A 138,528-nucleotide genomic window follows, 5' to 3' on the forward strand; every position below is an offset into this window, starting at 1 on the left:
TTGTAACATCGTAATGTCAGTCGGGTTAGGGGTCGTTGGCCGAAACAACTGAAAATGCTCTCGGGCAACGTTATATACAGTGCATTTGTTTGTACTGACAACCAATGCGTCGAAAAATTGCTACTTGGGCTGTTTATTTGTTTTTTTAATAGCTGGTTTCCATTCCATTGTTTTATCAGTAGATTTGAGATTTGATTTTTTGTATCAACTTTGGTAGACAGGGTTGCCAGGTCAGTTTTTACTCTTTCAGTAGTTTTGTTTTCACAAAATCAGTAGATTCTTTTTAGGCCATGTAAATACAGTAATACAGTGATATGCACATCCGTCCTAAATGTCCCAAGAGGAATTCCACAAAATTGGAAACCTAATTATTCCAAACCACCAACTGGTAATTACCATTTTTTAGCTAAAATCTACTAAATCAAAAACTAAAATATACTTAAGGATTTTTGGGATATATTTGGGATTTTTTATAATAAAAACAACAGCTAACTTAAGTCGATAGGCGCAAAATGCCGCCTGTTAAAATGTTCAATGTATTTTAAATGTTTTCATTTTTTGCGAATCCTTAGAAAACTAATAAGTATTTTTGAAAAATTTAAACGCACACAGAAAGATTACGTTATTACCGAGGACCGAAAGTCCCTGAAAACTTATATAATGTTTATTTTAATAAGTTACAGGGGTGAAAAGAAGAAAAAATTTAGTGTGACTTTTAATTCCAAATATCTCGTTCAAAAGAAACGTTTTGGTTTTTCTAAATAATGCAGTCTTTCATTCTGCGTTTAAATTTTTCAAAAATGCTGAGCATAGTTTCCTCATGGTTCGAAAAAAATGGATCAAATTCTGTTGAAATATACCAAAAATCTACTAAAAAATATTGCCTACTAGAATTTTTTACAAAATATCAAAAATCTACCAAAAAAGTAGAAATCTACTAAATGTGGCAACGCTGTTAATGAGAATGATACACTTTTGACACTGGTCACATGACCTCTGTTACCCAATAAGAGGGTGCGTTCTAAAATGGTTTTGATAGTCGGCGCGGCCGGGTTTAGTTGGCGATTGGACTTCTAAGTTGTCTTATCCGTCTAAGGTTGGTAATAAGGTATTTTTTTAGTAATATTGGTAATATTGTTTAATGCGTCATTTTGGTTTTACTTGAGATTTTTGGGATGTAAAGAAAATGAAAACACAGAATATAAAAAATGCAGGCATTTTCTGATACCTTTAAAAACACCATCAATACATTAAATTTATACAGAACATCTTTAACATAAATTTTGACTTTTATATTAAAATTTGATTTTTTAAATTTACATATTTTTTGTCAAAAATGTCATAAAAAAGGAGCGGTTGTGTTTTTTAAAGGTAAAATATCCATATTTGACGGTAATCTGAGATGCGTTTATAAATTTCACATCAGGTAATAAGTCCTTTATGTATTTATATAAATTTAAATACCCAATACGATGTCAAAACAGTTTACTTTTTGGTTTTCGCAATCACCATACATGTGTTAAAAATATAGGTAAAAAAACATAACTAGTCTGACTCCTTGAGCAACCATTGCACGCGCAGGTGCTTTTTATAGTCGCTTCAGTTGTCTTATGCAATGCTTACAAAACGATGTTGCTTAACAGGAGGTTGCCTAGGCAACGTCAAGACAACTCAAAAATCGTCCACCAAATCAGTGCAGAATAGGGTCGTCTTCTAGGCAATAACAACGTTGCCACGCGGTAGACAACGTTGTCGCGTCGACAAATTGCTACTTGGGTGTATGCCCAAAAACTCCTAATCTAGTACCATGAAACTGGTACTACTGACATGCTACTACAGCTACACTGACATGCCACAAGAAAGCAGTTAAATAGAAGAGATGGGTGAATAGAAATTAAAATAGCTAGCCCAAATCCGACGCCCTGATAGGGTAGAAAGAGGGGGAGAAAGAAAGAAGTATATTATTTCTAAATTTTATTTTCTTAACAAAAAATAATACATATTACATAAATATCATCTAATGGCCAGAAGGAACATAGGCGTACTTCCAAACATCCACGAAGCAAACAGATGCGTGGAACCGATAAAACATCATTAATGGTAAACACATGTGACCCAAGATCGTCCACAATTCCTTTCCATAGAAATCGTATCTGTTGTCTTGAAGACCATGTGCCTTAACTTCAAATGTTTGTAATATCCACAATGATATATTGGCGAGAATCAGAAAAGATACTAGCTCTCTTCCAGGTTTGGTTTTTCGTAATTCTTTTGTGTTACTCGAACGTCGTACGCCGTCCTGCAGAAATGCTGTCTGTACTAATACTTGTAAAATCTAAAAATATCAATAAAAAGCATTCATTAGTGTAGTTTTAATTTCAGTCCTAGATATTTTTTAAATCTCTAACGCAGAAATTAATATAATATATCGCACCTTCGCTCAAATAGTGTCACAACTCAAAAAATTTTAAAAACGGTTTTACTGCACCAACTGTTTAATAAAACTACAAAATCTTATCTCAAAAAATGTTACGTTTATAGTTCAAGTATTTTTCATTAGATGACAATAAAGTCATTATATGATTAACCAAAATCAATGGTGCACTGGGCATAAACAGTGTCACGTATCGACTTCTGCAAGGCATTTGTTTATCTAAGATGTGTATAAAGCTTCGTTTGTCGAGTTAAGACAGTATAATTTTATGTGATTACTTTATTCAAAACAATCTGCGTATGTGCTAAAAAAAGCGACACATTTATCACTTACTAATCCTACTTTTTGCAGTATTTTTGTGTTTAATGTTGTTACTTGTATTTAAAGTAACTAACATCATTAAAAACTATAAGTCTGTTATCCAGATAATAATATAGTCTGGGCTGATTATCGGAGAATAGGCCATTTTTGGGAAAAGTTATTTACCAGCAATTTTATTGCTGGAATCGAAGCTTATGATTATATATATATTAATAATATAGGTATGCAAAGTCCGCAGATTGTGTGCTACTTTTTTGGATATATTTTAATTAAAGATTATAAATATATTTTTTTTTGTAATTTACACCCGCGAAAGTAGACTAATACAGTACTGTAGCTAAAATTTTCACTTAAAGCGACGAGCGCCGTGCGACGTACACTTTTAATAAATAAAATTATAGTTTTATGTATGTTGCGTGTCAGTCGCTTCGAGTGAACATAATTTTAGCTCCGGCTCTGTATCAAGCCTACTTTCGCGCTAAAAATTACAAAAAAAAAGTATTTTTAATGTTTGATTAAAATATAACCATTGAACTAATATTTGATATTCTTTGTGAGTAATTAGATTGTACCACAGACTCACTTTTAAGCTTTGAATCAATTAAAACAAATTATAAACAACGGAGAAATCGTATATTTACTTTGCTGTTTCATAACTTTTTTGCAAATGGTTGGAAAAAATTTTTAAAGCATTCATTTTAAAGACCTTTGAAATACGCATTTTAAGTATTTTTTAAAGTTAGAATATAATAAACAATTTCTGAGAAATGTTAATTTGTTTATAACTATTTTTTTAAACATTTAAAGATTATGCAAAATAATGAAAAATTTATATTTTGTCGACAAAATATTAAATAGGCATCACATCTTTATAACCTTTCTAAGTTTGATTAATGTTTCATGATTATTTTGGTTGTTATTGCGACTGTAAATTGTTAATTAAAAATTGAATTGTTGCTAAAATATTTGTTTAATTTTCACCGGATTCTGCAGTTATAATCCATACCAAGAAAGCTTTTATTTCACCAAGTTATTTAATTATTGATAAATAATTACTTACCCAAAAAATTTATTTGAAAATTCGAGATTTTGTTGGGAAAACCTACATTTTTTGAGGAAATTTTTTGTCGGAGCAAATCGGAAAAAACATGCCTCTATGTAGAATTAAATTGGAGTGAATTTTTATTTGAGTATTTTTGGTGTAAAGTTAAAATCTTCGGAGTTATAGACCAATAATTGAAAAAAAAAACACGATTTGGGGGCGCCATTTTGTTAATAAAAAAAGTACCACACTATCTGCGGACTTTGCATACCTATATTATTAATATATAGGATCATAATATTCGATTCCAGCAATAAAATTGCTGGTAAATAACCTTTCTTTGTACTTTACTAATTAGACCAGCGTATTATATCAATGTATCATGATTATTTTGGTTATTATTGTCATCGTAAATTGTTAATTAACAATTGAATTGTTCCTAAAATATTTGTTTAATTTTCACCGGCTTTTGGAATTAGAATATATACCAAGAAAGCTTTGATGTGACTAAGTTATTTAATTGTTGCTTAATAATTACATACCTAAAACTTAAATTAGAGTTTTTGTTGGGAAAACCCGCATTTTCCGAGGAAAATTTTCGTCGGAGCAAATCGGGAAAAACGCATGTCTATGCAGATTTTAATTACGGTGAATTTTTATTTGGGTGTTTTTGTTGTAAAGTTAAAATCTTCGGAGTTATAGAACAATAATTGAAAAAAATACGATTTGTCGGCGCCATTTTGTTTATAAAAAAAGTAGCACACTATCTGCGGACTTTGCATACCTATATTATTAATACATAGGATCTTATAATTCGATTCCCGCAATAAAATTGCTGGTAAATAACTTTTCCATTAATTTTGCTAATTAGCCCAGAGTAATAATGATATTATATTCCGTACTGCAAGAGCTACTTTTGATAAATAATACATATTTCGTAAATTTTTCGCTATTTTATCTGTATAGTGTCACAACTCAAAATTTTTTTAAGTAAATATTTTTAGCAGAATTAATACACTATTTTGTAGAGCTTCAAAAACCTTTGTAACTGACCAAATAAATTATTATACTGATTTTAACAGTTTTTGAATTAAACCCGAAAAAGTTCTAGCATAAATTTTAAACGTGGCTTTCTCGATACTTTGGTTTTTTGACTTATGACACTGTTTGAGCGGAGGTGCGATATGTTTTTTAAATTAAGAAAATGCGATATATCGTTCATCTAGTCCTAGTGCGGGCTAGTATAATTGTGCAGAAATATCTGAAAACTAAGGTCATCGGTAACTAACCAATGAGAGGGGAGTTCAGTTGTTGAAGGCGTTGGTGCAAAGAGTAAACATCCATTTAACTTGCATTGTGAAATAAGTGTTTTGCGAGATTGACCGACATTATAAGTGCCGGGAAAGACACCTCTGTTGTTGATGTATATTTTATGCTGGTTCACCCTGACACTTAGTGGTCTTGCTATTTCTCCCACGTAGAAATAGTTGCATTCGTTGACTCCAAGACTGCTTAAAAGCTGCCGAATTACCAAAAGAATGGAAATTATCTATCATGTCAACCATCCACAAAAAGGGCAGCAAGGGCACATTTATCACATTTATCAGTGTGAAAATTACAGAGGAATTCTTGTAAACAGCACAGTAAGTAAGAGGTATGGGAAGCTTATTAAGAACAAAATAGAAAATGACTATAGAGATTACGAAGCTGAAGAGCAAGCTGACTTTAGAGCTAGGTGGTCCGCAGTAGACCGACCACCTGTACTCTATTTACTACATATTACTTAAGTTATTGAGAAAGAACAGCCGTCAATAAAGAAGTTCACCTGATGTACGTAGACTAACAAAAAGCATATGACAGTGTTAAGCTGAGCAAACTAGGGTCAAACCTACAGCAAATGAACATTAAACATGGTCTTATCAAAGCAGTCCAAAGTCTGTATAATGGAACGACTGCAAAAATTAAAACTAGATCAAGGATGTCTAAGGGATTTAAGGTCACGAAAGGATTGAAGCAAGGTTGCTGTATTTCGCCTACCCTTTTCAAAATTTTTCTGAAACGAGCACTCAAGCTGTGGAAAAGCAAATGTAATGGCATGGGAATCGCTCTCAACGACGAGAGACACTATACAGAAACACTATGTACTTTATATTTCGCTGATCACCAAATTCTGATTGCTCAGGCTCATGACGACTTCTGGGTCTCTGTGGGTATATCCATGATGAATGGAATTCTGTGGGACCAAACAATATCTAAATCAAACAAACAGCTCATATAAAATATCATATATAAAAATGTAATCACATGGCAGTGAAGTTTGGCCACTGAAACAAAGAACAGAGAAAATGTTACTAGTAAAATAAATGGACTTCTGAAGAAGAGCAGCAGGCAAATCAAGAAGAGATCGCATACCAAATGAGAGATTACGGGAAATGATGGAAGTCACTTATATGTACAATAATTGATGACATAAAAACAAAACAACTCATATGGTAACGCCATGTACAGAGAATGCTAGATGACACCATAAGGGAGAAGGAAAGGAGGAAGGCCGAGAAGAAGCTGGAGGAAGGAAAATGAAAAAGGACTAGAGGAAAGAAAAATTCCTCCAGGTCTATGGTTAAACAGAAAAGAGTGGCGGTTAGGAGTCAGCAGGCGTAGGAAAATGCTGTAAACCAATAGTAGTAGTAGCAGTAGTAGTAGTAGTAGAAATAGTTGCGTTCACAGGATGTTTTACAGATGCAGTTTTAGATCTTTCTTATATGTTATTGGGTTTGGTTTTCGACACGGTATATCACAGAGTGTTGGGTCAAAAGCTTTCTAAACAGGTTTTTTCTTTCTGTGGTGCATTTTCGTTAGAGAAAGTGCTTTGTGGTTAATCATTTAGGGATTTGATAATTCCTTTTTTGATATTTACGTTCTGGATGGAGTGGTTTATTTAAATATATGTTGGTCTGGGTTGGTATTCTGTTGAGTTTGGTTGCATATCATGTGACTTCTTTTGTACAAATAAACTAAACAAAAAACAGCTTACCTCTAATATTATGGAAACGGTACTCATTGCATTTTTGTTGATAATTGCAGGTATTATACTAAAGACGCCATTGAGGAAGAATGCAGGAATACAGACAAATAATAAAACAATGTCTAGTACATTGTGACTCGCTGTATTAAAATCCAATTTTGTGATCTGTCTGTAAGCAAAAATGCATGCCAAAAACATTACGCTTAAGATAGCAATTGATGTCACTAGGTTAATTGTCAATCCAATAACAGCATCCCTAGAATAAATAAATGTTTGAATTAAACAAGGAATGAAAAAAATATATTGCACAGGGTGTTTCATTGGGAAACGGAAATACTTTAATGGTGAATAGAGGTAACTGGGGCGGTTCCAGATAAATATACTACATTTATTGCCCCACAGGTTCCTTAACTGGATTATTATATAGGGTGTTTAATTGATTTTGACCATTTCTTATTGGATCCATAACTTTTGAACCACCTTGTACATTTTTTTATATTTTGTACACATGTCTCATTTAGACTACTAATCACAAGAAAAATTTAGGCCCCGATTAACAAAAAATATAAATTTATTTTTATCTTGAAAGATCACAAAAAGAATTTTGAGATTAAAAAACAAGTATTAAGTATTATAATAAATAAATTAAATAAAAAATATGTATAAAAAAATAAATTATTAAAGTTCGTCAATAAAAATTCATTTCAAAAATCATCAATACTTAGGTATTTACTATACAGTTTGTTTCATTAATAATTGTCCATATAGTAACTGGAGAAACCTTAGCACAAAATACGAATATTTAACCTAAAACATCTAAATGTGGTTCCTTACTGAGTTACAGGGTGTTTTATCTAAAAATTTTAAAGCTATTTTTGCTCAGCATTTTAAAACTGTTTGACGTATCCTTTTCATACTTGACAGAAAGTGCGACTACTATACACCCTACTAAATTATTATAAACAAATGTTTCTAGCTGCTACCAGAGGCGTACGACAGGGGATAGTGAATGGTTGACCCTTCTCAAATTCTACGCCACTGGAGGAATTACTATTTTAGTGCCATTTTTAGATTCTCCAACACTTTCTACGTAAATAATATACTCTTCATTGATAACGATAAAGTTATTAGTTTTCGAGATATTTGAAGTTAAATATGAAACGGCACAGTTATTTTGATTAATTTATGAATATGATTCATATCGCACACCTAGTTCAATTGTTATTCCTGTCGCCAGGGGGGGTACAACGGCCTCGTTAATTCAGATGGACTTACTCAAGTTTTTTTTATGTATTTTGACCCGTAGAACACGAATTTTTTGGGTAACAGTTGATCCGGATGTCGATAAGATTGTTATAGACCAAGAACTTGAGGAATCAAATAACAGCGATTTTTGGCAAAACAAAACAATATTTTGTATTTTGTGGGCCATTTTAAGTAAAAAATATTTCTACAAGTTTTTTCGTAGGATGCACAGTTTTCGAGATAAACGCGGTTGAACTTTAAAAAAATCGAAAAATTGCAATTTTTGAACCCGAATAACTTTTGATTAAAAAATAAAATAGCAAGTCTGCTTACCGCATTTGAAAGTTTAAGTCAAATTATATCGGTTTTGATTATTTGCATTGGTAAAAATTTATTTTTTTATTGTTTAACAAAGCTATAAACACGTAGGGTTTCCCGTGCTTTTACATGCGTTTTAACGCATGTAACGTAGAAATAGTCTTGCTTGCACTAGTACCTATTCTACCTACTCGTTCGATTTTAAATGAGAAATCATAGAAACATCACTCACGCACTAGTTGTTTGTAGCTTTGTTTAACAATAACACAATAAATTTTTAGCAATGCAAATAATCAAAACCGACATAATTTGACTTGAACTTTCAAAGGCGCTAAGCAGAATTGCTATTTTATTTTTTAATTAAAAGTTATTCGGGTTTAAAAATTGCAGTTTTTCGATTTTTTGAAAGTTCAACCGCGTTTATCTCGAAAACTGTGCATCCTACTAAAAAACTTGTAGAAATATTTTTTGCTTAAAATGACCCAAAAAATACAAAATATTGTTTTGTTTTGCCAAAAATCGCTGTTATTTGATTCCTCAAGTTCTTGGTCTATAACAATCTTATCGACATCCGGATCAACTGTTACCCAAAAAATTCGTGTTCTACGGGTCAAAATACATAAAAAAAACTTGGGTAAGTCCGTCTGAATTAACGAGGCCGTTGTACCCCCCCTGGCGACAGGACTATGTGCCACAACTGCAAAAAATTCGAATTTTGGGTTAAGGCTGTAAAATATTGCCTATATAATGGCCCATCTAATGCAATACAGCCTGAACTAAAATATTGTTTTGGATAAGTATAAAGTAAGTTACTTCGGTATTTCACTGTAGGGTTTTTGGAGGTTTTGAAAATGCAATACGGCCATAACTGGGAGATGTGGCGATAATATACACTGCCACAATACAACCGATGTAATTCAATACGTTCAATACGGCCACAACTGCAAAAATCAAGAGAGATGTGGCGATAATATACACTGCCACAATACAACAATACACTGATGATGATTTTTTATAAAAATCGAAAACGTTTTGTTGTGATGTAGCCCTTTAAAGGGATTTTAATAAAAATTTGATACCTTTTACAAAGGATTTTTTTAATTTTGTGATTGATGGTATACAGCCAACTTCAAGAAAACTTTTTCTTTTCCTTGTGGATAGACAAGGTGTCCCAAAAGTAGCGGAACGGTAGAATATTTCGCAAACTGAACATCGGATCGAAAAACTGAAAAACACGTTTTCAATCATTTTTAAAAATCTATCCAATGACATCAAATACGATCCCACACACCACCTCTTGGAGGTGGGGTGGGGGGCAACTTTAAAATCTTAAATGGAAAGCTCCAGTTTTTATTGCAGATTTGGATTTCTTATGTAAAAGTGAGTAACTTTTATTCGAGACATTTTGTCGAATTATGGATAGATGGCGCTATATTCAGAAAAAACCATTTATCGTGACACCATAGGTAAATTATAGAAATGGTCTAACATCTCGGAAAATACACTTCCAAGTAAAAAGCCAAAAAATACGTATTTAATATTTTTCAAAATCCTATCGAATACCATAGACCAGGGCGCATCAGTAAAAATATTAGTACATTTGGACGTTGAGAGGTGACTCAAATTTTTTTGCAGAAATTGCTTGAAAATAACTTAAATAATAATATTTGAGTTATCCTCCCTCTCAAAAAGGTCCGGAACATTGTTTAAATAATCAAAATGTCAAAAAATGAAGGAAAATTTCAATTTTTTTCTTGGTTTTTTGATTATAACTTTAAAAGTATTCATTTCCGAGAAAACTTGTACTGACGTTAAAGTTGCGTAATTAAATTTCCAACAATATAGAATTGGTTAAAAATTTAAAAAATAGTCACCCTTGTTGCAAAATAGCAATTATTGCGAAAAAACCATACAAAAACAAGTATTTGCATTTTACATTTTTCAACCATTTATACTACATTTAGGACCTTCATATTTCATTCACAGAAACTTTATGATACAGTAAAACAATACTGTAAATTTAATTAAGATTGGTTAAATAGATTTTGCAAAATAAATTTTGCAGTCCAGCTTTCGCAAAAAAAATTCATATTTTCAAAATGTTACAGGACTGAAAATTAAGCAGTTAGCAAGTTGAATTTTTTTTGGTTGTAGAAGTGTACTGTACCTTTCATTTGCAATTTTCAAAACTAAAATCGATTAACTACCACGGCGCCAGGATTTTTTTTAAATAAACTTTAATTATTGGTGCTACGCGCAGGACAGCGGATAGTTTGCTCTGATTGGGCATTCCAATGACCTTTGATAATGATTGATACATTTTAATTTTTATTATATTTCGATGTAAATAAATAAATTTGTTTATTGCAAAATAAAAACACATACTCTATCCTTTGAAATAACACTTTTTTTAGCAAAAACTTTCTTTGTTGATATATTTTAACTTAGAGAATAAAAGTTTATTATTTTTAAACATATGCAATTGTTTAAACAATATTTCACAAGCAATAATAAAATTAGTTTGATTTTTGTGGAATTAAAATATTAAAATACAACAAAATATACAGTAAGAAAATAATATATTAAATAAAGATGGAAGAAATTTTGGTGGAAATCAACTTGTGTGAATTCTACACCGCTGTCCTGCGCGTAGCAGCAAAAATTAATGTTTATTTAAAAAATTTCCTGACGCCGTGGTAATTAATTGATGTTAATTTTGAAAATTGCAAAGGAAAGGTACAGTACGGTTCTATAATTAAAAAAAAATTCAACTTGCTATCTGCTTTATTTTCAGTCCTGCAACATTTTTAAAAAATGATTTTTTTTTGCGATAGCTGGATTGCAAAATTTATTTTGCAAAATCTATTAAACCGATCCTAATGAAATTTACAGTGCTGTTTTATTATATCATAAAGTTTTTCTGGGTAAAATATGAAGGTCCTAAGTGTCGCATAAATGGTTGAAAAACGTAAAATGCGAATACTTGTTTTTGTATGTTTTTTTTTGCAATTATTGCTATTATGCAACAAGGGCGACTATTTTTTAAATTTTTAACCAATTCTATATCGTAGGAAATTTAATTACGCAACTTTTATGTCAGTACAACTTTTCTCAGAAATGAACAGTTTTAAAGTTATAATCAAAAAACCAATAAAAAAATAGAATTTTTCCTTTCATATTTTGGCATTTTGATTATTTAAACAATGTTCCGGACCATTTTGAGTGGGAGGATAACTTAAATATTATTATTTGAGCTATTTTCAAGCAATTTCTGCAAAAAAATTTGAGTCACCTCTCAACGTCCATCTCAAAACAGATCCGCCCTGGACTACCACTAAACATGATCCTCCACAAAACTCCCTAGAGGTGGGGTGGGGGATAACTTTAAAATCTTAAATAGCAACCTCACTTTTTATTGCAGATTTTAGTTCGTCATGAAAAATTAAGCAACATTTATTCGAAACATTTTTTAGAATTGTTCATAGATGGCGCTATATTTGGAAAAAGACAATTTAGTAGCGCCATCTATCAACTATTCCAAAAAATGTTTCGAATAAATGTTGCTTAGTTTTTCATGTCGAATTCAAATCTGCAATAAAACATGGATGTTGCTATTTAAGATGGAGTCGTGAGGTGGAAGGTCATGTTTGGCATTATTCGATAGGTTTTTGAAAAATATTAAATACATTGTTGTAGAATTCTTTTTTTTTGTAAAGAAATTCAGAAAAAATTAAATTTATATCAACGACCATAAAATGATAGTTTTTCATCACCCTGTATTTTCATCACCAAAATTGTTTAGAATTTAATTTTGCTATTAAGCAAGTGTTTCGGGGAAAAATGAAACGACTAATAAGTGATTCGACGAAATGCATGGGACATGAACAAACATTTCGGTGATTAGAAAGTGGACATCGTTGACGAAAACAAAGACGGCTTTAAGATCCTTTCCGGGAAGGTTTTTAATGTGGTGTAAAATTGTATGAGGTTTTAGATATTAAAGTAGAAAGTAGGAAATAACTAATTATGATATCTCTTGAAAAATGACAAATTGGAAAAGTTCTGTGGAAAAATATTTGTTTCAGAAGAAATGGGTGTGAATGGTTTTGAGAGAGGCGTGTTTTTGATAGAGTGGGAAAGATGAGGTAGAAGGGAGAAGAAATTAGGAGTCAGAATTTGGCGAGAGACGAGAGGTCACTGTGTAATTAACATCGGTGGAAGGCAGTCCAGTTTTTTGTTTTATAAGTTTAGTAATCAGTGTAGAGTGTGTGTAATCGGCCTTTGCGAGCAGAATCAAGTGAAAACCAAATTGTCGACCGGTTGAAGAGTCACTTTTCCTGGTCCGAGGGAGCTTCTTTTGTTTTGTCTAGAACGAGTAGCTGATTAATATCTTTTTGCATAAGATATCGAACAAGGAAAACTGAGTAACAGAATTCGAGCAAATCCTGTATGATTTTTGGAAGCAGTCGTGACGAGAGGGACTTTTTCGCAACATCCAGAGAGTACGTGTTTGGGAGAATCAAGGACGGCGCAATCCAGAGAACGAGGAAGTGAAGAAACAAAAAGGTCAGTCAAATTATTTGTCGGAATGGAGAAAATTTGTTTATATCAAACCCATATTTGTTTATTTGTTTATTGAACTTTTTTTTACGCAGTCACTCATTTAAAATTTAAGAAATCAAGTCAAAAGGAGAAAAGTAAATTTTATTAAATTTAGTATGAGTAAATAGTAAATTAATTAAATAATTTTTTTGTCAAAACAAGGAGATATCAGAGTTATAGTTTAATTGATTAAGTAAGAGATTGTTGCAACAAAGTTTAAATTTAATATTTTTTGAATCACATGTACACGGCTTATTTGATAAAAACAATAGATTACATTTATATGATATTGAGTGTTTTCAATTTCCCTGTTTCCACCTTGGAAGAAGTAAGCAATCAGAAATATTAGAAGCCACAGATCACAGGTATTGTATCCAGTACAAAATTAGCCCTGAGAATAAAATTGATTGGAAAATTTAATTTGAATTTAGTTTTTGTTTTACATAGGCAGTAAATAAAATAATTGAATAATTAATTAAAGTAAGAATTTGCTAGTCAATCTAATTAAATAGATATAATAGAGCATAACAATATATTTTTTGATTTTTCATTTGGAAGTGTATTTCTCGAGATATTAGACCGTTTCTATAATTTACCTATGGTATCACGAAAAATTGTTTTTTCCGATTACAGCGCCATATATCCGTATTTCGAAATAATGTCTCAAATAAAAGTTGCTTACTTTTACATAAGGAATCCAAATCTGAAATAAAAACTTGGGGTTTCCATTTAAGATTTCAAAGTTACCCCCACCCCACCTCTAGGAAATGGAGTGGGAGATCGTATTTAATGCCATTGGATAGATTTTTAAAAATTATTGAAAACGTATTTTACAGTTTTTCAATCCGATGTTTAGTTCGCGAAATATTCGACCGTTCCGCTACTTTTGGGACACTCTATATAATAAAATTAGTTACATGTCATTGTCCCACACATAATAGGTAACTATGTTATATAAATATTCATTCAAAATATTATGTACTTACTTATCTTCGTCGTAGACAGCGATAAAAAACAATATACTACTGACAACTGTCAATACCAAAACGACAAACCCACCAAAGAGACCCTTGTTACTGGAATGACAATCGGCATGTATGACTACATTTCCTTCCTTATCAGGCAACGGCAATTCTGAAAGGATGCTGCATGGCAATGTCGACAAGTCTTCATTCTCGGCGTCCTCACACTGCTCTATGTTCTGCCAAATCACGAATAATACGCCAACTGAAAATTTCCAAGAACATTTGGATTTAAAGCTTTTATGTAATGAATATTACAAAAATAATTATGGATTGTACATATACTAGAGTGATGAGCCCCCTGACATAATGCGTTGTGAAATAAAAACAGATAGAAATAGTGGAGGTGGGAAATTATCGGTATTAACCTATAAAACATGACTACTTACAATAGTTTCCTACCTTTAGACGAAAGCTTTGTTTCTTCTTCTTCTTCAGTTTATTGGCCTCCAACGAAAGCTTTGTTTCGACTGACACAAATAGACGTCAAAATATGAGAAGGTAGTATAGTGCAGGAAACAAAGGTTGAACCTTGCAAAATGAACACAAGTCCGGTTTTATTTTTTTTTTCTGGTATATTAAGGGGTGCTTATTATAAGACTAACTTTTTCTGAAAAAATTTCGCCACGGAGCCCCCCCCCCTTTCACCCCTTTAAAGGGGGTAATTTGTGGTTTTTGCGGAACGTAGCCCTTCCTGTACCTTTTACAAAAAATTTCTTTTATAGAAATATGAAGAGGACTATATTGTCTACGATTTATTTCCCGACAGCATCTGTCTATCATCCACCGTTTAGCGGGGGTGACGCCCCAAATTTGAGAAGTTTTTAAAAGAAATATATTTTTCCCTAACTGTAATGGAAATTAAAAATAAATCCTGCGGCAATTATTTAAAAATAATTGATTGATTTTTTGGTATAGGTTTCATTTAAGGGTAATTGCCATTTTTTTAATTACAGGGTGATACATTTTAAAAAAAAACCCCTTTTTATACCATCTGAACCGTTTATGCTAGAGTAAAAAGACTTTCAGCGATACCCATGTACTGATACAACTTACAAATTTGTATAATGCACCCCCACTTTTTCCCCGGAACCACCCCAAAAAAAAAAGAAGAATTAATAAATAAACTGATTTTCTTGGAATCCTTCACACACAATGCCCGTTATTAATATGCTTCATATATTATTTTGTGCACGTTATTATTACCCATGCATGGACATCAAAAGCGATTTCCTAGTGCAACCCCTGTAGCCAAAAATAATAAATAAAATGCGGGGTTGAATTTTTTTTTGTTTTTTGCTTTTTGATCCATATGGGCATATGCTTCATCAATAGTGCTTTTTTAAAATAAATATGGTTATTGCAACATCCCTGCGGAAACCACCCCTATCCTTGAAAATATACTGCAGAAACTACCCCTATCCCTTGGCGAGCATGTTTTTACGATTTTCTCATTACCTATGCATTCTTTTTAAACAAGACTTATACAAGGTTAAAGAACACTATTTACTCTAAAAATTAGGTCCCATTCATTTTTTTCGTATAAGCAACCGTTACGGCACAGTGGCGTCGTAAACCTCATATATGCTTTGACGGGCTACAGTTTTTGTTTTTTTTTTCGTCATCTGTTCGTTTTATTGATAAAGTACTTATGTAAAATAAAACAACACAATGTAACCTACAAATTATGACTTATTCACATTTTACAATCTTTGCGCCCCAAAGCCACAGTGGTGGCCCAAAATCAATGTTTGCATACTTTCGCCACCTACACGCATTTTATTGCATTAATGCTACCTTAATAGCACAATATTTACCCCTAGGTGGTCGCTAAGCAGTGGCGGATCCAGGGAGGTGTGATGGGGTGATCACCTCCCCCCCCTCTCAAACCAAGTGATATTATATTCAAAGATTATAACAATATTCTTTTATTTTTATAGAAATTTAGCCAATTGGCACCCCCCTCTTAACGATGCCGGATCCTCCACTGTCGGTAAAGCACAAAAAGTACGCCATTCTTATAAAAATGATAATATAATATAAGTATTTCTATAAAAATAACTGAATATTTTTATAATCTTTGAATATAATATCACTTTTTTTGAGAGGGGGTGGAAGTGATCACCCCCATCACCCCTCCCTGGATCCGCCACTGCCTAGCGACCACTTGAGGGTAAATATTGTGCTATTAAGGTAGCATTAATGCAATAAAATGCGTGTAGGTGGCAAAAATATGCAAAAATTGATTTTGGGTCGCCACTGTGGCTTTAGGGCGCAAAGATTGTAAAATGTGCATAGGTCATAATTTGTAGGTTACACTGTGTTGTTTTATTTTACATAAGTACTTTATCAATAAAACGAACAGATGACGAAAAAAAAAAACAAAAACTGGAGCCCGCCAAAGCATATATGAGGTGCCACTGTACCGTAACGGTTCCTTATACAAAAAAAAATGAACAGGACCTAATTTTTAGAGTAAATAGTGGTCTTTAACCTTGTATAAGTTTTGTTTAAAAAGAATGTATAGGTAATAAGAAAATCGTAAAAACATGCTCGCCTAGGGATAGGGGTAGTTTCTGCAGTACATTTTCAAGGATAGGAATGGTTTCCGCATGGATGTTGCAATAACCATATATATTTTTGAAATGCACTATTGATGAAGCATATGCCCATATGGATCAAAAAGCAAAAAACAAAAAAAAATTTCAAACCCCATTTTATTTATTTTTTTTTTGCTACAGGTGTTGCACTAGGAAATCGCTTGTGATGTCCACACATGGGTAATAATAACGTGCACAAAATGATATATGAAGCATATTAATAAAGGGCATTGTGTGTGAAGGATTCCAAGAAAATCACTTTATTTATTAATTCTTCTTTTTTTTTGGTGGTTCCGGGGAAAAAATGGGGGTGGATTATACAAATTTGTAAATAGCACCAGTACCATGGGTAATCGCTGAAAGTCTTTTTACTCTAGCATAAACGGTTCAGATGGTATAGAAAGGGTTTTTTTTTAAATGTAACACCCTGTAATTAAAAAAGGGGCAATTACCCTTAAGTGAAACCTATACCAAAAAATCAATCAATTATTTTTGAATAATTGCCGCAGGATTTCTTCTTAATTTCCATTACAGTTAGGGAAAAATATATTTCTTTAAAAACATCTTTTTTAAAAACTTCTCAACTTTGGGGCGTCACCCCCGCTAAACGGTGGATGATAGATAGATAGATGCTGTCGGGAAATAAATCGTAGACAATATAGTCCTCTTCATATTTCTATAAAAGAAATTTTTTGTAAAAGGTACAGGAAGGGCTACGTTCCGCAAAAACCACAAATTACCCCCTAAAGGGGTGACAGGGGGGGGGGTTCCGGGGCGAAATTTTTTCAGAAAAAGTTAGTCCTATAATAAGCACCTCGATATACCAGAAAAAAAATAAAACCGGACTTGTGTCCATTTTGCAAGGTTCAACCTTTGTTTCCTACACTAGTAGCTGAATATTTTTTTCCCGAGGGAATCGGAAAACTGTGTCTCTTTAATTTGTAAATTAACTTTAAATAAAAATATTTTAACAATTAAAGTAAAAGTATTAACTCATTAATCATAATCTTTGTTTTTTATTTATTTTATGGATAGCATTGCTTCCAAACTCACTCATTCTATTCGTTCTAACAGCTCTGCCAAAATTAGTTAAATTAAAAACAATGTTCATGTCACATTAACGTCATATGTATGACTAAAATAAACTAATTCTTAGCTAACGTCTAAAGGTGGGAAACTATCGTAAGTGGTATTGTTTCATAGGTTAATACCGATAATTTCCCACCCCTACTATTTTCATCTATTTTATTTCACAACGCCTTATGTTGTCCATGTTTTGTGTTATTTTCCGGTTATTAGCGCGCTCATCGCTATATTATTTTACTGCTTGGAGCAAATTACTTAACGTATTTTTTAAAAGAAAATCTTTTTTTTTGTTTTACATAATATGGTATAGAATACTTACCAACTAGAATACTGAATTCTACGCTGAATGGATATAAGTATGGAGAAATATTTTTGTATATTACCGCCATAAAGGAATCGTTGTCCACGCATATTTTGGTAAAGCGTCTAAGCGAGAAGTCCGGAGATTGTCTTAAGAGTTCTAGACCTAAAAATTAAAATATGTTAAAAAAATTAATGGGTTGCATGTGTGAGTCCATACTATTGTAGTAAAGAAAAGAGAGACGTTCTCACAAACAATTTATTTTACAACTGACGACCGGTTCTGTCTAAAATATTCACAGCATCTTCAGGTCACGGTAAAAGTAAAATTAAATGCTACAAATAACAAAAAACCAGAGTTAGTTAAGTGGTCTGGTTGAAATCAAAAGGGTAATGATCAAGCCAATATTAAAGTATATAATATATTTATGCATACACATAAATACTAACATGTACGTAAATATGGTTTACAACCCTCACACTAACATACATGCACGTATTCAAATGTAGTTACTTTCCGGTATAAGGGAAGAATATAGTAGTATTCAATATCATACTTTTTCTCTATATTATGCTAAAGGGAGAGACGGTAGAGGGACAGATTTGAATGTAATGCATTAACAAAACCAAAATAATTGGCAGGATCTTGAGGGGATTAGTAAGGAAACACGACATTAAACCGTGAAACCAAAAAAATTGTTAGTTATATATAAGGTGATGTTATTTTTATATTTTTAATTAATAGTGTATATTTTAATTTAGTTGGGATTATTAATTAATGCAATATTATTTTCATTACAAAAACTACTTTTTGAATACAATTATTTCTCATTCTAACAGACCTAATTTTATAATCATGACCTATACAAAATAATAACAACTGTTGAATTTTTTTGAACATTTTTAATTAGGAGTTTAAAATACGACTATTTTGTTGCTCTGTTAAATCACAATCACAGATAAAAAATACGATCGGTTACATGATTGCAAATACTTCTAGCCCACCTCTAGGTCAGAATCAGGTATTAGGACCGGTTCCTATAATTTAAGGGTCCGCATCGCGATCGCGCCAAGGAATAGAACCGAACCGACGTGACTACATGCAGAAGGCGATTGCAGAATTTGCAGATCCTTCTAGTTTTTTGTGCATAGACGGTACGAATAGATTATTTTATTTTTATAAGTTTATGGATACGTACCTATTTAAAACATATTTTTTCACCTAAAATATTGTCTGAAGCTATTTCTTTGTGGCGTTTATGTAATTTATTATTATTCTAAATACGAAATAAGCCACAATTTAAATTAAAAAATTATTTTATTAACTTTTATTTCGAACGTCGTTGTCAAAATAAAAAATATTAATAAATTCAACAAAAATGTTGTTGCTTAGTAAAAAAAAATCGTCTAATAATTGCCGATATAAGCGAGTTAGAATAAAATTATATTATTAGAAGAAATTTTTTTACTAAGCAACAACATTTTTGTTTAATTTATTAATACTGTGTATTTTGACAACGACGTCCGAAGTGGAGGTCGAAACGTTAACAAAATCATTTTTTAAGTTAAATTGTGGCTTATCTCCCATTTAGAATAATAAATTACACAAATGCCACAAAAAAATAGCTTTAGAACAATATACATAATACTATGTATAATGCCAATCATCATTATCCATAAATAGATACACATGAAATATTTAGCACTATAAATATTAAAATAAATATTTTAGGTTAAATTATATGTTTTAAATACATATCCAAAAACTTATAAAAACAATAACCCATTCGTACCGCGTATCTGCAATCGCCTTGTCTGTGCATGTAGGTAGTGGGTTCGGTTCGGTTCTATTCCTTGGCGCGGTGCGGACCCTTAAGTCGGATTATCTACTTTCGGCTCATTCGGCTGGGCTCGCTATTTTAGTAAACTCCTAAAATAGAGATAGAAGTAGGAGGTTCTAGTTCAAAGATATTTTCTACATGCCAATGTTAATGTTGCTATGATTTCTGGTTTTAATGTCTGGAACTTTTATATTGGTCCACTATCTCAAATGCAGTTCAAACACTGTGTCTTAAAAAGCTATGTTCCATACTTCTTTAATTTATACTGTATGTATGCATAAATGTATATACTTTAATATTGGCTTGATCATTACCCTTTTGATTTCAACCAGACCACTTAACTAACTCTGGTTTTTGGTTATTTGTAGCATTTAATTTTACTTTTACCGTGACCTGAAGATGCTGTGAATATTGTAGACAGCGAAACCGGTCGTCAGTTGTAAAATAAATTGTTTGTGAGAACGTCTCTCTTTTCTTTACTAAAATAAAATATGTTAATTTATGCAAGCAGGTATTTGAAGTTTTGGTAAACCAAAATTCTTATCGAAAAATATTAAACGCGTCCTCATAATATAAGACGTAGCCACAGAGATCCTCCACATCCCCTACCCTGTTCAAAATATTCCTGGAAAAAAACTTACAACCGTGAAAAAGAAAATGCTAAGGAATGGGTAATAAACGTCAGAAATCTGCAGAATTTTGACTAGCAAAATAAAAGAAAACTGGAGAGAACAATAATTGAGTGAAGGAATATTGCGAAAACTGAGGAAATACTTTGTACCTATATAATATAAAAATTTATGAAAATATAAAATGTTTTACCATTTAGGGCGAACGATGATAATGGTAGTGCAAAAGGTTCAGATAATTTTGAAGTCGTTTCTTCGCTATCCATTTCTTCCGTGACTGCAGTTATTTTTTTACTGGCAATGGCCTCTAGTGTTTCCCTCATTATTGTCCAAATCCAAAAACAAATACTGGATGACAGTAAGTGCATCATACCAAACCTTGCTAATACCGTGTATTTGTTTATAACGATCTAAAATCATGTATATGTGAATAGAAATAATAAAGCGTAGACAAAAAATATGTAAATATATTTCCCATTGAAAATAGTTGATTAAAAAATATTTAAAAGACTAAGTTTTCAATCTAATGGCATATAAAACAACATAATGTTACTCTACATCCCATCAGACTGAAAACAATGGGAACCTTCTCTGGTTACACCTCCGAGGCCTCTATAATTTGCAAGCCATAACGGATGCTGAGACTAAGAAAGATGAGGGAATTTTACAATTTATAATTCATCACGTCCCATCTGCTCAGCGCGGTAAAGTGCATAAGTTTGATTTACATGTTTACTCTGATTAGAGTACGAAGGGAAACATTCACGTTGGAATTTTACCGCGCTGAGCAGATGGGACGTGAATTATAAATTGTAAAATTCCTTTATCTTCCTTAGTCTCAGCATCCGTTATGGCTTGCAAATTGTAGAAGCCTCGGAGGTGTAACCAGAGAAGGTTCCCATTATTTTCATTCTGGTGGGATGTAGAGTAGCCTTATGCTGTTTTATATGCCATTAGATTGAAAACTTAGTCTTTTGCTAGCAGTTGCCGCTAGGGCATCTATGCCATTTCGTTCGTTGCAATCCGTGACTGCACGCCGGGGTTTGTTTTGGTTGGATCAGAGAGAGCAGCAAATGTGCCTCCTGCTGAGAGACTAATAAGTTTCGAAACAGGTAGAGGTGCTTGCTGCACTCTCTGAGTGGACTAGAATATGATGCGGCTGTATTTTCGTTTTGCAACGAAATTGAAAATGGTTATTCATTTTTGATTTTTAAAAAATATGTGTTTACAAATATATAGTATGCGACAAAATAAACAGTACTGAAATGAATATTGAAATGTTTATGATTATTTCCATATCTAGTATACATGAGATAGTCTGGCAAACATTATTCACGACGACGCGCGTTCCCGATAAAAGAGATGTTAAAGATGCCCTCTGGTCAGTGGCGGACTTTCTTGAGGTAGGGCAAGGTCCAAAATTAAAGAATAAAAAGTGTTTAAACATAAAAATATATTAGCTGACATTAAACCGAAACTACAGAAAGACAAATTCAACCGAATATACACGCTAGTTAGGAAAATTAAGGAAACTTAATGCCTATAAATTATTATTTATGTCTTTAAGTAATCTGAGTTTATCTTCTTATGTCTTTTGGTTGTTTCCCCTAAGGCAAATTCCCCCTTCTCTCCAAGGCAAATTTCTAACCGGCAATACCTCTGACACGAATATTTTTAATTCTAGTCCTTAATTCCGAAATTGCAGACGGTGGATCTGTGTGACTCCTTAAGCATTCCCCATATGTACGCATTTGGTGGCATTAGTTCTGGTGACAGGCAACTCCCAAAAAAATCTCGCAGAATTCGAAAAGACTCCCTGACAGTGTGACAGGTTGTCCCGTCCTGCTGAAACCATTGTTGATTTTAAGCTTGGTCCGTTTTCGTGACTTTTTCCGTATGACCGAAAATAGGACACCACATAAATTTTTTTTTCTGCAAATCCACCAGGCATACCTATTTCAGTACTGTTTATTTTGCCGCATACCGGAAAAATAATAAAGTTTGCTCTGCGTTAGGTTACTAAATAAAAATTAATTACAAAATTTACTTACGTTCGAGTACTTAAAAATAAAAAATAGTACAAAAAAAGAGTAAATTGGGTAAAGTAGATCTAGCAGAAGTGTGGGAATTGATCCGCATTCATAAAACATTGCGCTGTCTTCTGTTATAAATACTAGTTGATATCCAACCAGAATTCCAGCGTGAATAAGATGTCCGAAGCAAAAGGCTAAAAGCAAACAATATCTTTAACTCTATCAACAAAAAACGACAAATATGTATAACTAGAATATATTTTTCACGATCTTTAGGTGGTTTCTACCTTACTTAAAACATAATTTTAAATTTTAAATTGAAACAAAGATTTCTACGCGCTACACGCCTGTATCGTCACATACGTTGTACATACAGCGGTAGACTTCTCCAAAGAATTATTCGCAATTTTTGAGTTCATGTTCTCAGCGAGATAGAAACCATTTATCATTTTCAAAATATTCTTGCTTCAAATTTAAAGGATTAACTTTTATAAAGCTTTTTTTAGACCTACAATTCATTTAGTAGATAATTTTTTAGAAAAAAAATCCCAGAAATCACTAATTAAATCATTTTTGGAAAAAATACCAAGATTTAAAAAGTATTTGTTCCGATGAGATACTCCCAAAAAATGTATTCGAAGTGACTCGAGAAATCTTTTTAGAAGGCATTAATTTGTTAATTTGTTAAATGTAGGTCATGAAGGCATATTGACCATCATTGTCTTGTTCACAGTCGCACGAAGTAGTTCAGTGCTAGTTTTCCCAAACCATTGGAGTAGGTTTTTAAGCCAAGAAGTTGTACGGGGCGGCAGCAGACTTACTCTCAACTTAATCTTTACTTCCAAAATGACAGAATAATGAAATGTTTTAAATAAAAAAATGTTTAATTCTTACCTGCTGCACCAATTTTCAAATAAAAATTCGTACTATGCCTATCCTTTTTAAAACAATAGCTATGTTGGACGGATTTTCCACCTTTTAGTAGTTCTGGTAAATTTATCTCAAACTCAAATTCTCCATCTTCAGTTTGTGTGGCTTTTAAATTCTCGCCACACAAATTTTTTTCCACCGCGTTTTCGTATTTTTTCTTTTTACTTGAGAAAATCGAAATATCGATTATTAAAAACGAGATATAAAGAAATGATACTATTACCAGATATACACTAAAAATCTGAAACATAGTTAATATTTTGTCAGTAAATAAAATAAATTTTTGTAGAACAAGAAAGAAACGCCATTTCAGACATTCGCGTTAGTTAAAAAAATATATATTTTAATTTTTTATGACCTAGTCAAATGATTTTCTATGTATTCAAATAAAGTATGTCGGTATACTTTGTTAGTTCTAATTCTATTATATAACTGCCATTTTAAAAACGAATTACACAGAAGCCAGTAGAATTTTAGCGACTAACTCTACGGACAACCATAGACCTTCTCGACTGAACATTTGTATGCTCGATCAGGGGCGTACCAAGAGATTGGTGTAACATTGCTCCCTCCTTAAGAAATGGTTCTTTCTTGAACCTTGTCGACACTGAAACTTGATGGAGGTATCGCGAATTAGACTCACTTTTACTACTTACAGCTGTATAAAAGTAGCAAGGGACGGTGATGCGAATTGCCATAGACTCGTACCTGTTTGACTTCGATGTAGAAGCAAATAAAGTAAAGTGGATATCCAAAGGATAAAACCTGGCATTAAGAACTGTAAATAGTTGCTATTTACAGTTCGTAATGTGAGGTTCCATACTCTTAACCTTTAACTACACGCGCTGGCGTATTTTGTACGCCAGATATAAGAATTCTACTGCAAATATATTTAAAAATTTAATTTTTGACCTTGTTTATTTCTCTAACCTATCACTGGAATGTGCTTTACAATTTGGTATTAGTTTCGTTATAATCGGCTTTCTGGGAAGATCTTAATTTACAGTTTATTATTTGTTATTTCCGGTGGTGGACAATGTACGTCACGATTATATTAATATAAGTAGTAATATAAGTACATATTTCAATTGTTTTTTAGTCATTATGGCACAAAATATATTTTTCTTTATAAACAATTCTTTTTCTCCTGTAAAAAATCACATTAAAAAAAAATTTTTTTTAGTAATTTTATTTATCATGGAATCCAGTTATTCCATGATTCCAGTTATAAATCCCAATTGGCTGAGAAGGCAACTGAGAAGGAACTTAAAGTATTCACTGATGCCGATTAAGGTTTACAACAAACAACTAAGTGTATTTTTTCAACAAAAAATAAACAAATCCGCTGTTTTTAAGTGTATTTTCTTGTGGCGTATAAAGTACGCCACGCGTATAGTTATGTTATAACTTGATGCGCGGGTAGTTAAAGGTTAACCAGCAACCTACGTGTTGTAAGGATTCATTTGTTTCCTGATGTAATATTTAGGATTATTTTAAACATCACATTTAATGTAATATAAACAGGTAAATTTTATAAAACTGTACAAAGTTTAAAGGTTTTTCACTATCTTTTGGTGGGTCCAACATGTAAAAACCAGTTAGCAGCACCGATGACGAACTTTTTTGTTCGAAAACGTTCTGTAATGTGGCTCTTCTAGGAAATTTTTTAAATTAAATATTTACCAATAAAAATGTATAAACATTCTCAATTTCTTTGCAACACGAAAATCCAGCAGCTGCATAATACTATGGTCAAATCTGAGAGTGCAGGAAGAGTCTATACCGGTTTCGGGGGTTGTTTCCCCCTCATCAGTAGTCCCATATCCTCCTCTCTAAGATTCTTCCACTTACCACACATTAGGCCTTTCTGAATTGCAAAAAAAGAAATGTCACAGATGAACTAGGGCCATCTACCGAAAAACAAAGTAAGTTATTAATCGAAGTAGCCCAGAAAATGACAGTAAATATCGTCTCCATACCACCAGATTGACAACAGGTGGAATACTTTCTTTGGTTACACCTCCTGAGATTTTCAAAATTTATAATTCATACAGGATGCCGAGGAAATTAAGATGAGAGAATTTTTAATAATTCATAACTCATCTGCTCGGCGTGGTAAAAGCTCCAACAAGAAAGATTCCTTAATAGTCAAACAAAAGAGTAAATGAATTAAAGATGTATAAACATTCTAAATAAAATTATAAATAAAATAATGGTTTGACTACAAAATACTAACAATCAATTTTAAGAAAACTGTTTATCTACCAATATTTAACTCTAACTTGACCACTGATCTTTTCAAACCCCTTCAAATATCACATAATAAACAAAATTTTTATATTAAACCCGTAACAAATGTTAAATATCTAGGAGTTTTTATAGATACACATCTAAAATGGGACTTTCACATTAAATATATCATTAAAAAGCTACAGTTTATCCTGTATAAGTTTAAACATCTTAAAAAACACATACCTAATATATACCTTCGCACACTATATTACGGACTAGTAGAAAGTCATCTCCGTTATGGTATACTGGCTTGAGGAAGCGCCCTAAAAACACACATTCTCCCACTGGAAATCATACAAAGAAGATTTCTGAAAATTATTATGTCTAAACCATACACCTACTCTACAGATAGATTATATAAGGATAGTAATATATTTGACTTGAAACAGTTATACTTTCTTTATGTGTCTTTAAAATATCACACCATGAAAACAGACAACAATTTACCATCACATGAGCATAATACAAGAGGCAAACACCTTTATATGATTCCGAAAATGACAAAGTCCTTCTGTCAAAAAAGTTTTCTATTTCTAGCCCCAAAAATATATAATCATATCCCCAGTGATATCAAAAATACTACGAATGTTCTTCTATTTAAAAAGAAATTAAAATCATTTCTGATGGAACAAACAAGGAATTTTTGTGACATCATTATAGTAGCTTAAATTTACATATATTAAAAAACAAAAAATAACTGAAACTCTAGAATCACTACCAATTTTTATACCTATATTTCAAATTTTATATTGTTTTAAACTGATTTATTTTGCTTATTATTTTTATCATATTTTATAAAACATGCGTATATACACCATTCTTCAAAAATATTACTAACTAATTGAGCCATACATAATTGTTTAAAAAAAATTAATTATTCGTGCTTTATTGTTAAACTAAGTATTTATTTTATTGTTTTCATTATATTATTTTTTCGACGTATCATATTTACTAAAACATAACTGTGTATTTACAATTAAAAAAAAAACGTACCTATCTATTTATTGTATTATAATATATTGTATTATGTTACTATTTATGTTATTTATGTTATTTACGTTAATATGTTATTATTTAGTATTTTATATCCTATTTACCGAAACAGGTGTATCCACACCTCTCGGAGACCTTCGGGTTTATTTATTCACTTTAGCTGTAAATATCTAAAAATATTGTACCTATTATTGTTGAATAAATTATTATTATTATTATTCTCAATTTCTTTGCAACACGAAAATGCAGCAGCTGCATAATAATATGGTCAAATCTGAGAGTGCAGGAAGAGTCTATACCGGTTTCGGGGATTGTTTCCTCCTCATCAGTAGTCCCATATCCTCTTCTCTCAGATTCTTCCACGCACCACACTTTAGGCCTTTCCGAATTGCAAAGAGAGAAATGTCACGGATGAACTAGGGCAATCTACCGAAAAACAAAGTAAGTTATCAATCGAAGTAGCACAGAAAACGACAATAAATATCGTTTCCATACCACTAGATTGACAACAGGTGGAATACTTTCTTTGGTTACACCTCCTGAGATTTTCAAAATTTATAAATCATGCAGGATGCCGAGGAAAATCAAATAAATTTTGAAAATATCAGGAGATGTAACCAAAGAAAGTATTCCACCTGTTGTCAATCTAGTGGTATGGGAACGATATTTATTGTCGTTTTCTGTGCTACTTCGATTGATAACTTAATTTGTTTTTGGGTAGATGGTGGGCAAATACTTCTAAGCGCGGGCCAAAATGAAATTTTCAAAATGTCTCCCGGGCCGGACCCTACATATACCATACCCAGTATGTTCGCTGCGCACACGCTAATGTTTTTGGTGGAGGTTTTTCTCTGCCCAAGAAATTTTCTTGACAAAAGTACTGTAAATATCATTTTAAAGGATTTGGACAAAGACATTTGACTGTTAATAATAGATAATACTAATAATAAATTGCCACAGTTGGGTGTGAATGTACATGCGAACAATTTGTTCCCAGCAAACATTACGAAATTTTGAATATGGTCTATTAAATTAAGCCATAACAAGGATCCGGATAAAAAATTAAATTCAGAAATTCAAGAGCAGCCTTCATGAAGATAAGGAAATTTCTGAGTAACCAAAGATTCTATCTGCAAATCTGATATCGAATGGTAAACCGTTATGTGAAGTTAACCATCGTCGACGAAATTCAAAGGAGCCAACTGATCTGGTATGGTCGTGTAGAAAGAATGGACGACGACAGGCTGCCAAAACATTTTAAAATTGACGCCAAGGGAAAGACGAGAGCAGAGCCGAAACAATCCTAGCTCTGTGGCATTCAGAAGGTACTCAAAAATAAACCTTCACCCTGGCGAACGCAACGACGGACGGACGAAGCTGGAAACTGGGAACCGGAAGGCGGAGAACCCTATAAAAAACCGGGATAATAATAAAAATGGTATGTCCACTCTATTCTCGTTTATTGGAATGTTAATGCTGACTTAATAAGAAAGCTAGAAGCTTTTGAGATGTGAGAAGCTTGGACCGGGTTAAACACAGATGCTTTTAAGAAAAGCAGAAGAGATTCATTTCATTGAATACTACGAACACCAATACTGTTGATTTTGAACTGAACGCTTTTTAAATGCATTCTTTTTTTTTCGAATCATGAGAAAACTAATAAATTGTTTGGAAAAATTTAATCGCCGAATGAAAGATTACATTATTACCGAGGGCCGAAAATCCCTTAGAATAAACAAATAGTTTCTTTTGAATGAGATATTTGAAATTAAAAAACACATTAAATTTTCTCTTTTTTTTTCACCCCTGTGACTTATTAAAAGAAACATAGAAGTTTTCAGGGACTTTCGGCCCTCGGCAATAATGTAATATTTCATTCAGCGTTTAAAATTTTCAAAAATACTTATTAGTTTTTAAATTACATTTAAAAAGCCTTACGCCTAGGCTCGTAAAAAAATTGCTTGCGGGATTTCTCAACGGGCCGGATAAAGTAAGCAAAAGGGCCGGATTCGGCCCGCGGGCCGGCTTTTGCCCACCCCTGCCCTAGTTCATCCGTGACATTTCTTTCTTTGCAATTCGGAAAGGCCTAAAGTGTGGTACATGGAAGAATCTGAGAGACGAGGATATGGGACTACTGATGAGGGGGAAACAATCCCCCGAAACCGGTATAGACTCTTCCTGCACTCTCAGATTTGACCATAGTATTATGCAGCTGCTGCATTTTCGTGTTGCAAAGAAATTGAGAATGTTTATACATTTTTAATTCAATTACTCTTTTGTTTGAGTATTAAGGAATCTTTCTTGTTGGAGCTTTTACCACACTGAGCAGATGAGTTGTGAATTATTTAAAATTCTCTCATCTTAATTTCCTCGGCAACCTGTATGATTTATAAATTTTGAAAATCTCAGGAGGTGTAACCAAAGAAAGTATTCCACCTGTTGTCAATCTGGTGGTATGGAGACGATATTTACTGTCATTTTCTGGGCTACTTCGATTAATAACTTATTTTGTTTTTCGGTAGATGGCCCTAGTTCATCTGTGACATTTCTTTTTTTGCAATTCAGAAAGGCCTAAAGTGTGGTAAGTGGAAGAATCTTAGAGAGGAGGATATGGGACCTTTTGTCAATCTGGTGGTATGGGAACGATATTTATTGTTGTTTTCTGTGCTACTTCGATTGATAACTTAGTTTGTTTTTAAATATTTACCTTTTATAAGGATTTTATAAGTATCTAGTATTTATGAAAAAACAAAACTCACCTCTGCTGTTGGATTGGAGGGATCTAAAGTATCTGTTACATAAAGTGCAAGGCCAACTGTTACATTAAACAAGGCATAAAATATACTGAAGGTGGTAACTAATATTCCCCTACAAAAATTAAAAATATTTTAGAATTATATATGTTTCAATACTAAAATTATTTATATTTAAGATTTATTCTCTCTAAATATTATAAACGCCATTTTACAAATTATAAATGTAAACAAAAATTCATTAGAGGATTAAGGTAGAATATACTAGGCTGCTTAATAAGTTTTGCGGTTCGATAAAAAAACACAATTTTATGTTTTGAAATACACTTTATTATTCAGTATAGTTTCCCTAATAATCAACACACTTGTCCCAACGAGATTCCAATTTATAAAAATCTCTTAAGTGAGAATCTGGAAGTGCTGCAAAATACGTTTTCGCCGCTATTATGACCTCACCATTTTTGATGAAAAATAATTTCCTCGCATAATTTTTTTTAGATATTGAAACAAATGAAAGTCATTAGGGGCTAAATGTGATGCATATGGTAGATGCTCCAAAAATTCAAATAAATCTTGGCACACTTTCATATATGAAGAGTGTGTCAACACAACAAAATAAAATTAGGCTAGTAGCAAGGCCCTCCTTTGTCGAACCGAAAAACAGCCTTAATACGTCTTCTTCTCAGAATTTTTTAGGCCCGTATGTTTTCCTTTATGACAAATGATAGATTCCTCCATTTTTCAACTGGAACCAGGTGTTGCAGTTTTCTTTATATTATCGTTATTTTTGCATCTTTTGCTTTTATTGCATTCCGTTACACCTCATATTTAGTAACACTCTCAACTTATTATATTCTTAGGCCCGTATTTTAAATTTTAGAGTAATATACAACATAGTCATTTATTTCCGGGTTAAAATAAAAATAATTATTAGCAACTGAAAGCAAATTATGACCTATCATCCTTGAACCTTCGACGGGTATATTCGTTGAAAATGAAATCTACGGAAAATATTTTATATATGCAATCAAATATTTTTTATTGTACATATTATATTCGAAATTAATTTAAAGCAAAATTTATAGTTTGTTTAAATTTTATAATTATTGCAATCACCGTTACTGTTTCTATTGTATACTAAATATTACTATGGAGCCTATTAATCTATGAAAAAATTACTCAAGTTGCCTGTTAGTTCTTGTAAAGCATAATAGTATAATCCTCCATGTATCTCCACCCAAATAACTGTTTATATACGTGGTGTTTTGGAATTGTTGTTTCTGGATTGTCGATAAAAATATTTATGCTTATATAATTTGCGTATATTTAATTATTATATTTTTTTTGCTGGCCAAAGTGTCTTCAGCATCTGTGTATGAATCCACATTTCCAATGCTTTAATTATATTCATGGTCGATATTCTTAATATTACTACAGACCAAACATAGCACTTAACCATTATTGAAGTTATACTTCTTTACCGGCGATATGAGGGTGAATTTTTATATGTTAAAACCTATGATCCCGGCGCATGCGCATTATAACTTTGTTCTGATTGGATGTTCAAATGACATGTCAAAAATTATTCAATATGGCAGCTGTGGTACAGCTGTAGTTTGATTACTTATAGTTGTTGCGTTTTAAAATTTGCGTGAAAAGAAACAACAAACAAAAGTTAGTTAATAGTTATACTGCCTTTTTAAATAGTTTTCATATACCTATATTTTTGGACTTTTGGACTATTTTGGACAAGAAAAACTCATTCTAATTTGGTAAGTAGTTTTTATTATAATCATATTGTAATTATACATTGGGATTAGGTTGAAATACAGAAGAGCGTCGATTATCCGAACTAATTGGGGGACATAGGTGTTCGGAAAACCGATTTGTTCGGATAATCGAACATACATACATATACATATTTATTTATATCTTGATAATGACAACTAGCAACTAAACAAAAAAGTGCAGTCTTTGCAACAACATAATTATTTGTGGATACAATAATGAAGAAAATTGAAAATATTTTAAGCGTAAATTACTAACGCTTGCTCGGTATTCGAGTGCGGGACGCGGGAGTCGATAGTTCGAATAAGCGGTCGTTCGGTTGATCGACGTTCGGATAATCGACGCTCTACTGTACATTTATTTTCTCAAGAATGGGGATTTTAGAGAGAAATCCCAAATTAGGTCCGATTTTTATTTTTAAATTATGATTTTTTGGCGTAGATTTATTTATCTAGTAGGTATGTAATGCTTTGATTTACATACTTAATTTGATTACCAACAAAAGTTCTACCAAGCTTTATCTAATATATTGTTTTCTTACTGTTTTGTTATATTTTATTATTTTCTTCCACAAAATTTAAACTACATAATTTTTTAATTATATTCAAAACAGCTGTTAAACGGTAAAACGTTCAGTTATAGTATTTTTACTACAAAAACGTTATTACGTAGGTCAAAATTTTTGACGTAAGAGAACTGTCAAAACATTAGAATGTGACTTTTCATTATTGCTATGTTTATTATAAACACGGCAATAATGAAAAGTCACATTCTAATGTTTTGACAGTTCTCTTACGTCAAAAATTTTGACCTACGTAATAACGTTTTTGTAGTAAAAATACTATACCCTATTTTTCCACATGAAAAATGATGTGGAATTGGACGAGTAAGTCTAGGTTTCGATTACGAATCAAAGCGCCCCGAAAGTCACGGGTTCGATTCCCGATGCAAGTTTTTATTTTTTAATTTTTTTATGCATTTTATGATTGTAAGTATATTTGTTATATATTTTTTTTTCAGAAAATGCGTATTTAAAATTTTTGCCAACAATTATTATCGTTCAGAAATCATTTTTTCTCTGTGGCATTTTTCAATGTGTTTGTGTGTGTTTTATTCTTTTATTTTTTTAAATTTTTGGTATTGCCTTAAAAATCACATAATATGTAGTAGAAGTATAACTTCTTACGTGCGTACAAAGTACACACACATTCATTTTTTTGTCCTAGTACTAAACTGAGGTGATAACTGCAAAGAAATGACTTGATTTTCATAAGAGTATTTGTAGTCAATATTATTTTGCGTTTTATTTCTTAATCTGGATCTAGTTGATATGTTATGACAGCCAAATATGCCAATCTATGTACTTTTTCAACTTGGACTCCATTTAATTAAAGCTCTGCATTTGGATGTACGTTAAGACTAAAGACTAATCATTTGTTTTTATTCGACTTTATTTTAATACTCATTTCCTCTCCTACTTAGTGAATGCGATCAAACTGAATTTGAAGACCTTTAATATTTTCTAAGAGAATTAATGTATCGTCCGTGTATCTAATTCCTTTAAAGTAGTTACTCGTTGATTTTTATTCCATACAATATCGAACAATTTGGGGACAAAATGCAACCTTGTCTGACTCCTCGTTTTATGGAGATTTCGTCGGTGTAGTTATCTCCAATTTTAACGATAGCAGTTTGATTCCACAATTTTTTGATGACACAAATATCTTTTTCCACCTACCTCTACCGAAAGTATACTTTTCCGGACCTGATTGTAGGGAGCAAAGTTGTACTTTTCCTCCCTAGGGAGGAAAATATTTTTCCTCCCTAGGGAGGAAAAGTAAAAGTGACGTCATTCATGAAATATAACTTATTGACGCCCTGTACAATATCTATTTTCTATTACGTAAGTATCTATACATTTAACGTTTATTTATAAAACAGAATTATTTTGCAGAATGGTAAAAAACAGTAAATTGTTATTTTGATTTAACAATGTTTACATTAATAATTTGACTTATATTTGACAGTTGACAGTTATATTGTACCTACTTGCTAGTTTTAGTTCTAATAAATTTTGTTGGTTAGTTACATAAATAAATTAAGTAAAAATAAAAAAATGACTTGTTATTTGAGGAAGGTGGAAAAACCATATGTATAACATGGGAGTAAAGTGCCTTTTCCTCCCTTGAATGATTACTGCCCTCCGCTACGCGTCGGGCAGTAAACTTCATTCTCGGGAGGAAAAGTAGCACTTTCCTCCCTTGTTATACAAATAGCTATATCATAATATATTGCTAAATTTTTAAGACTTAGCATTAATTTTACATGCCGTTTTACACTTCTTTAATGTGACTAACTTTTCCCTTTGTGAAAATTAATCTATTGAAAGTAGGTAAGAGTCGGTTTTACACTATTTAACTGTCTTAATCTAAATTCGTCTCAGAGTATTGACGTTCAAAATTGTATTTAGCGAGATAGCTAAATGCCCGTTATTTAAATTTGTAAGCAGTGGCTGGAAAATTTGTATCTGAAAACGTAACAAATTCCGACAATTATTATGAATCTCCGGCATTATAATTTGACAGCAACAATATGCAATTGCGAATTCTATTTTAATGCCATTTCCTGAATGAACAGTAATTACGGTAATCCATAGTCATCATTTCGCTGCGCACATTTACCCTCTCTATCCTAATGCTTCTTTTGTATTCCGATGCAATATCACCATGTACGTTTAATTTAGAAATTTATCTCTTTACACTCTGCTAGTAATTTAAGTGGTAATATTTTAAACACAGGTTGATATAGTTTTATTTATGTTTGTTATATGAATATTAACACACTAAATGCGATAAGGTTATTGGTTGCTGACAATTGGGATTTAGAAAAGGCCTGGATACGAGGGAAGCACTAGTTGCAACCCAGGTACTAGCCCAGAAATGCTACAATCAAAGGAAAGATGTAATGATGTGCTTCATAGATTATGAAAAGGCGTTCGATAGTATACAACAGCATAAACTCGTACATATTATATCAAAAAACATTCGTTGCACAGAAGCTCTTTATTGAAATCAAACAGCTGCCATCAAGAAGGATAACGAAATAACGCAAGCTTAAAAATTCTCACAGGTGTAAGACAGGAATGCATTCACTTTCCACCTCTGTTCAATTTATATTCAGAAAGTATCTTTTAGGAAGCTCTTGAGGAATGCGAAAGCAGCTTCAAGCTAAATGGTAGCTGGATCAATAAGATACGATATGAGGATGGCTCGGTCATAAAATTGGAGAACATAGCAAGAACATGGGACCTAGCATCAACGTAAAAAAGACGAAGTTTCTTATAATCAACTGTCAATTATGTCAACATCAAAATGAAAGACTAGCATATCACAATCAAGATGTAAAGCCGTAAGAAAATTCAGTACCTGGGAACCTGGCTATCTGAAGACTGGATGTCGGATTAGAAAGGGCCAGAAGCGCATCCATAAAATTCAGAAACCTCTTTACGAGCTCTGACTTTGACCTGAACCTAAGACTGAGATGCACGAAATGCTACATATGGTCGGTGCTCATATATAGCGTGGAGGGATCGACTTTAAAAATAAACACAATGTTTGTTTGAGATGTGGATTTATCGACGAATCCTTAAAGTTCCCTGTACCGCAAGAATAATAAATGAAGAAATCCTGAGAAAAATTGGTACATAACGACAACTATATGCACAATTAAACAGAAAAACGGCATAGCTGGGGCACGTAATTAGAAACGAAAAATACCAATTGATGCAAACCGTAAATGAAGGAAAGATCGAAGAAACAAGAGGAGTGAGCAGGAAGAAAATGGCATGGCTCCGTAATGTCAAACAATGGACAGGGCTAAGAAACATAGGAGACCTAATGCACACTGCAAGGGATGGAGAAAAATGGTCAAACGTAATCGCGAACATCTATTAGTGGATTGCGTAAGAAGAAGGAGAATATGAATATTATTGAAATAATGCCATTAACTTAAATACAAAGTTCTAAGTAAATTAATATTAATTTCTTTACTCTTCTTTCATATAAGTACCATCTCCGAGACGAAGATTGGCAATCATCATGACTATTGTGACCATCGAGGCAGCTACTCTGAACAGTGACATAAGCTACAACTAAACCGTTCTCTCAGGTTCTTCAACCATTCCTACGCTTTCCCTACCCTCTAATTTTCCATGAATTTTCTATGAGTTTTAAGATGTTGAATCTTTCGTCTACCATCACATATCCGATATATTGCAATTTCCTTAGATAGACACTGCGTTCGACATCCAATAGAGACCGTATCAATTTTGGGCGTTTATTGGTGACCACTGCCTGTGCTGCCGTGTACAGCAGTTTGATGCTACGTTCGGAGTACGATAACAGACTGCAACTACATATTATTTATTTTATAAGACTGTGGTCTCTAATAAATGCTCTAGGTTGCGTACAGAGTCACGCTGTAAGTCGCGTATGTATGCTTAATACAATAAAATAGTTGCAGTCTGTTATCGTATTCCGAACGTAGCATCAAACTGCTGTACACGGCTTCACAGGCGGTGGTCAGCAATAAACGCCGTACGCTGCCTACACTGTCAGACATTAAGTTGCGTATGTATGCTTTAATAAAGCACGTTATAAATATGTAAAAATAAAGCGCTGTTACACCGTGATTAGGCGTCAACGCCCTTCCGGTAGGGATCTATGGAGGAGTATCATCAAGCCGCAAGCTCTTATCCCTTGGCGTACCGCTCCTTCATAGGCCGATCAGATACTTTGCTTATTCGATAATCGGTCTCTATTTGTTGTCTAGCGCAGTGTCTATCTGCTATGAGCGACTTCAAATTTTGGAAGCAACGTACGGCTGGTGCAGGTTTTAACCTAGCCAAATGAGTAAAACAAGTAGTAAAAAAGAACAACACGAGTTGCTTAGGGGACATCGATAAACTACTTAGTTGAGAAGAGGGAGGTAGGGGGTATGAGTGCACATTCGACGTCGTTTATATATTGGTATATTTAAATTTGTCGCTATTGCCTCTATAAATATAATTTTTCACTAGCTTTTACCAGCATTAAAGTATCAGATATTAATATAAAAACGTATAGTTTTTAAAATGAAATTGAAAATAAAACAAAACGTTTACGAATAAATACACCTTTGTTAAAACTAAAAAGAATTCTCTAAGCCCGACCGCACATCAAAGAAACATGAAACGTAAATTACGTTTCATGGAAATAAACCACTGCTAAACAAATATATATCCGACCATTTATGAGAGTCTCCGAAAATAAAAATGTGGCATGAGCATGAATCACACTCGTTTCATTAGTAGGCGGACTTTGAGATTTTTTTAGCAGTGTTTTCTTTTCATGAAACATGTTTTTCGTTTCATGTTTCATGTTTTTCGTTTCATGTTTCTTTGGTGTGCGGCTTGGCTTATAGCTACTTTTATCGCATACATTTCGTTTTTGTTAGTCACAGCCTTAAAACAATATTAGGTAGCACTTTTGTACAGGACAATAAACAGTTCTTAGGGTTTAAACAAGCGCTTCTATAATATACAGAACAACGTGTATATAAATATACAGAACAACGTCTGGAAGCAAACAATATTAAATTGTTAGTTCAGTTATGTGCTGCATACTGTGTGTGAAAAAATAGTTCTGAAAGAATGAATGGAAATAAAATATTGTGTTCTATGTATTTAGTTAGTAAATCATATTTATACTTAGACAAGATTTATAGGCAAAATCTTGGTCCAATGCTATTTAAATGCATTAATTTTTTTCGAATACTCAGAAAACTAATAAAATTTTTTGAAAAATTTAAACGCGGATTGAGAGATTACATTATTACCGAGGGCCAAAAGTTTCTTAAAACATCTATAATGTTTATTTTAATAAGTATATGTATTACACCATTCTTAGGCGTCAACGCCCTTCGGTAGGGATCTATGGGGGAGTATCACCGAGCCGCAAGCCCTTATCCCTTGCCGTACTGCTCCCTCATAGGTCGATCAGATGCCCGCATATTCCAGTCTAAGCGCCAGATTCATATTTCTGGCACGTTAGCCTTTTTGTTTTTTCGATGACCTGGGCTGGGCTTGAACCCACATACCTCAAGGCGAAGTGAAGTTTGGGTCAGCCGCTAGTCGCATTGAGCTATCCGATCGACTATTTTTTTTTTTAGTATTTTAAGTTACAGGGATAAAAAAGATAATATTTAGTTTGATTTTTAAGTTCAAAAATTTCATTCAAAAGAAACCTTTTGTTTATTCTAAGGGACTTTCAGCCCTCGGTAATAATGTAATCTTTCATTCTGCGTTTATATTTTTCAAATATATTTATTAGTTTTCTCAGGATTCGAAAAAATATTGCATTTAAATAGCATTGGACCAAGATTTTGCGCCTACCCCCTTAAGTGTTCTTGTTATGATACATTCGCAAATAAAGTTTCACGGTTGATTAAAAAAATCAGAAATAACATTGAATTTTTTTAAATCACTGAAAGGGGGGTCGTGAACTGCAATGACGACGTCGACATGGGGGGGGGGATTCGTCTGTAAATGACGAATTACGACGGAGGGGGAAGGGAAGGGTATTAAAAAGTCCAAATTTTTTACGACGTAGTTTATGGATGCCCCCTTATCAACAAGTTGAAATATCGCGCCTGACTGATAACGAAAACGATCGGAATGATGTTGCCGGCGATCGACAAAAGCCGTTTAGGCTGTAGCCAACCTACGGCATTTATTGGTGACCACAGCTGCCTCTTTACGAGATCTACGGTGTTTATTGAAAATTATGGCCTACGTTTTGTATTGACGTGAAGTTGCCGGTGACTGACAAAGGCTATAATGCAACGTCTGGATTGATGCTGTACATAGCCTACGGCATTTATTGAAAACCACAGCCTAACGATAATTTAATTAAAGTCTAAAATCGTGAATCAAAAAATCAATGAACAAAATAAAACAACAATTAAAAAAATAGATGGGCCTTATTTGAATCAACTGATTGGCCTTTTTTGAAATCACAAACAACACTGATTTTGAATGTACCTATATTTTAAAAGTATTATTATTTAATAAACTTTACCATAGTAAAATAAAAGAGCATAAACCTTTTATTTGTTTTTCCTTAGTGTGAGTAATTAGGTAAAATATTTAATAATCATTGAAAAAAAGTAGGATGAGCCTTATTTGGGTCACGTACCTTACAATATTATTAAGTATAAATATAAAAACTTACGAAAATGTCCTTTTCTTTTCCTCATGTGGAGTGGGATTGTCCGGTATAAATGCAGAGGGTGTTCGAGGTGTAAGAGGAGACCCTGCTAGATCAGACGCAGAGTATCCGCGGTTTATATAAGCTCCATTAGTGTCCGGATTTACAACATTTAATCTTGGAGGTTTAAGCCTCTCCTTGAAGTGGCCATTCCCTAAACATGTAGGTAAATTAGAGCTCTGTATATAGTGTTAACGCAACGGCAGTGTGCTGTCCCTTTGGGGGAGTGTATTAATTAGGACAGTATCAAGGATTTTATCATGATGTAATTCAATAATGAACCCTTTTGGTAAATAATAAACGTTCACAAAATAGTTTTCCCCATGCACTTTAGTGATTATAATAAATAAATATTTTAAATCAAACAAGTAAATATGTTAATTTAGGAGTAAAATTTTATTTTTATTTAATTTCTGGTGGCTTTTCAACAGTGTCGTCGACATATTCCGTTATAATTGTTTTTAGTTGTCTCCAATCCTCCTCTGCAGTATCTTCCTCTTTCTTTCAGTTTTATTTGGAGAGAATTTTGATATTCTTTTTTATTTGTTGAGTTTTGGAATCCTTTTACATTCAGTAAAGTTTCAGAATATTCCATGTTTAATTCGACTATCTGTCTCTTTTATCATTGTCGCGATTTTCTGTTGCAATTTTGACACCAGAAAATAGAAATTTGAGTCAGATTTAATGCTTATTGGAATAGCCTTCGTGCCAAGCAAAAGTATTCATATAACCGGGATATTCGAATAAGCGATTATTAGTGGCTAGTAAAATCGTTTCGGGACCTCAAATTTATATTCCTTAAACCGGGATATTCCTATAACCGGCATTCTAATAAGTGGGTTCCACTGTATAAAAATGTACCTGACATTAGTGATGTAGGTATGTTGCCCATCTTTTTGAGATAAGCGTGTGGTCAGTTTGTAGTATAAGTGCTAGTGAACCCTCCGACTAACGGTCGTCCTGTAAGGCTAGAAATTTTTCTAGTGATAATTCATACCACACTAAGGCTAAAAACCATGACCTGGCAGGCCTCAGCGGTGCACGTGTATCTACCGGGTGAATCGAAAAGTGCAAATTTAGGGGGTAAAATAAACTATCTCCTGTAAGGTTTAAATTTAAGTATGTGTTTGAGTAAGTCATTTAGAAGAAATGTGTACAATGACAGGCGATTCTGAAGAGCATAAGACCTTGCCAGGCGAGGGGAAAGATTAGGGGTTTTTCCTAAAATGATTCTTCTTGCATCGAACATATTTTTTTTTAGGTTTCTTGAATCATTCCAAACAAAACAGGTCTTTGGTGATTTTTCTCTTAAGTTAATAGTTTTTGTTATATAAACGATTGAAAATTTTGGAAATTACGAAATCGGCCATTTTTAACCCTAAATCGGACATTTATCTAAAAATTTCAATGTTGCCAAGGTACGTAGATATTCTTTAAACATTGATTGATGAAATCCCGAAAAGTTTTTTGCAATACAATGTCGAAAACCCCTTTGTTTTTTTAATTGCTAATCAAGCGGGCGCGACACTGTAGTATAAGTGAGGACGTTTGAGTTTGCATAAATTCATTATCTCGAGAATGGGCAAATTTCAAGAGAAATCCTCAGACAGGTCGGTTTTTATTTTTGAATTAGGACTTTTTGGCATATATATATATAATAATAGTGACGTCATCCATCTGGGCGTGATGACGTAATTGATGATTTTTTTAAATAAGAGTAGGGCTTGTGTGGTAGCTCATTTGAAAGTTTATTTAATTCTCTATTCAGTAATATAAACATTAACATAATTATTTATACAGGGTGTACAAAAAAAATATTTCTTCTATTTTTCAAATTTAATCAAAGTAAATTTAATAAAAAATTTTTTTTTTTCCACCCTGTATAAATAATTATTTTAATATTTATATTATTCAATAGAGAATTAAATAACCTTTCAAATGAGCTATCACACAACTCCTACTCTCATTTAAAAAAATCATCCATTACGTCATCACGCTCAGATGGATGACGTCACTAATATTATATATATGCCAAAAAGTCCTAATTTAAAAATACAAATCGACCTGTCAGGATTTCTCTTGAAATTTGCCCATTCTCGAGATAATGAATTTATGCCAACTCAAACGTCCTCACTTATACTACAGTGTCGCGCCCGCTTGATTAGCAATTAAAAAACAAAGGGGTTTCCGATATCATATTGCAAAAAACTCTTTGGGATTTCATCAATAAATGTTTAAAGAATATCTACCTACCTTGGTAACTTTGAAATTTTTAGATAAATATCCGATTTAAGGTTAAAAATGGCCGATTTCGCAATTTTCAAATTTTTCAATCGCTTATATAACAAAGACTATTAACTTAAGAGAAAAATCACTAAAGACCTTTTTTGTTTGGAATGATTCAAAAAACCTTAAAAAAATTTGTTCGATGCAAAAAGAAAAATTTTAGGAAAAACCCCTAATATTTCCCTTCGCCTGGCAAGGTCTTATGCTCTTCAGAATCGCCTGTAATGGTACACATTTCTTCTAAATGACTTACTCAAACACATACTTAAATTTAAACCTTACAGGAGAAAGTTTATTTTACCCCCTAAATTTGCACTTTTCGATTCACCTGGTAGATACACGTGCACCGCTGAGGCCTACCAGGTCATGGTTTTTAGCCTTGGTGTGCTATGAGTTATCACTAGAAAAATTTCTAGCCTTACAGGACGACCGTTAGTCGGAGGGTTCACTAGCTCTTAGACTATTGATTGGCTTCGTTAGATCTTAGTGTTTTCTACGTTCCTTTATGTATATCTTTTCTCTGGAAGTTAATACTAATAACTACATAATTATTTACTTCTGCAAATTGTGCAACCTTAAGTATATTTTGACTGGTTTCAGTATGCAAACTATAGTTCCCAGATATTTTTATGAAAGTTTCTTCTTTTCTTAGCTTAGCAATAAAATCGCCAATGTTATAACAGCATGGTGTCTTTGGATTTTTTCAACATCAAAAGTATTAAACTGAAATATCTTTTTTTTTCATCCAATTTTCATATAATCTTACGCCTTCCCGTTCGTAGTTTCCATTCTCATCCTATCATTCCAAATTATTGTCTGAAGAGTCCTCTCCAACATTACTCTTTCAAAGAATCCTAACCACGTCTGTTTTTGATCTTCCTCTTTTTCTTATTTTACTTTACGTACTTTGTCATACATTTTTTGGACGTGGTAACAACAAATAAATTGTCTATTCCTGTTCCGTTCCCAACGCACAGGTATTGTGTTATTGATCGATTGATGTATATATCACTTTCTTCGTGTTCTATCTTTGAGCCCTAAATTCTACGTCATCTTTTTCCTGGGCTATAACCATTTGATTATCAACGAAATGAAGGGTATACAAAGTTCTGAGTGATGTGGCTATCCGTGACGAATGTTGGCGATCATCATGGAAATTTTTATCTGATCGCTGCACAAATCAAACACAACGCTGCACATATCAAAACGCTGCACATATGTTTTGTTGAACCAGGTTTTGAGGTTCTTTAACCAGTTTGTTCTTCTTCGTTTACCTCGCTTTTAAAATGTTTTTTATTACAGAATTGCTTGTAGGAGAACATATCTGGATTCATTTCTCATAGCATGTCCGAAGTATTGTAACTTTCCAGATTTGATGGGAGTTAGTATCTCTCTATTCTTCCTTACTCTTCTGAGAACCTCTTCATTTGTTATCTGATCGAATTTTAAGTATTTTAACGCCGATTCCAGATTAGTTATAGTAAAAGCAACAGCAACAAAGCAGTAATAAGTCTAATTTCTCACATATTAAACTTACCCAACATCTGCTCTATCGAACATGCTGAATAGTATTGATTATTGTGGAAACTTGGAATAGGACTGGCACTTCTACTATTTCCAGGAACTACCAATTTCAGAACCATTTTATCCGATTTCTGTAAAATAAGAAGATTGATATTTAATGTGGATATTTACGAAAGTAGATACTGAGAAGTCATGATCAATATACATAGAATCAATTTTATTGTTACATAATATTTACTATTGGTCGAAAAAAGAAAATAACATGCGTAGTATGCTGACAGAATTCTCAACAACAGTATAAATACAAGTTATCTGATGAAGCCACCATCTACACAGCCAAAATGTTAGCATTGTATTTACATTTGCTATTTTTCGAGTTTTGATAAGGAACATTAAGAACACTGTAATATTTATAGACATTCAAAGTACTTCTTCTTCTTTAAGTGTCGTCTTCCAATCGGAGGATGAATATCATTATTACCATCTTTACTCTATCTAACGCTGCTCTGAAGAGTTCGAAGAGTTCGAAGGAGTTATGAAGAAAGAGAGTGTCCTGGTTGGAGAATTTAAGGGATTGATTTAAATGCAGTTCAACATTTAAATCAATCCCTTAAATTCTCCAACCAGGACACTCTCTTTCTTCATAACTCCTTCCTCCTCTTATCTTTCCCTATATTATCAGTCTTAGCAGTCCATATTGCTTTCTCCTCATTACATGTCCCAGATATTGTAACTTTCTTAGTTTTTATTGTGTTTGTTATTTCGGATTGTCTGAAATTCAGGTTCCTAGGTATTTATATTTATCAACCTTTTCTATCGGTACATTTCCCAAATGTATGCTTGTTTGTACGTTTGTTTCCTTAGTTATTATCATGTATTTTGTTTGTTATATTCATTTTTAGTCCATATTCTTCACATACTAGACGAGGCAATGAAGCATTAAACCTAGGATTTTTCTGCAGTAAGAATCGTGTGAATCGTCATGCAACTTTTTGCATTAAATTCGAGAGAGTGTGAGGCAATTTTGTGAACTAAATTGATCTCATGCAAAAATTTTTGTGCATGAGAAAATGCATCTAAAGTGCATCTCGAAGAGATGGAAAATAAAAAATTTAGACTCAGGAAATATTGACGAAAATGAGTTCAATTTTTATGTTTGGTGGTTTTGGAGGTCTTCTTGCAGTACCGTCTCCTATCGGAGGTTGGCTGCCATCACAGCAATCTTAACTTTGTCGGCTGCAGCTCTGAACGACTGTATTGAACTGCACCCATACCACTCCCTTAAATTTCGCAACCAGGAAATCCTCCTACGTCCCATATTCCTCTTTCCCGAGATTTTTCCTTGGATTATCAGTCTTAACAGAGAGTAATTTTCTCCTCTCATTATGTGGCCTAGATACTCCAGTTTTTTCGCTTGTATGGTTTTTATGACTTCGCATTCCTTCCCCATCTTCAGCAAAACATCTTGATTTGTTACTCTTCTTGTCCATGGTATTTTCCACATTCTCCTGTAACACCACATCTCGAATGCCTCAATGTTTTTGATGTTTTTTTTTTCAGTGTCCAAGCTTCCATGCTGTACAGCAGAACGGAGAAAACATAGCATCTTAACATTCTCGTTCGTAAGTTTATATTTATGTCCCGGCTGCATAGGAACTTTTTCATTTTGACAAACGATTGTCTCGCTATCTCAAATCGCCTCTTCATTTCTCTGGTCTGGTCATTAGTATCAGTGAAGCAAACCCCTAAATATTTGTAGGACGTAACTCTTTTAACTGGCTGATTATTTATGGTTAAATTCACATTGGTGTATAGCTTCTTTGTTACAATCATGAATTTAGTCTTTTTGATGTTCAGTTTTAGACCATATTTATTGGTCTGACTGTTTATGTTTTCCATCAAATACTGTAAATTTGCTAGTTTATCTGTTACTATTAGCGTGTCATCAGCGTATCGTATATTGTTAATTAACTCTCCGTTAATGTTCATACCAATGTTTTGCTCTAGGAGCGCTTCCTGATATATTGTTTCGCTATATATATTGAATAGTAGTGGAGAAAGCACACAACCCTGACGCACATCTCGACGAATCTCAATTTCTTCGGTTAACTCATTATCAACCTTGATTTTTGCTGTTTGTCCCCAGTACAACCTGGATATGATGTTAATGTCGTGACTGTCGATGTTTTTGCTTCTTAGGATTTCATACAGCTTTTGGTGTCTGACTTTATCGAAGGCCTTCTCAAAATCTATGAAACCTACGTTGGAGGTTACTGAACACAAATTTCATGCGATGGTCTCCGAGGTACCTGGTGCCCAGGGTGGAACTCGTCTCGTGGGACGATCGAATAATTCGCGAAATGAAGATTAGATCGAAAAATTGATAAATACGGGTTCAATATTTTTAAAAAATCTACCGAATGACATTAAACACGACCCCATTCCAGCCCCTGGAGGTGGGGTGGGGGTAACTTAAAAATCTTTAAGAGAAACCCCATTTGTTATTGCAGATTTGGACTGACCACGTAAAAGTAAGCAACTTTTATTCGAGACATTTTTTCGAATTGTGGATTGATGTCGGTATAATCAGAGAAAATAATTTTTTCGTGATACCTTAAGTTAATTGAATCGTTTATTTCAGAAAGGGGTCAAGTCACAAAAACCTGCTTTTGAGAAAAACAAAAAAAACGTGTTTACATTCAAAAAATTGTATTTATATAAAATAAAAATTCTCAATAATAACCTGTAGTGTTTTTCAAAAAGTATTGTATTTTTCAAAAATTTATCTTGTTAATTTGTTTAAGAAAAAAATAAATAATTTTTTGAACTTGGCCCCTTTCTGAAATAAAGTTGGTGGTTACACAATTTTTAAGCAAGGAGTCATGCGTTGTTTGGCCCCTTTCTGCACTAAACGCTAATTTCTCTGCGCTGCCAAGGCAATACTATGGCAGCAATTGATTCCATTCTGCAATAAAAGCTGTATTTACGTTTAAATTAAAAAATTCCACCAAAAATTCATTTTGTCAAAATTAGTCACCTTCAGAGGGTGGAGTGGGTGGTTCGTCTTTAGTGTCATTCGATAGACTTTTGAAAAATATTAAACGAGTATTTTTCAGTTCTTCGATCTAATCTTCATTTCGCCAATTATTCAATCGTCCCACGAATTATTCGATCGTCCCAGGCGACGAGTTCCACCCTGGGCACCAGGTACCTCGGAGACCATCGCATGAAATTTGATTTCAGTGACCTCCAAAACCACCAAACATAAAAATTGAACTCATTTCCGTCAATATTTCCTGAGTTCTAAATTGTTCATTTTCCATCTCTTCGAGATGCACTTTGAAAATGCATTTTCTCAGGCACAAAATTTTTTTGCCGGAGATCAATTTAGTTCACAAAATTGCCTGACACTCTCTCGAATCGAATGCAAAAAATTGCATGACGATTCATCTTACTGTACAAAATTCCTAGGTTTTGGGCTTTTTAGTGCTTCGTGACTTCGTCTATACAGTCAAAGAGTAGTGCAGTATAAAGATAAAACTATCAAATAAATCCAAGTAGTTAACTCCTCTTGAAATACAGATTTTAAGATAATATTAAGATGTTTCAAAACTTGAAGGAGAAGTTGTTATGGCTTGGATCAAAGGGCATTCTGGGATAAAGAATATTTAATATCAAATGGCGAAAAAAGCAATATCAAGCGGAAAAAAAACAAACAAAAATATTCTACCTCTATCAGATATAAATGTATGTATGTAAGAAACATTGCCTCAGATTAAACTAGCGAGCATACTATAGGGAATCCGAAAGGGAGTCATTTTCATTGGAAACGCAAACTTTGATGGTTTTATTCAGAGTGCAACAGAATTTTTAAAAACACTATGGGGTCAAACAGAATGGGGTCAAACCACACTCTACACCTTCATTTAACCGCAAAATGAATCTTTTAGACTCTCCTAACTGAACCTGTGGAGATATAACACGTATCCTATTAGAATATTAAAAACAACAAAAAAAAATATTGAAGTTTGTTTCAGTATATATATTGTTTATATATTGTTTTAAAAAACCATACAGAAGTAAAAACTTCCTTTGTATAATGGCATAAAAAAGTTTTATTAAAAAACATTAAAAGTCCTCCAAAAGGATTTGCAAAACGTTTTCAATCTGGATCAGATCATCCTCAGTGCCTAGAACGAAGTATTTCCACGTTAGAATGAATGCAAAAGGTTAAAATTGTGACTAGGTTAAAGAAAAATGTGGCAATACTTACGTTCTGCTTAGTACAAGAAACTAGCAACTTTTTGAAAAAGGTTACATCGAGAATTATGGTTTACATAATAATTATATGGTATTTATAGCGACTCCAAGTCGATGTTACAAGATGAAATGTGTTAGGAGTGCTCAAAGGGCAAGATGGTTCCCCGCTCGATAAGAACTTGTGGTTCTTGCCAATTCAATGGACACAGACCAACAAAAGTGAAGGAGATGACAATCCAATTATCAGACCGAAGTGACATGACAAGACAGGTAGTCAGTTTTTGGTTATGAATTTCAAATTATTAGTGTTGTTTAAAATTTGGATTATATATTAATAACTGTATAAAAGCGAAATTTAAATTATAATAAATTAGATTTTTTTGTAAAAGTCTAAAAGGCAACTCTCTACTCTCTGTTACAGAAAGAACTGTTGTTGGTATTAGGTTGATAAAATACTAGTCGTAGTAGAGTCAATGACGTCATTGGTGATAAATTTTGAGAAAGAAGACGAAAATTTGATTTAGTTTGAAAGAAAAGAGAAGAAAAATTAGTTCTATGTGCACAACTTATGTAGGTACCAAGATAAGGTGTATACGCTGTGAGCTCGTACGTAGAGGGGATATTTACAAATTCGCGAGCGCCAGTAGTGGCAAGTCTGTAAACGTTTACCGGAACTTTGACATAAATATCAAAGTGATTAATTTAAAATTAAAATTAAAAACATTAATTATAAAAAATATTAGTTGGTCAAAGCTGTGGTATATATTTTTACCTTAAATATACTTACGTTTTAAATGCTAAATTTAAGTTTTTTAATGTTCCGTAATATGTAATTATAAATTAATCTGCGCCATCTACACGATAATTGTGAAATTATCCGAAGTAAGAAATTCATATTTTATCAATAAAACGTCAAAATGATTAGCAAAATCTTAAAAAAATCGATTACAATTTAATTACATTTTTGCGTTGTAAATATTAAGCGATAACAATTAAATAATAAATTTAAAAATTACCAGTGAAAGTTGAATTAGTAATCCGCCAGGAGCGACACCAGCGAAGTTTAGAGCGTATATTAATATTGTAAAATAACAAGAGTAATGTTGGTTGCCTATTATTGTGGTTGTAATGGTTATTGGCAAATTGAAAATATTTTAATTTAATTGGTTGTCTGAATTAGTGAACTAAAAACTAGAAAAGGTAATGGAGTAAACAGACTGATGTGAAAGTAATGTATATTACTGTAAAGCTTTCCATATAGGAGAGAAGATTGTTTAGCAAAATCAAGTTGAGAACGAGTGATGGTGGTTGCCTGATATGATAGGTTAAAATTATAATTTTAATTAAAATTACTGAAAAATATTAGTTATTTAATGATAATGAAATAAAAGATGTTTTCAGAAAATTTAAAATTATGATTTAAAAGAATCCAGTCAAATAGGGAATAACCTGAATGATAATATTAGAAATTTAAATGAAGTATGTGTCAAACAATTGATATTTTGGAACTGAATAGATGAAGTTAATGAGTTATAACATAAGAGGCAACCATAGGAATTAGGTAGGGTGCGAGTGTACATTGGAATGATATTTAAATAATACAGGTTGAAAGTTGGGGTTATTGTTAATATGAGGCAAAGGTTTTGATGGACTAATTCATTGAATGGGTTAACTGAAAATTTGAAATTTTATAGTTGGTAATGGAATAAACAGGTTGATATATTGTTGAGAGAAAATTAGTGAATAGTGTTGAAAAATAGAAGAAGAGCAACCAGATCAAGAAATGCATGGAGACCCGAAAAAATCGGAGACACGAGGTATAGCAATGTAACTATTTGGGTTGGGAAAATGTATGAGAGAGGATTGGAAATGAAAGAAGGTAAACTTTGTTGTGGATGGTAATCTAACTTTGATTTAAGGAAAATGTGTGAAGGAAGATTGGAAAAGAAAGGAGGTAAGCTATGATAAGGGTGGATAGATAAAAAAGGGGGGAAGAGAGAGAGAAAAGAATCCAAGGGCATATTTGAATGTGTTAATGGGTGATTAGTAAGGAAGTAATAAATGTTAAATGTAAGCGGGGTGAATGGAAAGAGGAAAACAAAGTAAAGAAAAGGATTGAAAGAAAAAGAAAAGAATGGAGGATTAGTTCAAAATATTGTTAAGGGAATAATTGTCGGTGGATAGGAGTAAAAGGTCGATTTAAAGTAGTCTGGCGGTTAACGCAATTGGGGCTAGTCCTCATGTCTCTAGAGATTTCCAGGTCTTCGTACAAATCCAACCGTAAAGAGTTCCTATCCTGAATATTGTGAATTAATTTGACACCATCAGGGATGTTAAGGTGGTGTTTGTTAACTTTAAGGTGGTGGGAGAAAGCTGATGTATTATATCTTTTTGAATGTTCGGCAGATCTGGTTGAAAGTGATCTATAAGTCCTACCTATATAGGAAGCATCACAATCAGAATAATACCATTATACAAAGGAAGTTTTTACTTCTGTATGGTTTTTTAACTATGGTACACAGCCAGCTACGGGGATTTTGTTTTACAAATGTTTTGGGACAATGTCTACACTGATTTTATTTTATATTGCTTTAACTTTTTTAGGGTAGATTAATTTTGCTGCTCTCAGTTCTTATACGCTTACAAATGAGCAAAGTAATATTTCAAATACTTTATTTCTTTGATACTGGCTCAAATACCAGAGTTGCAGATGAACACACCGAATATGTAAAACTCATGCGTGAAGTGAAGAAGGGCTATATTTTGTCTCCTCTAATCTTCAATCACTACTCTGAAAGAATATTCATCGAAGCTTTGCTCCAAACTGGAAAAGGTATCCTACTAAACGAGCACTGCCTAAACAATATCACGTATGCAGATGACACAGACGATATCGATCTAATAGGTAACACACGATTAAGGATGAAGGAGACATTCGGGAGGTTCGAGAAGGAAGCAAAGAAGATCGGGCTCCAAATCAACGAAAACAAGACAAAATATATGTATATGAGCCGCAATAACCAAAGCAAAGACAGAATTGGTCAGAACATCACCATCGACGACTTTAACTTTGAGCGCGTTAGAGAATTCAAGTATCTTGGAACAACAATAACTGAAGACAATAACGGATCACAAGAAATAAACAACAGGATACGAGCCGGCAACAGATGTCTTTTTGCCCTCCAAAACCTTATAAAATCAAAACAATTAACAAGACGTACAAAGATACAAGTCTATAAAACAATCATACGAACCGTTGTGATGTATGGAAGCGAAACGTGGACGATAACAAAGGAAAACGAAGAGAGACTACTTGTTTGGGAAAGAAGAATCCTAAGGAAGATCTTTGGTCCTGTGCTGGATGAAGCATCAGGACAATATAGGATAAGACCTAACAAAGATCTCGAAGAACTTCACCCAGACGCCATCATAAAACAAATAAAGTCCAGAAGACTCCAATGGGCGGGACACCTTAGAAGACATTCTGACCAAAGAACAGTAAGACTAGTGTGGGAGGAAATCCCAACTGGAAGGAGACCACGCGGACGCCCTCGACTCCGGTGGCGAGATAATACCGGGTGTCCACTTATATTTTCCCCCATTTTAAATGCCTATAACTTCTAAACGGCTCAAGATAAAAATATGCGGTTTTCACTGAAATGTTTTATTTTAGTAAAAGTTTTGTCTGAATGGATTGAATTTTTTATATCGCTTTCAAATACGAAATAAAATATGGCGGATTTTTGAAAAAACGTTATTGACTTTTTTTAATGGAACACCCAGTATGTTCTTTTGTAAATTGAAATAAAGGCCATTCACCTATCTAGCGATATAAAGTTTTTTAAAATCGGTTGTCAAATCACTGAGTAATTAATTTTTAAAATTAGAGGTGCAACGTGGATATCACATACCTAAATAACATAACTAACCAAGTTACGTGATTTCCACATTGCATCTATCATTTTAAAAATTAATTGCTGTCATTTGACAACCGATTTTAAAAATTTTTATATCACTGGATAGATAAATAACCGTTTTTTTAGTGTTTGGGTAAGTGATCATTTTTTATATCGCTTTTAAATAAAAAATGGCCGATTTTTGAAAAAAAAACGTTGTTACCTTTTTTTTATAAGACACCCCGTATATTTTTTGAAGTTATACTTCTTTACGCGCGATATGAGGGTGAATTTTTATATGTTAAAACCTACGATCCGGGCGCATGCGCATTATAACTTTGTTCTGATTGGATGTTCAAATGACATGTCAAAAATTATCCAATATGGCAGCTGTAGCGCAGCTGTGGTTTGGACGGTTGACGGTTTGGTTATGTATGGTTGTTGCGTTTTAAAATTTGTGGGAAGAGAAACAACAAACGAAGGTTAGTTAATAGTTATACTGCCTTTTTAAATAGTTTTCATATTATAATTTTGAAGTTATACTTCAAAATGTTTTAATTTATGTAGATATGTATCAGTTCAGAAAAGGTGTGGAAAGAATATATTAGTGTTTTTAAATATATTTTTCTACAAACATGTTAAAAATGCAATTTTTAGGACTCCATAGGAGCGTTAAAAATGCTAATTTAAGGCACTAGTGCTTTAAAAATTTTAAGGCACTGCAGTTAAAAGTGAATTGTCAAATTGTGAAACGTCAAAATATTTATATTTCATTTATTAACATTAATATTAATAATACAACTTGCGCAATTTGAAAAAGGTGGTTTAAAAGGTTTTTTATTATAATTTTGTGTCTTTGGATTTGTCTTCTTTGGGCGTAAAATAATAAAACATCTATTTTTATATTTCACTTGTCACTGTGATGTATAATTATGTATATCTGAAAGGTAACTAGCATGCGGCTTGATGGCCTTGTTGGTAGAGCATTGGACCAGAGATAAAAAAATCGCGAGATTGCGGGTTCAAATCCCGGACGATTCATACTTTTTCCTTTTTTTTTTAATATTTGGCATTGTTTAGTTTTGGTTCATTTTTGGTAATTATTGTTAATTTTTTGTATTGTAACTGTTAAGTAGGTATATTTATTTCGTTGAAATTATATTATATTAGAAGTATAACTACTTACGTGCGTACAAAGTACACACACATTCTTTTTTGTATCTTGAAGGAACGGTCATTTACCTATCCAGCGATATAAAAATTTTTAAAATCGGTTGCCAAATGACTGAGCAATTAATTTTTAAAATGAGAGATGCAATGTGGAAATCACATAACAATATCATTTTGCTCAGTTATGTTATTTATGTATGTGTTATCCACGTTGCACCCCTCATTTTAAAAATAAATTACTCAGTGATTTGACAACCGATTTTGAAAAACTTTATATCGCTGGATAGGTGAATGATGTTTCTTTCAATATACAAAAAAATATACTGGGTGTTACATTAAACAAAAGTCAACAACGTTTTTTTCAAAAATCCGCCATTTTTTTTTCGTATTTGAAAGCGATATAAAAAATTCAATCCATTCAGACAAAACTTTTACTAAAATAAAACATTTCGATGAAAACCGCATATTTCTATCTTGAGGCGTTTAGAAGTTATAGGCAGTTAAAATGGGGGAAAATATAAGTGGACACCCGGTATAGCAGGAGACCTAAGCGCGATGGGCGTGGAGAATTGTATGGAGGTTGCTCAAGACAGAAAACAGTGGAGGCATGTTGTCGAGTCGGGTAAAACCCGCGAAAGGTTGTAACGCCACGGAGAGTAAGTAAGATGTCACCGTAGTATTTGTGGACAATCAAGAAGTCTTACAAGTTTTTATGAACATAATCACGTATAACAATCAACAATATGGACTAACTATAAACGTAAAGAAGACAAAGCTTATGATAATTAGTAATAAAAAGATAACCAAAATAACCAAGAAGGTTAACCAAAACCCTTTAAAAAGAGTGAGGTACTACATCTACCTCGGCACCATAATAATTGAAGAATGGGTCAACAACCAAGAGATAAGAGCGCACATCGGAAGAACTAGATCCACCATCAACTATATGGGGGTCTTGTTCAAGAGCCACTACCTCTTTCTCTCATAAAAGTAAGAATGTTGAGATGTTACGTCTTCTCTGTCCTTTTTTATGGTGTTGAATCGTAGACCTTGAACAAAGATGTGGCTATATAGTCCGTCCGCTATAACCTTTTCCGTGCGGTACGATCCATTTTCAATCAAATTAAGTCAAAACGGAAAGTGAAACGTACGCCGATGTGTGTAGTATATGGTATACAGTATACAAAATGTATATACACATCGACGCTCGTTTCAATTTTATATTTTGACTTAATTTGATTGAAAATGAATCGTATTGCATGGGAAAAGTTATAGCGGACGGACTATATTAGAGAATATTTAAAATTCTGTAAACTTATCGGATCACAATTGAGGAGGTCCTCAAACGAATGAGGATGAACCGAGAGGTGCTGGCCACCCTCAAATCTCGAAAGTTACAATAATTCTGACACATTATGTGAAATGATTCCAGATATAGGTAAACTCCTACAAGCCATTTTGCAAGGAAAGATATTTGGAAAGCAAGGTCCAGTAAGAAGAAGAACATTCTGGTTAAAGAACCTCAGAACCTGATCCAACACAACACCTGTGCAGCATTTTCGCGCAGGTAAGATAAAGATTGCCATGATGATCGCCAACATTCGTCACGTATAGTCACATCAAGAAGAAGAATACTGGTTGATAGGTTATATTATGATATTTTTTTTTAATCACAAACATACCGAGAATCGTTACGTTACTTAGTTACTGAAGAAACAACTACTAAAAGTACATCACTTAGATTAAATAATATACTAACTAAAATTAAACCAAAAACATCAGTAAAGTCCGATTTAATAGTTATTTATGATATAAGTGTTAAAAGTACACGTTTAAGGCACGCATGTGAAAGGAACTCGCTGTCGCTCATTCTGCAATTCACATGAGTGCCTCAAAAATGTACTTTTTAACACGCATATCATACAATATTTTTTCTACAAACGTAATTAGAGGACAATATCTACAAAAACTTTTACTTGAACTTGACTGACATTCCATTTTTATATTTTTTTGACATTACATTAAAATTGCCTATACGGTCAATATGAACTGCAGTGCCTTAAAAATATTTTTTCTACGAGCGTGGAAAAATGTCTACTTTCGCGCACGCATTTTAGTTTAGAAAGTTTTACTTTTCCGCACGTGTTACTTTTCCGCACGCGTTTTACTTTTCCGCACGCGTTTAACTTTTCCGCACGCGTGTTAATTTAGATATGTTAATATGGTCTTGAAGTAATTATAATACATGCAATAAACTAATATTTAGATATTATTTACTAATTTATTTCAAATATATCTTATTGTGTTCATGTTAAAGTCAAATCAGTAGACAATAAAAGTGGTATTGAATCGTCGTCATGATAACCAATTATGCTGAAAATTTGCTCGTAGAAAAAATATTGTTCCTAACGCTTGCGGAAAGTCTCTTTTCCGCACTCGACTGCTTGCCAAACTCCCACTTCGCGTCGTTCGGCAAACTGCAGTCGCGTGCGGAAAAGTATGACTTTCTGCACTTGTTAGGAAAATAGCTATTAAAGCACTAGTGCCTTAAAGTAGCATTTTTACCGCTCGTATGGAGTGCTAAAAATTGCATTTTTAACACGGTTGTAGAAAAAAATATTTACCTTCCAAAAATTTTTAACTAGTAACTAACAAATTAAAAGTCTTAAAAATTGCATTGTTGTATTTAAATAAGACATACCTACATTATAATATATGACAATCATGTTGAAAATACAAGTCATGCCGTGAGAAACTTTTTTCACCAATAGCAATAGATCAATGAAAACATTTTTTGGTTATAAATAAACGTAAAAAAAACCAAAAAGTACATTAATTACTGGAATTGACTTACTAGTACCACAAATAAACGATATAAACACCACAACAAACAAAAGTAATATTGAGATTTGAAATAGTTTTGTGGACAACGATTTTCCATCCTAATACAAATATTAAGAAAAAATTGATTGGAATTTCAACAGTTTTTACCGCATAGTAGAAACCAAAACAGTTACGGTACGTTACTACCGGTCACCGGTGCGGTCGGGTCGTTTGACAAAATATAATGATTGTCTTGCTAAATATCTCTCATAAATGTTCTAATTTGTTTCTGAAATTTGTTCTAGTTTTGTTTAATTACAATCTTGTTTATATATGACAAATATTTTTTTTTCGACCGCTTTTGTAGGGGGCCCGCGGATTCTTACATTTTAGTATACTAAATCCACAAGGAAATTGAATTCATGGAGCTGGCTGTAGGTTAGGGTGGATCGATTATCGCAAAATTTTAAAAAAATTGACACATCGATTTGGAATACCCACCAAAAGTTACCTTTAGTAACGGCAATAAAAAAGTGTTATTACAACTTTTTGATAAAATGACATCTTCTGCCCTCTACAGGCCTTTGAAAATCGAAAAAAAATGGAGTAATAATTACAAAATAAAAAAAATTGACAAATTGATTTGGAATACCCACCAAAATTTACCTTTAGTAACAACAATAAGAAAGTTTTATTACGACTTTTGGTTAAAATTACATCTTCTGTCATCTACAGGCTTTTGAAAAACGAAAAAAAAAATTGGCTTTATTAACAGAATCCCGGTTCTGGCGGTCCTGGTTTGTTAAGTCTAGTCCAATCTTAGGGGTGCGGGGGTGCTGCGCCTTTGGACTTTCAGTAATGTTTATTAGTCCTACACTTTCAATGTTCACAAAATTATTTTAAACTTCTTTCCTGGGCCAAAGTTATTGACCACTATGGCCTATCGGACAGATCTGCAGCAGCTGTGGCAATAGCAGCGCTACAAGACCTCGGAATTGTTACCAACGCTAACACGAAAAATATGATAGACAGAAACAAACTGAGAAGAGCAAGAGACCAATCAAGAAAAGGTTTTATGCAAAACTTCCTCGAAACTTTGAGGACCATATATTTTGACAGAAGGAAAGTTAAAACCTTTGTTACCGAAAATATTGAAGGCAAGCACCACAGAAGAACCACAATCGAAGAGCATGTTTCATTAGTTCAAGAGCCAGGCTCCATATTTTTAGTCCTTTTCTGAATCGACTCTAAGCATTTGTCGAAGTATTGTGAACTTTTTAGAGAGTTGTAGGTATAATGTAGAAAAACTAGTGGTAGTAGGATGTGACGGAACTGTGGTAAATACGGGAAGAAAAAATGGTGTAATTTCTCAAGTAGAGTTAAAGTTAGGCCACCCTTCACAAAGATTTGACTGACAGCTTCAATCTAATGAATTGTCTTTAAGGCATCTTTTCCAAAAGCTTGACGGTCAAACTCAAGGTCCAAGAGCTTTTTCAGGAACTATAGGAAATAAAATAGTGCCGATTTAATTGAATTAAGTGCCGATCAGAAATATTTGTTTCAAATTTGTGTCGCAATTTCTACAGGTGAATTTTCTGTTGATTTATTAAACCGAAGCTCTGGAAAGTTAAGTCATTATCGATGGCTCACGTTGGCAAATCGCATTCTACGCCTTTATGTTAGTACTGAAAATCCAACATCAGGATTAAAGGAACTGGCCAAATTTATTGTCACGGTTTATGCTCCTTTATGGTTTCAGATCAAATGCAATTCATCATGTGTGAATAGTGTGAATCGTGCAAAGCATGTTTAACAAACAATAAAGAGTAGTCGATACCTAGAGAAAAATTTGAAAAATGTTATAGACCCTGAAATTCAAAGAAATGCATATTTTGTACATCCGGAAAAACTTCTGCTATGTATGCTGCATGACACTCGCCAGCATATAAGAGAGCTTGCACTTCGTCGCATTCTTAATGCAAAAACTAAGGCCAATAATGATTCATCTAACATCCGACCTTTTATTATTCCACAAATTAATTTTGACGCAGATGACTATGTTGATCTTATTGATTGGCAAAACAATAAAATAACTTGTCCTCCATTGCCTCTAGGTTTGAAAGTAGAGGATCTCCTGAGAAATGTGAAATCTTATTTCCGGATCTCCTGAGAAAATCATTGATATCGCTGCATTTCCCTGTCACACCCAATCTGTAGAGAGAATCGTGATTCTCGTAACTGAAGCATGTTCATCGGTTATTAGGTCACAAAAAATAGAGTTTTATCAAGCCAAAAATTGATTCGCGCAAAGATGTGCCAAAATTTGAGTACAAAAAAGACTCCAAATAATAAATATTCAAAATTAAGGGGGAGGGTAGGGAGTGTGTGGAAGAATAAATATGACACATTTCAAAAATAATTCAGTTGGATATCATTTTTATAATAATAATACATATGTACTTATTACTTAACTTTTCAATTAGAATCATGAGTTCGCATTTTTTATTTTTTTTTTATTTTTTCAACCCCCGGTAGAGGGCAGAAGATTAAATTTTTTTGAAAAATCGCAAATAAAGATTAGGTTTGTAACACTAATTTGCAACTTTTGCGCACTATTCCAAAACAGTTTTCGAAACTTTGATTTTTCGATCCATCCTAATGTAGGTATACCATGAATCACAAAAAATGTAAAATTTGTTTGTAAAAAGTATCTTTAAAATATCCCTTATAACGGCTACATCAAGACAACAACAGTTTTCGGAATAAGAATTCCATCATCAAGTTTTAAATTCGAAAGAGCATGCCTGAGCCACCAAAATAATAGGGTGAATACCCTTTGAAGTAGTTAATGTCTACAAAGATTATACAAAGTGTTGTTTTAAGGTTAGAATGTTTTAAAATTTCCTAGATTTGACTTCAGGCAATATACAGGGTGTAACGAAAATACAGGTCATAAATTTAACCACATATTCTGGGACCAAAAATAGTTTGATTGAACCTAACTTACCTTAGTACAAATGTGCATATAAAAAAAGTTACATCCCTTTGAAGTTACAAAATGAAAATCGATTTTTTTCAATATATCGAAAACTATTAAAGTTTTTTTATTGAAAATCGACATATAACATTCTTATGACAGTAGCATCTTAAGAAAAAATTATAGGGAAATTTGGACACCCTAAAAAAATTTTATGGGGGTTTAGTTCCTTTAAACCCCCCAAACTTTTGTGTACGTTCCAATTAAATTATTATTGTAGTACCATTACTTAAACACAATATTTCTAAAACTTTTTTTGGTCTTAGTACTTTTTCGAAAAGTCAGTTTTTATCGAGATATTTTGAATATTTGTCAAATCCACCACATATTTGTATATGGTTAAAAGTACGATTATGGAGACTTGGTAATAATATGAAAATTTATGTATGATTTACATTTTTAGGTATATTTTGAACCGTATTAAAAAAGAAGCCATATCTCGATAAAAGGTGCCTTCTCGAAAAAATACAAAGAGGCAAAAAAGTTTTAAAAACATTTTGTTTAACTAATGGTATCGCAGTAATAGTTTAATTGGAGCGTAAACAAACATTTGGGGGGTTTAAAGAACAAAACCCCCATAAAATTTTTATGTAAACATATTAAAAGAGAAGCTGCAACTCGATAAAAACTGCCTTATCGAAAAAATACTAAGAGCCAAAAAAGTTTTAAAAATATTTAATTTAACTAATGGTATTACAATAATAATTTAATTGTAACGTAAAGAAAAGTTTGGGGGGGTTTAAGGGAACAAAACCCCCATAAAATTTTTATGGGGAGCACAAATTACACTATAATTTTTCTTTAAGATGCTCCTGTCATAAGAATGCCACATATCCATTTTCGATAAAAAATCTCTAATAGTTTTTGATATATTCGAAAAAATCGATTTTTATTTTGTAACTTCAAAGGGCTATAACTTTTTTTCTGTGCATATTTGTACTAAGGTAAGTTAGGTTCATTCGAACTATTTTTGGTCCCAGAATATGTGATTTAATTTATGACCTGTATTTTTGTTACACCCTGTAAAATTCTGCCCCACTTTTTTCCCACAATAATTGAAACCCACATGGGGCACAATTATATGTTGCCTGAAATTAAATCTAAGAAAATTGAAAACACTCTAATTTTAAAACAACACTATGTACAATCTTTGTAAACATTAACTCCTTTAAAGGGTATCCACCCTATTATTTTGGTGGCTCAGGAAAACTATTTCGAATTTAAAACCTGATGATGGAATTCTTATTCCGAAAACCTTTGTTGTCTTGATGTAGCCTTTTTGGGGATATTTTTAAATAGACCTTTTACAAACAAATTTTGTATTCTTTAAATTATACTATTGTAACTTAAAAGAGTAGCTTACAACTATCTTTTAGTCCTCTAGGTGCCCCTGAGTCTGAAAGATTCCCCTCGAAATGGTTAAAAATAGCCCTTTTTACTGATTTTACTTTTACTGAGTTTTATTAGAACCGATTTTATCGCACAAGGTGTCATTTTTCTTGTTAGAATGTCAACTTTTTGTTGAAATAATTTGCAAAATCTTAAAATATGTATTTTATGGGTTAAGAAGAACGAAAAGAAACAAAATTTTATTATTTTCAATGAATCGTCAAAATTTAACTAAACGAGTATTTGCAAATTAAAATCCTTCTCATGAATCTACCTCAAAATCAGGTCACAAATGACAAAAAGTTTGATTTTTGAAAAATTAGGTATTTTTAAGCAGCTGTATCTTGCTGTTAATGCTCGTTTTAAAGGTATTTCAAAACCCTTTAATTTACCGCTTTCTGCTACTTTTTCCTCGTTTAGATAAATTTTAACCATTAGTTGAAAATTATTTATGAACATTTTGTAAATCTTCTTTTCGTTCTTCTTAAATATAATACAACGTTTTTTACGGTTTTGTAAATTATTTCATTAAAAAGTTGACATTATTATAAGAAATATAAGACTTCGTGGGATCAAATCCGTCCACTGGGCTCAGAGATACAGCTCACCAAATATAGCGTAAAAAGGTTTTCTCCCTTTCGAGTGGATTTCAAGCCCAAGGTCACCTAGAGAGCTAAAAAATTTCTATAGGCTACTTCTTACTATTATTCCAGAAAGCCACTGCGCATTCGCTAAGAAAAATATTCTGATTCGGTTTTCTTGTACAATCTTACTCAAAAAGGACACCTTTTAACAAATTTGCATGTTGCTAGGTCCAAAAATGGGTCAAAAATTATTTAAACGTTTATTTTTGTTATTTTTCCTAAAATTGTTTTTTTTTACATCGAATAAAGTTTTTTAGGTTTTTTGGATCATTCCAAATAGAAAAGGTCTGTAGTGACATTTCTCCAAAGTTGATAGTTTTGACATATAAGCGATTAAAAATTGCGAAATCGGCCATTTGTAACCCTCATAAACTATGTGAAAAACTGAAAATTTCAATGTTACCAAGGTGGGTTGATATTATATAAAGCGGGTGCGACACTATTTTCAACCGTTGCAGTTGCATGTATATGTAATATGCGTAAATATGCTGAAAAATATTCTGATTCAATTTTTTTTCACCATCTTGCTTGAAAAGGTTCCCTATTAACAAATTGGCATGTTTCCAGCGTCAAAAATGGGTCAAAAATTTTTTTAAACAATTTTTTTAAACTTCAAATATTTTCCGATTACATCTACATTCAACGGTTGAAAATATTGTAGCGCCCACTGGATTAGCAATTAAAAAACAGGGATTTTCGATATGGTATTGCAAAAAGCTCTTCGGGATTTCTTCAACTGATGTTCATATAATATCTGCGTACCTTGGTAGCATTGAAATTTTTGGTGTTTCACTTAGTTTTTAAAAGTTAAAAATGGCCGATTTCGCAATTTTTAAATTTTTAATCGCTTATAAGTCCAAAAATTATCAACTTTAGAGAAAAGTCACGAAAGAACTTTTCTGTTTGGAATGATCCAAAAAACCTAAAAAAACTTTGTTCGGTGCAAAAAAAAATAATTTTAGAAAAAAAACAAAAAAAAACATTTAAACAATTTTGATTCACTTTTGGACCTGGCAACATGCAAATTTGTTAAAAAGGGTCCTTTTTGAGTAAGATTGTACAAAAAATCCGAATCAGAATATTGTAATATACTAAAATTTGATATTGGTAGAAAAGTAAAAATATTGCTCAATTATAAATAATATAATTATATAAAATATGTAATTATGAAACATTTCACTTAAAATGGGGAAATCATGTTTCAAAGCCGATATTTCCGGAATTAATAGAATTACACATACACAAACCTCGGTATTTTTTTATCGTTTCCAAATATATATTAAACAAAAAATATTGCTTTCACAATCTCCAATAAAATTGTAAAATTTTGCAAGTTCTAGATGTACGCTTTATTATATTTAACGCCGTATGACCTAGTTCCTTTTGAGAATTATTTTTTTGCAGTTGTGTTTTTTACTATATTTTTTTTATATGAGTCCAATAAAATTCAATTACTACACTGACCTACTATTTTTATAATATTTAGACAATGATCTAGTTCAACAGGTTGCACGAAAACGGATTATGGCGTAGACCATATAATTTTGAACCATAGTGAATCTTGTACTAATAGTGGAGTCACTGAAGGTGGATATGAGCTATTACCTCCGATTTCGTTGAACCCCCATCGATTTGCATGAAAATTGGTGAGTGGTTAGAGGATATCTCAAGGAACAAAGGTGACATGGTGCCAACTTGCGCTTTTTCCCTGGGGGTTGATACCACCCCTTCTCGGGAGTGAAAATTATTTTATTAAAATAATCCCATAACAAAAAATGTTACTGTTTTTTTTAATAACTCCGTTCGCGTTCACGATATCAGGTTCATCTAAAAACTATTTGAAAGTTAATTTCAAGTGATATTGAAGCGCGTTGGAGCTAATATTTTAAATCTCTTACTTTTTTAAAAATAAAAGGTTAAATAACCCCGGTTGCATGGTTCTCACAGCAAAATTTAAGATTTAAACGTTTCTATCTCGGTTATTTTTTATCCTATAGAAATAGTAAAACAGGTAAAATATTTGACACAGAAAAAACTAAAATTGGGTTATATATAATTTTTTACGTTTATTGAGTATTTTTGGAGTTATTGTCAAAAGAATATTAGAATTACAATAATTTTAAAAATTATGACTTTTTTAAATTATATTTTTTTTCAAAAATATGCATTCTGAACCGGTCAAAATTATCGGAAACATTACTCATGCTAATATAAAAAAGTTTTTGTAAGGACTACTATAAATTTTAATTTTTGTGGAAATGGTAGTCCTGTCGCCAGGGGGGGTACAACGGCCTCGTTAATTCAGATGGACTTACCCAAGTTTTTTTTATGTATTTTGACCCGTAGAACCCGAATTTTTTGGGTAACAGTTGATCCGGATGTCGATAAGATTGTTATAGACCAAGAACTTGAGGAATCAAATAACAGCGATTTTTGGCAAAACAAAACAATATTTTGTATTTTTTGGGTCATTTTAAGCAAAAAATATTTCTACAAGTTTTTTAGTAGGATGCACAGTTTTCGAGATAAACGCGGTTGAACTTTCAAAAAATCGAAAAACTGCAATTTTTAAACCCGAATAACTTTTGATTAAAAAATAAAATAGCAATTCTGTTTAGCGCCTTTGAAAGTTCAAGTCAAATTATGTCGGTTTTGATTATTTGCATTGCTAAAAATTTATTGTGTTATTGTTAAACAAAGCTACAAACAACTAGTGCGTGAGTGATGTTTCTATGATTTCTCATTTAAAATCGAACGAGTAGGTAGAATAGGTACTAGTGCAATCAAGACTATTTCTACGTTACATGCGTTAAAACGCATGTAAAAGCACGGGAAACCCTACGTGTTTATAGCTTTGTTAAACAATAAAAAAATAAATTTTTACCAACGCAAATAATCAAAACCGATATAATTTGACTTAAACTTTCAAATGCGGTAAGCAGACTTGCTATTTTATTTTTTAATCAAAAGTTATTCGGGTTCAAAAATTGCAATTTTTCGATTTTTTTAAAGTTCAACCGCGTTTATCTCGAAAACTGTGCATCCTACGAAAAAACTTGTAGAAATATTTTTTACTTAAAATGGCCCAAAAAATACAAAATATTGTTTTGTTTTGCCAAAAATCGCTGTTATTTGATTCCTCAAGTTCTTGGTCTATAACAATCTTATCGACATCCGGATCAACTGTTACCCAAAAAATTCGTGTTCTACGGGTCAAAATACATAAAAAAAACTTGAGTAAGTCCATCTGAATTAACGAGGCCGTTGTACCCCCCCTGGCGACAGGACTATGGCGTATGTTTTATTTTTCACTTTTTCCTAAAAAATTCGAAACTGTTCTTTTATTTTCATTATAACTTGCTTAATTTTGACGCTATGACCTTGTTCTGAAGCTCATTTGATAGGTATTCCGAAGTACTTTGGCAAATGTTTAGCAGGAATATTTTATAGATGCATCGTTTTCCCGTTATTTAAGCTTGAATACTTAGATTTGAGTACTCGTCGAAAAAAATACACATTCAATTGCCAATAACTCACTTTGAACTAACATTAGTTTAGTTCTTTATGTAAGGAGTGTATTCAATGTATTATTATCTTTTTTGCTTTTAGCTTTTGCTATATAGCTTATAGTTTTTGATTTATACGTGAAAACCCGATTTAAAACATTCATTTTTTTACGAAAAAATAAAATTTTTGCTCTTTAGTACCTCAAAAAGTGTTGATTTATTTTAATAAATTTATATAACAAATTTTGCTTATAATTTGTCCCTCTATCGACTTATGGTATTATTTTTAATAAAATAATTTTCACCCCGAGAGGGGGTGGCATCCATCCCCAGGGTAAAAGCGCAAGTTGGCATCATACCTTTGTTCCTTGAGATATTCTCTAATTACTCACCAATTTTCATGACAATTGATGGAGGTTCAACGAAATCGGAGGTGAAAACCTTCAGTGACTGCACTATAATAAGTCCATCAAAATATACATGCTGCGGTAGCTAGGTCACTTAGAAATAATGAACGAGATGGAGCCGTCGAAAAACATTTATAACTAAAGACAGGATGGAGTGAAGAGAAGTGGCAGGCTGAGAGCACGATTTAAGGACCAGGTGGAAGACGACTTATGAGTATTAAGAGTACGAAATTGGAAGACCAAGGCCAAGGATAGGACGGAATGGAAGCTGATTTCAGAACAGGCCCATACTCACCAGGGGTTGTAGAAGCAATGATTATGATGCTACTATAATAGGTCAGCTACAGTTAGACAATAATTAAAGGCATTCGTAGAATTTACATGAATACATCACAACACTTTATATGGCATTCATAGATTTTTGCATCTTGTGATACATGTCATACAGCATAGAGTGTTTATGAAGCCAGCTTTCAAAATCAGAAAAAAAAGAATAAAGACAAATATATGGTTATTTTATACCTTCAACAAGAAAAGCATAACTCCGGATTTATGTTAGGACGGGGCGTGTACGACACGATCTGTGGAACAATAGACAGAGCACGTCCCCGTTGTCGCCAGGTTCCGTTGTACTATAAACCAATGTCTTTCACATCACACGATTTTTCAACGTGCGTCGCAAGACAGCCATATCGTCCACGACCCGTCCTAAGATAAATCAGCTAAACGCTAGACATAATTCACAGTTTTAAATTAGAAATCAACCTCGATGGATGTAATTAGCAATTGCTCCTAAAAAACTGTTGTTTTACAAGTAAATATCAACAATTAATTATTAAAGTTATATCAAATAAGCTGAATTAGTACAAGGAATTTGAAGATCATCTTTCTTTTTTGGAAAAACAATTTGTTTGTCTATAAATTGCAATAATTGCAATGCAAAGTTTGTACCTTTAGTTTTTCTTTTTTAAACAAAAACTTGAAGCAATTAGGACAAATTGATAGTGATAGATAAGTAATTACCATATACCAGTGAAGTGACTTACTATCTTTATTAAAGGGTTTATTTTTGACATTTTGTTGAATATTCAAATATGAGCAAATGCTTGTTATGCAAGAAAGATGCTGCAGAGGATAAGACTTCTTTCAAGTGTGATGGATGTAAGAGGGCTATACATATTAATTGTGCCAGTATAACAGCTACAGAAGTAAGATGTCTTCAATTGGCAGCAGATACTAGGAAATTAAAATATTTCTGTGAGGATTGTGAGCAAGGTTTACTGTTAGTACCAATTTTGAAGTCTATGGTTGAAGATCTAAAGATTGAGGTAGAGAAACTTAAGTGTGCCAATGAAAAATCCTTACACGAAAAGGATAATCAGATTTGTGATCTAAGGAAGACTATTGATGCACTGAAATGCAACTCCAATGCGCCAGGTTTGCCATTTGAGGAAATGTTCATAGAAATAAATGATAGAATTGTAAAATCTAACAATATTATGTTATTCAATGTTCCCGAATTGAATTCTGAGAATATTGAAGATAGGATAAAACAAGACAAAGCCAAAGTCGAGGAAATTATGAAACAAATGGGAAAAGATGAAGCGTTGGAGGATTTAGTGAAGGTTGTTCGAGTAGGAAAGAACACGGGTGGTAAGTCTCGTCCACTTAGAGCTATTTTTTCCAATAATGGTGTTGTTAAGGACATTTTAAGGAGTAAGAAAAGACTACAGAACTCAACAATCAAAATAAAGAGTGATCAAACAAATATGCAAAGGGATATGTTCAGTAAAGCTTGGAAAGAATTAAAAGACAGACAAAATAAAGGCGAAAAAGACATTGCCATAAAATACAGAAATGGTGTACCAAAAATTGAATCATTCAAGAAAGAAGGAAAAAACTAATCTCATCCCCATTACAAGTTTATTGTCAGAACGTCGGAGGACTTCGTACAAAAATTCAAGATCTGATTAGTTCTATTTTATGTTCTGATTATGACATTTTTATATTTGTTGAAAGTTGGTTACACGAGGATATTTTAGATAGTGAAATTAAAATACCTTCATATAGAACTTTTAGATGTGATCGTGATAATAGTTATAAGTCAAGAGGAGGAGGTATTTTGATTGTTGTTAAAGACTACATTAAGGTAACTGTGCTGAAACCCTTGTACAAATCTATTGAACAACTTTTTCTTTTATGCTCATTTGGTAAAGAAAATTTTATAATTGGAGGGGTATATATTCCACCAAAATGTGTAGAACAAATATATGAACAACACTGTTTATCAGTCGAAGATATATCCCAAAGGTATAATCATCATAAGACATATATATTCGGAGACTTCAACCTTCCGGAAGCTTCATGGGATAACAATGAATCAGGTGTCTTGGTGAATTGTCCTCAAGGTTCACATGCATTGTACTTAGCTGAGTTTTATGGGTACTTGAATTTTTTCCAGATGATTAATATTCCAAATGAAAGAAATGTGTTTTTAGACTTAATATTTACAAATGTTTGTGATTTACAAGTAGCAAAAGCCTCAGATCCGATTTTTAAAAATAGTTATCATCACATAAGTTACACTTACAATATTAGTTTGTGTGAATATCGAGGTAAGTCATTAGAATATATTGAATTTTATCATGATTTTGTAAATGCAGACTATGAAGGTCTCAATAACTATCTTTCAATGATACCTTGGGAAGACCATTTGAATTTGTCAAATGTTGATGATGCTTTAACAGAATTTTACAACATACTTAATATGTCACTATCATTGTTTGTACCGGTGAAAAGATTTAAAACTTCTAGTTATCCAAAATGGTTTGATGCCAACTTGCGTTATTTAGTTGTACAGAAAAAAATTGCTCATAAAAATTATATAGCTTCCTGTAATCAAGAGGATTATGTGATTTTTTCAGAACTTAGGAGATTGTGTAAGGATCTATCAAATCAATGTTATAACACTTATCTGAATCAAGTAAATCATAATTTATGCAGTAATCCTAAGTACTTTTGGCAGTTTGTAAACAGTAAGAGAGCATCAAATGATTTACCAAACAGTATGTACTATGGTAATGCTATAGCAACAAACGGACAACAGATTGCAAACTGTTTCCGTCAATTTTTTTCAACAGTTTATTCGCCACAATCAAATATTAATAACTTGGAAGTAAAGGGAAACAACAATCTTTTTATACCTAATTTTTCAATATCAGTGAAAGATATTTTCAACAACATTTTATCCCTACCCAATAAGTTAAGCAGTGGTCCAGATGGTATTCCCGATTACTTTCTAAAGAACTGTATATATTCACTAACTAATCCTTTATATCTTCTTTTTGAGTCATCATTAAAGACATCAGTTTTCCTAACTTTATGGAAGCACTCTTATATCTGTCCAATTTTTAAATCAGGTAATAAACAAGACATAACAAATTATCGAAGCGTTTGTAAACAATCCTCTATACCAAAACTTTTTGATAGACTATTGCACGATCAATTAAAATTTTATTGTAAAGAGCGTCTAATACACAATCAACATGGATTTTCTCAGAATAAATCAACGGTAACAAATTTAGTACTCCTTGAACAAAAAATATTAAACGCGTTGGAGAATAAAAGTCAGATGGATACTATTTATACTGACTTCTCCAAGGCATTTGACAGAGTAGATCATAACATGTTATTGGGAAAATTAAATGCTTTTGGCTTCAGTCATCAATCCTTACAATGGTTCAATAGCTTTTTAAGAGATCGCACACAGCAGGTGAGAGTAGGTTGTTTTAATTCAAATATAATTCATGTGACATCAGGAGTACCCCAAGGAGCTCACTGTTCACCTTTGTTATTTAATATATTTGTGAACGATATATCAGAGTGTTTTAGAAATTGCGATTTCCTGATGTTTGCAGATGATTTGAAATTATTTAAATCCGTAGATTCAAATGTTGATGTAACATTAATTCAAGAAGATTTAGACCGGTTGAGTATTTGGTGTGAGAATAATATTTTGCATTTAAATGTTGCTAAATGCTGTTATATAAGCTTTTATAGAGGTAATAAAAAATATGATACTTCTTACACAATTAATGAAAATGAATTGTCTTATGTTAAAACAATAAAAGACTTAGGAGTCACATTTGATAAGCAGTTGCGTTTTGTGCAACATATAAATAGTGTAACAGTAAATGCATCAAAATCTTTGGGCTTTATCATTCGCAACTGTCTGAGACTATCTGTAGGGGCTTTAAGAACGGTATATTATGCTTTAGTTGTATCTAAAGTGGAATATGCATCTATTGTATGGTCTCCACAATACCAAGCTCATTCGACTACGTTGGAGAGATTGCAGAATAAATTTTTGAGATATTGTGCATACAAATTAAATATACGCATTACTAATCATGATTATACCTATATTTTAAAAACACTCAACATGAATTTATTAAAAACTCGACGAGATAACTCTGATTTGGTATTTGTGTTTAAATTAATAAATGGTTTAATTTGTTGTTCTGAACTTCTCCAATCTATTAATTTATATGTTCCCTCCAGAAGTCTCAGACATGTTGATTTGTTTTATATACCTTTTCATCGGACAAACTATGGTATGCATTCGCCCATTGAGCGAACACTAAAAATTATAAACGAGAATAACTTGGAAATGTTTGGTGTCTCCTTGGCTGGTTTTAAGAATCGGATTAAAAGAGCTTGACAGGTACTTTTTGTTTATTTGAACTGATTTGTGTAATAGATGTAATATGTGTAATGGATAACTATTAATATTTCGTTTTTGTTTAATAAGTATGTAATGAAGATTTATTTTACTCTAGTTTAGTAGATATTACAGAGATTGATTTTATACTGTATGTGTTGTAATGGGGGTAATCCCGTAAATAAATAAATAAATAAATAAATAAATAAATAAATAAATAAATAAATAATTTTATTTAAATTTTTGCTTAACTATTGAAAAATATTAAATCATACTTGAACTGAACAACACATATGAATAATTATATGTATTAGAAAGGTTTATAAATCAATAATTATTTGATATGAATTCTTTTAATATTATAAGCCCTATGCTGCTACAGTTTCTTCCAATCCCTCCAATCCAGTGTATCCTTTAATAACATTAGCACAACAACCTTATAACGATTACAACCTGAACTACAGCCGTTATTAAAAGATACGTCTGAAACCAGAACTCTACCATCCTCCAATAATCCCTATTGGACCAATCTACTGCCTCATCATGATATGTCCCTTACCAAATTTAACAAGGAAGATGGCAGTATTAATACATTAAGAAATCTCTTCCTAGAACTCATAAACAAAAATAAATATAACATAGTTCTTTACACTGACGCGTCAAAGTGTGAAAGTGGAGTTGGATATTATCTAACTACTCTTCAACAGCCTATCGAACTCTGTAAAATTTCTCCTTGGTGTAGTATACACCCTGGCGAACTACTAGCTATCGTGTGTACTTTCAAACATGCTCAAAAATATCCAAACACACACATAGCCATGTACTGATTCACTTTCCTCTATACACTCCATCAATAATGTAATCACCAACCATCCTCGTCCATGATATTCATGATATTTATCAGCTTCTTATAAATCAAAATACAAACGTCACTCTACATATTATGGGTACCATCCCATGTTAGGGTTAGTGGTAACGAAAAAGCCGATCGCGTTGCCAAAAAAGCTGCATCATCGATGAATACCATGATTAATATACAAATCTGCAATGATCTAAAAGCCAGACTGAACAAGCTCAATCTATCCACCTGGCAAATTCACTGGAATACAATTACTTCAGCGCTGCATGAAATTAAACCCTCAGTGAACCGATTTACCTGCCCTAGTTTATCTCGGAAAAATATGGCATTCATACGGAGACTGCGTATAGGACATACCCGTCTAACACATGGCTATAATCTGATGACATCACCTCCACTACCAAAATTTCAACACTGCAAGCCAACAGCTTGGTATCAGTCCTAACTTCAAAGAGGTCCTCAACAGCACAGACCAAATCAACATCATCAAATTCCTCGAGAAGAATCTAGTGTTAAACAAAATATAATTGTCAACTGTTTTTATTTACTTATGTTAAATGTTAACTACACTATTTGTAATTTATAGTATATACTACCCTGTAAACTGTAACTCGTGCTAATGACCATAAATGTCACAAGCACGTTAATTAAAAAAAATATTATAAGTACTTACTTTCGGTTCAGATTTCTGATATTTGTAGTTTCTAAAATCTGATGTGGAGTTAATTCTTCTTGGTAGAAAATAAGCAGATGGAACATCATTAGTTGATATGGCGTGTCTGACTCGTATATTATTTTTTGATCTTTCTAAGATGTCCTCTGAGCTGGCTAGTGATAAGTCATCTCCTTTAATTCTAATAGGTACAGTTCTTATTGAGGGTGTCTATAAAAAAAAAACAAGAAAATAAAAAATTATAAAAAATGAATATGGATAAATGTTTCACAATTTCATTTACGAAATAAAAAATCAAAGAAACTTGAGAAACTCAAGAAGATTTAAAAAAATGCATCATGAGGTGTTTAGGAGGTACCTACTATTTAAATATAAATATTATAAAATATTAAATAAAAATATATCAAATTTAATACCATAATTGAAAATAATACCATAATTTCCACTGGAAATCTAAACGTAAAAATAAACTTATTAATAAAGTAATATTGTGGCTTATTCCCAGTAAAGATAGCAGATTTTAGTAAGAAACTAGCTTCAAAACAATAATATATAATATATTTTTTTAATGGCATGGACTTTATGTCATTCAGCCAGTCACAACATGAGGTACTTAGTGTCATATGTAGTGTGTGTGTTGAGTAAATGTCTTGTTTCAGATTATTTTAAGTTGTTTTTCTCCCATTTGGTATCCTTTTTTGTTCTTACTTTTTTTATTATTTCATCCATGATCTGGTTGAACAATAGAGGACTCAGGGATTCCATTTCCAGCTTCAATTGCGTCAGTTAGTTCTTCATCTGCTTTTACTCTTACGCTTATTGTGTTGAAAAATCCAAATTGGCAAGGTTAGCAACCTACCATTCGTAAAAACGAATACTGCTCAAAGAAACAATGTGAAATCCAAATATGTATCGATAAAAACAAAGTTAAGGATACATAAATCAGCAATAAGACCCACAGTGATGTATGGTAGAGAAGTATGGACCATGAAAAAACAACTACAAAGAAATTGGAGAGGTTGAAAAAAGGAAATGTTCTGAGATACATATGGACGAAAAAAGTCTCATCAGTCGCTTCATAAAGGCACAGTAAGTGATATGAATGGGAACCGTTATAATAATGGAAAGGAAGACGATGCCAAAGATTATCCTTCAACGGGGTCTAATCACGAGAAGAAGAAGAGGACGACTCAAACACAGATGGTTTGATAGCGTACAGGAAGATACACAGGGAGTTGATGGTTGGGAAGGAATAGCAGTAAGTAGGCAAGGAGCATGATTAAAATAAGCCACCCCACGTGATACAAATTTCCAATATATGTGTTATATTAATTGTATTTTAGCCCCAGGCCTGCAAGGAATGTTGAGCTTTGTAAATAAATAAAAATACTCGTTATGAAATAACTACTAGTCTAACGAGTCCGTCAGATGGCTCAGTGGGCTGAGGTGCACTCGATAGACAAATCTAGCGAATATACGATCGAGGTTCGAGCCCCAGCTCGGTCATTTGAAAAATAAAAACGTCAACGTCGTAGTATAAAATTTTATGTAGAATCTACGACTTGGTCTGGAATAAACTGGCGTCTGATCGGCCTATGGAGGAGCGGTACGGCAAGGGATAAGGGCTTGCAACTTGGTGATACTCCTCCGTAGATCCCTACCGAAGAGCGTTGACGCCTAAAAACGGTGTATGTATACATACATATTAAATAACTATTTTACTTACCCCTTCACTGTCGGAAATATCTTCAATTGTGAATATTTTCTCAGGTCTTTCAGAAGCAGCATTATTTGTAGGTGGGTTATTTAAATTGAACTCATCCCTTTCTGAGTTTTCCGGCAATGTGACATTTTCTGGCATCTTGCCAGTAACTCCCAATTAAATGTATCAAAAAAAAACTATTTTGTTAACAAAATTATGTTCTTAACAAGCTACGAATAAATTTATCAAAAGAAAACTGGCGACACTGATATTCCTGTTAAAATTTTACACAACCAAATGATCCTACAAAGCTACCGATTCCACAAAACGAAAATATCGATAAGAATACAAATTTATTGCGGGATTTACTTTAAGTAATTAATAAGCAATTTATAAGTTATCAGAGAGCAATAAACAAAGAGTATTACTTATAATTGTTGGCTGATTTACTGCATTCAGCAATACAGGTAATATTTTTTGCCAAATATTTGTTTATATTGTACGTTTTATTGATTTTATCTGAATGTGATTAATATAGTCAGTAAATTACTCTATTGTTATTTATTGTCAGGAATCATAAATTTTAGCAGAAGATAGACGAGTTTTTGACGCATTATTATTTTTATGTTTAAATTTCAGAAATATTTATCTATTAAAAAAAGTCCAGATGACAGCGAGAATGAAAATGTAATCACTCATTTGATAAAATGAATCAAAGTGAGAAAATTTAAATACAATAAATAAAATTATCAGTAATCAGCAAAAGAATAAGCAAAATTAGTCCCAAAAAATATTATACACCACCTTAAAAATGGGTTATTTTTGATGTCTCGAATTTCCTAAACCTGTTGTCCGATTTAAGTGATTTTTTAACATGTTATAGGCTTATTCTTTAACAATATCGCTGTAGGAATATTGTTGCTAGACAGGTAAACTGTCATTGTATACCGGGTGTACCAATCAAACTGTGATTTTTTCTCAAAGTTCGCGTCACCCTGTGGAATATTCTAGCATTTATAAAATACTGAAATTAAAACCCAACTATAGCCTCACGTTTTCTTAACATTTTGTTTTTTGATTTATTCGCTAATATTTGGTAATCAAATAGTATATTATATGCAACGAGCATTTAATGATGGTCATTATGATGCGAGTGTAATGAATTCGAAACGAGCAGCGTAGCGGCGAGTTTCGTAAGACTGCCGTGGTGAGTACAGTTTCAAAAAAGGTTACAGTAAAAAGACTACAACGGAACTATAAGAACAAGATAAGAACTACAATATACAATAATACGAACTACTGCAATAAAAACTATGCGAGACAAAGAATATACCTGTAAAAAGTTAAGAGAAAGAAAGGTAGAGCGAAACCGTAAAGAAGATGGAAGGACTGTGTGACAGAGGGCTTGACAGAGAAAAGTTTAAATGGTGAAAAACTTGATGAGCGGCAAAGAAAAGTAACGAACAAGGAACATTGAAAAGACTATGGGAGTGAAGAAGAAGAAGGTATTAATGACGCACCATATTCGAATTTTGCATTGACAAGCAAAAAAGTATTCTTTAATAAGTGATTTTAGTAAAATTACATTATATTTATTAATACGCCGTAGATTAAGTAGAAAAATAGATCTATCATAAATAAAATCTGATAACTCTAATACACAATAATATACAAAATAATCTAAATAATAATTCAAGTTACAAGTAGAATACTATAAACTATCAATTCTTAAAGCTTAAAGTCTTAACACTTAGAGATAACAAAACACTAAGAAACATTATTTATGACGTCACACGCGAATCACAATTATCCATGGTATCGATTAAATATTTTTATAACTCAAATTCTTAGCAGAATAATAGATATAAGTTTATCAAACAAATAACTAATTTAATAAAGATAAAGATAAAGGCAGGTTTTGTTTTAATTTGATTCAGAGTTGGACCACCATCTCAATATAGCTATTTCAGCATGTATGCATCCTTAGTGAAGCTATGCAGTCACAACTCTGAAACAAAAATCAACAATCCTGCCTATTTAAGGGAAAACATCGCGATGCAATGTTTCCACCTTCTGAGACGCAAAACAGCGACATCTCTCGTAATACGAGGAAGACGAAAAGCCCTAAATAGAAAGTTTGCTACTTTTATACAATTAGAATAATTGAAATAAAAATATAATAAACAATATTTTGAATCTAAGACTTTCCGTTAAGAAACTGCTTTCTGGCTGCATCCTGTATCTCCGGCTTTTACAGGATATAAACACAAGAGACGACGAATATAGAAGAAAGTAAATAAAGGACACTAGCCACGTATTTACCTTCTTTTCGTCTAGGAAAAGGACCGAAAGACAGTTTCAGGTACATACTAAAATCTGAGTAAAGATGAAAACGATAAAGGCAGGTTTTGTTTTAATTTGATTCAGAGTTGGACCACCATCTCCATATAGCTATTTCAGCATCTATGCATCCTCAGTGAAGCTATGCAGTCACAACTCTGAAACAAAAATCAACAATCCTGCCTATTTAAGGGAAAACATCGCGATGCAATGTTTCCACCTTTTGAGACGCAAAACAGCGACATCTCTCGTAATACGAGGTAAAGCAAGTTTAGTTTTAATTTGATTCAGAGTTAGACCACTATCTCCCTGTAGCTATTTCAGCATCTATGCATCCTCAGTGAAGCTATGCAGTCACAACTCTGCAACTAATTTAATCTTATAATTACTTAATTTTTTTGTGTTATAAAATAAATAAATTTGAATGTAACTTTTGTTGTGAATAATTATAGAAAAACCATGTATTTATACAACTTGCATTTTTGTTAATTACCATTATCGTGCTCGTATTCTACTCGCCGCTTCGCGACTCATATCGTACCCCTCATACATCATAATGACCATCATTAAATGCTCGTTGCTTATCTCTTTTATTTTAAATTACAATTGAAGGGTCAGAGGGAAAAACGATGAATGTCAATTTTTGGTCATTTTACGATTTTTGTGCAATCTGCTGGCATAGAAAGAGTACTAACTTGTGAATAGCCAAGGGGAAATAAGGATGATAATCGTCTTAAAATCACGTCACAATAATATTGGACGCAAGGGGGAAAACAATGAATATGTAACTTTATTTTTCATTTTACCGAAACGAAAATGCTTCCAGATAGACATTCATTGTTCTTCCCCCTGACCCTTCAATTAATATTAACTATAAGACGTGTGTTTGTTAGTATATAGGGAAGTCAGTGAACAAAGTTTACTGTACGATAGAACAATGTTAAGTAACAGCTACTACTCAATAGAGGACAGTGTGGTATTGTTTTTGTATAATATTTTTAGTATTTTGCATAATAATATGAGGTTTGAACTGTTCTAAGGTTGTGTATAAGAAAGGTTTTCATACATATTTTTTATACTCGATATATATTTTTTTATTAACTTTAGATATTCAAAAATAATTTTCCACTTTAACAGCATCATATTATACAAACATCAAACAGATTTCTAAGGCAAGCCGCACACCAAAGAAACATGAAACGAAAAACATAAAACATGACACGTGAAACATGTTTCATGAAAATAAAACACTGCTAAAAAAATCTCAAAGTCCGCCTACCAATGAAACGAGTGTGATTCATGCTCATGACACATTTTTGTTTTCGGAGAGTTTCATAAATGGCCGGACGTATATTGTTTTAGAAGTGTTTTATTTCCATGAAACGTAATTTACGTTTCATGTTTCTTTGATGTGCGGCCTAATACTCCCAAACAACCCATTAATTCTGCATAACACACACCAAAAGGCTCCTTTTATGTCATTGATGAAATCCTTATAAAACCCATAACTGAATATAATATATTTTCTATGCGGTAGATGGCACTTATACCGCTTTTATTCTCCTCTAACCACAGAGATTTATCTCTCTATTAAACAGCCTAGAGGTCTAACTTCCTATCTTTTTAAGACACGAGTTGCCATACCTAAGTGCCAAATATATTCTCTATGCGTTAGATGGCGCTCATACTGCTTTTATTTGCCTCTAAACACAGAGTTCTATAAATATCCTAGAGGTCGAACTCCCTATCCTATTTGGACGAGCGCTGTCCAAAACATATAACGACTCTACCTTATCGACAATAAGTTTACGAGAAGTGCAGGGTGAATCACCCTGTACATTCAGATTTAGGTTTAAAAAGCGTATATTTATATTTAAAAATGAAAGGGTCCTGGCGTGTTTTAAAATTTTTTAAAACAAGGACAGAAATAATTTTACTCCATAAGTGCCTTCCACCCTATACAGGGTGGTGAATTGGAAAACGGGCCATAGGAAAATCAATGTAAAATTCTAAACTGTTGAATTCCTGCTTCCCTTATTATTCTACATCAAAAGACATGAGAAACTATTTGTAGAGGATTGAAATCTTTATTGAAAACAATTGTTAAAATTGTTCTACGAATTAAACACATTCCAAAATGTTGTAAAATATAATAAATTTTATCAAAGTATTTGCCAAATTTAGGCTACACACAGTGCAAGAATGTGTATAAGGTTGCCTTCGGTCACAATGAAATTATTATATTAACAATATTTTGAACTGTCAGTATTTTTATTTTATTGTTTAAAAAACAATAAAGTCGAAAAGATGTCCTCAGTTGAGGAGAAAGTAGTAATAATAAAGATGTTTTATTCAGTCAATAGTTTGCGTACTGTCAGAAATAGTAACGTGTGGCCTTTTACGCACTTACTTAGGTATGGCAAATGTATTCTATTTTTCAAAATTTTAAACTCTGTTTAAATCGTAGAACAATTTTAACTTTTGTTTTTAATACAGATTTTAATCCTCTACAAATAGTTTCTCATGACTTTTGATGTAAAATAATTAGGGAAGCAGGAATTCAACAATTTAGAATTTTACATTGAGTTTCCTATGGCCCGTTTTCCAATTCACCACCCGGTATAATAAAGTAGTAGAGTTCAGTTGTCACTTATGGGGTTCATTAAAGAACTCCTTTGGTTTAGACTTTAGACTCTGGGGTCTGGGAAAACAGTGAATTGAAGCAACCAGGAAACACCTCATTTTAACAAACCAGTTCATGTATGGTGTATTATGAATAACACAGGGTGAAGTTTTGAAATCATAGTGTGTGGAAACCACTTATGGAATAAATTTGTTTGTCCTTATTTGAGAAAATTATAAAGAACGCTAAAATTTGTCAATTTTTAAATTCCTATATGCACTGTTTAAACATAAATTTAAATATACAGGGTGATTCACACAAGTCTAACATTGTCCATATTCTTTAATTTTAATGAAACACCCTGTATATTTTTATGCTTTTAGAATCTGCTAAGCAACCTCACATCAAAATAGTGTATCATGTAGGGTTTATTATGAATAATACAAGGTGAAATTTTAAAGTTATGTATAATTTTCGTCAAGATATTAAATACCCGCATAAAATTTTGAAATTAATATTTTATCATACTTGAAATAATGGTATTATTTTTTAAATTAGCTCAATAAAGACATACATTTTCTAAACTAAGTACAAATCTATCGGATTTCTACATAATACACTTTCTACATAATACACTTGTTTGAGATGAGGTTGTGAAGTAGCTTTAAGAACATAAAAATATACAGGGTGATCCATTAAAACTAGAGATCATCGACTATGTAGTACTTGCGTGAATCACCCTGTATATTTAAATTTATGTTTATAAAGCGCCCATTTAAATTTAACAGTTAAAGTGTCCCAGTATTTTCTATAATTTTTTAAAATAAGGATATAAACAATTACATAATATAGCTTGTTGAAATCAGGTTATCAAGCATCTTTTAAACATATAAAAATATACAGGATGTTCCATTAAAACTAAAGCTTATGGACTCTTCTAGACTTATATGAATCACTCTGTACATTTAAAATTATGTTTAAAAAGTGCACATTTGTTTTTTATAATTTTTTGAAACAAGGACAGAAAAATTTTTATTCCGTAACTGCCTTCCACACTGTATAAAGAAAACATTGCCTGGAGAAAGGTTATTTACTACAGACAACAATGCCATCGGCTATCTTAGCGTTCATAAATTGTCGCAAGTTGCCAAGAACAAAGCTTTTTCTGTATTTTCCACAAAATGAAAAGTATTTTTTGTGGTTATTACTAACCCACCACTATTTGTTAAAATTACTCAGTGCTAAATTTTTCACAAAGAAAGCATAAGAATTATCGGATTGTGGTTTATATAGTACCTTAGTAAAAATAATTATTTTTGGACAGGACATTATCTTAAAACTAATCACACAAAATTCCATTTATATTTATCACAGAAAACAAATGAAATTTAAAACTTTGTTTACATTTTGTTGCCCTCTTATTTGTGTCTATCTAGCGGACAACACGCGCATTAAACTTAAAAAATCGGCTTCACTTATTGTCCTGGAGATCTACATCTAGTTTATTATAGCTATAACTACAAAATAGCACAACAAGGTCCCTTTTATATTATTGATAAAATTCTCGCACCTAATCGAACATACATGTTATATGCCCAGTATTGGTACCCCCTATGCGCTAGATGGCGCTTAGACCTCCTTCAGTTGCCTCTGAATCAATTTCAATGGTTCAATAAAAAAATATTCTTTCTGATTTTATATTTTATTACAATGAAACATTTTGTATTTATAAAAATCTCCTCATCAAAATATAACTATACTTCCATTATGTTTGTTTTCGAATTGCAGATTTTGAATGCATACATTAGATATAGTCCTGTCGCCAGGGGGGTACAACGGCCTCCTTAATTCAGATGGACTTACTCAAGTTTTTGTATGTATTTTGACCTGTAGAATACGAATTTTTTGGGTAACAGTTGATCCGGATGTCGATAAGATTGTTATAAACAAAGAACTTGAGGAATTACATAACAGCGATTTTTCGCAAAACAAAACATTTTTTTGTATTTTTTGGGTGATTCTTAGCAAAAAATGATCTTACCAGTGTTTTCGTAGGATGCAGAGTTCGAGATAAACGCGGTTGAACTTTCAAAAAATCGAAAAAGTGCAATTTTTGAACCCGAATAACTTTTGATTAAAAAATAAAATAGCAATTCTGCTTACTGCATTCGAAAGTTCAAGTCACATGCTACCGGTTTTGATTATTTGCATTGCTAAAAATTAAGTTTTTATTTGTTAAACAAAGCCATAAACACATAGTATTTTACGTGCCCAATGTATGCGTTTTAATGTATGTAATCTACGTAGAAATTGTCTGTATGCGCGCCTACTCGTTCGATTTCAAATGAGAAATGCATCGAAAACATCATTCAATCACTATGTGTTTATAGCTTTGTTTAACAATAAAAAAATTAATTTTTAGCAATGAAAGTAATTAAAACCGATAGAATTTGACTTGTACTTTTAAATGCGGTAAGAAAAATTGGTATTTTATTTTTCAATCAAAAGTTATTCGGGTTCAAAAATTGAAATTTTTCGATTTTTTGAAAGTTCAACCGGGTTTATGTCGAAAATTATACATCCTAGGAAAAAAATTGTAAAAATATTTTTTGCTTAGAATGACCCAAAAAATACAAAAAAATGTTTTGTTTTGCAAAAAATCGCTGTTATGTGATTCCTCAAGTTCTTTGTTTATAACAACTTTATCGACATCCGGATCGACTGTTACCCAAAAAATTCGTGTTTTAATCTGAATTAAGGAGGCCGTTGTACCCCACTGGCGACAGGACTAATAGAAATTTACTATATTAACAATTAATTTGAATGGTTATTTGTATACATAATATTTAAAATCCTAAAATTTAATTTGTAGCTATACTATTTTACGCAGCTAATACTTGTATGCCATCTAACGATGTCCCTTCGCATCTAAGTATTGATTGAATCCCAAATGGAGCTTTTACGGGAACAGTATGGAAGTAAAGGGAACTGATAATTGGATAAACGGATTATGTTAAAGATTTGGGGACGACTAGACAATGTTCGCAAAGAGGGCACACTAAGTCACATAAATTCATTTCTGCGGATTTTTTTTTAAATATTTATACGTCACAAATAACTAAACTGAATAAAATTGAATCCCAGAATTTTTGTGAAGCTATTTGCTTATGGCACTTTAATATTATTTACCATATTTAATAATAGGAATTAACAAACAACATATTCATCTCAAAATATGTTGATTTTTACGTTTTGATTTCCACTTCGCAAATCGTACATACATAAAAATACTTCCCGAAATGGGATTGGAAACGTAAAAATACACGTATTTTTAGCTTAACTTTTGATTAGTTTAACTTAGATATCGTAAAAATAAATTAAATTCAGACTATTTTAAAACGTTTTTATACTTGGTTTGGTCTTTGTCACTGTCTCCACAAATTTTTTAATCCATTTTAAACATAGTTCTATGTTTCCTAGGCATCTGAAATGTTCAGAATAGCTCAGAACTAGCTAGCAATACATACAATATCTAATTGTTATTATATGGATAAGTCGATTTTTTAATTTCAAACTATTTTAAAAATATGATTAATGCAATAACATTTAAATATCATTTTAAAGTACGTTAACGAATCGATACGTGGTAGCTCAGTGGCAGAGTGGTAGACTGGAGATCGAGAGGTCCTGAGTTCGAAATCAGTCTCTTACGTATCTTTTTTTTAATATTTTTATTTAATGGCTCGTTAAACTGTACTGACTTTTGTCTGTAACTGCCGAAGAGAACCCCTCTAAACGGACTCCATATAGCAACACAAACATCGATATAAAAATAACATAGCAGAGCTAGGTTGATCGTTAAAATTTTGCTAGTTAATTTGTTTAGTAGATGTTATTTACTCACCATCATCAATCGCATTACAACTCTTCGTGTGAAGAGTTACAAGTACTCACTCTAAGAAGATTTGAATAAGATAAATTAGTTTATCAACTGAAACGTCAACTTAAATAGGCGACAGACATTATAAAAATATTCCCTTCCATTAAAGCAAAGACTCACATGACCAAACGGAAGACAAGGTTTGCCAGCTGACAAATATTTTGTATCCACTTGTGAGTGTTGCATAGATACCTAAAAATTTTATATATGCCTATTATTAAGCAAATACATCAACGACAAAGTTACTTGTGGTTAGTCAACTTGAATAAGGTGTTGGCCCTATGCAACTAATTGTCAACAATGAGATTACAAAAGGTAACCATTTTAAATGCCTAGGATGATGGATAAACGGAAATCCTGATGAGGAAAATGAAACTCGTATAGAAATTGCAAGAGGAACATTTATGAAACTTAGATCATATACTTTGCAATTCTCAGCTGAACCAACAACTGAGAATCAAGTTCCTAAAATGCTATGTGAATAATGTGTTATTGAACGGATGTGAAACCTGGATCATAAAGGTTAATAGAATAAAAAATTTGAAGCCTTATGTGGCCATTTCGTAGAATGCTCAAAATATCATGGGTTCAACGAATTTCAAACATAGAAGTTTTAAAGAGAGTAGGTACGTCAAGGCGAAGGAGAATTGACGAAAATGATAAAAAGGAGAAAATTTCAATAGCTGGGGTATATAATGAAAGGTAGCAGACACTGGATATTGCAGTTAATATTAAACGGAAAAATCGCTGGAAAAAGAGAAATAGGTAGGAAGAAATATTGGGTATCAAACTGTCACGGCTCATGAAATGGCATGTCGTACAAGGGCAAAAGAGGGTTATTACATCATAATGTCGCTTTTATGAGAAATTAGTCGACCTTGAAGAGATTGGCTGGTCTGGGCAATGTAGCACGAGTGGCACCTATCACAGGGATTATTATACACACAATTAGTATGTTGTAAAGAGTTTAATGGAGTTTTGAACTTGGAAAACAACTTTCCGACAGTTTTGGAGTTTTTTATGATCATTTATGGTGTTTTTGCCAATCCATTGACAAAAGTCAATGGACTGGCTTATCGGCACATGAATTGTTACATGCCGCGCAATATCGAGAACAATATCGGAAAATTGTCATTGAAGCTTATACTTGTCATGTCATTGAACCCATACTTAAAATTTGGGCACGGCATAAGAAGAAGATGATTAAGTAACTTAGCGGGAAAAGAGTCAAAATAAGTGAAAGATTAAATATAATAATAACTTGCTAAAATAATCGAGCGTCAACTATTTTTTCGAAGAAAAATAGTAAAATAAAAAAATTTGAAAAAAAAAAAGTTTAAGAAACGCTTTTCTTTAGTTACGAGTGACTAAAATTAACAATATAAAAAATCAACTAAAAAGCAAAAAATAAAAAAAATTGAAAAAATCTAACACGTTCGTCAAAAAAAGCGTGGCGCGTCTTCATCGAATAAACAGTTTTCGCCCCACGCTTCTCTTTAACGGATTTGTTAGATTTGTTTCAATTTTTTTTTATTTTTTGCTTTTTAGTTGGTTTTTTATATTTTTTTATATTAAAATCGTTTTTTTTTATTTAAACATTTTTTTTATATAGTGACTGTACACCCCGATATGGGGCTAAGTCGCGTAAGCTTTCTAGATCCTATTTCTTAGGGAGGATCAGTCCCTTTTGCTTATGTTATCTTCTTAACGATTTCTCTCCATTTTTTCCTATCTCTAGTTTTTCCCCGCCATTCTCTGACTCCTGCGTTTTTTAAGTCTTCTTCAACTTCTTGCAACCACTTTGATCTTGGTCTTCCTCTTTTCTTTCTTCCTCCTGGATTCCATTCTATCATAGCATATGTCACTGCTTCATCTCCAGCCCGCCAGATGTGACCTAACCATCTAACTCTGCATTGCTTTATTTTGGTCACGATATCTTCTTTTAGTACTTTCTTAATCTCTGCATTTGTTCGGCTTCGATATTCATTTTGCTCTGTTCTGATTGGTCCCAGTATGGTTCTCATGATCTTTCTCTCCACTATTCTTAAGTTTTCTTCATCTTTTTTAGTCATCGTCATTGTTTCTGCTGCGTATAATAATATTGGTCTAATTATGGTGTTATACATTCTCATCTTGGTTTTAATAGACAGTATTTTGCTTTTAAGTAGTGTTTTATTTGCAAAATAAGCTTTATTCGCTGCCAATATTTTTTCTTTTATTTCTGGTATTCTTTCACCCGTTTTGCTTATTGTCACTCCTAGGTATTTGAAATGTTCTACTCCTTCAAACTCTGAATTTCCTATTTTGGTTTTTCCTTTTATTGCTGGTTTCCCTAGTCTTAATATTTTCGTCTTTTCTTCATTTAATGTGAGTCCCATTGTCTCCCCTTTCTCTTTTATTTCTTCTAGCATTTCTTTCATTATGTTTCTATTTTTTGCAATAATAACAATGTCGTCTGCATATGCAATTATTTGTCCACCTCTTGTTCTTAGGTTTCCTTTGTTTATATTTCGTAGTACATATTCTAAAGCTAGATTAAACAGTGTCGTGGATAAGGCATCCCCTTGTTTCACTCCTTTATTTATAATGAATTCATCTGTCTCGCCTCTTTGCGTCTTTATGCTAATTTTGGTAGTTCTCATTGTCATATTTATTAATTTTCTGAGTTTATGTGGGATTTTTAATTTTTCCAGGGCAATCATTAGTTGTTTTCTCTTAATCGAATCAAATGCCTGTTTGAAATCGATGAATAGCATTTCTAATTGCAGTTTGTATTCATTTGCTTTTTCCATTATTTGTTTTATTGCGTGTATAGCATCTATTGTTGATCTTCCTTCTGTGAATCCACATTGGTACTGTCCCACTCTCTTCTTCGTGATCCTTGACAATCTTTTTCTTATTATCGAAGTCAATATTTTATATGTTGTGCTTAGTAGTGTTATTCCTCTATAATTTTCACAAATTTGTTGGTCTCCCTTTTTATGTATTGTTATTACCTGCCCTATCTCCCAGTCCTCTGGCATCTTCTCTTCCTTCCATATATTTTTCAATAGTAATAGTATTTTTTCCTTCAGTTCCTTTCCTCCATATTTTATAAGTTCTATGTTAATTTCGTCTTTTCCTGGAGCTTTTCCATTTTTGCTCTTCTGTATTACTTCCTCGAGTTCATATATTGTTGGCTCTTTTGAGACTGCAATGTGTATTTCGTCTGCTTCTTCGTCCACCGTTTCCTCTTCTTCGTACATTTCTTCTCCAGTGTATTCCTCCGTCAAGAGTTCTCTGTAGTGATCTGCCCATACCTGCCTATATTCATTGTCTTCTACAATGACTATTCCCTCTTTATTTTTTACTCCGTTTGTTTTACCTTTGTATTTTTTGGTTTGTTCTTTAATATTTTTATAGAAATGTTTCGTGTTTCTATTTGTTCTTTCCTGTTCTATTTCTTGCATCTTTTCATCTGCCCATCTTCTTTTATTTTGTCTTATAATTTTCTTAGCGTCCTTTCTTAATTTTTCATAACTTTCTCTGTCTTCCTCTTTATCCGTTCTCAGCCATTTAATTCTTGCTTGCACCTTTTGTGCTGTTAGTTCTTTACATTCGTTGTTATACCATTCGTTTTTTGTTTTCTTCTGGTGTTTGCCTACCTGCTTTTTTGCAGCTTCTTCTATTGACTTTTTGATCATGTCCCATTCTGATTTGATGTCCTCTGCTTTATATTTCTCTCTTATTTGCACTGTTACTTCTTCTTCATATTTTTTTCTAATATCTGCATTCTGCAATTTATTGACATTCCATTTTTTCTGTTGATTTTTCTGTTTAGTTTGGATTTTAACTTTTTGTCTTATGGTGGCTGCGACCATATAGTGGTCTGAATCCGCACACGCACCTCTGAAAGTTCTCACGTCCTTCATGGAAGATTGTTTTCTTTTGTTTATTAGTATGTGATCAATTTGGCTATACGTTTTCTGATCAGGTGACCTCCATGTTACTTTATGCATTTTAGGGTGTTCAAATTTTGTTGAGCTTATTATCATGTTTGTTCTTGTTGCTAGGTTACATAGTCTTAGACCATTATCATTAGTGTTTTTGTGTACGGTGTGTTTTCCTGCAATTTGCTGTAAAAAATCTTCTTTTCCAATCTGGGCATTGAGGTCTCCTAGTATAATTATAACATCTTCTTTGGGTATTTTTTCCATCTCTTCTTCTATCTTATCATAAAAATTGTCTTTATCGTCTGTGTTGCTTGTTTCTTTAGGTGCGTATAGGTTTAATAGTGATATATTGAATGGTTTATTATTTATTCTTACATACGCAATTCTTTCACATATCGGTTTAAAGTTTATGACTTTTTCTCTTAGCTGTCCTAGAATCATGAATCCCACTCCTTTTTGTCCTTGCTTCTTTCCTCCTGAGTATAATAGTGTAAAGTCTTGTTTATCAATCTGTCCTTGTCCCTCCCACCGTATCTCTTGCAGTGCTGCAATATCTATTTTATACTTTGCTAGTTCTTTGCTTATTTCTAGCATTTTTCCTGGTGCCAACATCGTTCTTATATTCCATGTGCTTATTTTCAGTTCTTTATGTTTTTTATTTTTTTGTTTTCGTCTTGTATTTTTGTTTCCTTGTCTGCTCTTATTTATTTCTTTTTTGATTTAAACATTTAATAAAGATAAAAAAATTTTTATTGACTATTCGTGTATTGTTCCCGCGAATGCATATCTGCAAATTTTCATTCATTTGCATTGGAGAAAAGGCAGTCAAATTATCGTCTAAAGATTTGACGCAAACTATTGAACTAAAGAAAAGCGTTTAATAAAACAGAAAGTGAACAAATGAATAAAATCAAGTGAAATTGGAATAAATAATATAACAAACATGTGATTTATAACGTTACAATATGCATATATTTTTACCATTAATCTCAACCAAAGTAATGTTAAAAATACAAAAAAGAAGAATTTACTTTATGTAACCGTGCAATTTAAAAGCCAGTAATTCTGTGTGCATGATACCCAGTTAAATCCACTAACATCTGCAAAAAAAACAGCTCGACACGGTTTTTGCAGAGTAAAGCGCACTTAAAATTCATTATCCAGTTCTCAAACTAAATACGAGAAGTTAAAAACGGCTACGCCATCTTCAGTCCGAGCAGTCAAAGTAAAATAAAAAGTAATTGTGAAGGAAGCCTAATTAAGAATTTACACAATTTCGCAATTACACTTTCAATGAATGATTTAGAATGGCGTTTGCATTAGTATAGGTGCTTGAACGAAATTTCTAGTTTATTACTACGTTTAGTACAATCAATGAATAATAAATCAATATTAGGCTATTGATTATGTCCAAAATAAAAGAGCTAAAAGGAACTACAACGTTAATGGGATTTTGTTATCTCATGTGGTCAATGGACCTCTAAGTTTGAAAAACCCGTGGAGTGCTACCATTTAAATGGGTGCGTTTTTGAGAAAGGGGTGAACTAGTCCCTAGGCACAGGGTGAATTAGGGTGAGTTATATGCACTTTTAGTAAAAACACGTCTAGAGGAAAATTGTTCCAGGTTAAATTTACTATCGAAATATCACATTTTAAAGTCAAAAATATTTTTTTTACAAAAATATATTCAAAAGAACAACAAGAAAAAAACACAAAAGAAACCAATTTTGTTTTTTGCCCCATAACTTTTTTCCACAGGGATATAGGTATAGGTGTTGCTTTAGCGAAAAATAACTACCATCCTTACTCGTTAAAATGACGTTTGGTAGAGGTCTTTAGGATTTATAGTTTCCGAAAGAGGATTTTTCAAAGTTCGCCGCTTACAGCATTTTTGGGTCATTTTCCCCATTATTTCTCAAATATTGTTCTGTAACTTTTTTCCACTCATTTCTAGGTATATCCAATGGCAAACTTAGGGCCGGTATTTCCAACCGCACTTAATCCAAAGCTTACTTTAAGCCTGAGCTTAAGCTTAGATGCCAGTATTTCCACTTCAATTTGAGGCTAAAGCATAGGCTTAAACCAAATAATTTTAAGCTCGCGCGGGAGTTGGTTTAAGCCTTTGTTTAAAATTTGTTTTCTGTTTTTTTGAGGTTATTTCTAGATTAATAATTATAGAGTTATTTTGAAAACCAACTTTTGCGTTATTATTGGATTAATTATGAACGATTATTAAAATAAAATTCCTACTCCATTTGGAAAGTGTAGGCACAAGAAAATTATTTATTTCTACAATGCTTGGTATATTTATTTTACAAAAGTAAACTTACATTCCAATTTGACATTTTCAGGAATATATCCAATAAACAAAATTACAAAGACAAATCTTCTATTGCCTATGCAAAATAACAATAAAACATAACCAGAGAAAATATAGACAATATACTGACAACACATTTTTATCATGTACCCAAAATTAAGTGAAGTAAAAATGAGACAGATACAGATGATAAGATCAAATTAAATGTCAACAGTAGTGGTTTTTACCTCAGAACAGTAGTTAGTTCTGGCATTTTGACGTTCAGAGGTACCAAACCACTTTAGGTTTACTAAACCTAAAACCACTAAAACCAGTGCTAGAACCACTAAACTTGGCTAGTTTAGTTAAGGAAATGATGGAAATATGGCACCCAGCTTAAGCTTCTCCTTAACTTTTGACACAGGCTTAGCTATCGGTGCACACTATATATAAAATGGTGTATCGGATAAGGTTGTATGACTATTTTTAAGCAAGTTGTGCTTTTTCAAGATTTTATACTTTTATGATTTTTGATATTTTTTATGATTATTTTTAGAATTTTTCATTATGACTTTTTTTCTTGTACATTCAAGTATATACATTGTGAAATAAAAAAAATATTTTCTCTACTTTAAAATGGTGTATTGCAAAAAATTCTAGTACTATTTTTAAACAAGATATCCGTAGGATATCCAAGGGTATCCGTAATTTGAGAATAATTTTAAAATTTTTCATTTTTTTAATTAGAAGAATACAATGCCATATTATAACATAATTTTTAATTCCAAATAACTTTTCTTAATAACACTTTTCGATATTTTAAAATATAAAGCTACTTTACTCTTGAGCGAAGTTCATATTTTTTAACATACCTCGTACACTATTGACAAAATTTTATATCTGACGATTGCAGAGAATTTGATAAACATAACTTTTTTTCACAAAGTTAATAATAAAAAAGTTTTCCATATGGTTCCAGCTTAGAGGGACCTATTGCACGTGTATGTGGCATTTTGAAAATCTTGTTTAGAAATAGTCCTAGAGTGTTTTGCAATAAACAGTTTTAACGTAAATAAAATAAGTTTTCTTTTTTATTGCAAAATGTATATACCTAACTAGACAACAAAAATAGTTATAATGAGAAATTTAAAAATAATCGTAAAATATATCAAAACTCATTAAAAGTATACAATTTTGAAAAACCATATCTTACTTAAAAATAGTCACACAGTCTTTTAAGATAGACCATTTTAAAGATAATTCATTTTTCTTCCTACTAAATGTAACATTGCATATACCTAAAGCTGCGTAAAAAAAGTTACAGAACAATGTTTGCGAAGAAACAAGGAAAATGTCCCAAAATCGCTGTGAGTGGCGAACTTTAAAAAATCATAATTTGGAAAATATCGGAATGGGACGTTTCGGCGTCGCCGTTTCGGCGTGGCCATTTCGGCGTGGCCGTTTGGGCGTAGAGCCGTTTCGGCGTAGGCCGTTTCGGCGTAGGCCGTTTCGGCGTCGGCCATTTCGGCGTCAGAAATTTTATTTTAGTTGACTAAATACCTACATTGAGGTTTATTGGTCAGGCAATTTTTTGGAAAAAAATCTTTTAATATAGTTATTTAAATACATTGGAGTTCATTGGTCACACAATTTTAACATTAATGGTCAAGTAGAAAAATAAACTAAATATATTTCTTTTATAAACATTTTGTTATATTTTATTCTGCAAATACCTATATTGGATTTTTTATTAATGCATATTAATAATAATTGCTGTTCTCTTAATTGTCCCAGAGCTAATTAGATGATAACTGACATTTTTCAACTTTAATTAGACATACATTATATGGTATATAGACGGAGAATTTTAATATTGTTAAAATATCTTTTTTAAGCAAAAATATTTGCAGAATGTATATTTTTATAACCCTACATGGGGATGGCCCGTTTCGGCGCCGGCGATTCGGCGCCAGCGATTCGGCGTCGGCGTTTCGGCGCCTGCCGGTTCGGCGCCCGCCGATTCGGCGCCCGCCGATTCGGCGCCGGCTGATTCGGCGACAGATACTTTGGCAAAGTGAGAGAGAAAAAAAATAGTTGTTAATGTATGATAGTCTGAAATTTTCTTTAACAAAAAATGTAGAGTCAGGAGAACAATTTTCGACATTTTAATTTTAGAAGATGTAAAATAATACCCGAAAGTTAGGTTTGGACCGAAGGGTTAGGTCTTCCTCCTTTGAAAATTGTACTGTATAATATATAATATATATAATATATTAATTTTTTAATTAATTATGTGCAATTAAATAGCTTACATTTACAAAAGTTGGAAAAAATAACATTTAATATATTTTTTTAGTGTGGTATAGATATAAATCAAGAGCCTCTTAAATTTCTAAAAAAGTAACGTAGGTATAATCTAATGTCTTACTAATAGACTCCAATGTAGGTATTTAGTCAACTAAAATAAAATCTCTGACGCCGAAATGGCCGACGCCGAAACGGCCTACGCCGAAACGGCTCTACGCCCAAACGGCCACGCCGAAATGGCCACGCCGAAACGGCGACGCCGAAATGTCCTAGACCCGGAAAATATAAATCATAGGGGCTTATACTAAACGCCACTTTAAAGAAAAAAGATCGAAGTTTTTTTTCTGTGAAGCCATACTTATAGCTATATCCCCATGGAAAAAAGTTTTGGGATAAAATAAATTGCTATCTTTCGTGTTTTTTTCTTGCTTTTCTTTTGAATATATTTTTATAAAAAAATATATTTTTGACTTTAAAATGCGATATTTCTATAGCACATTTTACCTGTAACAATTTTCCTGTAGAGATATTTGCACCAAATATGCATAGAACTCACCCTAATTCGCCCTGTGTCTAGGAACTAATTCACCCTTTTCTCAAAAACGCACCCCTGCAAATGGTAGCACACCGCTGTTTTTTCATACTGAGAGGTCCATTGACTATATGAAACAATAAAACCCCGTTAACGTAGTTCCTTTCTAAAATATATAATCAATAGCCTATATATTAATGACTAGTAATTTTACACGTTCGACGGGGGATACCCGACAAAGACATTTGTTTTTCTCTAATTTCCCCTATCTTTTTCTGATCTCTCCTATTTTTTTGTGACCTTTCTATTTTTCTTACACCCTCAATTTCGTCTGACGCCCTCCACATTTTTCTGATTATTTCACAGTTTTTCTGACTCCGTCGAAATCTTTATGACACCCTCTAATTTTTACAGACCACTGTAATTTATTTTTATTTATATAGACCTAGATTTCACAAACAAAAGACAATAAATAACGGCGCGTAGCACTTGCGACATAAGTGACTACTTCTTATAGCGCGTTATATCTATTTTTTATCTGCTTATCACTAAAATATCGTCGTACTATCATGCTATATTCAATAAAACGATCTTCGTACGACCTTTCATTAGATATCGCAAATCAGTTTGGCTATTTTTGTCCATGTTTGAGGAATTTACGGGACTGGATAGATGACATTTCTCAAGCATTAAATTAGATTCATGGTAAATCGTTGGTATATGGGGATATTAAACTGTCCAATTTATGATAGGTACATGACTTCTTCTTCTTCTTCTTTTAGCCCATTTCTATCCAAATTTGGACATAGGCCTTCCCCAAATCTTTCCATTTTCGTCTGTCCTTGGCTGCGTTTCTCCAGTTAGTTCCTGCAGCTTTTACAATATCGTCCTTCCATCGCATCTGAGATCTTCCTCTTCCTCTTCTTCCTGTCCGCGGTCTCCAGTTTTGTATTTCAGCATTCCATGTTTTATCTTCCTCTCTCGCATTGTGGCCCGCAAATCTCCATTTTAACCCTGTTATATGTTCAGTTACATTTTTTACTTTTGTTTTCTCTCTTATCCATTTGTTTGATTTGCTATCTTGTAGTTTTATTCCCAACATGCATCTTTCCATTTTTCTCTTTATTTATTCAGTTATGTCAATTTTGTTTATGTTTGCCTTTATTAATGTCCATGTTTCTGAGCCATACGTCAGACAGGAAGGATGCACTGGTCAAATACACGGGTTTTTAGGTACTGTTGTATCTTTGTGCTTATTAGTATCCATCTTAACTTTTCAAATGCTGCCCACGCCAATCGGATTCTTCTCTGTACTTCAATTGTTTGGTTCTCTTTATTAGCTTTGATCATTTGACCCAGGTATATATATTCATCAACAACCTTAATATTGACATTATTTATATTTACATTTATTCTGTCGTTTGTATTTGTCATGATTCTGGTTTTACTCATGTTCATTTTTAATCCTATCTTCTCTGATGCGTGTGCTAGTTGAGTCAGCATTGGGGCTAGTTCTTCTTGGTTGGTTGTAATAAGGACAACATCATCGCAATATCTGAAGTGATTGAGATTCTTACCGTTTATGTTGATACCCATGTCTTCCCATTCCAGTTCTTTAAAGACGTCTTCCAAAGCCAACGTGAAGAGTTTTGGGGATATTACATCTCCTTATCTTACGAGTCTAAGTATTTCTATGGGATTAGTTTTGTTTGTTTTATTTTCCCATTCGACTGTCATAGTTGCTGTTTTATAGATGTTATGTAAGAATTGCCTGTACCTGGAGTCTATTCTGCTGTAGAGCTATAGAGGTTTTTCTATCGCACATATCTCGACACTATCGAACCCTTTTTGATAGTCTACAAAGGCTAAACATAAATCTAGGTTTTATTCGTTTACCTTTTCTATCAATATTTTCGTAGTGAGGAGATGATCTATGGTACTAAACCCTTTTCTGAAACCTGCTTGTTCAACTGGCTGACAACTGTCCATTTTATTTGTTAGGCTATTGGTTATAATTCTAATAAAGAGTTCTAATAAAGGTACATGACACCTATTTCTAATTAGCCGATTTAGTCACTTTGTTTAATCTTATGTGTTAAATATAATATACAATCTATTCATTATTTACATTTTCAATATTATCTTGTATTTATGTTTAATTACTTGAGGGAAAGGGGTATGGTTTGAAATATTTAAATTTTTTTATAATTTTAAATAAAAGTGCATAACTTTAAGAACACCCTCTGACAAGAATACAGCGTGTTGAATATTCCTACCTTCGACTCGTTTTGCCGCGGTTTCGCTCCAGCAGGCGTGAGCGTAGTGAGAAACGTTCAACAACTGTTCGCCTTCTTTGGTATAAATTATTCCGCAATTCAAAAAACATATTCCAATGCCCATCGCTTTACGATTGGATAGACAAATAAGAAGATGAAGATGGACTGTCAAAATTTTAAACGCGTTTTTCTCAAAACTGATTTTTCAAAGGCGGTGAACATCGTAACTCAAAAACTACTAGACCTACACCTGAAATTTTCCATAGATTTTTTTAGACATTTCGTCAGGTAACAACGTCGAGATATATTATTTGTTTTTATGCTTATTTTTTCTTTAGAAATAATAAATATATTGAGTTTTACTCTTTTGTTTTAACTAATTTCGTTTTTTGATTTCCGAGTGATGGTACCCCCGTCAAAATAACCCCGTCAAAAAAGCTCCGACAAAATAGCCCCGACATAATATCCCGCACACAAAATAGCTCCGACAAAATAGCCTGCAGACAAAATAGCCGCGGAATAATAGCCCTCCGACAAAATAGCCCCGACAAAATAGCCCCGAAAAAAAAGCTCCCTTCAGAATTCATCATGAAATAATTCCTTAAAAATACATTTTTTCGGAAATGGTAATTATCCTCTATTCAGATGTTTATCTTAACCACATTAAATAAAAATTGTCTTTTCAGAGAACTCGAGTCCTGCCTGTCCTGCCTCTTGGAAGTTTGAACATTTAAGTTAAGCGAAAATCAATGTTAATTTATGATTTAAACATTTTTTTCTGTTTTCGGGCAACAGTAAAATGCATTTTAAATTAAATAAATTAAATACATTCTTCTTTTTGTCAAATAATTTAAATTAAAAAAACATCTGGACACCTTGTATAAATAATTATGTAATTGTTTATAAGAGGCTGTTTTAGCCGGGACTATTTTAGCCGGGGCTATTTTAGCCGGGGCTATTTTAGCCGGGGCTATTTTAGTCGGGGCTGTTTTGACCGGGGCTATTTTGTGTGCGATCTATTTTGTCGGGGCTATTTTGTTTGCGGGCTATTTTGTCGAGGCTATTTTGTGTTGGGGCTATTTTGACGGGGCTTTTTTGACGGGGCTGTTTTGACCGGGCTATTTTGACGGGTCACGCCGAGTGATACCATGAACTCAAAAATCGTTAAAAATAAAAAAACTCGACAGTGTTACCTCGAGAAACTGATAAGCTAATAATCTTTTGGAATTTTTCGTTTCACATAATCCAGTGATGAGTTCTGATGCCCACCGCAAAATCCATATTGTTTGGAGATGTCTGTAAAATTTTGTCAATATTGGCTTATTTTTCAATATTTTTCCTTGAAATTTTTTTATTAATATTCTGTAAATTGTATTTAATACGCTTATTTAATTTAAAACTAAAATAAATGTAAAATAATTTAAAAAAAATCACAAAATATGCTTGAAATATTGATTTCAAACCATATCCTCTCCTTAACTTTGATTATTATATTGTAAAAATAAAATTACTGGTTTTTGACGAATAAAAGCAGATTACCTATTTGATTTTAGTCTATTTTATTTATCATATTTTTATGTTTATTCGTTATCATTATTATCTTCTATTTGTCATTTTCGGGTATTATACGGGTAATTTTACCCGCATTTAAGGGTGAACATAAAATTCTTCGTCAAATAATACACAATAACTACCTCTTAAAACTCACAAAATTGAATTTGTATATCTCAACCGGTTTTAGAGCAATAAATAAATCGCCATTTTGTAAGAAAACTTAAAAAAAAACACTATCCCTAAAACAAAGCATTTGCGGACATACGTTTATGAAGCAAACTGTCATTATTTTTTATGCAAAATTAACCGTTAACTTTGCCATACTTATTTAAAACACCCTGTAGTGATGCAAAATATGGCCAGTTGTTGAAGTACCTAACTTTTTATTATCCAACCTAAGCGAATGAATGAAAACACAGAATGTTAACAAAACATGAGGCTATAGTTAGGTTTTAATTTCAGTATTTTATAAATGCTAGAATATTCCACAGGGTGAGACGAACTTTGAAAAAAAAAGACAGTTTGATTATTACACCTGGTATACAATGACAATTTACCTCTCTAGCAATAATATTATTACAGCGATATTGTTAAAAAATTAGGCTATAACATATTAAAACAATCACTTAAATCAGGCAATAGAATAAGAAAATTCGAGACATTTCAAGGTGTTACGTTAAATTCTAGGAGAAGTTTATTATATCGATGGTGAAAGTTCCCAACCTCCTATGTCAATTTTTGGATATTTTGTTCTGTGACCCTTAAATTAAAGAGAAATATGTATTTTTACTGTTTACAAGCTCCTATGTCGTTATTTAATATAGGGCCATCTATAAACCAATTATGTAATGAAATAACGACATAGGAGCTTGTAAACAGTAAAAATACATATTTTCTTTAATTTAGGGTAACAAAACAAAATAGCCAAAAATTGACATAGGAGGTTGGGAATTTTCATCATCGATATTATGTATTTGTATATATAAATAGTATAGGACGCACTCAACGCGTATATAATATAAATATAGCTCTTCTTTTTTGATGGGGAAAAAGCATTAAACTTACTACCGTTATCGCTACGGCGCGATATTGGTAATTTATATACTATAGGTTGAATTGCGTATAAGTTAGACCGAAGTTATAAAAGTTAGAGGAGGGATGTGTACTCGAGTGTGTAGTCGAGTACACATCCCTCGAGTGTGTATTCGAAGGCGCTTGTGGAACAACCGCTTGAGGCCTGAAAACCTTCTAGTAGAAGCATGGACCTTCAACGCCTTTTTCTAGATTTTATTGGGGTGACATTTGATATAGAATTTTCCGCTAGTTTCTGTATATTTTCTCTAAATATAATATTATTACCATTATCACTGTCACTGTCACTAGAACTCATTTTGCAAAGATAACAATACAATAGATGTTTTCTACTCTATCTTATATTATGTATAAGTTTTTAGTGTGTGAAAACTGTCATTATAGATAGCAGTGCGTGAAGGATTTAAAGTGTGCGTGAAGTAACAATGTATTTGCAAATGAGATTTACTTTTTCGCACTGTTTTTTGTCATACTTTCATATAATCAAATATCCTTAACTTTCGCATTGTCATGGTGATGACATATGAGCAATAAATTACAACAAAAGTTTTGACAGTTTTGTGGTTTGAAAGAAGTTAGAATTTTTAAATGTCAAAGTTCTAAAAATTGTAGAATAGAAATGAATTCCAGTGACGAAGAGTTACAGTTTTTTTATTTGTTTATCGTAGATAAAATATTGTATGAAACTGTGCGTGAAGTACTTTTTGCGAACTTAGCAACTTACGCGATGTATAGAACTCGCTCCGCTGTCGCTCGTGCTGTAAATATCGCTTGCGTTCGCAAAAAGCATATTTCACGAACTGTTTCATAAATAACTATTTTAAAAGTGATTTGAAGTTTTTATTTCCGTCAGCCAGTTTTAATTTTTTTAATTATTACACAACAACCCTCCATACTATTAAACGCCGGGAATTGACCGTTTCGATTTCCAGAAAGTTTGTTTGTCTAAAAATATCTGGTAAGAAATTAATTCCTACTGTGAAATGACTTTAGATTTTTCGAGACAAACGTCAAATAGAAAAATAATTAAGTTGGTATTACATTTCTCAGAAAACGTTGAATTCGTAAATGAAACTAGAATACTTAAATAAAAAGTAAATATTGAAATAAAAGATTTTGATTAAAATAGTAAGTCCGCCTGACGGGAGACCTTGTCAACAAAATTCGTAATATTTAATTATATTTTTTGTAAAGCTTCTCTTTCCATAAAATTAATAGTCCGTTCTTTAACGGTGAAATATTGCAAAACCTCTAAATTTTAAAGAACTGCTTGGATTGACATGAAATTTGTCACACACATAGCTAACAAGCCAAAGAAAAAAAGTGATATTGTGCCGATATGTGCTTTTGCCCTGGGGGTGGTTTTCACCCCCTCTTGGGGGTGAAAAAATATTCGTCCAAAGAAAGTCAGGAAATGGATAAACTAGCTAATTTTAAGTAACTTTTGTTCTATAGAGTTTTTTCACTAAGTCAATACTTTTCGAGTTATTTGGCAGTGAATATGTTCATTTTTTCAACAAAATAACCACTCTTTTAGACGGCTTTTCGCAAATAACTGAAATTGTAAGTATTTTGTCGAAAAAAACATTCTTAGTAAAAATATAGCCTGTAAAAAATTTAAAGAATTGGTGTATACATCACGTCTCTATACCTAGTAGAAGCAGAGTTATAGCTAATGAAAAATAGGTTCATATTCGTCAAATTCCAAATGGAATACTTTAACGTGAAATAAACAAAAATTAAGCACGTTTCGGGGAAAACTCATTACAACTTATTTAAAGTGTTTAAAAAAATCTTCATTTTTGTTTTATAAAAAAAATTTCTAGCATCAAAATTAAACAAGTTAGGCTCAAAATAAAGTTAGTCTCTTTTGGTTTCGGTAAAAAAATCGAGAAAATCACCCCCTAATTATTATCTTAAATGAACTTAATCGTTACGACTTCACAAGTTTGTTGACTCGTGTATATATTGTTTATGTGATCTGTAAGTTTGATCGGTTCAGAGTCCTTATTATTGAAAGGGCTGTAGTTAAATGGAGTTGAACGAGTCACTGATCACGAATGTATGCAAATTTAGAAACACCAAATCTTAATAAATTTTTGTCTAACAGAAAAACAAAAAAAAAACGTGATATTCAGAAAAGCAAATCTGACTTTTTTTGTTTTTCGAGATTTTTGGTATTTCTAACAATTTTTAAGTCATTTTGAAAAAAAGCATCTTTTTCAAAATTTAAATTTTTAAAAATTTTACTTTGAAACCACATTTTTTCAAAAATAAGCACTTTGAATCGATGAAACTTACAGATCATATAAACACAACATAAGTAAAATAATTTGTGGAGCGGTAACGATTAATTTCATTTAAGTTGCTAATTAGGGGGTGGCCTTCCCGATTTTTTTTGCAAAAACAAAAGGGACCAACTTTATTTTGAGCGTAACTTGCTTAAATTTAATGCTAGAAACTTTTTGTAAAAACAGAAATAAAGCTTTATTAAACACTTTAAAAACGTTCCAATGGGTTTTCCCCAAAAAGTGCTTAATTTTTTGGATATCTCACGTCGAAATAGTCTATTTGAAATTTAATGAATATGAATCTATTTTTCATTGGCTATAACTCTGGTTCTACGAGATCCAGAGACCTAACGCGTGCATCACTTTTTTTTACTTTTTTATATGCTATATTTTTGCTAAGAACGTTTTTTTCGACAAAATACTTACTTTTTGAGTTATTTGCGAAAAACCGTCTAAAAATGTGGTTATTTTGTTGAAAAATGAACATATTCACTCGCAAATAACTCGAAAAGTGTTGACTTGACGAAAAAGCTCTATAGAACAAAAGTTACTTAAAATTAGTCAGTTTACCCATTTCCGGACTTATTTTGGACATATATTTTTTCACCCCCATGAGGGGGTGAAAGTCACCGCCAGGGCAAAAGCACACATCGGCACAATATCACTTTTTTTCTTTGACATGTAAGCTATACGTATGCCAAATTTCATGTCAATCCAAGCGGTTCTTTAAAATTTAGAGCAAAAACCGTGAAAGAATGGACTATAAAGCAAAATGCACAGTTCATATATTGCACACATAGTGTGGTATATTATATGAAAAAGTTATCTATTATAATCTATCTAATTAGTTTTCTTAATCCATGATAGTCTTGAATTTAACTTAGATACCTTAATACAATAGCAAAGAAGAAGAAAAGAGAGACCTAAACTTAGACATCTGGATGATGTGCAGGAAGATATAAAGACAGAGATGGATGGAAAAATGCTTTGAGGCAGCGTAAGGCTCACGAATACCTGTTATCTATTCGTTTAGAGTATTGCCGATCATTCTGGCTATAATTATCTTATTAACGGATGCTTTAAATAGATTAGTTGTTGTGGAGAACCATTTCCTCAGGTTTTTTGACCATCCTTCTTCTCCCAACTCTTCCCATTCCAAATACTTTGCCTTGAAGGATTATTTTCAGTAATCGGTATTTGGTGCCGTTTGTCATTATGTGTCCAAAACTTCCTCCTTTCAATAGCATACATCACATCCCTTTCTTTCTCCATGATCTGGCGAGTGGCTTAACCCCAAAAACGAAGTTTTGAGATAAATGCAATATTTGCATTTGTATTTCCATTATGCTTATGGGATAGCGCTACAAATTATATAGCGCGATTTAGCCAAATATAGAGGTAGGTTGTGTAGACCCCTGTTAATCCTAAGATTTAATATTGCTGCATTTATTGGTATACTAATCCAAAAATACTTAATTTGTGACTTAGGCCACTGTTACTCTGAGCGCCTCATTTGTAATACAGTCACATTAGTTATCTTCTCCGTTCATGATATTCTTGTTTCGCCTGTATAGCCACATCTCGAAGGCGATAACTTTTTTTTCCATCGCTCCAGTGAGCGTCCAGAAATCAGTATTCATTACAATATGCAGAAAACCAATCAAAGGTAAACAGTTAAGATGAGACAAAAAATGACTACATTGTATTCTCAAAACAACGACAAAATACCCCGCACAAACCTTATGGAAAATAGGTCCCAGTGGATTTCGTTCATACTTTGAGAAAATACTCTTTGAAGCATCCTGATAAAAAGTTCTCATGGGCACAACTCAATCGTATAAAGGATTTTCAAGATATAGAGGTCCAAACTCGGAAAATTATAAGATTTAAGGGGTATTCCAATTCCGTGAGTTACTGGTTATTTGGCAACATGTATAAGTTTGGATCAAGGAAAAGTACTAGTAGTCTATGATTTTTTCCTGGCTATCCAATGGCGACCTTTACTTTGACCTTGACCTTCAACGGACGTCATCTTCTAGAGTTTCGAGGGTTTTCGGCATTCAATTGATATAAACAGATTACTCATGGGTTTTTGGGATCGCTAAACACGAATATGCCATCAGAATTGCCCTCCAGATGACGTGGTGGCCAGGGCCTCTGCAAGGGACGTCATCTTCTAGAGTTTCGATGGTTTTCGGCATTTAATTGATGCAAATGAATTACTGGGGGGTTTTTGAGGTCGCTATATACGAATATGCCATTAGAACCGACTCCCGGAGCACCTGATTTCCAAGGTCAATGAAAGGGGCTCCTGGAGTTTCGAGGGTCTTTGGTACTACATTAATGCAAACGGATTAGTTATATGTTTTTGGAGTTGCTGAACACGAATACGTGATCAGCACAGACACAGGAGGACCTATTGTTAAGATAGCCTATCTTTTGGAGTTTCGGAGGAATCAAATGGATTACTCTTAGGTTTTTGGGGTTGCTGAACATGCATACACTATCAGATCCGACCCACGAATCACATTGTGCCTACGGCCTCGAAATTCCAGGAGAACCTTTCATTGACCTTGGAAACCAGGTGCTCCGGGAGTCGGTTCTGGTGGCATATTCGTGTTTAGCGACATCAGAAAACCCTCCAGTAATTCAATTGCATCAATCAAATGCCGAAAACCATCGAAACTCTAGAAGATGACGTCCCTTGCAGTGGCCCTGGCCACCACGTCATCCGGAGGACAATTCTGATGGCATATTCGTGTTTGGCGATCCCAAAAACCCATGAGTAATCTGTTTATATCAATTTAATGCCTAAAACCCTCGAAACTCTAAAAGATGACGTCCGTTGAAGGTCCAGGTCAAAGTAAAGGTCGCCATTGGATAGCCAGGAAAAAATCATAGACTACTAATACTTTTCCTTGATCCAAACTTCTACATCTTGCCAAATAACTAGTAACTCACGGAATTGGAATACCCCTTAAATCTTATAATTTTCCGAGCTTGGGCTTCTATATCTTGAAAATCCTTCATACGATTGAGTTGTGCCCATGAGAACTTTTTATCAGGATGTTTTAAAGGATATTTTCCCAAACTATGAACGAAATCCACTGGGACCTATTTTTCATAAGGTTTGTGCGGGGTCCTTTATATCAAATCAAAAAACAGGTCACACGACGTTTGTGTTCATAAAATAGAACATGTAGAGTATTTATATAGTTCATACAAAATAAATACGTTTTTATGAATAGCAGAGCATCTTTGGGGAAACACTGACGTAAGTGCAAAGTAACTTGTTGAAAAACCTCATTTAAAGTTTTGAAAGTTAGACAAGGTCAAAAATGAAATGCAAATTGGGTCCACGGTTGTAATTATTAGTGTATTGTATAATACATTAAAGTTTTTTTAGGGTTGTTCTTAAACATCCCCTCTTAAAGCCTCCTAAAAGGGGAGAATAGCAAATATGTCATTGTTTTTCCAAAAATTTCATAATTTTATAAGCGCATATTACTGCTGTATCAAGGGCAACTGACAAGTATTAGGAATACTGTGGCGCTGATAACTCAATTTGTGAAAAATTTACACTTGTGTCAGTGTTTCCTCAAAGATGCGCTTATCGTTAGCTTATTAGATAGCGATTTTATTATTTAGAACCTCTTAATATTCACACTTACGTCCCTGTGGGATAAAAATCAAATTGACGAAAGTTTAATTCACTTTCTGGTAGAATAGAGTATAAAATATTGAAAGGCAAATAACTGAAGTGCAAACTTTATTATATAGTTCGAATTTTCCAAATCCGTCACGGCACATATTCTCTTAGCCGAGAGTCGTTCACTAGGTAGAGGTACCGAAAGTTTACAAAGTCCATTACGTATTCAAGTTGCCGGTAATAAGATCATCATAGTTGGCCTGTCGGTTTCTCCCATTTTAGTCAGTGTTGCCAATTTGAGTCGCCAGTTAGGCCAATGATTTCACTTTAAGAACGATTTTTTTACTAAAATACCTAATTCCTGGTATTGTTCAGTTTATGGTGGTATGGGGGTTTTTACCCTCGATGATGGGGTTGATTTGTTAAAACACTATTTACCAAAATATATTTATTTAGACACTAAATATGACAGTAACTAGTTGGTGGACAACGTCTCTTATCTAACCACGTCGATGTCTGAATAACGAATAATCCTTTCTTTACTTTCTCCGTATCTATAAATAAATCGTAATTGTTTTGTTATGATTGACTACACCTGAATGTGACCATAAATTCCTAATAGTAACATAATTGCTGACTTCAGTGTTTTCAAAACGAGTGGCCTTCATTGCAAAACCAATGTCACCCATTTACATAATGTAAACAATACATGTAAATAATATTTGTTTGAGACTTTAAAAATTAAATCGATATGGATTACTCTTATGTTTTGTATGCTAATATAAATCCTGTACAAGTTCATTCTGTCAGCCTCATCGACCCCAGATGGTGAGTGTTTGTTCCTAACCACAGTATACACAGAGGAACCTAACTATCATCAAGGCTTTTCATTTCGGATGAAATGTTTGCCGCTCTTATTTAGAGCTCTCTGATTCGCTTATTGCGGTGAATCACTCCGCATTCCACTTGTATGTTGTCAAAGTTTGTTTTATAAATTGGCTTTTGTTGCAATTTTCTTCCACTCATTTCGATATATGCATAGTTTCCTCCAATTTTTAGCTTCCAGAATTTTGATATCTCTCATGACCTTGTCCTCCCACCTCTCTCTGTTCTTCCCCTTGGTCTTTTAGTTTCTGGTTTCCATCTGGCGATCTTCTTAGTCAATAGATCGTTTTTACTTCTCTCTATGTGTCCCAACCATCTCAGTCTCTGCGCTTTAATAAATCTAACTAATCTAACCATGCTCAGATTTTTTAATATTTCTTGCAAAGTCCCAATGTGCTGTTATCCAGTATTGCCCAATATTATATATGACATCAGAAACTCGTGGATCTTTTAAATGAAAATTATGTGGACAGTCGAGATATACGTGTAATTGTCAATTTGTACTGGAATCAAAAACCTATGGTTAGAATCGAAAGCTACGAAACAGAAACTACAGAAATCAAGAGAGCTGTTGGACAGGGTTGAGTATTGTCCCCATTGCTATTAAAACTGTACAGCGAAGCTATTTTTAAGGAAGCAGTACTAGAGAAAGAATAAAGTATATCAATAAACTGAAAAATCTTAAACAACATAAGATTCCCAGACAAATTTTGGTGCAGAGAGTCTAGAAGCACTGCAACGCTTAGTAAACACATTACATTAAGTCAGTATAAAATGTGGACTACAAAATAAACGTTAAGAAAACCAGGTTAATAATCATTTATAAGCGACTTACAGTAGGATGGCTAGATATCGAAGGAAAACAAGTAGAAAGGGGGAATAATTACAAATATCTGGGAACCTGGATAAATGAAAATAGATAATGACCAAGGTAGAGAAGTCAGAACATGCATTAATATGGCAAGACAAGCATTTATAAAAATGAAAAAAAAATGTTTGTCGAGATCTTCCTTTGGAGCTGAGGATAAGAGCTGTAGAATACTACTTGTTCTCGACTTTGTCGTATGGAATCGAAACCTTGGACACTAAAAGTGGACCATATAAAGAAGTTGGTGAAATAAGTATTTGAGATGTGGTAAGTTCATGATTATTTCTAAGCAATATAAAGTAAAGTAGGAAGGCTAGATATCGAAGGAAAAGAAGTAGCAAGAATGTGTCCCCGAAAATAGTGCGTTCCTGTAAGGTGTGGATATAGTACACAATTTAGAACAAAAAAGTCCTATAATATTTTTTCCTAAAGTTAAACGTTTCCAAAAAAAAAATACATTGTTCTCCATATGAGTGAATTTTTACTTTCATAAATTTATATGACCTGGCAACATGGCGTAGATGAACCTGTGACTATGGAAATTTAATCTAATGGAACCCCTTGTTTATTTACTATTTAAGGTGTGATTTTTAGAGTTGTTGACATCCCTAGGCGGAGGTACCTACCTGCAAAATAATTGTTTCTTGCTTTAATAATGTGGCATTTTTGTTATGAATATCCGAATTAATTAAGGTTTTAGTTTACGGCTTGCAATTTTACATAAACTATAACTTTTTCTTAATTAACTAGTATCTAATGTTTTTCTGAAATCTATGGAAATATGGAATAATTTTAAACTAATTGATAAAACGTCGAATCATTTACAATAAGAAACATTTTATCTTTTAACTAAACCAGTATTATGTATTTATTAAGCTTTAAAGGTGTTGAATGCAATGGTTTTAACTGAATTACATAGTTTACAGTGGAAATTAAATACAACAGACAACGTTTAATAATTATTCTAATTTAGTTTTTTACATTATGCTCCGACTATCAGTAATCTGTTTACTTGTGGTCTAAAAATTAAATTAAATGTTTGTACTTAATTGACAATAATTTTTATAATAAATGTTACCATGCATCGATATGACTAAATCCAGTTGTTAGTAATGCCATAGTCAACTAAATTATAACGGATAGTTTCTGCAGCACCAAAAATGCGTTTCTATAATTCAGCTTCTGTTTGGATTTTATGTCGGTTATCATACACTAACGATTTCAAATGTCACCAAAAAGAAAAATCCAATACATTGAATTCGGGACTCATTCGGTGGCCACAAAATGAGTCCATTCCTATTAATCCCACGACGAGGATAAGTGGTATCCAGAAGATTTTTCACAGCTTCGGAAAAATATGCTGGGGCTCCGTCGTGAAGAAACTACATTTGACGTCGTGTTAGCACGTCTTCAACAAGTACCGGTAAAACATTTTGTAAAAAATTTATAGGCCTCTCCATTTAGTGTTCTGGGTAATTCATAAAATATTTACCCTTTCTGTATCCTTTACAAATTTCTCGTTGTTAAGAAATACCTGTTCTTTTGGAATAAAATTAAATTACCCCAAAGATCCAATGTCAAAAACAAACCAAATTTTTGGTTTGTTTGTTATGAGGGGACGAGGACGGGGTGAAAAAATGTAAACACTAGCCATTTGGTTGATATTCACATTTTTTCTTTACTACCTACCAGATACAAATGACCTACAAACCTACTATTTTTAAATGTGCCAACCATTAGCGTGCTTTAGCTTTGTGTTGCACGGTGTTGCCAAACTTCAATTTGCATATCAAAATGTATTTTCGTTTTTTGGTCAAACGGCTGAATTTAGAAAAAAATGTTATAAGACTTTTTTGCTCTACAGTGTGCCTTCTATCTATACCTTTAAGGAACGCACTATTTTCGGGGACACCCTGTGTAAAAATGAAAAAAATGTTTGTTAATCGAGACCTTCCTTTGGAGCTCAGGATAAGATTACTCTGCTTGTTCTCGACTTTGTTGTATAGAATGGAAAGCTGGACACTAAAAGTGGATCATATAAAGAAGTTGGTGAAAGAAGTATTTGAGATGTAGTTTTGTAGAAGGATTTTGAAAATACCAGGGATCCAAAGAGTTAAAAATGTAGAAGTGTTAAGAAGTCTACAAAAAGGATTACGACGTCATAAAGAACATCAAGACAAGAAAGCTGAAATATTTAGGCCACATTGCCAAAGGTGCGAAATATGAGATATTAAGGCTCATAATGCAAGGTAGGTAAAATCAAGGGTAAAAGATCCATACGTAAAAGAAGAATTTCTTGTCTGAGAAACTTAAGCGAATGGTATAGTTGCAGCTCAGTTGGTCTTTTCAGAGCAGTTACCAATAAGGTACGGATAGCTGTGATGATAGATAACTTCCGATGAGAATGAACTAAACAAGAATAATAATATGCTAGAAGAATAAGTACACTACATAGATTTAAAAAAAAATAGTTGAATTCCATAAAACAAATAAGATTTCCCTGAGTTTATACGAAGACGGTCTAATTTTCGGGGGCTCAGTGTAGGCTGCTCTTCAGTTGATTGAGACACCAATAGCACTTAGATAATTTATTTATAAAGACCGACACTAGGGAAGTTACCCTGGGAGAACGATGAGTACTGACTATAGCTTATACGCGAGTTAGTTGAAGACTCTATTTGAAGTTACATCTTGATCAATGATTCTAAAATGTATATTCTCTTGTTGGCAACATGAATTGGGTCACAGCCCACATGACAAGAGAACAAAGGTTTATACTTAGTCAGCTAATTTAATGTCCATTGTCAAAATATTGTTTATAAATTGCAACAATTAAACAAATGGTATATCCCGCACATGTTTAAATACGATAACAAATTGGTTTATGTGATGTACGAGGTGATAAAAATATACTGTTAAATATCGGACATGGATAATAAATGTTTGGTATTTAACAAAGACCACAACATTGTTTCCGATCTAGTCCTATGTTCTTCCTATTTTATTTTAATAACTTACAACATGGCAACCACGTATTTTAGAGTTGGTAGTTATAAAGGAATAAGGCGAAATTGCAAATACTGACCTCGCTGTGACATGGAAAGTTCGAGAAATTAATCACCGGTTTGAAGTTTTTATATACTTAAACTTAAAGTTTATAACACTTAAAGCTATATACCAGGAACTGTACCATTAATTCTAAATTAGTTAAAAGCAAATATTTCTGTTTTATTAAAAATATTAATAGGCTATTGATAATGTATTTTAGAAAGGAACTAAAGTTTGGAACTCTAGGATCTAAGTTTGAAAAAACCGCGGAGTGCTACCATTTAAAGGGGTGCGTTTTTGAGAAGGGGATGAATTATTAGTCCCTAGGCACATGGCGAATTAGGGTGAGTCCTAATCACTTTTGGTGCAAACACGTATACAGGAAAATTGTTCCAGGTTAAATTTGCTATCGAAATATCGCACTTTAAAGTCAAAAATATTTTTTTTTATAAAAATATATACAAAAGAAAAGCAAGAAAAAAACACGAAAGATAGTAATTTTGTTTTTTGCCCCACAACTTTTGTCCACGGGGATATAGGTATAGGCATTTCTTCACAGAAAAGAAACATCCATATCGCCTCTTTAAAATAACGTTTAGTAGAAGTCCCTATGATTTATAGTTTCCAAAATATGATTTTTCAAAGTTCGCCACTCACAGCGATTTTGGGACATTTTCCTTGTTATTTTTTAAACATTGTTTTGTAACTTTTTTCTACGAAGCTTTAGCTATATGCAATTTACATTTAGTGGGAAGAAGTGTCATTACCTTTAAAACGGTCTATTGCAGAAGGCTGTATGACTATTTTTAAGCAATATATGGGTTTTCAAAATTTTATACTTTTAATGATTTTTGATATGTTTTACGATTATTTTTAAATTTCTCATTATAACTTTTTTTATTGTATATTTAGTTATATACATTGGTGAATAAAAAAGAAAGCTTATTTTCTTTACTTTAAAATGGTGTACAGTAAAACAATCTAGCACTATTTTTAAACAAGATATGCTTTTTCAAAATGTGACATATACACATGCAATAGGTCCCACTAAGTTGGAGCAATATTATGGAAAATTTTTTTAATAAATATTAACTTTGTGATAAAAAGTTATTCTTTATAAAATGCTCTTTATAGGCTAAAACCTAAGATACAATCATCAGATATAAAATTTTGTCAATATTGTCCGAGGTATGTTCAAAAATTAAATTTTGCTTAAGAGTAAAGGACCTTTATATTTCACAATTTCGAAAAGTGTAATAAAGAAAAGTTATTTGGAATTAAAAATTATGTAACAATATGCAGTTAAATTATTCTAATTGAAAAAAATTTTTTTCGCAAATTACAGATATCCTTGGATGTCCTACGGATATCTTGTTTAAAAATAGTCGCAGCATTTTTTGCAAAATACACCATTTTAAAGTAAAAAATATAGGTTTTTTTTTTCATTTTACAATGTAATTCTAAATGTACAAGAAAAAAGTCAAAAATTTTAGTCACAATCATAACAAATATCAAGAATTATTAAAAATATAAAATCTTGGAAAATCATAACTTGCTTAAAAGTAGTCGTACAGCCTTATACAATAAACCAATTTAAAGGTAATTGACTTTTCTTTCTACTAAATGTACCATTACACATACCTAGAAATGCGTAGAAAAAAGTTATAGAACAATGTTTGCGAAATAATGGGGAAAATGACCCAAAAATTCTGTGAGCGGCGAAATTTGAAAAATCTTATTTCTGAAACTGTAAATCCTAGAGACTTCTACCAAATGTCATTTTAAAGATAAAAGACGGAGGTTATTTTTCGCTGAAGCAATGCCTACACCTATATCCTGTGGAAAAAGTTATGGGACAAAAAACAAAATTCTTTTCTTTCGCGTTTTTTTCGTGCTTTTTTTGAGTAAGTATATTTTTGTAAAAACAAAACATTTTTGACTTTAAAATGCGATATTTCGATAGTAAATTTAACATGGAACAATTTTCCCGTGTTTGTACCCAAAGTGCATAGAGCCCACCCTAATTCGCCCTGTGCCTAGGGACTAATTCACCCCTTTTTCAAAAACGCACCAATTTAAATGGTAGCACTCCACGGTTTTTTCAAATTTAGAGGTCTATTGACCATGTGAGGCAATAAAATCCCGTTAACGTTGTAGTTCCTTTTAGCTATCTTATTTTGAACATAATCAATAGCCTATAACACGGTGTACAAAAAAACTGCTCTAAAAATTATAATTTAATATAATTGAACTCGATTTAAAACGAGACTTAGGGCCGGTTGTTTGAACGCTAATCAACATTGATCACTATCAAATACTTAATTACTGTCAGAACTGTCAATGTCAACTTTGGTTGGGTTGCCGAAAACATAATTATTGATGACAATTATGAAATTAGTTAATCAATTATGTTAATAATTGTTATGTTAATTGACTAACTAATCTCATAATTATAATTAACTATGTTTTCAGCAACCCAACCAAAGTTGACATTGACAGTTGTGACAGTAATTAAATATTTGATAGTGATCAATGTTGATTAGCGTTCGAACAACCGGCCCTAAGATGCATTTTACATTTCAGTTTGTTCAGAGAGAACCATAAACGCCCTTATGTACATTTCATTCTCATTAGAGACCTTCAGATAGTGTAATATGGTTAATGGAATTGACAATTATAATTATTTGGAAAAATATAATTGAAACATACAAGACATATCATAGTGAACTTAGGGGGACTCAGTATATATACATAAAAAATATTTGTACCTACCTGGAAAAATTGTAATAGGTGTATGTTTCTAAGCTATTAATTGTAGTGGAAATGAAACTTGTATCGGAAATGGAAGAACAAGTAATTATTTGATATATGAGTAGGTATAGATGAGACTAGTAGCAACTTAAAGAGACTGAGAGCTCCAGAGGTCCGACACCAATACATTAGAAAAGATGCTCCAGAGCATGTTAAGCTCCAGAGGTCTGACACCAAAACAACCTGCCAGAATTCCATCTATTTCTGGATAACTGGTTAACTGGAACAAACATCAATGGGGAATAGTTCTTTACTCAGACGAGACAAGGATACAATTATGGAAGCCAGTCGGAAGTAATCGAGTATGCAGAAGGTCTGGCGAACATTTTTCAAAATATAATCTGGTACACAATGTTAGCTGTAATGGCGATTCCATTATGTTGTGGGGTGATATTAGTTGAGAGAGTCATACAGAACTTATTGAGGTGAATATTGAAATTAGTTCTAACTGGTACATACGCAACATCGTCTAAGAGCAGGATTTCTTTATGCCGACTTCATTGGGTATAATAAATTTGTGCCTAATGGATGTTATCTTGAAGATGTTGGGTATAGGGGAAAGAGGAAGAAAGGGGCTGGTTCGATAAGTTTATAAACAGAAAATAATTGTAAAAATAATAATTTTCTCACCTTCCTACATTTGGTACCTAGATCAAAAATATATAACACTTCGAAGGACCAGCAACCAATCGGTTGCAAAATTATAAGTTAGTAAAATTAGGAAATAGCTAGTAGAATAATTAGAAGGTTTAAATTGACATAGTTTATTTTTAGATTAGCACAAATTTTTGGAACTAGTAAAATAAAAAAATATGAAAAAATTACTTTTAATAAACGCTTTTGTTTTGTTACGAGTAACTAAAATTAAACATATAAAAAAATAAACTAAAAGCAAAAAATAAAAATAATTGAAAAAAATCTAACACATTCATCAAAGAAAAGCGTGGCGCGTCTTCATCGAATAAACGGTTTTCGCCCCAAGTTTTTGTTTTTAGAGTTTTTCAATTTTTTTTTTGCTTTTTTAGTTTATTTTTTTTATATGTTTAATTTTAATCACTTGTAACTGAAGAAAAGCGTTTCTTAATAGTTATTTATGAAACAGTTCGTGAAGTATGGTTTTTGCGAACGCACGCGATTTTTAGAGCACGAGCCACAAAGGAGCGAGTGCTATACATCGCGTAAATTCGCAAACAGTACTTCACGCACAGTTTCATACAATATTTTATCTACGATAAACAAATAAAAAACTGTAACTATTCGTCAGTGGAATTCATTTCTATTCTACAATTTTTAGAACTTTGAAATTTAAAAATCCTAACTACTTTCAAACCACAAAACTGTCAAAAATATTGTTGTAAGTCATTGTTCATATTGTTATCACCATGACAACGCGAAAATTAAGGATATTTGATTATATGAAAGTGTGTAAAAAAACCCATTGAAAGTGTGCGAAAAAGTAAATCCCATTTAAAATACATTGTTACTTCACGCACACTTTAAACCCTTCACGCACTGCTATCTATAATGAGAGTTTTCACAAACTAAAAACTTATACATAATATGACATAGAGGAGATAAAAATATTTTTTCGTATTTTTTTGTTTTTTATTTTTAGTCTTACACTTTTCAAACACTAAAATATATCGTCATGTTTATTAAAATATGTATGAAACATATGATGTACAAACATGAAAAGTAGGCGGAATCGCAAAAAATTTGAAACTTTATTGTTTATTTGTGAAGCATAACGTAAAAAATTAACGCAAAAAGTGAAATGATGTATAGTTCATATAATTAGCTACAATCTGTGAAAGTTTCACGTTTCTTCATTATAAAATAACAAGAGAATTTAAGCATTTTACGTTAAAATCGTTTTTCTTATTTAAACAATTAATAAACAAAAAAATATTTTATTGACAATTCGTGTATTGTTCCCGCAAATGCATATGTCTGCAAATTTTTAGTCATTTGCATTGAAGAAAAGGCAGTCAAATTGACGTCCAAAGATTTGACCCAAACGATTGAACTAAAGAAAAGCGTTTAATTAAACGTCTCTACCGGTGGTTTTTCTAAGACTACGATAAAAACAGAGTTTTGATTGAAGTTTTGTTTCGTATCGTATTGAAATTTGACACGAATAATCGCCGATTTATATATGAACAAATATAAGAGCGTTAAAAATTTGAAACTTTATTCTTTATTTATGAAGCATAACGTAAACCATTAACGTAAAAAGTGAAATTATGTATAGTTCATATCATTAGCTACAATCCGAAAATTTCAAGTTTCTAGATTGTAAAAAACAAGAGAATTTAAGCATTTTCCATTAAAATCTTAATCCATTTTTTATTTAAACAATTAATAAACATAAAAAATTTTTATTGACTATTCGTGTATTGTTCGCGAAGCATATGTCTGCAAATTTTGCCCATAAAAAAATAAATTCAGATATGTATAATACAATATTCCAGTTAACAAAATAAAAACCAATAATCCGTCCTTTGTCACCATTAATCCCTTTATCCTAAAGATAAATAACAGTTTGTCGACGAAAAATCCATTCGAACAAATGTTCGTCGACGAATTGTACATTCGATGAATTGTGCATTCGACGAACTGTTTGTCTACCAAATGTTGTCGACTAATTTTCCGTCGACGAAGTGTTCTCGACCAACTTTTCTAGACTTGCAGAAAACGACATCTAAAACTAAAGTATTTAGCCCCTCTAATATCTGCAAGTTGTAGCTCTACTACGGGAATTGGGTGAAACTGACGTTTGACACTTTTATTTAATCTTGACAGATCGACACAGATACGGACCCCTTTTCCTCCTTTCTTTATGTTTACTACCATTGGGGCACACCATTCGGTCGCATGATCTACAGGAACAATGACACCATTTCTCTGCATTTCTTCCAAAGCTTCCTTTACTTGGTCTCTCAATGGAACTGAAACAGTTCTTGGTACAGAAATAGCATATGGTTCAGCATTTTCCTTTATTTCAATTTTGTATTCACCCTCCATATTGCCTAGCCCTTGGAATAATGATGAGTATTCTGCGACCCAATTTGTCTCAGTGTTTATAGAATAAATTCTTTTTACTAAATATAAGCCTTGGCATGCTTTCCTACTCAACAATGGGACATCAATCTCTTCAGAGGTAAATACATTGTCTGTAATTTCTCTATTTTTATATTTTAGTTTTAATTTTACTGTACCTAGTATTTTGAATCTTTCTTGCTTTTTTGCACTAAATACTTTATTCGAAGATTCATTTAGAGGTAGTTCATTTATTACATTACTCAGCACTTGGACAGGTACCATTGTTACATCAGCAGCAGTATCCAGTTTGAATGTGATAGGTTCAAGCATTCTCTCTTTGCAGCTTACTTGTAGTTTTTGTGTCCACACACTCCTGTCATCACTCGCTTTAATTTCATGTACATAAGAGTTTTCGTCACTATCGGGCTCTGAATCTTGCTGAATGGCATGTACATTTTTGTTTTTGGACTTTTTATTTTTATAACACATCTTGCTGTAGTGTCCTTCATTTTTGCATGTACCACATTTAGCATTTTTTGCAGGAGAGTTTGCTAATTTATCATGCCAATCATATCCACATCTAGGGCATTTTTTCGTTTTCTCACCTTTACTTGACTGTTGGCAATTTTGGGGCTTCTGTGATTTTTTGTAAGTTGATTGTTTTCTTATAGCAGAAATATTTGGTTCATTTAGGTTTTGTTTTTGACGGAACAGCTCTTCATGTTGTCTTAAACAGGTTACAGCTTTTTCGAGAGTAAGTGCAGCATCAAGTTGCAGTTTGTCACTTATGCTTGTATCTCTCATTCCGATAATCAACACTAATAAAACCATATCATTGTTTAAAGTCCCCCAATCACATGTTTTTGATAGACTATATAAGTCAGTAATAAATTTCTCTGCAGTATCACTCCCTTGCTTATGATTTAGGAATTTGGCCCTTTCATAGATAATATTTCTACGGGGTATAAAATAATCTTCAAATTGTTTTAATGTCTCATCATATGTAGTTGGAACTGGTGAAAATGATGAGAATATTTCTTCAGCTCTTACCCCCATATTATAAATTAACACATCAATTGGTTTTCCATCAGATGCTTTATCAAGGCCACACCCTCGTCTAAAACATTGAAAACGGTTTTTCCATTGTGCCCAATCACTTGGATGGAAATTAAATGATTCGAGAGGTGATAAAGTGAGGTTTATCGACGGTGATTCTTGAACTGGAGTGTTATCAGGTATTTTTTTTTCAATTGATGCTTAACTCTGCTGTTTTCGTACTTTGTATTTTTGTACTAACCAACCTCTAAATTTTTCGAGTTATCTCATCCGTATTTTTACAAATCAGCTGCCACCATGTTTTATTCGTTCTCTGGATTAACTCTTTATAGAAGTTAAGACTAATTTTAATAGTTTTATTTTAATTAAAATACAAATGTATTGTTACAAAACTATCCGTCATTCAAAAACCTAATAACATCTTATAAAAGTCAATAGTCAAAAGGAACTCTTCTTCTTTTTTATAATCTTGTTTAAGGTAGGTAATACAACACTGATGTTAATGCTACTGCTACAAAATAAGCTGTTACGTAACGTCAATAAATTTAATTTCCAACGTAAATTGTGACATCTTTCCCAAGTAAAATAGTAAAGTATGCAATATTTTTGTCTGTGAGTTTAAACTTGAAGTTTCAAATATTAATTTTCATAGCGTTAGATTGGTGATATAGGCTAATACGTCCCTGCCAGGTCTAAATGCGTCTCCTCTCCAACTAACGTTCCGACATTTACGAACGCAGCACATCCAGGTGTAGCCCGGTCCCACGGTGGCTTTCATGCATATTCCACAATCTCATTTGACTGCATAATCTCGGCCCGTACACACCCTTGTTTACTATGACATGTAACTTATTTGCCCTCTCGCACAGCTTATGTTTCATCTAGACAAACACGTGTCATAACGTCACTTTAGACCCCGTGCTAATGGAATACTAAACAAGATTCTTGATGGTATCAATTATTTGTGGTGGTGTAAAGTAGATACATACTATGGATGTGTATCGATTATTGGGTCGAGTCGGGATACTGATGCCTGATGCCGATGTCACACGTAATGGGAAAATGGAAAATGATGTTTGTTGTCTGGGTTGATGGATTTGGGGGGTGGGAATCTTAGAGTGCCATATTATGTGCATTGAGTCATCTTAGCAGTTAACATTTACAGCAACAACGTTGGATCAATAAAGTTATATATAAAATTTATATTAACGAAATTGGCGGTTACTTCCGTAGTGTAGGAAACAGAGGTTGAACCGCGCAAAATGGACACAAGTCCGGTTTTATTTTTTTTCTGGTATATCAAGGGGTGTTTATTATGAGACTAACTTTTTCTGAAAAAATTTCACCCCGGAACCCCCCTTTTCATCCCTTTAAGGGGGGTAATTTGTGGTTTTTTCGAAACGTAGCCCTTCCTGTAAATTTTGCAAAAAATTTACTTAATAGTATAATGAATAGTATAATTTGCTACTATTTATTTCCCGACAGCATATGTCTATCACCCACCGTTTAGCGGGGGTGGCGCCCCAAAGTTGACAAATTTCTAAAAAAGATGTTTTAAAAAAAATATTTTTCCCTAAATGTAATGCAAATTAAGAAGGAACCCTGCGGCAATTAATCACAAATAAGTGGCTGATTTTTTGGTATAGGTTTTATTTAAGGGCAATTGCAAATTTTTAATTACAGGGTGTGATATTTTAAAAAACCCCTTTTTATACCATCTGAACCGCCTATGCTAGAGTAAAAAAACTTTCAGCGATTATCCATGTACTGGTGTTATATTTACAAATTTGTATAATGCACCCCCATAATTTCCCCGGAACGACCCAAAAGAAAAGAGAATTAATAAAGAAAATAATCAAAAATTGATCTTGGACCACCACTTTGGCTTTAGGGTGCAAAGAAAATAAAATATGCATAAGTCATAATGTGTAGCAGATAGTGTGTTCTTTTATTTTCCATAAGTACGTTACCAATAAAATAAATAGGTGACGAAAAAAAAAAACAAAAACTGGAGCCCGCCAAAACATTTCGGAAGTTTACGACGCCACTGTGCCGTAACGGTTGCTTATACAAAAAAAAAATGCATAGGACCTTATTTGTACAGAAAATAGTGGTATTTTATTCTGTATAAGTTTTGTTTTAAAAAAATGCATAGGTAATGACAAAATCGTAAAAACATGCTCTGCAAGGGATAGGGGTAGTTTCTGCGGTATATTTCCAAGGATAGGGGTAGTTTCCGCAGGGATGTTGCAATAATCATATATATTTATGAAAAAGCCTATTGACGGATCATATATCCATATGGGTCAATAAAGCAAAAAAAAATTTTTTCAACCCCCCCTTTATTTATTTTTTTTTTGGCTACAGGGGTTGCATCAAGAAATCGGTTTTGGTGTCCATGCATGGGTAATACGAACGTGCACAAAATGATTATTGAAGCATTTTAATAAAGGTCATGGTGTGCCAAGGATTCCAAGAAAATCACCTTCTTTATTAATTCTTTTTTTTTTGGGTGGTTCCGGAAAAAAAAATGGGGGTGCATTATAGAAATTTGTAAATAACATCAGTACATGGACAATGGCTGAAAGGTTTTTTACTCTAGCATAGGCGATTCAGATGGTATAAAAAGGGGTTTTTCAAAATTTAACAACCCGTACTTAAACAATTTGCAATTGCCCTTAAATGAAACCTATACCAAAAAATCAGCCACTTATTTGTGATTAATTGTGGCAGGGTTTGTTCTTAATTTTTATTACAGTTAGGGAAAAATATATTTTTTTTAAAACATCTATTTTAAAATATTGTCAACTTTGGGGCGCCACCCCCGCTAAACGGTGGGTGATAGACATATGCTGTCCGGAAATAGATAGTAGGAAATATATTTTACTATTAAATAAACTTTTTGCAAAACGTACAGGAAGGGCTACGTTTCGCAAAAACCACAAATTACCCCCTTTAAAGGGATGAAAAGGGGGGTTCCGGGTTGAAAGAATTATTCTCAGCAGACTGTAAGCGGCAACAAACAGATTAGAGATAATCCCAGAAGCTCAATTCGGATTCAGAGCAGAACACTCCAGCGAGCTACAAGTACTCAGATTGAGTACATAGCAGCTAGATTCAACGACAAGCAGTACACTGGAGCAGCGTTCCTGGACGTAAGCAAAGCTTTCGACAGGGTTTCGCATAAGGGGCTCATATACAAAATGCGAGGTTACGGGTAAAGCATGGCGATGACGAGGCTGATCTCTTCGTACTTGGGCGGCCGGAGTTTCAGGGTTCGGATAGGACAAGTCCTGTCCGAGCTCGGAAACCCGGAGGCTGGAGTGCCACAGGGAGCAGTCCTGTCACCACGGCTGTACATATTATACACCGTAGACGTACCAAGAACACCAGGTACCCTGATGAGTCTCTATGCCGATGACACATCGATAGCGGCCAAACACAGAAACGTAGATGTAGCAGTGACCAACCTGCAAACAGGAATATGGCCATCAACTCCGAAAAGACGCAAGCGGTGCTATATAAGAAAGGAAGACAACAGCCAGAAAAACAACTGACGGTGCAGAACAACCTCATCGAGTGGAAAGACGAAGCCAAATACCTGGGAGTCATCATGGACAAAGGATTAACCTTTCAAAAACATGTAGAAGCCACAGTCCAGAAGGCCAACATGCAAGAACAACATTAAGAGGACTCACAGGCAGGAAAATAAATTAAGATTAAAAACGAGGATAAGGTTGGTACATTCCATGTCAAATCACTCAGGCAAAAAATTTTGGATCTCTGATTTGTCTGAAAATTGGTATATAGCTTCTGCGGGACGTAAATATAAGATATTTAAGGTCAAAAAATCTTCTTCTTCTTTTTTTCTCAAAATGTTATTTTATGCGATTTTACAGTGATTTGGTGTTTATTTAAACAAATTTGCATTTTCTCTCGTAAAGTATCAATAAAAAACATAATATTTTAATAGAAAGGACTCAAAAATGTCATTATATGGCATTATAACAAGTTATTTTGAATTAAAACAAGTTTTTGATCAAATTTAATAGTGTAAAAAACGTTAAAATACCGTTTTTTACATTTTTTTCCATTCCCAAAACACATCATCATTGATTTGGCTGAAAATTTGCCCACAGATAGCCAAAAGAGAGGACTTTAAGTGGTTAGAAGGATTTGAATTATATTACAATACCAAAAAAGTTACATGCAGTAATATCAGACCCAAAAGTATATATTAGTCCAGTCGGGATAGCATTTGACCTTGATTGCCGAGATGCCCAAAATTTTATTTTTCTGATATTTAGGGGAGTCAATAGTAGCCTAAATTTAAAATCACGAATGAATTCCTCCGTTACGTTAGCCGCCATCTTGATTTTAAAGGAGAACCTGTTTTGTCCAATATCTCCGCCATTTTTAACTTTTCGACAAAAATGGTAGGAACTGAAATTGTTCCAAATAAATCGTATTTACAATTATTACAATTTCTTTTTAACAATTTTTGTGGTGAGGTCGATATTTTCGAGTTAATTTTACTTACAGTAGACGCCTATATTTTTGACTATAATATTGCATCTAACTATTTTGGTATTGTAATATAATTCAAATACTTTTCACCACTTAAAGTCCTATGTTTTGTTTATCTATAGACAAATTTTCATCCAAATCGATTATGATTTATTTTGGGAATGGAGAAAAATGTAAAAATGGTATTTTAACGTTTTCTACACTAGAAAATTTGATCAAAAGCTTGTTTTGAATCAAAGTAACTTGTCATAATGCCATATAATTACATTTTTGAGTCCCTTCTATTAAAATATTATGTTTCTCATTGATACTTTACGATAGAAAATGCAAATTTGTATAAATATACACCAAATCACTGTAAAATCGCATAAAATATCATTTTGAGAAAAAAAGAAGAAGAAGATTTCTTGACCTTAAATATCTTATGTTTACGTCCCGCAGAAGCTATATACCAATTTTCAGACAAATCGGACGTCCAAAATTTTTTTTGCTCCAAAATTGAGTGATTTGAAATGGAATGACCGGTTAATAAACAGCATCATATTACCGGTACTAACATACGCATCTCTCGCATGGGGACAAGTATGCAAGACACACAAAAAGAAGATACAAGCGGTTCACAACAACAGCCTAAGAGAAGCAGCCAAAGTCCAGAAGTACGTCGCAGAAAGATTCCTGTTCGAAGAGCTACAATGGGTAAGAGTTACAGAAATGATGACAGACAAGGCTAAGGTTAAATTCGCGGAGCTCGAGCACCACCCAAGCCCCATCATACTGCGAGAGATGCTAGATATGACGCTTTCCACCGAAGGAAGCACAAACGTCCTAAAAAGCAAATAGTGGAATAAAGTAAAGAAAATAAAGTGGAATATATAAAGTAAATAAAAAAAGACACAAAGAATAAAATGAAAGTGAAAGTAAAGTGATAAAGAAGTATAAATAAAAATAGTAGATAGTTCGTAGCTCGAAACACCAAGTGCCGAAGAAACACGTATCCTAAGCGTAGGTCTAATACCACGATCATAATAAAGTCAGCCTACAAAAAAAACTATATAAAAAAGGCGCAGACCACCAAAAAAATATAAAAAACAAAAAAAAAACAGAAAAATACTTGAGCACCAAGCCATTGGACCGAGCCCAGTGGGGCTTGGTACAATGACTTGGGGCCCAAGCAAGCAATTTTTAGTTGGCGGATAAGTAATTAGAAGATAAAGGCATAGAGCGCTTCACGCTGGCCTAGTTTTGAATTCGATTAGGGCACCACATTGGAATCTTATTACCCAGGATTCCATTGTGAAGAGTATTTGGCTACGATAGTTGTGCCACTATCGCGCATCAGCGTGCTATAGGGGGGAAAGGGATGGCCTGGAGCATTGGAGCAGGGGGGTGATCCCTGTTTTTACTCGGGTTAAAACATCTTGCCCCAATGAATTATTACACCCGAATGTACTTTTTCGATAGGGTGGACATTTCTCACAGGTAGGGTTAAATTAAATTGCTTGCTTGCTTGAAGACATCAGCAGAATAATTGAAAAAGAACACAACGTAAAACGGAGAGATCAAAGCTTGGACTAAGCTTAACACGTTGACGGACCGTGCGTCAAATATATAAGCAATTGTTATAACATTATATGTATTTTGCAAAGTAGAATAAGGAAAATCGCAACGTCTATAGACGTTGTGTCACATTGCATCAATGGTAATTAGATGTCTATAGACGTTCTGTCCGTCAACGTGTTAAGAAAGAGACTAGGAAACGAGGAAGTTCGAACGTATTAATGCTGAGTTATGTTACACCGGGACGTGGACGGCAAGGCGCGCAAAACAATAGAAATGGCACGTCCTGGGTACTTCCCGGTGTCGCCCGTTCCGTTGTCAGACAAACCAATCAATGGTTTTCATATCAGACGATTTTTCAACGCGCCCCGTCCCGTGGACGTCCCTCTTATAACCTAAATCTGGTTTTACAAGGCAAAAATGGAGATGGACGGGACATGTTGCAAGAGTAAAAGACGACAGGTAGACAAAAGTGAAGACCACGGGGAGACAAGAGAAGCCGGGGAGGACCTCCCAACGCGGTGTACTGACGACCTCAAAAGAATTTTGAAAAATTGGATAGCAGAGGTGCAGAACAGGAGAGCAGAAGATGGAAATATCTGGAGGAAGCTTATACTTAACAGTGGACAAATCAAGGCTGATTGATGATGAAGATGATGATAATAAGCAATTGGACTGGTATGGAAGGAGCTTATTGAATATAACAAGAGGAGATTGATGCTATATGAGCAGACGATTTTTGATGGTATCCATTATTTGTGGTCATGTAAAGTAGATATCGAGAATTGCGAATATTCCGAATATACCGAAATCAAGACCGAGAGAAGTATTAGACAAGGATGCGTATTGTCACCTCACTTATTTAACATTCACGGTAAACATGTCATGAGGATGGTTTTAGAAGGATGGGCCGGTGGAGTAACAGTAGCTGGTAGGAAAATCTCCAATTTAAGATTTGCTGATGACACTACACTTATAGCAGCAAATGAACAAGACATGTTTGATCTTCTGCGAAGAGTTGAGTACGAAAGCAATAAAGTTGGTCTGAGAATCAATAAAGCTAAGACAAAAATAATGGTGGTCGACAGATTCGACACTATTCAACTGACTAACATGTTACAGGAATACCAGGTAGTAAACATCTTTATATATCTCATGTCTAGTATAACTAACGATGGTAACTGTGAAGCAGAAGTTCGGAGACATACGGGTATGGCAAAAAATGCTATGAGTCGCCTAACTAAAGTTTGGAACGACAGATCTATCTCTCAAAATATCAAGATGAGACTGGTGAATGCCCTTGTATTCTCAATATTTCTATACGGAGCAGAGACTTGCACTCTTCGCGCATGCGTGCGCCAAAAAATTGATGCCTTTGAGATGTGGTGCTGGAGAAGAATGCTGCTTATACCTGGGACAGCTCATAGGACAAACGTTTCCATTCTAAACCAACTCAATATTAAAAAAAGGCTGTCCACAATATGTCTGCAACGAATTCTGCAATTCTTTGGTCACGTGGTTCGCAGAGGTGACGACAGTTTGGAGAGATTAATTGTTTCTGGAAACGTTCCGGGGAGAACACCAAGAGGACGATCACCAACTAGATGGTCTGACCAAATAAAACATTCAGCTGGAAACTCATTCTGCGAAGATCTTAGAGCAACTGAAAATAGAGACCAATGGAGAAACATTGTTAGGAATATTGGAAGAAATCACGATCCTCATTAATGGGAAAACGACAAGAGAGAGAGAGAGAGAGAGAGAGAGAGAGAGAGAGAGAAAGTAGATACATACTATGGATGTGTATCGATTAATTATCGGTCGGATAGTAATGCGTAGACACAAAGAAGACCGATGGAACAAAATTCTTATAAATTGGAGACTGTGGGAATATAAAAGAAGCAGAGGAAGGCCTCAAATGAGATAGGTAGACGATATCAAGAAGCACGTGGGCTCTAGGTGGATGATTGCACCGACAGATAGAGAAGAATGGATAATTATTGGAGAGGTCTATGTTCGAAGATGGACCGAAGAAGGTAGATATATAGTGATGCGGATGTCACACGTACTGGGGAAATGGAAAATGATGTTTGTTTTCTAAGTTAATAGATTTGGGGATGAGAATCTGACGCTCGCTTTCATAATCAGTTAAAGTGGACTTTAAATTTTAAGTTGGTACCTTTATCAATATGGGTAAATGTCAACTATAAAGTGAACTTTAGTTAATGTTCACTTTAAGTTGATTATGAAACCGGGCGTTAGAGTCCATATCGCAGGTCCGGATTAACAATGACCTAACTGCAAAAAGCCAAATTTCTCAGGAGAGCAAAGAAACGATTTTTAAATATTTAAAATAGGGATTAAATGAGGACTAATATAGTCCAGGAGCATCGGTATGGCGTCTATTCTTACAAAGGTGGCAGTCATTTTTATCCCTCTTGGTTCGAATTTCATTATCTTAATTTCTTTCCCCCATTTTCAACCCTTTTACAGTTGCGTCATTATTTATCTAAAAATGTTTAATATTTAAAATAGTGATTAAATCAAGAGTAACCGTCCGGAGCATCGGTATGGTGTTTATTCTTACAATGATGGGCTTTAGTTTCATCCCCCATTCCCAATAAATAGGAATTGACAAAATTTGCAGTTACGTCCTTCTTATTCCGGACCGGCGATATTATTATGTGCATTATTATTATAAAGCATGTAGGCCAGTATTTTGTAGTTCACGTTTATTGTACCATTGTACCATTGTACCTTTTTTTATTACTGCGGTACAACCAATAATATACAACAAGCCATATCATAAAGGAAATAGGGAAATAAAATATAATAAGTAAATAAACAGGAAAACCTCAATCTAGTTGTTGTACACTTAGCAAGCAAATAACTGCATATTGTACATAAGAAAAGAACATAAGAATGTGGGTCAAAGGCAAAGTTTCAACAGCGAAACAGCGGCGAAATATCTGTCGCTATGCAAGTATAGTAGGAACAACCTCTCTACGTTTAGCATAAGATTAAAACTTTTTAACAGTTATAGTGTAGGGAAATCATCTCACGTTTGGAATATTACCATATTTACAGGAGATTATTGTTACGCCAATACGTGGCGGGAAATTCAATGAGTCTTGTATAAATTGTCTAAACCTATGCATTGCTGCTGTGTTTACTCTATTATTCAAATGGATAATCATTATTCGAGAAATAAACTAGCCAATATTCAAAACCATTCAAAGCCAATAGAGAAAATTGTTTGCTTATCAGTTATAATAAATAAAATCTAATCCAAAATACTCGAAAATTTGTGAAATTACAGTGGAACCTCGATAACTTGGATTAATCGGGATCCGAGCCGATCTGGGTTATCGAAAATCTGGGTTAGCCGGAGAATATACATATATATATATATATATATATATATATATATATATATATATATATATATATATGAAACTTAAAGCTAAAATCAATATCAACAAAAGACATCTACAAATCCATCTACAAATACAATTCCCACCGTCAAAAATCTTCGCGCCTCTCCAAATCGTCTTCGCGCTAATTCCCACTCCGCCACGTCATCGACAGCCACGTCAGTCACACCAGTCCACGGTATAAATGACCGCCCCAGCGTCAGCAACAACAGTATTGCAGTGAGTAGTGAAGTAGTGAGTAGTGAGTGTAGTGTCTGGAGCCTCAGGAGACTGAGACCCCGGAAGCCCTGAAGATGACGTCAGAGAGGACGTCGAAAGCTCGGCCTAGAAACCAACGACGCGGTTCAACCCGGAAGCCTGGTGAGTTTAATTTTAATATTAATTCTTTTGTTGATATTGATTTTAGCTTTAAGTTTCATTGTATTAACCGCGGAAACCTTTCCGAACATATATATATATATATATATATATATATATATATATATATATATATATATATATATATATATATATATATATATATATATATATTTGTACAAATATTTTCGACCGTACTGTGTTATAGTGGTTTGAAGTTTCAGCAATTCGGTCATGTGAAATAAAAGTCTATTTGTTATTTCTCAATATTTCGTCACACTTTTGTGACTTCTTCAGGAGAAAACTGTAAATTTATTAAGATTAGAAATTAACAAAAGCTAAATATTTAATTACTTACAACTATAAGAGTATTAATTTAGATTTTTTTAACATATCGTAAGGGACATTGACTTAATTTTGATTTTGACATTTATTATTTCGGAGTTATGGTAACTGAGAAATATTGAGAAATAACAAATAGACTTTTATTTCACATGACCGAATTGCTGAAACTTCAAACCACTATATATATATATATATATATATATATATATATATATATATATATATATATATATATATATATATATATATATATATATATATATACATACATTAGCACTTCGAGCCAAGCAGGCTCATGGCTTGGTTTACAATCTTTCTCCATTCCTGCTTGTTCTTCGCTTTTTCTTTCCAATTGGTTGCATTGAGATACCTCAGGTCATCATTAACTTCATGGCTCCATCTGGTCCTAGGTCTTCCTTTTCTCTTTTTACCACCTATTGTAGCGCTTAACATGATTTTTGGCATTCTAACTTGGGCCATTCTTTGGACATGTCCTAACCATCTAAATCTTTGTGATCTTACAACTGCAATTATATTAGGCTCCTTATATAATTCTTCTAACTCCTTGTTTGTTCTTCGTGTCCACTGATTGTTGATCATTTTTCCCCCAAATATTCTTCTAAGCATTTTTCTTTCCCATACTTGTAACATTGATTGCTCGGTTTTTGTCATAGTCCAGGTTTCTGAGGCATACGTAACTATTGGTCGTATCACAGTTTTATACGTTCTTAATTTAGCTGCTTTGGATATTTTTTGCTTTTGAGTATTTTATTGAGTGCATACATGCAACGATTCCCTGACATCATTTGATTTTATTGTTTTCTTTTTTGTTTCTTTTTTTCCCTCTTGTCTCCTTTTTCTTTGCCGTGTCATCTTTATAGTATTGTTCTGTCCGTTATTCCTTATTAGTTTGTGAACGGTAATAATTTACTTTTTCCAGCTTTTCTCTTTCGCTGTTCCATTTCCATACTTCATTATCCAAAATTAACTTTTGATATCCCACCTTTGCAATTTTCCCTTTGATCTTCTCTTCTTTAGCAGTTGCTCTAATTTTGGATTGTATTTCTCTTTCAAGTTTTGTTAGATCATCATATGTATATGCGGTTCGGCAGTTCCTTGAGTTTATGTATGTTTTTCATTATTTTCATCTTTTCGTATTTGCTATCCAGTTCGACTAAGTATATTTTATCTCCCAATTTCCTTGCTTCATTTATTTTTACTTCTATACCCATTTCCTTGTCAATAAAATTTTTTACTGATTCTCTTAATATCTTTGGATTATTTGTAGTTATCGGGATGCCTTGTACAACTATATTTTTCCTTCTTTTGTCGCTTTCAAGGTATTGAATTTGCTCGTTGCATCTCATTATTTCTTTCTGCAAAATGATTAATTCTTTGTAACCTTTTTTCATTATTATTCTTCATTGCTGATATTTCGTTTTTATTTTCAATCTGTTCTTTTTTGAGTTCTTTTAGTTCCTTGGAAATCTCATTCATTTTCTTATCTTGTTCTTTTTGTTGTTTTCTTATTTCTTCTGTGTCCTCTTTAAGATTTTTTAACAAAGACATAATTTGCATTAGCATTTCTTTGTTGAAACCGTCATCTTTCTTTGGAGATCTGGTGGTTTTTTTTAGATTGTTGAAAAGCGTCCAAAGCATCTGTAGCTTTTCTTTTTCCTGATTCATCCGCTATAGTTAAATCATCGGAATCATACATTTTGCTTACACCGCGATAGAAACTGGTATCCAGGCCAACCCTTCAAAAATACCCGTTTCTCTCAGTGTAGCAATTTCTGTGTATTTTTAGTAATTAAAAAATTTATTATTCTATTTTTAATAATTGATTATATCTATTCTTATTGTAGTTATTTTGTAACTTTTAAAATTATTCGTTCCCACCTCTACAGATCTAACGATATTTACAAATTTTAACAGTTTTTGTTAACTTTCGTTCTTTTAATTATTGATAATTAATTTCAACATTAATGGAGGTTATTAAAATATAATCTACTTACAGTTTAGAATTGCACTATTTTTTGTTGGCACTAACTACTAATACATACTAATTACCACTAATTACCACTTTTGCACAAAATCACCTTAAAATTTATCTCGTAATAGTCCTAATTTGGTGTGATATTACGGAGCGAATTAAAACAGGTGTGTTTCTCTAGACTAGAGGTACGCCCAAAAAATCAGCCGGAGAATATAGTAAAATAAAAAGGAAAAAATTCCTTTTATTGGCTGTAAAACATAATAAAAAATTTATTAAGGAAGTAAAACTTCTTTCTTAGGTAGATAGTATATTATAAATTTATTAAAATTTTTCTAAAAAGATAAGTTGGATTAAAGTGTAACTGTACTTATTTTAGGTTTGAACCTGATGATGGACTGATTAGTCCGAAAACGTTTGTTTTCTTTTTAGAAAAATTTTATTAAATTTATATACCATCTACCTACAAGAGAAGTTTTACTTCCTTAGTAAATAAGAAAAATTAATAAAATACGGTATACTCGTACTTACAGATAAACTCCGTTATAATTGAAATAACATGAAATATATATGCACAGTACACATCTAAATTACGTATAGTTGTATAGAGTATAGAGTATTGTAAATAAAATTTGGTTCACAATTAGGCAACATTTTATTCAGCTTGAGTGCTGATTCTTGAATAATTGATCCAGACACTGGTAAACCACGTTATCGTTCCGCACAAAACCTCACATACAAAGCGTCGTCATGGCAGTCTAATTTTTAGCTTTATTAGCTTTGCACCGATTGTCCAAACTGTCTTCTGTTATCATTTTAAAACAAAATTCTTCAATTTTAGTTCTATTTTTCTTCCAGTTCGATACTGTAGATGTACCGACACCATATGATGCTGCAAAAGATTCGCCTTTATCAATCCTACCTAATGGTTCTGTTTCTTTTCCATTGTCACTACAACATTTTTACGTTTTGTTGCCATTACGTAGACAAATACGCAAACACAAACCTATCTGAAGCACGATTACAGAACAGAAGCGAACAATACGACTGTACTACACACAATACGGTCACAATCTTAACGATGTTATGTTATTTAAGAACAGTGGAGACCATATTAAGAGACTAAGCCCATTGTTAAAAAATAATTTTTTAAATAGTCTTTTAGTCTTTTTTAAACAATGCTAAGACATTTTGAAATAAGTAAAGGAATACATGTGCCTGTTGTTTCCGATAATCTGAGCCAATGCACGTCGCTCTGTCGCCGTGTGCCATGAGTCAGTCATTTTTACTATCGTATAGTTCAAATTACACAAATACCCATTATCTCTCAAATATTATATTACATACATTTTTATTGTTGAAACGTTTGTCTGATGCAAATCGGTTCGGGTTAGCTGGATTTCAGGGTTATCGTGGGTCGACTTATCGGGGTTTCACTGTATAAGTTCTAACGTTCGTAAAAAGTACACACATTCTTTTTTTCAATAGATCTGACAGAAAGAATTACTGAATTACTGAAAGAATTAGTATAAAATCAGGTTATACATAGGTACGTTTTCCTTTTTTCTTGAGGTGCATTAAAAATTATTAATTTTTTACTGAAAAATTATTGTATCTGCAGGATTTAAGTCAGGTAATGGAAAATGCGTTTGGGGGATTATAAAAGATCTTTTAATTCGTTCTTGTTTTGCATAATAAAGCTCTGAAAATATAAAGTAATGGATATAAACTCTAAGTATAATGAAAATAAACAACGTATTCGAAACGTCTAAACCAGGGCGTCATTTGGGAGAATTAAACCAATCAATAAAAACACACAATTCAAAATCACGTTCCAATGTTTGTTATTTTTCATATTTGCCTGAATGTGAGCAATCGAATGTCCATATTTGTTTGTTTTTTGAAAAGTTTTATTAGTTTTAGTCAGATTAAATGTTTCACTGAAAAACAAACATAACACAATATGCGCTAAATAAATAATATGGAAAGAAAACAATTTTATTGAATTCCCTGATGGACTTGATGATGGACTGGTAATATAGTTTATCTTTGGCTGACATAATAACGGTAAGAGCATACCTTTAGAATATATTCGAACTTTTTATTACAATATTTGAATATAATATTTGATTGAATGGAAAAAGAAGAATATATTTGAAATGTGTAAAATTTATTAATTCCTAGCTGAGCTTTTTCGGCTTGCAAAGCCCTTTTTAGAGTTATGGTCAAAATGTAAATACGCACCACAAAGAGAGTGATCCCATTTTTTGTTTGGAATAAAAAAGATCGTTAGGTATGTAATTTTTGAAAACTTGGTCGGACATTGAATTTTTATATCTTAAAATTGTAAAAAAAAGTTAATCCCTCATTTGACAGGAAAATTTTCTTTCATAACATGATTTTGATGGGTGCTAAAGAAGTTGTATCACTGATGTTACATAGAATGACTTCGTTTCTGACCGGGGTGGGTGAAGAAATTCATTGTTTGGGATTATGGAAGTAGTGGTAACATCGACTGTATTTATCTGTTGACTAGGATCTGGATTCGTTATTGAGCTTAATAGTGTGTCATTATTTGCCATTGGGAGAGCGGAGTTGGGTTTAGTTGGGGAAGCTTGTTCATTTAGGAAAGAATTGCTAGAATGATTTTGGCAATTATGCTGTGTGGCCGTGTTTTTTGCATAGAAAACATGCAATTTTATTCGTACAGAAAAGTAGGCTGAATAAGTTATTGTCAAATGGGATTATTATTGAAGTTTACAGTTCGAAGTTTTCTGTGGTTAGAGTGACCCTTATCTTGTCATTTGAAGCGTATGATATTCGTATATACACCGCCGGCGATTTCGGCTTTTAGATGTGACACTAGTGAAGCTGCAGACCTAGATCCTTGAGATGTTTTTCTACAATCTTGTAAAGTATTGATCGGTATCCGAACGTTGGAAATTTTAAGTCTCTTAGCGGGGTTACTAGTCTTCGTACTGGTATTTCAACTGAGTTTATTTTGATCGTAGGATATTCAGTTATAATTTGTTCAACAAATTTAGAGTTTTATAGGTAGATACATAGTTATTCTGTTATTGGAAATTCTTGAGGCAAAGTAAATATTTTTGGTACTAACAATGTTGCCTATGACATTGATATAGTCGAGCAGTAGTAAAATTTTTTTATACATGTATTAGTAAGTATGGCTTGATCTTTCTTTGGGTATTTAGGTTTTGGATTTGGCATAGCAGTTGCATATAAACTAGAAATATTACTGGTAGAGTAGGATTCAGTTGTGGGAGAACATTGATCTAAATTGTTACTCATGTAGTCAAAAGTCACTGAACTAATTTGTTAGGGTTAATGTTCTGGTTCCAATGTCTATAACCAGCCAAGGCAAAAACATCACTGTAATACTAGAATAATATGAAGGAAAGAATCTCTAACTAAACAAAGTTATAGCTTTTTTGATGATGAACACTTACACAACTTTTATTTATTAATATTTAAGTATTATTAATTAATTATTGAAAAGTAGTATTTTCGGTAATATTAGCCAAAATGGACACTCATTTTCAAAGCGAAACCACAGTATAATGCTAACCAATCTGTAGAGCCATTCTCGATTTTGTCAATTCTAATTTTGCAATCCAATTCTCAGACAAAATTTTGAATTCGCGACGGTAACGACCAATCACGGCAAACGTAGCATGCCGTTAGCTGTCATCCATCTGTACAAAGGACTAAAATTTTTGATGCGCCGTTATCAAAATGGAACATAAACATACTGATCCATTAGCATTATACTGTGGCGATACGTATTACGTTCTCACGTTTATTTGACAATCCTATAATGTAGTAAGAACTGTGAGAGCTCCAGATAGCGACACAGACCATTTTTTCGTAAAGGCCAAGCTCAGAACAAGAATTTCAACACAAACAATAGATAAACACACAAAGATAGAAAGATGGAATGTGGCAAAGTTGAAAAAAGAAAATAACCAGAGACAGTACCAAGTAGAATTAAAAAATAGGTTTCAGGTTTTGGAAATAAGTGAAAATGAAACTGAAGATGTAGATCAGCGATGGAACTTCATAAAAACAACTATTACAGAAGCAGCAGAGAAATCTATCGAAAGAACGAAAAAAACAAAAAATAAAAAATGGTTCGACGAGGAATGAAAAAGAACACTAAAAGAAACAAACAAAAGAAGAATTTATTATCTGTCCAACCCATCATAAGAATAACGTACACGATTCCACAGAGAGAGAGAGCCGCAGGTAGAAGAAAACTTAGACAAAAAAAGAGACAATATCTACAACAACAAATTGAAAAAGTAGAAGGAGAACAAAGACGCAATGAAAGTAAAAATTTCTACAGAGAGGTAAGACAACATAAGAGAGGCTAGTATATAAGGACACCCAACTTCGTGAGAGATAAAAATGGAGAAATGCTGGCTGACGAAAACAAAATAATAGAAAGATGAAACTGATGAAAACAATGAAAATCGTGGAAACAACGGAGAACATAAGTATCAAACGGCCGAATTAGAAATACCCCCACCAAGCATGGAAGAAATTACGCATAAACGCATTTACGCGAAAACACGCTTAAAAACGATAAATCCCCTGGTCTGGACTCTGGACAATATTGATGCCGAGCTAATTAAAACAGGCGGTTATGAACTCATAAGTAGAATCCATCAATTAATAGAAAAGGCCTGACAACAAGAAATAATGGCGAAAGAATGGTGTGGGAGTATTATTGTACCAATATACAAGAAAGGAAAAATGGAATCATACATGAATTAGAGAGGAATCTCACTAATCAACACTACGTATAAAATATTGGCTTCGATATTATTAAAAAGATTAGTACCATACGCCGAAGAAATAGTTGGTAACTACCAGTGTGGTTTTAGGCCTGGCAGATCGACTATTGGTCAAATATTTACAATAAGACAAATGCTTGAAAAGTATTGGTAATATAATCAGGACGTTCATCAGATCTTTATAGACTTCAAACAGGCTTATGATTCAATTAATCGTGCAACATTATGGAAGGCAATGATCGAGCTCGGCGTACCCAAGAAACTAGCTACGGTAACACAAATGTGTGTAAGTAACTCCTTTGCACAAGTTAGAATAGGGGGGAAAATATCAAATGCTTTCTGCGTAAATTCTGGACTGAGACAAGGAGATCCGTTGTCCCCATTGTTGTTTAACCTGGCCTTAGAATATGTCATTTACAAAAAAAATTATCCAAAAATCAAACCAGACATAACTGCTCGGGGAGCAAAAATCATACTCGCCTTTGCCGATGACGTAGACGCAGTAGCACAATCAACATTATAAATTGAGGATATTTTCTCGAGCTTTGCAGAAGCTGCATTAAACATCGGTCTAAAAATAAATGAAGACAAAACATAATACATGGTCGTCTCAAAACAAGAACGACGGCGAATAAGGTAAAATATTACTATAAACGACCATAATTTCGAAGTGGTTAAAGAATTTAAATATCTAGGAGCAACAGGAGAAGTTGAAACGCGAATAATGGCAGGAAACAGATCTGTCTCTGCAATGAAACATGTAATGAAGTCAACACTTCTTTCACGAGGTGCAAAAATCCAGATATATAAGACCATAATACGACCAGCAGTCGCGTATGTAAGCGAAACATGGACGTTAACAAAAAGAGAAGTAAATAAATTGCTGGTGTGAGAACGTAAAATCCTGCGAATGATATATGGCTTTTGCAGAGACAGCGTGACAAACGCATGGAAGCGCAGATACAATAACGAGCTAGAGTCTCTATTTGGAAAAGAAAATCTAGTCAGATATATAAAAGCTAATAGACTTAGATGGACAGGGCATGTGATACGCAGTAACGACAATCGCCTTATAAACAATGTGTTCTGGGAAAAACCAGATGGAAGAAGGTCTGTAGGGCGGCCTAAAAAAAGGTGGAAAAATGCAGTCAAAGAAGATCTAGAGAAAATGGGAGTGCCACAATGGGAATTAGTGGCACAGGACCGACAAACATGGAATGCAACAGTAAACGCGGCAAAGACTCACGAAGAGTTGTAGCGCCATTGATGATGATATAATCTAGTAAATGTCATTAAATTGTACATTTTTAAGAATACTTTATTCAAGATTTATTTCTGTTTATTAATGTGCCTTATATTAGAATTTCTGCTGTATTCTATTTAATAATTCGAAAACCCTGACATTCGCCACAGCGCTCTGTCCATCTTCGTTTTAATTGTTGCTGCGCTTCATTATGAATGACACCGACACCCCGGACGGAATCGGAAGAGGGCCTTTATCTCTTCTAAACGAGCCGAAGTGGGAACGTGAAGAGCAAAATGAGACAATAACGAGAGAAAGTGAGTCAAGTTGTCTGCGACGAACTTTCCGAGTTTTATTTAATATCTGTAATTTATTATTTTAATTATTTTACTGTTCAAACCAAAAGGGCACTCTTGATGTTTCTGTAATACTTGTCTCATTAATTTGATCGTTAGGTACAGAATTAAAAATTTCAATTTTGATTCTTTAGATTGCTTGATTCTTTAGCTTTGTGACGAAGCTATTCAGAAATACAACGAAAAAATATTTCTCCAGTTATAAATACATACTTATTAAAAAAAGAAATATTATGAATTAACGATTTCCCCTTTTTCATCTTCTGTTTCTTATGTACACTTCGCGTCAAAAAAAACTGGTACAAGTCTTATAACCGAAAATCGTGTTTTTCTAGTTGTGTAAATTGGTCTTGTCACATATGACATTCTTATTTCTAGGCAACGTTGCCAGTCCAACTAAAATATTATATCAAACCAGCTAAAAGCAGGGCTGTGCGGCAGATCGCAAGTTTTTAGTAGGTTTACTAAAAATTAAAACAACATCGAGCAATCTTGATTAGTCAGTCACATTTATTTAAACATGCATCCTAAAAAATTCTCTTATTAATTTTGTAATGTTCCATCATCTCATTAAGTACCCATAAATAAATTCGTGTTCTATTATAATTTATGACAGATATGACATGAATGACAGATAATAACTCTAGACATGATTTAATCGAGACATAGTTTAATTTAAAATCGAGAAGTGTGAAGGGTTTCTCGTAAAGTGTAGCACAAAACTCTTTTAGAGTTGTGGGATACTAATAAATAAAACACACTGGAAAATTTAAAATTTGAAATTAATACAAAATGAATAACTTTAACAGTGAAAAAGTGTGGAACTTAAATATCATGTATTACAATCAAATTCGAAACTGCTGAAATATTAAAGACATAGGTGGAAAATGTCGCCTGTCAAAATGTTCAATGTGTTTTATTAAATGTATTCATTTTTTTCGAATCATGAGAAATATAATGAATATTTTTGAAAAATATAAACGCAGAATGAAAGATTACATTATTACTGAGGGCCGAAAGTCCCTGAAAACTTCTATGTTCATTTTAAGAAGTTACAGGGGAAAATAAAGAGAACATTTAATGATGTTTAATTGCAAATATTTCATTCAAAACTCAACTCATTTAACTCAACCGTCTCTATGGATATTAAATTTATTAGATAAGGTTTTTTGTTGTTAATGGTAAAAATAATACCTGTCTAAAATTTTTATACCGAATGGTGAATTGGAAAACAGGCCATATTCAATGTAAAATTTTAAACTGTAGAATTCCTGCTTCCCTAATTATTTTATATCAAAACACATTTCTAAAGGATTGAAATCTGTATTGAAAACAACTGTTAAAATTGTTCTACGAATTAAACATATTCCAAAATTTTGTAAAAATATAATAATTTTTCACAGAAATACGCCAAAGTTAGGCCACACACATTACTATAATGTTTATCGGTTGCGTTCGGTCACAGTGAAGTTATTATAAATATTGACAATTTGAACTGTCAAAATTTTTATTTTATCATTTCTTGTTTAAAAAATAATAAAATTGATAAGATAGCCTCAATTGAGGAGAAAGTAATAATAATAAAGATGTTTTATTCAGTCAATAGTGTGCGAACAATCAGGTAAATAATAACGTGGGCCTAACTTTTACACACATACCTACTGTGGCAAATGTAGGTATTTTTCAAAATGCTGGAATGTGTTTAAATCCTAGAACAATTTTAGCTTTTGTTTTTAATATAGACTTTAATCCTCTACAAATAGCTTCTCATGACTTTTGTTATAAAATGATTAGGGAAGCAGGAATTTAACAGTTTATAATTTTACATTGAGTTACCTATGGCCCGTTTTACGATTCACCACCATGATTCTTGAACGTTATTTTTTGTATTTAGATTTAGTGCAATTCCATTATCTGTGCTGGCAACAACGCCGTGATTCACGAGCCATTGTGTCCAGTCTGAACACAGGTTTACATTGAGAAAAAAAAGTGTACCAGTTTTTTTTGACGCGAAGTGTACGAACAGAGAATATAATCTCTGGTCAGGAGCGAAACGAATGTAGTTCTGGTTATACAGGAACGAGATGAAGTTCTGGATGTAAATAAAACCACAACCCCAGTATAGACGCTTTTATTGACACTAACCTGATTTAACATTGACGTGAAGCATGTGGTCCTTTGGCTTGACGATTTAGAAATACTCTGACTATTTCATAATGACTACGTTCTCTCTTATCTGTTACCTGTTTTTATACATTATCCCAATAATTGTGGAACGCTCATTATGAAGGTGTGCCCAAAAACAGTGCGAAAACGTACACCCCATTTAAAATACATTGTTTTCACGCACACTTTAAATCCTTCACTCACTGCTATATTAGTCCAGGAACTGAAGCTTTTCACCTCGTAATTTTTAAAGAATGGTTCGATTTGCTTGAAAATTTGAGAATAAGTAGTGGACAGTCCAAGGATCAAAATCTATATGATGCCGAAAGGCGCTTTTACCATGGGGGTGGTTGCCACCCCATCTCCGGGGTGCAAATTTTTTATTTTATTTTGACCGCAAAAGTTGATAAAAACATTCATTCTACGCAAAAAATGTTCTATACATTTTTTTGATAAAATTAATAGTTTTCGATTTATTCGCTATCGAAAGTGTTAGTTTTATATATAAGAAATCAATGTTTTTTGTATAGGTACCAATTAAAAATTCACTTAATTTGTGACGCAAAAAATTTTTTTTTCAAACCAAGTTCATGGAAATTAAATAATCTACTATTTCATATTGAATCATTTTTTCGTATGTCTGATTCTAATCTTTCTATTCTGAAAAACATAGCATTTTCTTTAAAACTACAAAAATTCGTTATTCGCTTTTAACTCCAGTTTTTTAAAAACTGATCATTATAAGCCAGTCAAACGTCTAGAATCTATTAATAATACATAAATAAAGAAGAATTAATAAGGTCAATGACTAAAAACACCGCTAACTTACATTATTCTGCTTCCAATTGGATTTCTCTTTTTTTTTTTCAAAAAAATATATTGATTTTTTAACCGTAACCTTTTAATTTTTTATCTTAGGAAGTTTGGTGATAAAGAATTTTATAGATTTTGATGAGATCTATAAGGCTATTAATATTAAATCTTTTTAAAATCCTCAGGCTCAAAAAGAGGTAACTTTGGAAGGGTTGGTAAAGGTGGTTTTTGCATGTTATTACAAGTTTTAATTGTCAATAGCTCACTCAATTTTTACCGTAGGAAAAATTTTTGCAAACCATGTTCTTGGGAATTAAATAAACTACAATTTCATGTTTAAACATTTTTTCGTATCTCTGATGCTAATCTTTCTATTCCGAAGAAAAGGGCATTTCTTACCAAACTACAAAAATTAATTATCCGCTTTTAATCACATTTTATTAAAAACTAATAATTTTAAGCCGGTCAAACTTCTAGAACCTATTAATAATACATAAATAAAGAAGGCCAAATAGGGCCAGTGACTAATGTTAATTAGGCTGGTGATAAGGAGGTTGTTTCCAATAAATTTTTTGCCGAAAAAAGTAGGGACTGATATTCTTTTCATTATAAGTTACTTAATTTTTGAGCTAGAGACTTTTTTTATTTATAGAGATAGATATTTTTAAATACTTTGAATTAATTTCAAAGAGTTATCCTCGAAAAGTGCGTAGTTTTCCCGTCGTTTGACTTTGAATCTACAATATTTTTAGCATTTGACAAAGAAGAGCTAACATCTATTGGTTTTAAAAAAAATAAAAAAAAAAACAAGATTTGTTTATTTTTTCAAAAGGTACATTCTTATTAAACAAAGTTGTTTTGATAAAACGAAATAGGTCTGGATCCCGCGTATGAAAGGAAAAGTTGATTAATAGCAAGCTGAAAATTTGTTAATATCTTAAGGGTGTCTAGACTGTCTAGTCGGATAAACTTTGATATATAGGAACACTGGAACAGGGGCAGTTTTAATTGTGGTACAGGTTAAAAATTTGGAGCGGTGAGACCACGAAAACGACACATTTATTTTGTCCGACAAAATAGATTTAAACTCTCAAAACAGAGATTAAACTCTCATGCAAAAATCAGACTGCTATTTATCACCTGTCATAATTCCTGTCATTTGACATATTCTACATGTTCCACTCATTAAACCGCCCATTTGGTGATAAATAGCAGTCTGATTTTTGCATGAGAGTTTAATCTCTGTTCGGAGAGTTTAAGTCTGTTCTGTCGGACAAAATACATGTGCCGTTTTCGTGGTCTGACCGTTCCAAATTTTTAACCTGTTCCACAATTAAAACTTTCCCTGTTCCAGTGTTTCTATATATCAAAGTTTGTCCGACTAGACACCCTTAAGCTATTAACAAATTTTCAGCTTGCTATTAATCAACTTTTTTTCATACGCGGGATTCAGACCTAAAAACTTTTTGAGTTATTAGCAGAAAAACTGATTAAAAACATTGATTTTTTCGATATAAAACTAACACTTTCGATAGCGAATAAATGGAAAAGTATTGATTTTATCAAAATAACGTTTTTGCTTAAAATAAATGTTTTTACCAACTTTTGCGGTCTAAATATAATAAAAAATTTCCACCCCCGAGATGGGGTGGCAACCACCCCCATGGTAAAAGCGAATTTCGACATCATATAGATTTTGATTTTTGGACTATCCACTACATATTCTCAAATTTTCAAGCAAATCGATCCAGTAAAAATTGCGAGGTTTTGTTCTATTCTAAGCTTCATTATTTGGACTATATTGACAGTTTTCACAAACTAAAAACTTAGGCATAATATGAGATAGAGTAGATAATAGTTATTTATGAAACAGTTCGTGAAGTATGCTTTTTGCGAACGTACGCGATGTTTAGAGCACGAGCGATAGCGGAGCGGGTGCTATACATCGCGTAAGTTCGCAAAAAGTATCTACTTCACACACAGTTTCATACAATATTTTATCTATGATAAACAATTAAAAAAAACTGTAACTCTTTGTCACTGGAACTCATTTCTATTATACAATTTTTAGAACTTTGATATATAAAAATTTTAACTTCTTTCAAACCACAAAACTGTCAAAATTTTGTTGTAATTTATTTCTCACATTTCATCACCATGACAACGCGAAAGTTAAGGATATTTTTGATTATATGAAAGTGTGCCAAAAAACAGTGCGAAAAAGTAAATCTCATTTAAAATACATTGTTGCTTCACGCACACTTTAAATCCTTCACGCAGCGCTATCTATACAGTTTTCACAAACTAAAAACTTATACATAATATGAGATATAATAGATAAAAAAAATTTTCCAAACGTTGGACAAAGCTTTTTAAATCAATAAAAAACTACATAAGAAAAAGTTTTTTCAATTTTACATGGGACCCCTCTCTCTTCATAGTGGTATTTTGAAATTATTGGCCATAGCTCTGAAGATGGCTTTATAAGCCCAAAGCACTCAGATAGGAATTAATTTTTATACACACTTCAAAACTACTCTTCTCTCCCTATCGTTCAGTAGTCCGTTTTTTGTATTATTTTCTATTTTAGCAATTCCTGATGAACCAAATACATTTTCCGAAAATCAACAAAAAGCTTCTCTCATACTGTTTCTTAAAATTAATGACTGCAACCTCAAAATAAAACTATAGTGTAATATATTAGAGAATATCGCACAGATTCGCAAAATAGTCATTTTTCCTAGTATACCTCAGATCGATACGTAGAATATATTGTATATTTATCACAGGAGTTCCAACATGATGACCAACTTGATAGAGATTATTTATACATGACTCATTTAGGGAATATTACCTACGTCTTGGAGACTGATAGGCACTTAACCTAAGGTGTTTGATTTAAATATAAATATTTTATTATCGGGTTTCTCACATGTACCCACTCAATCAAAAGTTTCATCATCTTGGAGTGACTGAAGCAGACACTTATGTCAATAAAACCAATATTGTATGTATATATAATTATTGATCCCAAGGTGGAAAGATCCAATTTTCTACTAAAGACATATGATATCTTCATGTACCTATATGTTACGGTTGATGTGATAAATCCGGTCTGTATAAATAATTACCGGTAAATATTAATAATAACCGTAGCAACTGGTCAATGTGATTAATAATGCCTTTATAATTAGATTTACCGGTTATTATTAATACTTTCCTAACATTTCTGGTTAATGTAATAAACCGCATTTTGGGCTTCACAATTATTTAAAATTTATGAAATTTGATAATAAAGTTAAACACTTAAACAAAACCTTATAATAGTCCGTTCTTTAACGGTAAAATATTGCAAAACCTCTAAATTTTAAAGAACCGCTTGGATTAACGTGAAATTTGTCGTACACATAGCTAACAACTCAAAGAAAAAAAGTGATATTGTGCCGATATGTGCTTTTACCCTGGGGGTGGTTTTCACCCCCTCTTGGGGGTGAAAAAATATCCGTCCAAAGAAAGTCAGGAAATGGATAAACTGGCTAATTTTAAGTAACTTTTCTTCTATAGAGTTTTTTCACTAAGTCAATACTTTTCGAGTTATTTGACAGTGAATATGTTCATTTTTTCAACAAAATAACCACGCTTTTAGACGGTTTTTCGTAAATAACTCAAATAGTAAGAATTTTGTGGAAAAAACATTTTTATCAAAAATATTGCCTGTAAAAAATTTAAAAAAAATGGTGTATATATCACGTCTCTACACCTAGTAGAAGCAGAGTTATAGTTAATGAAAAATAGGTTCATATTCGTCTAATTCCAAATGGAATATTTTAACGTGAAATAACCAAAAATTAAGCACATTTCGGGGAAAATTCATTACAACTTATTTAAAGTGTTTAAAAAAAGCTTCATTTTTGTTTTATAAAAAAAATTTCTAACATCAAAATTAAACAAGTTACGCTCAAAATAAAGTTAGTCCCTTTTGGTTTTGGTAAAAAAATCGAGAAAATCACCCCTAATTAGGATCTTAAATGAACTTAATCGTTACGACTTCACAAGTTTCTTGACTCGTGTATATATTGTTTATATGATCTGTAAGTTTCATCGGTTCAAAGTCCTTATTTTGAAAGGGCTGTAGTTAAAAGGGGTTGAACGAGTCACTGAGCACGAATGTATGCAAATTTAGAAACACCAAATCTTAATCAATTTTTGTCTAACAGAAAAACAAAAAAATACATGATATTCAGAAAAGCAAATCTGACTTTTTTTGTTTTTCGAGATTTTTGGTATCTCTAATAATTTTTAAGTTATTTTGAAAAAACCCATATTTTTCAAAATTTAAATTTTTAAAAATTTTACTTTGAAACCAAATTGTTTCAAAAATAAGAACTTTGACTCGATAAAACTTACAGATCATATAAACACGACATAAGTAAAATAATTTGTGGAGCGGTAACGATAAATTTCATTTAAGTTGGTAATTAGGGGGTGGTCTTCCCGATTTTTTTTTGCAAAAACAAAAGGGACCAACTTTATTTTGAGCGTAACTTGCTTAAATTTAATGCTAGAGACTTTTTGTAAAAGCAGAAATATAGCTTTTTTTAAACACTTTAAAAAAGTTAAAATAGGTTTTCCCCAAAAAGTGCTTAATTTTTTGGATATTTCACGTCGAAATATTCTATTTGAAATTTGGTGAATATGAATCTATTTTTCATTGGCTATAACTCTGGCTCTACGAGATCCAGAGACCTAACGCGTACACCATTTTTTTTACTTTTTTTGTGCTATATTTTTGCTAAGAACGTTTTTTTCGACAAAATACTTTTTGAGATATTTGCGAAAAAACGTCCAAAAATGTGGTTATTTTGTTGAAAAATGAACATATTCACTCGCAAATAACTCGAAAAGTGTTGACTTGGCGAAAAAG

The 138,528-nt window shown here is 32.7% G+C and overlaps 1 protein-coding gene across 1 annotated transcript; it reads right to left on the minus strand.

Moving 5' to 3' along the window:
- Positions 1 to 1,961: 1,961 nt before the first annotated feature.
- On the minus strand, positions 1,962 to 71,899 carry LOC126887486 (proton channel OtopLc-like). The gene is made up of 12 exons (XM_050655054.1): positions 71,479 to 71,899; positions 69,753 to 69,962; positions 42,382 to 42,499; positions 38,523 to 38,712; positions 29,473 to 29,581; positions 23,393 to 23,669; positions 22,517 to 22,692; positions 20,659 to 20,875; positions 18,015 to 18,161; positions 13,974 to 14,214; positions 6,832 to 7,078; positions 1,962 to 2,335 (listed from the first exon to the last, which is right to left on the minus strand). The coding sequence occupies exons 1-12, from the start codon at positions 71,611 to 71,613 to the stop codon at positions 2,018 to 2,020; spliced, it is 2,385 nt and encodes a 794-aa protein (XP_050511011.1). The 5' UTR covers positions 71,614 to 71,899; the 3' UTR covers positions 1,962 to 2,017.
- Positions 71,900 to 138,528: the final 66,629 nt, after the last annotated feature.

This window comes from Diabrotica virgifera, chromosome 6 (assembly GCF_917563875.1).
Source record: "Diabrotica virgifera virgifera chromosome 6, PGI_DIABVI_V3a".
Lineage (NCBI taxonomy): Eukaryota > Metazoa > Arthropoda > Insecta > Coleoptera > Chrysomelidae > Diabrotica > Diabrotica virgifera.

Bases quoted from the DNA above. Each gene is read 5' to 3' on its own strand.
- LOC126887486 (XM_050655054.1), bottom strand. From the start codon at position 71,613: ATGCCAGAAAATGTCACATTGCCGGAAAACTCAGAAAGGGATGAGTTC. The intron at 38,713-42,381 runs GTAAGTTTAATA...CTACATGTTTAG, and splicing joins TTCGATAGAGCAGATGTTGG to GGAATGGCCACTTCAAGGAG. The intron at 22,693-23,392 runs GTAAGAATTAAA...GTTTGCTTTTAG, and splicing joins TTTGAAAATTGGTGCAGCAG to CCTTTTGCTTCGGACATCTT.